At 42.7% G+C, this 118162-nt stretch overlaps 5 protein-coding genes across 10 annotated transcripts; 4 read left to right on the top strand and 1 right to left on the bottom strand.

Moving 5' to 3' along the window:
- The first annotated feature begins 3690 nt into the window (after positions 1 to 3690).
- On the top strand, positions 3691 to 14708 carry COX5A (cytochrome c oxidase subunit 5A). Of its 2 annotated transcripts, none has more exons than XM_089538647.1 (5): positions 3691 to 3942; positions 11167 to 11280; positions 12252 to 12373; positions 13081 to 13203; positions 14543 to 14708. In XM_089538647.1, the coding sequence occupies exons 1-4, from the start codon at positions 3870 to 3872 to the stop codon at positions 13192 to 13194; spliced, it is 423 nt and encodes a 140-aa protein (XP_089394773.1). In that variant the 5' UTR covers positions 3691 to 3869; the 3' UTR covers positions 13195 to 13203; positions 14543 to 14708. The 2 variants fall into 2 exon arrangements, with proteins under 2 accessions (XP_089394773.1, XP_089394772.1); XM_089538646.1 differs by having other exon boundaries at positions 3700 to 3942; positions 11164 to 11280.
- Positions 14709 to 18150: 3442 nt separating this feature from the next.
- Positions 18151 to 35335, top strand: FAM219B (family with sequence similarity 219 member B). 2 transcript variants are annotated; one of them, XM_089538644.1, is made up of 6 exons: positions 18151 to 18264; positions 28819 to 28915; positions 30168 to 30258; positions 30965 to 31042; positions 31495 to 31543; positions 32072 to 35335. In XM_089538644.1, the coding sequence occupies exons 1-6, from the start codon at positions 18190 to 18192 to the stop codon at positions 32225 to 32227; spliced, it is 546 nt and encodes a 181-aa protein (XP_089394770.1). In that variant the 5' UTR covers positions 18151 to 18189; the 3' UTR covers positions 32228 to 35335. The 2 variants fall into 2 exon arrangements, with proteins under 2 accessions (XP_089394770.1, XP_089394771.1); XM_089538645.1 differs by lacking the exon at positions 30965 to 31042.
- Positions 35336 to 38156: 2821 nt separating this feature from the next.
- On the bottom strand, positions 38157 to 56238 carry MPI (mannose phosphate isomerase). Of its 2 annotated transcripts, none has more exons than XM_089538642.1 (8): positions 56140 to 56238; positions 52416 to 52543; positions 51152 to 51352; positions 49378 to 49519; positions 48077 to 48259; positions 46496 to 46669; positions 43875 to 44083; positions 38157 to 40591 (listed from the first exon to the last, which is right to left on the bottom strand). In XM_089538642.1, the coding sequence occupies exons 1-8, from the start codon at positions 56153 to 56155 to the stop codon at positions 40373 to 40375; spliced, it is 1272 nt and encodes a 423-aa protein (XP_089394768.1). In that variant the 5' UTR covers positions 56156 to 56238; the 3' UTR covers positions 38157 to 40372. The 2 variants fall into 2 exon arrangements, with proteins under 2 accessions (XP_089394768.1, XP_089394769.1); XM_089538643.1 differs by having other exon boundaries at positions 52416 to 52517; positions 56140 to 56208.
- A 1146-nt stretch (positions 56239 to 57384) lies between these two features.
- On the top strand, positions 57385 to 85930 carry SCAMP2 (secretory carrier membrane protein 2). 2 transcript variants are annotated; one of them, XM_089538640.1, is made up of 10 exons: positions 57385 to 57506; positions 69394 to 69474; positions 71744 to 71833; positions 73740 to 73856; positions 74661 to 74778; positions 76753 to 76881; positions 77642 to 77801; positions 78871 to 78972; positions 81701 to 81818; positions 83592 to 85930. In XM_089538640.1, exons 1-10 carry the CDS (start codon positions 57450 to 57452, stop codon positions 83736 to 83738), a joined length of 1119 nt encoding a protein of 372 aa, XP_089394766.1. In that variant the 5' UTR covers positions 57385 to 57449; the 3' UTR covers positions 83739 to 85930. The 2 variants fall into 2 exon arrangements, with proteins under 2 accessions (XP_089394766.1, XP_089394767.1); XM_089538641.1 differs by lacking the exon at positions 73740 to 73856.
- A 4907-nt stretch (positions 85931 to 90837) lies between these two features.
- ULK3 (unc-51 like kinase 3) lies at positions 90838 to 116356 on the top strand. 2 transcript variants are annotated; one of them, XM_089538639.1, is made up of 17 exons: positions 90918 to 91043; positions 91727 to 91769; positions 92615 to 92755; positions 94353 to 94473; positions 95755 to 95859; positions 95944 to 96087; positions 96804 to 96886; positions 97218 to 97373; positions 98064 to 98169; positions 99084 to 99124; positions 100086 to 100188; positions 102091 to 102155; positions 104778 to 104856; positions 105041 to 105081; positions 106449 to 106496; positions 107659 to 107725; positions 113999 to 116356. In XM_089538639.1, the coding sequence occupies exons 1-17, from the start codon at positions 91015 to 91017 to the stop codon at positions 114013 to 114015; spliced, it is 1389 nt and encodes a 462-aa protein (XP_089394765.1). In that variant the 5' UTR covers positions 90918 to 91014; the 3' UTR covers positions 114016 to 116356. The 2 variants fall into 2 exon arrangements, with proteins under 2 accessions (XP_089394764.1, XP_089394765.1); XM_089538638.1 differs by lacking the exon at positions 91727 to 91769 and having other exon boundaries at positions 90838 to 91043.
- The last annotated feature ends 1806 nt before the right edge of the window (positions 116357 to 118162 follow it).

The following is a 118162-nucleotide window of genomic DNA, read 5'->3' as shown; positions in this document are numbered from 1 at the left end:
TGCTTTTAAAAAGCAGCACTTTACTTTCCTGTTTTTCAAAAGCACCAAGTTACTGTTTTGAGAATCAGAATGCTGCACACTACTGGTATAAAGATGCCTAGGCCATATAAACCCTTTTGTAAGCATAAAAAGTAAATACAAACCAATTACAGTTACACTGTGAAAGCAGAAAAGCAGTCCCTCTGTATGTTACAATAATAATCTAACTACAGGTGCATCTGCACCGTAGGAATAATGCAGTTTGGCAACACTTTAAGTGATGCAGGTCCCTTCTATGGAATCCTGGGATCTGTAGTTTTACAAGGTCTTTGCTGGTGCCTTGCCAAACTACAAATCCCAAAATTCTATAGGTTGGAGCTATAGCACTTAAAGTGGCTTGAAACTGCATTATTTTTACAGTATAGATACAGCATCACTTACACCTTAGTTACTGCAAAGGAATTATTCCCTAATAACTTGTTATTTGTAATCACTTAGGCCCTGAATAGACAGGCTAAAATAAAGCTGCTTCGGCTTCGGGCCACTTTGGAAGTGTGCTGTTTAAATGAAGCATGCATCCCTAAGAGGCCAGAAACTGCATCAAAACCATGCTCCAGTCCTAAGGACTGGAGCGCCGAGCGCAGCTTTGGGCCTCTTAAGATGGGTGTGTCATTTAAACAGCATACCTCCAAAGTGGCCCAAAACAGCTTTATTTTGGCCTGTCTGTTCAGGCCCTTAGTTTCAGGTACTATGGGATAGTTGACAAGGAACTGGTTAATGGGTTGAGGAGAATCATGTTTTCCCATCAACTCACATAGCTTGGAAGAACTAGGTTTTGAACTACAGATCCCTCAGTCAGCACAGCCACTGGATTTTTGGAGCTGCAGTCTTTTAAAAGAGCTACGTTAGTGTACTCTCTGAACATATTTTACATGCTTACGGACAAGAACTCCAGAAGACTAGGGTTCAAATCCCCGTCTGGCAGTGGAAGCAAACTAGGTGATCTTGGCCAAGTCACACTCTCTCAAACTCAGAGGAAAGGAATGGCAAATCCTGATCCAAACAAATCTCGCCAAGAAAACCCAATAATAGGTTCACCTTGCTGTTGCAGTTGTGTGCCTTCAAGTTGTTTCTGACTTGCCAACATTTGTTCAGAGGAGATTTGCCATTGCCTTCCCTTGAGACTGAGAGACTGTGACCCAGTGGGTGCTCAAAGTCACCTAGTAGGTTTGGGCTGCTATAAGTCAACCATATATAAACCCACTGGGTGACCCTTGGGCAAGTCACACTCTCTCAGCCTCAGAGGATGGCAATGGCAAACTCTTGCTGAAGAAACTTGCCAAGAAAACCCCACATGACTGCCAAGATAAAGCTGCTTCGAGTCTCTTTGGAGGTATGCTGTTTAAATGATGCATGCATCCTAAGAATCCGGAAGCTGCACCAAAGCTGCACTCCAGTGCTTAGGAATGGAGTGTGGCTTTGGCGCGACCTCCGGACTCTTAGGACCCATGCATCATTTAAATAGCATGCCTCCAAAGAGACCCAAAGCAACTTTATTTTGGCAGTCTGTAACAGGCCTGTAACAGGCCATAGTGAACAAATTCTGGGCCCCACTCAGCAGCTGAAAGCTTTTGGCTTTTCAAGTTTAAAATAAATGATCCCAAAAGGCCCTTGCAAGCCACAAGGTGGCAGCTGCAGAACAGTTCATGATATCCAGAAACCCAAGAAAGAGGCTCATATGTCCATATGAGAATGGACCAGTCCTAGGACCAGCAGTTTTAGGGGAGACACTTAGCTAGAGAGCTCTCTTGTCTCTCCAGGCATCTAGTCCTGAGATTCCTTAGGACAGAACCATGGCAGTTAACATGGAATAATGGGGCTGGAATTGTGTAGTGTGAATGGACACCAGGTATTTCATCCCAGTTAAAAGGGAACTGGGAGTATCATATATATTGTATATACTTATGAAAATGTTACACTGTTAGTTAGAGCCAAGCTCCCTTTTCCTATCCATGTACCTGATTTCCAAGGCAAGATTTGGGTCGACTCAAGCAATCCAGAGCACTTGAGTGGAAAATCCAGCTGCTTGAAATCCTTCGCAGCGTAACTCAGATTGTCAACAAGCGCAGCTCACCCAAACTGCCTCACAACTTTCTGCCTCCAGGCTCCTAATATGTCTTTGCTGCCTCAGCATTTTGTACTCATGATAAACCATTTGGATGACAGCTCCACCGCCGGCACTGTTTTCATGAGTTTTTCAGCTTGAAATTAGTACATAAATGACATACCCTCCAACGTTTTACAGAAATGAAAACAAGGACGTATGTGACTGTGGCAAAAGTTGTGAATGAGGCACACGCTAGACCCATTTAACCCATGTCTTTTTGATGCTGACTTTTCCCCACTTCTTTTTTACCAAATTGATTCAATGCAAGTGTGAACCAGATGTCACACTGAGGAGGGAGCAAGCTTGTTTTCTGCTGCTCCAGAGAACAGGACCCAGAGCAATGGATGCAGACTTCAGGAAAAGACATTCCACCTCAACATTAGGAGGAACTTCCTGACACTAAAAGCTGTTCGATAGTGGAACATACTCCATTGGGGAGAGGTGGAGTCTCCTTCTTTGGAGGTTTTTAAACAGAGGCTGGATGGCCATCTGTCTCAGGGGATGCTTTGATTGGGAGTTCCTGCATGGCAGAATGGGGTTGGACTGGACCAGGGCCCTTCTTGGGGTCGCCTCCAACTCTGTGATTCTATGATGCTAATCTTGCCCTTCCCAGTAGACTCTGGCAAAAGCAAACCGCTGCAACTTCTCTCTCCCAGTTTGTGTGTTCTTCATGAATAGCTTTGGTTAAATATGACCCTATTTCCACCTGTAAAATGTTACAGGTTTTGGAAATCAGTTTAATGGCACGGCTGTGTCCACACTGTAGAAATAATCTGGTTTAAGTGTCACGGCTCAATGCTGTGGAATTCTGGGAATTGCAGTTTGTTGTGGCCGCAGAGCCACAACAAACTACAGTTCCCAGAATTCCACAGCATTGAGCCGTGACACTTAAACCAGATTATTTCTCCAATGTGAATACAATAGACTCAGGCTGCATCCGCACTGCAGAAATAATCCAGTTTGACCCCACTTTAACTGCCATGGCTCTATGCTATGGGATTCTGGGAACTGTAATTTGTTGTGGCCCCCAGTCTCTGACAGAAAAGTCTCAATGTCTCACAGAACTAACCTCCCAGAATTCCATAGCAATTGAGCCATGGCAGTTAAAGGAGTGTCAAACTGTGTTTATTCCTTTATTGTGGCAACAACACGTTCCTCACAGACTGCAGAAATAATCCAGTTTGACACCAAGTTTGACACTAGGGAATCCTGGGAACTGTAGTTCGCTCGTCTCAGATTAAAAATGTCACACGAAACTACAATTCCCACAATCCCGAGCGCGGCGCCGTCCTTCATTTGCATCAGACGCCGCTGATTGGTTCCCGTCTCACGCAAAACCCCGCCCACTGCACGTCCAGCCGGCTCTCTAGCTCCGCCCACTCTGACAAAATGGCGGCCAACCTTCCTCTGCCCCTCACAGGAGAGAGAGAGCGAGAGTTTCTTCCCAAACCCTGCCCTTTCCATTCTCCCTGGAAGCGGATTGGACGGTACGATCCGCGCCTGCGCATTGGGCCTCCCCCGTTTCCAGTCTTCGCGTCCAAGTTTGTCCGCCGCGCCTTGCCGTAGGCGAAGCTCCTCCTACTTTTGCCCTCGGTCGGTCTGTCTCTCTGTTTCGACAGCCGGGCGCGTGGCTGTTACTCGGCGTAGAAAGAAAAGGGACGGAAGCCGAAAAGGACCAACCGCCGCCTCAGCTTCGCGCTCCTTCTCCTCTCCTCCCTCAGCCATGTTGGCGGCCGCTCAGCTCCTCCGCCGCTGCGTCGCCCTCCGCGCCTTGGTGCCGCGGGCCTCCCCCGCAGGTGAGCCGCTCTCCTTCGGTGCCGGGCCTCGGCGTGTCCTTGCCGTGACCCCCGCCGCCTTCGACCAGGAGGAGGCACCTGAGGCCTACTGACAAGCTCGCCCTCGGCCGACCCTCCTCCCTGAGAGGAACCCCCCTCGAAGGGACTCCAGCTCCCAGAATCCCAGGCTGTTGGCCAACCTGGGTGAGGCTTCTGGGAGATGAAGTCCATAGAATCATAGAGGTGGAAGGGGCCCCATTTTGCCATGCAGGAACTCTCAATCAATGCCCCCCTCCAGCCTCTGTTTAAAGGCCTCCAAGGAAGGAGACTCCACCGCTCTCTCTGTCAAACAGCCCTTACTGTTACGTTGAGGCGGGATCTCCTTTCCTGGGGCTTCCATCCATAGCTCCAGGTCCTAGTCTCTGGAGCAGCAGAAAACAAGCTTGCTCCCTCCTCAATATGGCATCCCTTCAAATACTTAAACAGGGCTATCATATCCCCTCTTAACCTTCTCTTCTCCAGGCTAAACATCCCCAGCTCCCTGAGTCCTTCCTCATAGGGCTTCATGGTTTCCAGACCCTTCACCATTTTAATCACTCTCCTCTGGACATGGCTCCAGTATCCCAATGTGCTTTTTGACTTGTGGTGCCTAGAACTGGACACAATATTCCAGGTGGGACCTGACTAAAGCAGAATATAGTGGCACTATGACTTCCCTTGATCCAGACGCTATACTTCTATTGATGCAGCCTGGAACCGCATTGGTCTTTTTAGCTGCCGGATCACACTGTTGACTCGTGTCACTTCTTCCCCAAGACCCTTTTACACAACCACCTACGATTCAATGGTCCTCAAACCATGGAGGACTTTGGACTCCAGCTCCCCCAATGCCAGGCTGCTGGCCAACCTGGCTGAGGCTTCTGGGAGATGAAGTCCAAAACCTCTTCAATGGCACAGCTTCAATTAGTAGAATCAGAGATCTTGTAGCCCCTTTGAGACTAACTGAGAGGAAGAAGTTGGCAGCGGGAGCTTTCCTAGGCTTCGGTCTATTTCCTCAGATGCATTTCTATCATGTAATGTCTGTAGAACTCCTAACTGAAAGAAGGAAGTTGGAAGCAGGAACTTTCCTAGGTTTCAGTCTGCTTCCTCAGATGCATTTATCTAATGTAATTCCCAAATGTATGTAGAGATATCTTGCAGCACTTTTGAGACTGACTAAAAGAAAGACGTTGGCAGCAGGAGCTTTCCTAGGCTTCAGTCTACTTCCTCAGATGCATTTGGACACGGCACAGTTTGAGGACCATTGACATGTATAGCTTTTTGTGGGGTTTTTGGGGCTCTGAGGCCGTCTTCTAGAAGCGTTTTATTTCTGACATTTCGCCGGCATCTGTGTCTGGCATCTTCAGAGGATGCTGACATGGAAGTGAGCGGAGTATGTATGCGTATATATACTGTTGGTTGAGAGGAAGCGACTTAAAATACCTTCGTTAATTTCAAAGCAAATCAAATCTGTAAAAAGGATACAAATACAAACAAAGGTGCTAAACACACTAGTAGACACATGTTAAACACAGTAGAAATTATCCAGTACGTAAACATACACGTACAAAAATACAAACGCGTCTCACATAAAAACATTACCTCTTCAAGCCATTCAAATCCTTACATCTTCTTCCTTCCTCTATCTCTCCTTATTTTGTTGTTAACTGCCCTCGAGTCGATCTCGACCCATGAAACATCTCCAAGACCCTCTGTCCTCCACTGCTCTGCTCAGCTCCTGGAAACTCATTCTCCTGATCTCTTAGAGTCAGTCCATCTTGCATAAGGCCTTCCTTTTCTTCTACTTCCCTCTACCTTTCCTAGCATTATTGTTTTTTCCAATGATCCATGCCTTCTCATGATGTGTCCAAAGTACGACAGCCTAAGTTTTGTCATTTTGGGTTCAAATGAGGTTTCTGGCTTGATCTGCTCCAGGACCCATTTGTTGGTCTTTTTGGCTGTCCACTGAATCCTTACTACTCTTCTTCAGCACCACATTTTGAATGAGCTGATTTCCCTCCTATCCTCCTCCTCAACTGTCCAGCTCTCAGATCCATACATGGCAGTAGGAAATATAGTGGCTTGTACGGGTCTAACTTTTGTTCTCAGTTGTATATCCTTGCATTTTAGGATTTTCTCTAATTCTTTCATAGATGCCCTTCCCATTCTTAATCTTCCTCTGATTTCCTCCTTATACTTCCTTGTATATGAGAGGAAGCGGTTTACATGTTAATCTGTGTATTCTGTGGTTCTCAGGATGTCTGTTTAACTAATGATCCATTGTCTGCTGGGAAACTCCCCTGAACCTGCTTAGTTTTCATTTGCTGGGTCTTCATTTTGGTGTTTTTCAGGACTGGTAGCCAAACTTTGTTCACTTTAAGGCAGTGGTTCCCAACCTTCCTAATGCCGTGACCCCTTAATACAGTTCCTCATGTTGTGGTGACCCAAACACATGAAATTATTTTCATTGCTACTTCATAACTGTAATTAAATAGGTGTTTTCCAGTGGTCTTAGGCGACCCCCATGAAAGGGTCATTCGACCCCCAAAGGGGTCCCGACCCACAGGTTGGGAACCACTGCTTTAAGGGTTTCTTCTTTCCTGTTGAGGTTGTCCAGGTGTTTGTGGATTTCAATGGCTTTCCCTGTGCATTCTGACCTGATAGTTGTTGGCATGGTCCAGAATTTCTGTCTTTTCAAGCAGCATTTTATGGTTCGTAACATGTTCTGCTACTCCTGTTTTTTCTGGCTGACCCCATCTACATGTATCTTCCTCTCTTGTGATCAAGAGTGAGCGCCACATCCGGGAAACGTCTTTGCCCATCCGACTAGGAGGTCAGTGGCCACAAGCAAGACATTTGCTGTGTCCTCCTCTTTTAAAGGACGTTTGCGAGGCAGGAGGCTGGAATGAGCCATCAACATTTATAAGGCATTACAAACTAGGCAAAGACAAATTGGCACAGTTAAATTTGATGCTGCTTTAACTGCCATGGCTCTGCCCTATGGAATTCTGGGATGTATAGTTTTATGAGCGACTTAGCCTTCTCTGTCAGAGAGCTCTGGTACCACAACAAACTACAAATCCCAGGATTCCATAGGCCGGAGCCATGACGGTTAAAGCAGTGTCAAAATGCATTAATTCTGCATATTTTCTGTGACAGCTTTTTCTGGGAACAGTTTTTATTCTCTCCACTCCTATTTTTCAGACGTCTCCATTCCTCTTTAGGAAGGTGACATTGGGTAAGGGAGGAGTAGGTTACAAGTTTAGTTGTCTTGGGTGGAGAGTGCAAGATTACTACGATTTGAAATGCTTTAATGAATTAAACGGCATTTGTTTTAGGCTTCTTTCTGCTCCCCATCTGTTTCCTTTTGATTTCTGGTTGCCTTTTGCTCTCTTTACCACCCCTTTGGCCCCATAGTTTGAACTTCCTTTTGCTCATGTCTTTGCTTTTGCTTCCTCCCGGAAATAGCAGTGAAGTATAAGATCGGCGTTTATAGGTTACAAAGGTATTTTTCTCCCCCTGCCACATAATGCATTTGGATGGGAGCTCCTTTTATAGTCAGGCCGAATGTAATAAGGCATTTTAGTAAGCTCTACACATTTCTGGCATCCCAAAGGAAACATCTGACTTATTGGGTGATGTGAGGTCAGTCGTTTTGTCTGCAGCTTAACCTACTTCACTGCTTAGTTGTGATAGTGAAAACACAGTTCATGAACAATGTTCCCTGTGCTCCATGAAGAGATAGAAGAACACATATTAATAATGCATGTTTGAATAGATAGCTTTAATGTTTTTGGTCTTTTAAGGGTGGCTTCTAAGGCACCTAGGATTCTGGACTCACTTATGTGTAGATTTGATTTGCAGCTACAACCTCTATTCCAAGGTCATTCTCTTATTTGCATCCGCCTTGGCTCTGTAGGCCCTTTTTTTGTCCCTGTTCTTCTTCCATTCAAGAATCCTTACCAGATCAGCCCTTTCTTCATAATCTTGTGTGCAATAGGAGCGGAATTTGCATATTACCTGTTAGCCTTACAATAACTGGGTCACAATCAGCTCTTATTCTGTGATATTCTCTGGTTGCTTGTAGGCTTAAAGGTACATGTGACATTGGGGTAAAGTGAAGTTTTACTCAGGGCTGCCAGTAATGCCTAACACTGGAAAGCTGGGCCTGAACCTTGAAATAAAAGGGGCCTGAATGTATGGATGCCCCATCTCTGCAGTTCTTCTCCATGCATGACCTCTAAAGGTCACATCTAGCTGACTTCGGATGGTGGAACAGAGATCATGGAGAGAACCATAGGGAGATGCTGCTCTTTAAATTAGTATTTAGACCAGTGGTTCCCAAACCTTGGCCTTCCAGGTGTTTTGGACATCAGCTCCCAGACTTCCTGACCAATGGATGAAGTGGCCATGTTCCACTCATGGGCAGGAGCAAAATCTAAAGGATGGGACTAAAGTGCCAGATTATTCAAGTTTAAAGGTCATCTTGCTTATAATGAAGCAGCTCCGGTATGGGGCCACAATGAACTACAATTCCCAGAATCCCATAGCCTTGAGCCAGGGCAGTTAAAGCAGTGTCAAAACGGATTATTTCTGCAGTGTGGATACAGCCTTGGAGGCGGGCGGAATTGGGCAGCATAGAGGGATACAATTGGTATGGGAGAGGAAGGAGTTAAAGTCTGAATTCCCCAAGTGTTGGATATGAAATACACTGCTGCATCTAGACCTTATACTTTAAAATATGCAAGATTCCTGAATGTAAAAGGAGTATCTAAATCAATTTTTCATAGGGAAAGATAGGAGCAGGGAAGTAGTGGTGATAAACCCACAGTGGCATTGCATTGCAAAACAATTACATTTTTAAAGGCAACTTTTACAATCATTTAACAGACGTGGCTCAGTTCAAAATCTGTGGAAATTGTAATTAGTACATTTACTAGACATTGTCTTAGTCTGTTAGCATTACAAGGCTGCCCTTTTACTGGTTGCTGCATGGGGTGGTTAACTGTAAAACAGCTGTTCTGAGTTGCATGCATATCAATGTAAAGAAGAAGATAATGGGTAATTTTAAGCCCATTATAAATTATATAATGCCAGCATCGCCTTGTTATGCATTCAGTAGTCAAACCTAGAGTTTCTAAATCTTAAACCTGTCTAATTGTTTTCTCAGATAATGCAACTGGGCAACTTCCCAGATAAAAGAAGTTTTTAATGCTCATGTTTTAGTTATCCTTCTGAGTTGGATTATAAAAGCATTAAAATGTTGAACTGAGCAATTTTTCTGCAGCAACAGATGCTGCAGTTTCAAAGCTACATGTCATCTATGCAGAATGTAAGGCATAAGAAAGAAACCACAGTATACCAAACAGCCACTAAATGGCAGTAATCATACAGGCTGTATAGAGTTGAATGTAAATAGGTAATTTAGAGCCTATACAGACAGGCCAAAATAAAGCTGCTTTCGGTCACTTTGGAGGTATGCTGTTTACATGATACATGAGTCCTAACAGGCTGGAAGCCGTGCCAAAGTCATGCTCCAGTCCTAAGAAGCGCAGCTTTGGTGCAGCTTCTGGTCTCTTAAGATGTGTGTGTCATTTAAATAGCATACCGCCAAAGTGACCCAAAGCAGCTTTATTTTGGCCTATCTGTATGGGCCCTTAGATACAGAAGTCTATTCTGACTGCTGACTTCTAAGATCATTAGATTATGTCTGTTGCAAACATCCATTTAATGAGGTGGGGCTACCTTATCTTTTGTATTTGTTACCAAACTTTCACATGATCCAATCCTTGCCCATTCTTTAAGCAGTGCTTTCTCATTTTAAGTGGGATTTTAATTTAGTGTGTCTTTGTTCATTACTTTCCCTTCCTCTTTCCAGCCGTGTGTCTCTCAACTTAAACTATTTAGACAAGGCTTTATTGGTTGGTATATGCATTTGTTCTTTACAGAGTATTATCTTCAGATGTTTAAGAATACTTGTACTGGAAGTATTCTTTCATTATCTTTCAGTATCTAATCTTAATTATTCAAGACACACACACAAAGTACCACACTAGTTATTTCAGGCTGCAGTCCTACAATACGCTTTGCATGGAAGAAAGTCTCATGAAATGCAGTTGGGTTTAGAAATGTATAGGATTCCATCACCAACCTTGTAAATAAACCCAGATAAGTAACTAGTCTCCTGCTGGGGTGCAGATTACTAGTCTGTTTCTGGACAGAAATGCAACAACGTTTACAAAGACGTCCAGTTCTTCATTAATTGCAATCAATCCCTGCAAAGTTAGTGCCATAAACCCAATCACTGCTGAGCAATAGGGGGATTGCTGAGATTAGCTGGGCGGGCAGTCAGCTAGCTCTGATTTCTGATAACCCATATCAAGAAGATAGTGTTAGCTGCATATTGAGTTCCTTGTTTCTTATGTTCATATACCAAGAACTTTAATTCAACACTGAGCTACTTAATAATCTTAATTCTATGATTAGTTTTCCTTGTTTGCCTTTATTGAGTCATAAGATGCCATTGTAATTTCTGTCCACATACAGTACTTTTTCGGCTGCAGAAAATACTCTTAGAAGGAACTGTCCATTGTTCTGTAACTTGTACAAAGAATAAGTCTGTTAAAAGTGGAGTCTTGCTGCTGTCTAACAGATTGGAGGGATATGCTTTATTTGTGCTTTGAAATTTAATGCAGTATACTAGTGAATAATTATTGGTCTACAGTAAAGCTTGCTTTGTTCTCTTAATTTTCCATGAACATTGAAATTAAGTTGCTGCAGAATTACATATAATATGAGTAGAGGTTTTTTTTAAACCTCTGCTTTTAGACAGTATAAAACCTATCCCACTTCTGCTGGAAAATGGGGAATTCTCATATCACAGCTATACTCACTACTGTGGTTTGCCAATTAGGTGAATCATGCAAACTATGGTATTGTTGTTGTTACTAATTTCAGTATATGCTTCTTCCTTAACTGGGAAACAATTGAGTACTGAAACGACTGTCATCTGGGGAGAACCTGAATGACTGGACAACTGTACTCTGTCAGTTATTTTTATTTGGACAACTGCTACTAGCCTCTAACAAGCAGGAAGCTACCTTGAGCTGTTGAATTTGATGGGTAAAGACACTTAATGTCTATGATTACTGCTTTGCAACATTTATTCATTGCATCTTTTCCTTTCCTGATTTTGTCTTACAGCAGTTTTGCCTATTCGCTGTTATTCTCATGGGTCACATGAGTCAGATGAAGAGTTTGATGCTCGTTGGGTGACATACTTCAACAAACCAGATATTGATGCCTGGGAGCTAAGGAAAGGTAAGACTGGACGGAAGAGCTTGGAAACCTCCAACTAAAGCTCCATGGTGTGTTCTAATGGGTGTCTCTTCCTGGAGCAGGAGTTAAATAGCAACAGGTAGCTTAATGAATAACTAAGCTTTCAGAAACTTCCTTCTGTCTGTTTGTCTAAATGGGCAGGAAATGGAATATTCACCAGAAAAAACCAACATTGTGTTAGAACAGATTATACAGGAGTTTTTCTGCAAATATCATTGACAGTGCAGTGATCAGTAGGAGTCAACATGGTTTTCTCAAGACGAACTCCTGCAAACTATTTAGATAATGCGAATATTGTGGATGTCATGTAACTGGATTTCAGCAAAGCATTTGGTAAGGCCCCCCATAATGTAATTAGCAAAATGATTAAATATGGAGAAACACCAGCAGATGAATCCATGTTTGGTTAGAAAGCCATGTTCAAAGAGTCGTTATCAATGGCTGCACTTCACACTGGAAAAACGTCTTGAGTAGAATGCCTAAGGGTTCTGTTCTAGGGCCATTACTCTTCAATGTTTTTTCATTGACTTAGGTGATGGAGAGGAAGGAATCCTTATCCAGTTTTCAGATGGTACAAAACTGGGAGGGCTACCATTAGAAGATAGGAACAGAATTCAAAAGCACCTTGATAACCAGAAAACGGGGCTAAACATAATAAAGTGAAATTCAATAGAGACAAAAATGCGAAGCTCTCTATTTAGGCTACAGAAACCAATGTGTGTGGATAAGTTGGGGGGGGGGGCTAAATGCTTAGCAGTACTACATGTGATAAGGACCTTGGGATTATTGTTGATCACAAATTGAATATGAGCCAGAAGTGTGATCCTGCAGTAAAGGAGGTGAATGTTATTTTAGCCTGTATAGTTTCCAGGTCAGGGGAAGTAATAGTCTCCCTCTGTTCTGTACTAATCAGAAAAAAAGAAGTATCCTCATATTGTTGTTTATTTTGAAAGGTATGAACACATTGGTCGGTTATGACTTGGTTCCTGAGCCAAAAATAATTGATGCTGCTTTGAGGGCATGCAGACGACTAAATGACTTTGCCAGTGCAGTCCGTATCTTAGAAGTTGTAAAGGTCAGTCAAATGTTACTGAATGCAAAGTACCAACATCTTGCTCTTATCTCTGTGTAATGTTTCTATATTGGGGTTCATAATTTTCACTGCTGTTCAATAAAGCTTCTTAGTACTTAATGTAAGGGGCTTATTGGACCAGCCTTGATGAGCATATGAGGCTGTGTTCAGAAAGAGTTAGACTAATCTAGCATTGTCCATTCTAACCACTAGTGCATTTAGAGGGTCTGACATATGTCCCCCTAGCTTTGTTCAACATAGAACCTTTTTAGTAGTGATTTCTGGAATGTGCCTAGTGAATGTGCGTTGCCCCAGATTTCAACTACTCTGGCTAATAATCCTTTTTTGCCTTTCTGTGCAAACATGCCACACATTCTTATACTTTCCCAAAGAGGAAGCTTCTGCATATTTACTCATGACTCCTATACATATTTACTCACTAATAAATCCCATTGAGATCAGTAGGACATATTTTAAGGTGAATGTAGGTTTATAGCCTTATATAACCCCTTACATATTTAATAGTTTTATTTGGATGCGGTAAATTGTTGGTTAAGATTTGGTCAAATGCATTATCTGTTGTATTGAATTTGATTGAATTGACTTAGGACCACTGAAGTAGTAACTCTTTTAATTTCTTAGCTAAGTCTATAAATGTCAGTTTTGTTTTTGTTCATCTTTCTTATTTTGAATTCATTCTCTTCAATTAGGACAAAGCAGGGCCTCACAAGGAAATATACCCCTATGTTATCCAGGAACTTAGACCAACTTTGAATGAATTGGGTATCTCAACTCCAGAAGAACTTGGCCTGGACAAAGCGTAAATTTCAATGGTAAGGGGGCAACTCTTCAGTCCTCTGGGTGGGCTTCATCCAGTCTAAAATTCCTTATTGGGCAAGATTTAATGGTGACAAATTGAAGATAGATTTACATCCACCAGAGCAAAATTATGGTGTACGTCTGTGCCCCAAACAGCTCGCACTTTATCTTATGTAGAGCATTGAGCTCCAGTACTTATTTCTGCCTTAAGAATTTAAGATGTGTTACAGCAAACATTTTTTTAAAATATATAACTGGCGCAGCCATTGCTTTCACCTAGTTTTCTTTATCCTTTTGACCCATGATTGAGTTACTTGGAATTCTGTTCCATGCTCCTTTGAAACATTGACAGGAATCATGTGACTGTCTAATTATTGCTTGACTGTAGCGTCCAGCATTCTTCACTGTTGGCTATGCTGACTCTAGCTGCTGGGACTTGCAGTCCAGTAACATCTAGCAGAAACGTGTGATTCACACCCCTTTGTAAAACAAGTAGAAGTAAAATACAGTGGGCATACTTCCAGTTAGATTTTGTGTTTGAAAATTTGATTCAAGTGCTGTTTTATTTTTCTTCGACAGTAAAATACTGCTTTCTTCTGAGCATTCATATTGGTAATTTGTCCTTTTCAGGGAGAAGACCATTGAATTTTAAAAAAAAATTCAGTGAGAATGATCTGTACTATTCATACACATCAGTAATAGTGTATAGGGACACTAAATGCACGTTTTCATTGGCAAGCCACTTAACCACAAATCCCCCCCCCCTTACTCAGTTACCATCTGCTTTCTGTTCTGTGTAAACAGTGGAATCATGCAGGGTTTAAGTGAAAAGCTGTAACAGTTGTAGCTAGTCTTTGAAAAAACAGCTTGAAACAGAAATGGGTTTTGTTAATTTCTGTTCTTGCTGACTACCTCATCATCCAAAACTGTCAAAGCTCAAAAACTGTGTATTGCGGAGATGACTTATCAAGAATACAGTCATTCCCTTCTTAAAGGGTAAAAGGTACAGCAAATTACCCCTCCCCCCAAAAATACATTGTTTAAGAAATATAATATATAAACTGTTTTCCTAACAGATTTTAGCATATCTGTTCTTTAGACTCCGTATATGTTTGAAATGTGGGTACAATACCAATATGTCACAGGGCAGGCATAGGCAAATGACAGTCACAAGGAGATCTTTAGCCACTTTGAACAACAAGCTGTTCAATGTTCAGCAGCTTCTGGAGCATCTCCCTATCATTTCACATCTTTTTATTTCAGAGGGGCTTTATAGTGGCTGAGGTTGACAGAGTGCCTTTAAAAAGGGGGGTAGATGTCTTCAACTAATTGCAAGTATCTGTTCTCTTCCAGATGACCTTCCTGTGGATTTATTGTTAATGCTACTTGATTGTCCAACAATTGCCTGGATACAGACAGTTAAAATATTACTTGTTTGAGATTACTTCCTTTTACTGAGTCCTGGAATAGTATGTATTGTGAAGGTGGACCTAATAAAGAGGGAATCGTTTGAACTGAACTTAGTCCTTGTGGCTTGTGATTATATATTGAAGTAAAAATGAAGTGTTATTTCCCCAAAGCGAGTAAACATGCAACACTGAAGAACATACATTGGCCAAACGAGGTTCCAGTTTTATTGCCTATTCATACATTCATATTAAAGACACAAAATAATTTTATATGCATTTCCTATTCCAAAATGCCATTAGAAAGTGCTTAACTTCGTGCCTCTTAAACAGGACTCTGTGTGTGCTTTTTCTGCGCCTTGCTATCAACAAGTTGTATAATCTAATTTGGGAAGAACAAATATGTTTCTCCATGTATGTTCTTTACATTTCGCTGGCCAATTACAACAGGTCCTTAAATATCATGCCAGGTCCTGATTAGCCATGGTTTCTACTACTGGTGAGTGGAAAAATGATAACCAATATGTCTGCAAAAGTAGAAGAGAAAAATAGGGTTTGCTTTTATCAGAAGAAAGAGACCAAAAACCAAACCCCCAGATGAAATCGAATCAAGTTTGCGGGAATTCTGTATATATTAGTTTTGTGCGTTTAATGTGAAAAGGTGATTGTTTAAAGCAGGGATGGTCAGTTTTTGGTCTCCAGATGTGTTGGGATTGCAACCCCCCCCCCCCCCAATAATTTCTCAGCTTTACCTATGCTCACTAAGGCTATTAGACAAGTTGCTGGTTAAAAAACATCTGGAGGGCCAAAGCTGCCCATACCTGATTCAGAAACAATTGCATATCAGTGTTTCTGTTGGAATCTGGCTATTATTCAAAGACGTTAATCTCTTACTAGAAAAAGTCTTGTGCTAGATGTAGGTAGGGACTGTTCATTTGTAGAGCACATCCTTTGTGTGTATAAGATTCCAGCATCAGCTTCTGTCATGTACAGGGAAAAGTCATACCTGAAAGTCTAAAGAACTCCTGCCTTCTCTCCCCCAGTGTTTCTAATGCTGATCTTACATGGATCAACGGTCTAACATGAGAAAAGGCAATTTCCCACATAGCTCGTTTCTCGTATGGTGAAATTTTCATGTAACACCACTCCCATGTGCAAACAAAGGGGACTGTGCGCTCAAGACAGGCTTGAGTTTTGAAAAGGTATTTTGTATTCTCAAATGGAGAGTAAAATTTTATTGCTCTTTTATTACCTTTGTTCCTGGATTGCTCAGGACTGTGGGATGTGGCCTGATTATTCTACTTTTATCTGTTCTTCCATGTCTTTCTAAAACAACATGCAGAAGCCATGATGCTAATTTGGTCATTTCAACCCCTTTTCTCCTGCCTGCCTTTAAAAACCAACTTTGATGAAGGGTGAAAATGGTGGTTTTGAAAGTTTGCACAGAGAATTTTGTGTCTTTTTAATGGCCCCCTAATGTTTAACAATATAACGTAAGAACATACTGTTATTTTAATTTAATCATACAGATTTTACCCTCTATAACAGTCTTGGCTTGGGAGAGGACTGGGAATGCATTCTCCAGATCTTGATAGACTGTAATTCCCAGCTTCCCCCTCTATTGACTGCTGACTGGGACTGATGAAAAGTTGCAGTTGAACATCATTTGGAAGGCAATGATAGTTCTTTACCACTGGTCATGCTGATGGGAATTATAGTCCCAACATCAGGAAGGCAACCCATTCCTTTGAACTGTTTTAGGAATTTCCAGACACTGTGTGTGCTTAAAACTTTTGCATTACATGGTGAATGCCCAACTTGAAATTGCCTGAACTGAACTTTTCTTATACTTAGGCCCAAAGCGCACTGCAGAAATAGTCCAGTTTGAGACTGCTTTAACTGTACCTGGATCAATGCTAGGGAATTCTGGGAAGTGTAGTTTTGTGAGGCATTGAGCTTTCCTTGTCAGAGAGCTCTGGTGCCACAATAAACTACAGTTCCTCACATTCCCTAGCACTGAGCCGGGGCAGTTAAATCGGCCTCAAACAGTGTGTTTTGGGGCTTAGTTTTCTATGTGTTGACTGGTATGACAGTTCATTGTAATACACACAATATGAAATGCTGTGCCTCTCTTCCCAGCCTGACCTGGGAGAACTTGGCCTTATTGATACTCAGTATTGCAACAGTCATATCCAAAAGAACAGTCTGGATAAGTTACTCTTTGGATTGCATCTCCCATTGGCCACGCTGGTGTGGGGATCGCAGGGGCTGTGGTCCAGGCTCTGTCCAAAAGTGGGACTAGATGTTGCTGAACTAAAACTCTGATCCTCTCAACACTCTATTGCTATCATATTGCATAGTTAATGCAGTCTGACACTGCTTTAACTGTCATGGCTCCATCCTATGAAGTCCTGGGATTTGTAAGCGAAGTGAACCTTATTGCTAATATCCAAAGGTACAGCTGTATTAGTTTGTGGAATCAGTATATAGAGAGATCTTGTAGTCCATTTGAAACTAACTGAAAGAAATGTCAGCATGAGCTTTCCTAGGCTTCAGTCTATTTCCTCAGATAATATTTAGTATACTGTATACTGTCGTATACTGTAATATACTGTAGTATATTTAGATATAGCCATGTTAGTCTGTAGAATCAGTACGCAGAGCGATCCTGTAGCCCCTTTGAGACTAAATGAGAGGAAAGTTGGCAGCATGAGCTTTCCTAGGCTTCAGTCTATTTCCTCAGATGCATTCATGTAAAGCAATGTAATGTCCAAATGTATGTAGAGAGATCTTGTAGCCCCTTTGAGAGTCACCGAAAGAAAGAAGTTGGCAGCATAGCTTTCGTAGACTTAAGTCTACTTCCTCCAAATGCATTAATGTTTAATGCTAGTCCAGATGCATCTGAGGAAGTAGACTGAAGTCTAGGAAAGCTCACGCTGCCAACTTCTTTCTTTCAGTGAGTCTCAAAGGGGCGACAGGATCTCTCTACGTATTTATTGCTAATAGCTATAAGCCATTTGAATTCTATATACAGTGGGCCCTTGGTATCCGCTGGGGTTTGGTTCCCACATCTGTGGGTGCTCAAGTCCCACTATCTACTGTGCCATAATTTGTAAATAAAGGTATTATTATTATTATTATTATTATTATTATTATTAGTTTGCTTTGGCATCAGATCTCTCTGACAGAGAAGGCTTAAAATGCCCCCCAAAATGCCATAGCATTGAGCCATGGCCATGAAAGCAGTATCCCAGTGCATTCATTTTGCCGTGTAGCTGCAGCTTTAAGAGATACCACCGAGTCCAAGATCTCCAAAATCCTAGAGCGTCGCACCCCTCCCCATTGTTCCCCTTTTCAGCCTTTTCCGGTTTCTCAGGGCGGGCAGGTTGCTTCCCATTGGGTCCTTCATCCCACCTAACAGCCAATAGGAGGTGGCGGATGAGGAACGCGCTAGCAGCCGGCCAATCGGGGAACGCGAGAGAACGCTCGCTGCGCGTTTCGCTAAAAGAGGTTTTTCTTGATTGGTGGGTAAGCGTGATGACGTTAGAGGAGGGGCGTGGCTACAAAGAGGGAGGCTTTCTGAGGAAAGCGGCCATGGCGACGGGGGATGGAGGCGAGAAGGAGCCGCCGAGGCGGAGGGAGCCGCCCGAACCGAGCAGCGGAGACGCGGTGAGGGCGGGGTCCCTCGCCCCTGAGCGGGGAAGGGTTCTCGGATCAAAGAATGAGGTGAAAAGAGCCCATTTCACAGTTTGGAAGGACTTTCCATGTGGACTACAATTCCCAGAATCCCCCCAAACCAGCGTTGCCTCTGGCTCTGGGCCAAAAAGTCATGTGTGGCTCAGTAAAATGCCAGTCTGCATTCAAAGCCTCCCTGACAGTTGGGGGATTCTGGGAAATGTAGTGCAGCAACTTGGCTGAGAGGATTGGCCAGTGATTCCCAAGCTGTTTTGGGGTTTCAGCCTCAATTGACAGAGCTAGCAATCCCAGAATTCCATAGCTGTGGGCCAGGGCAGTTCAAGCGGTGTCAGGCTGCATCAGTTCTGCCTATAGGGATATATTGGGGAATACTTGCCCATAGGGAAAGACAGGAAGCATGTTAAATGTTTCCCTATGTGCAAGCATTCCCCAATGATTCCCTATGGGCAAGTATTCCCCAATGATTCCTTATGAACAAGCATTTCCCAATGATTCTCTATGGACCAGTATTCCCCAATGATTCTCTATGGGCAAGCATTCCCCAATGATTCCCTATGGGCAAGTATTCCCCAATGATTCCCTATGGGCAAGCATTTCCCAATGATTCTCTATGGACCAGTATTCCCCAATGATTCTCTATGGGCAAGCATTCCCCAATGATTCCCTATGGGCAAGTATTCCCCAATGATTCCTTATGAACAAGCATTCCCCAATGATTCCCTATGGGCAAGTATTCCCCAATGATTCCTTATGAACAAGCATTCCCCAATGATTCCCTATGGGCAAGTATTCCCCAATGATTCCTTATGAACAAGCATTCCCCAATGATTCCCTATGGGCAAGTATTCCCCAATGATTCCCTATGGGCAGGTATTCCCCAATGATTCCTTATGAACAAGCATTCCCCAATGATTCCCTATGGGCAAGTATTCCCCAATGATTCCCTATGGGCAGGTATTCCCCAATGATTCCTTATGAACAAGCATTCCCCAATGATTCCCTATGGGCAAGCATTCCCCAATGATTCCCTATGGGCAAGTATTCCCCAATGATTCCTTATGAACAAGCATTTCCCAATGATTCTCTATGGACCAGTATTCCCCAATGATTCTCTATGGGCAAGCATTCCCCAATGATTCCCTATGGGCAAGTATTCCCCAATGATTCCCTATGGGCAAGCATTTCCCAATGATTCTCTATGGACCAGTATTCCCCAATGATTCTCTATGGGCAAGCATTCCCCAATGATTCCCTATGGGCAAGTATTCCCCAATGATTCCTTATGAACAAGCATTCCCCAATGATTCCCTATGGGCAAGTATTCCCCAATGATTCCTTATGAACAAGCATTCCCCAATGATTCCCTATGGGCAAGTATTCCCCAATGATTCCTTATGAACAAGCATTCCCCAATGATTCCCTATGGGCAAGTATTCCCCAATGATTCCCTATGGGCAGGTATTCCCCAATGATTCCTTATGAACAAGCATTCCCCAATGATTCCCTATGGGCAAGTATTCCCCAATGATTCCCTATGGGCAGGTATTCCCCAATGATTCCTTATGAACAAGCATTCCCCAATGATTCCCCATGGGCAAGTATTCCCCAATGATTCCCTATGGGCAAGTATTCCCCAATGATTCCTTATGAACAAGCATTCCCCAATGATTCCCTATGGGCAAGTATTACCCAATGATTCTCTATGGGCAAGTATTCCCCAATGATTCCCTATGGGCAAGTATTCCCCAATGATTCTCTATGGGCAAGTATTACCCAATGATTCTCTATGGGCAAGTATTACCCAATGATTCCCTATGGGCAAGTATTACCCAATGATTCCCTATGGGCAAGTATTCCCCAATGATTCCCTATGGGCAAGTATTACCCAATGATTCCCTATGGGCAAGTATTACCCAATGATTCCCTATGGGCAAGTATTACCCAATGATTCTCTATGGGCAAGTATTCCCCAATGATTCTCTATGGGCAAGTATTACCCAATGATTCTCTATGGGCAAGTATTACCCAATGATTCTCTATGGGCAAGTATTACCCAATGATTCTCTATGGGCAAGTATTACCCAATGATTCCCTATGGGCAAGTATTACCCAATGATTCTCTATGGGCAAGTATTCCCCAATGATTCCCTATGGGCAAGTATTCCCCAATGATTCTCTATGGGCAAGTATTACCCAATGATTCCCTATGGGCAAGTATTACCCAATGATTCCCTATGGGCAAGTATTACCCAATGATTCCCTATGGGCAAGTATTCCCCAATGATTCCCTATGGGCAAGTATTCCCCAATGATTCCCTATGGGCAAGTATTACCCAATGATTCTCTTTGGGCAAGTATTACCCAATGATTCCCTATGGGCAAGTATTACCCAATGATTCTCTATGGGCAAGTATTACCCAATGATTCCCTATGGGCAAGTATTACCCAATGATTCTCTATGGGCAAGTATTACCCAATGATTCTCTATGGGCAAGTATTACCCAATGATTCCCTATGGGCAAGTATTCCCCAATGATTCCTTATGAACAAGCATTCCCCAATGATTCCCTATGGGCAAGTATTCCCCAATGATTCCCTATGGGCAAGTATTCCCCAATGATTCTCTATGGGCAAGTATTACCCAATGATTCTCTATGGGCAAGTATTACCCAATGATTCCCTATGGGCAAGTATTACCCAATGATTCCCTATGGGCAAGTATTCCCCAATGATTCCCTATGGGCAAGTATTACCCAATGATTCCCTATGGGCAAGTATTACCCAATGATTCCCTATGGGCAAGTATTACCCAATGATTCTCTATGGGCAAGTATTCCCCAATGATTCTCTATGGGCAAGTATTACCCAATGATTCTCTATGGGCAAGTATTACCCAATGATTCTCTATGGGCAAGTATTACCCAATGATTCTCTATGGGCAAGTATTACCCAATGATTCCCTATGGGCAAGTATTACCCAATGATTCTCTATGGGCAAGTATTACCCAATGATTCCCTATGGGCAAGTATTCCCCAATGATTCTCTATGGGCAAGTATTCCCCAATGATTCTCTATGGGCAAGTATTACCCAATGATTCTCTATGGGCAAGTATTACCCAATGATTCCCTATGGGCAAGTATTACCCAATGATTCCCTATGGGCAAGTATTACCCAATGATTCCCTATGGGCAAGTATTACCCAATGATTCCCTATGGGCAAGTATTACCCAATGATTCCCTATGGGCAAGTATTCCCCAATGATTCTCTATGGGCAAGTATTACCCAATGATTCTCTATGGGCAAGTATTACCCAATGATTCCTTATGAACAAGCATTCCCCAATGATTCTCTATCGACAAGTATTCCCCAATGATTCTCTATGGGCAAGCATTCCCCAATGATTCCCTATGGGCCAATATTCCCCAATGATTCCCTATGGACAAGTATTCCCCAATGATTCTCTATCGACAAGTATTCCCCAATGATTCTCTATGGACAAGTATTCCCCAATGATTCCTTATGAACAAGCATTCCCCAATGATTCCCTATGGACAAGTATTCCCCAATGATTCTCTATCGACAAGTATTCCCCAATGATTCCCTATGGACAAGTATTCCCCAATGATTCTCTATCGACAAGTATTCCCCAATGATTCCCTATGGGCAAGTATTCCCCAATGATTCCTTATGAACAAGCATTCCCCAATGATTCCCTATGGGCAAGTATTCCCCAATGATTCCCTATGGGCAAGTATTCCCCAATGATTCCTTATGAACAAGCATTCCCCAATGATTCCCTAAGGGCAAGTATTCCCCAATGATTCCCTATGGGCAAGTATTCCCCAATGATTCTCTATGGGCAAGTATTACCCAATGATTCTCTATGGGCAAGTATTACCCAATGATTCCCTATGGGCAAGTATTACCCAATGATTCTCTATGGGCAAGTATTACCCAATGATTCTCTATGGGCAAGTATTCCCCAATGATTCCCTATGGGCAAGTATTCCCCAATGATTCCTTATGAACAAGCATTCCCCAATGATTCCCTATGGGCAAGTATTCCCCAATGATTCCCTATGGGCAAGTATTCCCCAATGATTCTCTATGGGCAAGTATTACCCAATGATTCTCTATGGGCAAGTATTACCCAATGATTCCCTATGGGCAAGTATTACCCAATGATTCCCTATGGGCAAGTATTCCCCAATGATTCCCTATGGGCAAGTATTACCCAATGATTCCCTATGGGCAAGTATTACCCAATGATTCCCTATGGGCAAGTATTACCCAATGATTCTCTATGGGCAAGTATTCCCCAATGATTCTCTATGGGCAAGTATTACCCAATGATTCTCTATGGGCAAGTATTACCCAATGATTCTCTATGGGCAAGTATTACCCAATGATTCCCTATGGGCAAGTATTACCCAATGATTCCCTATGGGCAAGTATTACCCAATGATTCCCTATGGGCAAGTATTCCCCAATGATTCTCTATGGGCAAGTATTCCCCAATGATTCTCTATGGGCAAGTATTCCCCAATGATTCTCTATGGGCAAGTATTACCCAATGATTCTCTATGGGCAAGTATTACCCAATGATTCTCTATGGGCAAGTATTCCCCAATGATTCTCTATGGGCAAGTATTACCCAATGATTCTCTATGGGCAAGTATTACCCAATGATTCTCTATGGGCAAGTATTACCCAATGATTCCCTATGGGCAAGTATTACCCAATGATTCCCTATGGGCAAGTATTACCCAATGATTCCCTATGGGCAAGTATTACCCAATGATTCCCTATGGGCAAGTATTACCCAATGATTCTCTATGGGCAAGTATTACCCAATGATTCTCTATGGGCAAGTATTACCCAATGATTCCCTATGGGCAAGTATTACCCAATGATTCCCTATGGGCAAGTATTACCCAATGATTCCCTATGGGCAAGTATTACCCAATGATTCTCTATGGGCAAGTATTACCCAATGATTCTCTATGGGCAAGTATTACCCAATGATTCTCTATGGGCAAGTATTACCCAATGATTCTCTATGGGCAAGTATTACCCAATGATTCCCTATGGGCAAGTATTACCCAATGATTCTCTATGGGCAAGTATTCCCCAATGATTCTCTATGGGCAAGTATTCCCCAATGATTCCCTATGGGCAAGTATTCCCCAATGATTCCTTATGAACAAGCATTCCCCAATGATTCCCTATGGGCAAGTATTCCCCAATGATTCCCTATGGGCAAGTATTCCCCAATGATTCTCTATGGGCAAGTATTACCCAATGATTCTCTATGGGCAAGTATTACCCAATGATTCCCTATGGGCAAGTATTACCCAATGATTCCCTATGGGCAAGTATTCCCCAATGATTCCCTATGGGCAAGTATTACCCAATGATTCCCTATGGGCAAGTATTACCCAATGATTCCCTATGGGCAAGTATTACCCAATGATTCTCTATGGGCAAGTATTACCCAATGATTCTCTATGGGCAAGTATTACCCAATGATTCTCTATGGGCAAGTATTACCCAATGATTCCCTATGGGCAAGTATTACCCAATGATTCTCTATGGGCAAGTATTCCCCAATGATTCTCTATGGGCAAGTATTCCCCAATGATTCCCTATGGGCAAGTATTCCCCAATGATTCTCTATGGGCAAGTATTACCCAATGATTCTCTATGGGCAAGTATTACCCAATGATTCCCTATGGGCAAGTATTACCCAATGATTCCCTATGGGCAAGTATTCCCCAATGATTCCCTATGGGCAAGTATTACCCAATGATTCCCTATGGGCAAGTATTACCCAATGATTCCCTATGGGCAAGTATTCCCCAATGATTCTCTATGGGCAAGTATTACCCAATGATTCTCTATGGGCAAGTATTACCCAATGATTCCTTATGAACAAGCATTCCCCAATGATTCTCTATCGACAAGTATTCCCCAATGATTCTCTATGGGCAAGCATTCCCCAATGATTCCCTATGGGCCAGTATTCCCCAATGATTCCCTATGGACAAGTATTCCCCAATGATTCTCTATCGACAAGTATTCCCCAATGATTCTCTATCGACAAGTATTCCCCAATGATTCTCTATCGACAAGTATTCCCCAATGATTCTCTATGGACAAGTATTACCAAATGATTCCCTATGGACTAGTATTACCCAATGATTCCCTATGGACTAGTATTACCCAATGATTCCCTATGGACAAGTCTTACCCAATGATTCCCTATGGACAAGTATTCCCCAATGATTCTCTATGGACTAGTATTCCCCAATGATTCTCTATGGGCAAGTATTCCCCAATGATTCTCTATGGACAAGTATTACCCAATGATTCCCTATGGGCAAGTATTACCCAATGATTCCCTATGGACTAGTATTACCCAATGATTCCCTATGGACAAGTCTTACCCAATGATTCCCTATGGACAAGTATTCCCCAATGATTCTCTATGGACTAGTATTCCCCAATGATTCTCTATGGGCAAGTATTCCCCAATGATTCTCTATGGACAAGTATTACCCAATGATTCCCTATGGACAAGTATTACCCAATGATTCCCTATGGGCAAGTATTACCCAATGATTCCCTATGGACAAGTCTTACCCAATGATTCCCTATGGACAAGTATTCCCCAATGATTCTCTATGGACTAGTATTCCCCAATGATTCCCTATGGGCAAGTATTCCCCAATGATTCTCTATGGACAAGTATTACCCAGTGATTCCCTATGGGCAAGTATTACCAAATGATTCCCTATGGACTAGTATTACCCAATGATTCCCTATGGACAAGTATTCCCCAATGATTCCCTATGGACAAATATTACCCAATGATTCTCTATGGACAAGTATTACCCAATGATTCCCTATGGACAAGTATTACCCAATGATTCCCTATGGACAAGTATTCCCCAATGATTCTCTATGGACAAGTATTCCCCAATGATTCTCTATGGACAAGTATTCCCCAATGATTCCCTATGGACAAGTCTTACCCAATGATTCCCTATGGACAAGTCTTACCCAATGATTCCCTATGGACTAGTATTACCCAATGATTCCCTATGGACTAGTATTACCCAATGATTCCCTATGGACAAGTCTTACCCAATGATTCCCTATGGACAAGTATTACCCAATGATTCCCTATGGACTAGTATTACCCAATGATTCCCTATGGACAAGTCTTACCCAATGATTCCCTATGGACAAGTATTCCCCAATGATTCTCTATGGACCAGTATTCCCCAATGATTCCCTATGGACCAGTATTCCCCAATGATTCTCTATGGGCAAGTATTCCCCAATGATCCCCTATTTGCAAGTATACCCCAATAATTCTCTATGGACATGTATTCCCCAAATAACATTGGTTAAGAATTTACCTTTACAACTTTTTTTTTTTAAAAAAAATTTAAATGACTTCATTTAAGCAGCATAAAACTACAGTGAAAAGTACAAAAAGCAAAACATAGCACATACCTGAATAAGAAGTCTCCCTGAGCGTGATTACATGTTGTTGTGTGCCTTCAAGTTGCGTCTGACTTGTGGAGACCTTAAGAGGGTGAACCTATCCTGGGGTTTTCTTGGCAAGTTTCCTCAGAGGGGGGTTGCTGTCGCCATGCTCCGAGGCTGAGAGAGTGTGACTTGGCCAAGGACACACAGTGGGTTTCCATGGCCGAGCCAGGATTCGAACCTTGGTCTCCCAGAGTCCTAGTCCAAGGCTCTAACCACTGTGCCATGCTGGCTCTTGGTTACATATTAAATGCTGTATAAACTCATACAGCGGAGTCTAGACATTGACTCCAAAAACCAAGATCGACTTATCCTCAGGTCAATATAAGTCCTGTATTTTAACTCTTATTAAAATGGGAACCATCCCCTGGTGAAAGGCATAGGTGAAAAAGCATAGTCTGTCCTGGAAGCACAGACCCCCTTCTGTTCTTGCAGCCATCCAGACTTTAGTGTGAGCGGAAACAGTTATGTCTGCTGAAATTTTGTAAGTTATTTAGTATTGTTTTCCTTTGCTTCATCTGTTTGATCTTTTGTTACATGCCCCCTAAGTATTACCCTTGACACATCCACGGGTCATATCAAAATCCATGATTTTGGCCCCCAAACCTGCCCTCGTCTTATGCATGAGGTCGACTTGTACTCAAGTATAAACTGTATGTAATATGGGCTACAAGTTCCCTTTGGATTCCTCCATACATTTTGGAGAACAATGTCTGTTGGCATCAGCTAGAATACCAGTGGCCAGGAATGATAGAGATATTGAAAACTGGATTTTAAAGGCTGGCTGGACCCTAAGCTTCTAGGGCTGAAAGGGTCGAAGGGAGAGAACTGCTCAATGATGAACCAGTCTGACTGTTTATCTTGTTTGTATCTCATACCTTTCCAAGGGTCAAAAACTCTCTCATGTTGCCCCTCCACAGCCCTGTGGAGTGGATTAGGATGACTGTAACTAGGGCAAATTCCTCCCATGAACTAAATGATTGCAGTAATATTGAGCTGAACCTGAATTTTCACATTCCTAACCTGGCACTGACCACTGTGTGGCTGTCTTTGGGTTTTGGCAGAAGACAACTGGTTTGCGGATGAGAAGGGCATCGGCACGTGATGTTGTGGAAAGAGAAATGGAGGAGGGAAGCATTTTACTTTGAAAATGAAGAAGTATGGATGAGCCTTTGTGTTAAATCATTCCAGAGCAAAGTTAAGAAAAGTGAAATCTGAAGTTTAAGGCTTTCATGGCCAGCATCTATCATTTTCTCTGGGTTTTTCGGGCTAAGTGGCCACGTTCTGGAAGAATGTATTCCTGACGTTTCACCTGCATCTGTGGCTGGCATTTTCAGAGAATGCTGATATGGAAGTGAGTGGGAGATACACACACACACACACACACACACACACACACCTACCTACCTGTGTGGCCCTTGTTTGGCTCCAGGCTGTGCCATTCAACACAGGATAACACACAAACCAACACCACTATTAACATGTAAACTACTTTCTCTCAAACAAGGGTCCCATAGCCACCAACTTCTGAAGATGCCAGCCACAGATGCTGGTGAAACATCAGGAATCAGTTCTTCCATATCATAGTCACGTAGCTTGAAAAACGCACAGAAAACTTAGCAAAAGTCACTTCCTCGAATTGCAACTCTAGAACCTCCCAAGTCAGAGTTCTCGCATCAAGAACTCGGGTAAAAAATTTCTTCCCATGGATGAATGACCCAGAGCTTGCAATTTCTGGATTTGGGTTGAAGAATTCTGGGTGATGTAGTCCCAAAACAAAACTTCTCCAAGCTTTGTTCTAGGACTTTTGCAGGCGGGACATTTTGAAGCTGAGATGCAGAAGTAAGGCTTATGAAATCCTAGAGACTATAGGCTACAACATTTTTAAAAGACCTCTTTCCATTTCTGTGTGGGGCTGAGAATGAGGAACAATGGTTCTTTGAGCAAAAGTACACTGTGTGCGAACTAGAGGTGGCTCTTTTAAATCCCAAACATAGATTTAACAACCTGATGAGGAACACTCTGATGATATGAGCAACCTGGCTGTGAAAACTCAGGTTTTTGTTCCTTTTCAGTTGTTGTGATCACCATCTTTCCTTTGATCTGGAAATGGTTGTTGCGCACGAAGCCTGCAGAAAGTTTCATGGACAGTTTGTGCTCACTGGGTAGGCTTAGGCCAGTTGCACATTTTCAACTCGGCCTTCCATACTCTATCAATGAAAGGATAGAGGGAGAAGCTGTTGGAAGAGTCTGCTACTTTTGAGCTCACTGAGCAAAGTCAGATAGAAATGTAGAATATAGAAATTAAAAAGTAAAATGGAAATGCTACATTGGCAAGTTAAACTATCAGGAGGTCTTAGGACAGTCTAACGTGAAAGTTAAGACCTTTGGAGAGTTTTGTAAAAGTGAAAATGAGTGTCTGGAGTAATTGGGATATTGCTTGTAAATTTCCATTTAATATGTACAGTGGGCCCTTGTACATATCAAGGGGCTTGACATGCGCTGGGGTTTGGTTCTAGAATCTCCTGTGGATCCCAAAATCCATAGATGCTCAAGTCGCATTATAAACAGTGATATAGCAAAATGGTGTTTCTTATACAAAATAGCAAAATCAAGGTTTGTTTTTTGGAATTTATACTTTTTGGCATATTTTCAATTCGTGGATAATTGCATCCATGGATAATTGAATCCATAGATATGGAGGGCAGACTGTACCTCCTTTCACAGAGTGCCCTCCAGATGTTTGGGATGACAGCTCCTGTTAACTCCAGTCAACACGATCAGAGCTAGTGGCGTCATAGTTCAAAACATCTGGGGAGCATGTTGAAAGGCCAACAATAAAATCAGTAGAAAGCTTGGGACGATTAAAGTTGGAAAGGTAGACCCACGTATGCACGTATCCTGTGTTAGGATCATGCGTTCACTGCAATTGCTCCTGAATTTAAACTCCTCTAATTTCACTCCCAACAGGGGCAGCGGGACAAGAAGAAGACGAACAGGGGTTCTCCAGTGCAGAAAAGGGGACCGTACATCATGACCAAAGCTCCTTCTATTCAGGACAAGCTACGTAAGTCAGAACCACAGTACAGTGTGACTTACCTAAGGTCCCTCAGTGGGTTTCCGTGGCTGAGAAGGGATTTGAACCCTGGTCTCCCACTTTCCTAGTCCCACATTCTCAAGTCCCAACACCTTTCTGGGTGAAGTATGCCAGTGGAAGCAATACTTCATGGAAGCTGATGCTATAATAAACTTATTAATTCTTTAAGGTGTCTCATCTTCAGCAGGGAAGCCTTTGAGAATCCCATAAGTAAGCAGTGAGGCAGGAAAACTTTGTTATTAGTTTCTGAGCTTTCTCTTGTATGTACAGTTTTTAAAAAGTGTAGCATAATTTTCTAACAGGTGAATCTTCCCATTTTGTCACATGATTGCCTTAGAGTATCTGAATAAAGGAAAGAAGGTAGTATTTTGTTTTTAACTATTTTACTGCTACTGTCTTTTCATTCCTAAACTGGGTGACCTCTGTACAGAAAGGGTGGGGACTCTAGACTTATTGGTGGTAAACAAAGCTAGTTGGGTAATAGCTGCAAAGCTGTTAAAATGAGGTTGCTGTTAATGAAAGACAACAATGGTAATAGTTTTTGTGGGTTTTTCGGGCTATGTGGCCATGTTCTAGAAGAGTTTATTCCTGACGTTTCGCCAGCATCTGTGGCAGGCATGTTCAGATCTGAAGATGCCAGCCACAAATGCTGGTGAAACGTCAGGAATAAATTCTTCTAGAACATGGTCACATGGCCCAAAAAACTATGGATTATTATTATTATTATTATTATTATTATTATTATTATTAAACTTTATTTCTAAAGCGCTGTAATTATACAGCCATCTGTGATAGCCTTTGACTTCACAACAGTGGTAATATTTGTGTAAACGTGGCCCTTTCCAAAGAATGAAAGTTTGATTTAAGTCATGATTTGAATGGCTTCTTTGAAGGACTCAATTTTAACAATTTCAATTAATGAAAAAATTTCATCTTTTTTAGTAGAAGTTCAAAATAATCTTAATATCTATACTGAGAGATAGCTTTCACTTGAAGGTTGGTAGACATTAATAATTATTCAGAATTGTTTACAGATTAATTTTCATTTCATTAGAAAGAGCGCATTTTGCATTTATATCCAGATTCTTCCTTCTTGTTAGATCCACTCAATCTCTCCAAGTTATTTATCGAGCTTCTCTATCTTTCCAGTTTGATGTAAGTCAGATCAACCCTGCTGCTCGCTGGCTTTGTGTTTCCATTTTGTTTCTCCTTTGGCTTTCAGAGAAACATCGCGAAATGGCGAAGGCAATGTTGCGGAGGAAGGGAGTGCTTTCGGGAGCTGTACGGCACCAACCCAAATCAGCAACCAAGAGGTCCAAACCCTTTTCTTTTATTATTGAATGGGAACAATTGTATTTCAGGATTGCCCAACATGTCAGACACATGAGGAGCCGAGTGTCTAAAAAAACTGGTGGATGTACAAGCCCCATTATATACAAGGGTGTAGTAAAATAGTATCCCTTATATAAAATGGTAAAATCAAGGTGTTTTGAATTTTTTGTGTGAACATTTTTGAACTGTGGTTGGTTGAATCCATAGATGCAGAATCTGTAAATACGGAGAGCTGACAGTATAAGGGAACTCCTTATGATCTTTTATATCTGAACATGATTGCATATATATGGGGGGGGGGGGGAAGAGCATACATAGCATGGAATTATATTATTTTAATCCAGAGTATTTGCAGCCCCATATTTATGTTCTGCTGTTACATATTTTAACTTGTTGTTCCAGAGCCTCTCTTCCATCCACTCCATATCCCATGTTTTCTTTCATTTGTTATACCTGTTTGATTTTACTTTTCAATGCTCATTCCATTATTGATTGAATCTCATGAAATATGCTAGCCTGAGACATAGTGACTTCCCCAAGGCTCTTCTGACTGGAGATTTGAACTTGGATCCTCCGCATCTAAACGTGGCACACTGCCCAGTACACCACAGTGTTCTCTTTCCACTTTTCTCTTGCAGTCTTCCACACTGCAGATGATTTATCCTGAGTTGTATTTCCTTTGTCTAGGTCAGTAAAATTTAACAAAGGCTATACTGCTCTTAGCCAGACCTCGGATGAAACCCTGGTTTCCCTGGATTCTGATAGGTGAGGAGTTGGTGGGACCTTTTTGATGGACTTTGGATGTTTGCCATCAACTTAAATGGGTTTAAGGGGGAGGTTGAAAAATTCATGACGAATCTATCTTTTTGTTTCTTTTATAGCAAATTTATGTCCTTCAGCCAGAAAGCCTCCCAAAGTACTTTTTTTTAAAAAAAAGGACAGTCCATCTATCTTTGGAAACAGTATACCTCTGAAAATTTGTTGCTTGGGAGCAACAATTTGAGGGGTTCTTGCTTTCATGTCCTATTTACAGGCTTCCTAGTAACATTAGTGGAAAATAAGATGCTGTAGTAGGGCTTTTGGGTTCTCATGAGTGGTATAGTTCCTGTTAGAGAACGAAGCCCACTTGTTTTTATTTCAGCCAGTAAACTGAGAACCAGAAATATATCAGAAATGGCCTTTGAGCTTGTCCTGACTCTTGGATCTTCTTTTCCTAGTGATGGGGAGTTGGAATCACGATGTTCCTCTGGTTACTCCTCTGCAGAGGTAAGTCTGGGAGACTTTTTAAACCTGATATTCACCTATTTATTTTCCTTTCGATGCTAACAGTTGTCTAACTTTAGGTCTTTATTCTGGATTGGGATGGAGGAAAGGGAGACCATTGGTTTTCAATGTGAATATTGTGGATGAACATTTTTAGTATTATTTTAAAATGATCTTTTTGTTGTCATTGTACTTTAATATGCATTATTTAGTTATATTGATTACTTGCAATAGTCACCTTTTTAAGAATGAGAAACTCTTCAGTCTGTCCCCCTTTCTTTTCTACTGATCTTTCCCTCGTTCCAGTATCTTCGATTCTTACTATTTCTCCCTCTCCCACCCCCCTTTTCTCTATTTTTTTAACTGTTGAAGGTTTTTTTGGGGGGGGGCACACTTAATAGCATTTCAGTGCATTCCACTTCGGAGCTTCAGCAGAACATTTAATGAATTAATCAGTTTCTGAGGCGCAGTGCTTCTGTGTTCCTCAAGTAATCTCATCAGATGTTTTTACCATCCTCTTTTCATTTCCAGGTCAACCAGGATCTTAGCCGCCAGCTGCTGCAGGACGGGTACCACCTTGATGAAATCCCAGATGACGAGGACCTTGACCTCATCCCTCCCAAACCCATTTCATCCTCGCCTTGTTCCTGTTGCTTTGGGGAGTCTGCCTCCTGCTCCATCCAGTAAAAAGTGATCTTCCAAGGGATGAACTGCACAGGTCAAGACAGCAGCACTTTTCCTTTCCTTTAAGGTGTATGGATGCCTGAGAGGCCAGTACCAAACCTTGGCTGAGACTGATGGAGAGATGGAGGAAAGGTGCTTTGGTGACTGGCAAAAAGGACATCCCTTTGCACTGTTGGCACTTACCCAGGGCACTGGCTGTTCTCTCAAAGCTATTTTTGATGGTGCAATATAAAACTACGTTAAGCGCAAGTACTCAGGAGGCAAAGGACCAGCTAGTTAGTCTTGCATTTGTGGGAAGGGGCCTTGTGACAAAGGAGAGGTCAGCATAAAGACAAATCACCCAGCTCTTTAATTTGTGTAAAAGTGAAGGATGACACGGCAAGATTCTAGTCTATGAAACCTAGGCTATGAAAGTCTAGTCCGTGAAACCGAAACACTACTTAAGATCTGAATAAAGGGGATCTTCCTAGTCTACTCAGGATCCTTTACTGAACTTCAGTGCCCGGGCCACTTTCTCTTAGGATGGTGGTATCCTTGCAGGGAAGACATCTTGTTGTTAGTGACACATCGAACAGAATCTCCTCAAGCAGTTTGATCCACTTTGTCCTTGGGGCCAGATACCTCTTGGAGTCCCCTTGCCATCTGACAGCTTTAGCATCCAGAGTGATTGCTTGTATCCCATTCCTTCAAGTTTCAAATGAGTTTGAGAATCTCTACAATCTTCTAGTTGGCCCTGAGGATTCAGGATTTGGTCTCATGAATGGAAACTTGGACAGTGGCCCTTTAGGTCCTTTCCCCCTACCCATTAATGGATGGGCAAGTACTTCTTGGCAAAGGCTGAGAGTTACATGCTAACCAAAGAGACATGTCTCAAGGAAGTTACTGAATTCATCATGGAGGAAGATGACAAAAAGTGGATTGTTGTTGCTTTATCTTGTTTCCTTTTTTGGGAAGTTTGTACTTCTTCAGACAAGGTATTCACCCTGATGTTGGTGTCCATAACCTCCTCTCTGTATCTGTGTGATCAGGTGTTTAGATCTTTTTGAAAGGTCTGTTAATCTGACTTAATTTGCATAAAACATTGACTCTCTTGACTCATTTGCACATGAGGGTCTGTTTTTGAAACCTATAGGAAACAAAATATCCTGGCCACAAATTTCAGCCAGCTTGTATCAGTAAGACAACTCTGTTTTCTGGTATATTCATCTGGTAGCAAATTGCATCCTATTCAGAGTTACTGGGGCCTAGATGCTTGGGAGGTTTTATAAGTACAGTCTTGTACTTGGGGAACCAGAGTGACTGTGGCATAGTGGGAAAGTGCACAGCCACATGACTTATTGTGCAACTGGTTTTGCAGCTGCAGAATTCAGCGCTTGAGCAGAGGGATGTTTGTGAGATTGTGCAGAATGCAGTAGGGATAGGCTCTTGGTCCTGGTCCAGAAAAGCAACTTTTCTAAACCCTGTCAGTAATCCCAGAGAATAGGATGGAAGAAACTTTCAGCATTATATAAGTTTCTGTAAGCAAAAAGCAGGGAGCTTTTTTTTTTTTTTTTGTGGTCCAATGGATGGCAGGGAGGAGATCTACTTTCCAGAAGATTTAGGTAAGATGAAGGAGATTCCCATTTACCATAATTTGGCCACAACATGAAAATGATTTGTGAACAGCAAGAACTAGTGAACCTGAATCCAGCCATTTTTGCTGCTTCTGTTGTCAGGGATCTTACCTAGATATAACCTGGGCAGCTGGTGGATCCATGTCATGGAGGCAGCAAAGCCACTCTTCCTTTCAATACTGCTGCTAATAACGTTACACCAAGTTTTATAGGATCTCTCCTAGTGTAGGTACAATCCCTTCAAGGGCTTGGCACTGACAGAACTCCCTTCAGAGGGTCTGCAGGATTCACTGGCCTTCCCTTCAAACTGATACTCAAGTAGCAGGAAGCCCAGAGGCCCTTGCACTAGTGCAACAGTAATGCAACATGAAGATGTGCTGGGATAGCTATTCTAAACCAAAGATGGCAATGGCTTCTTCCTAGAAAACATATCAGTAGACATATGTTGACAGTGGGATAGAGTGGCTTCTTTGCAGAGGTTGGGTCCTAGATCAAGTCTCCCTGCTTCTTCTAGACCAGGAGCGAGGGAACTTTGGCCCTCCAGATGTTTCAGAACAACACTTTCCCACTGGCTGTGTAGTTGAACTTCAAAACATCTTGTCGGGGAGGGGACAGAGTTCTCCCATTCCTGATCTAAATTTTCTTTGAGAACACATTAAAAGGCCACTTGGGAAGTTGACAGGGCTCCCAGTGGGATGAATGTACTTGGATAGCTTTGCTGTTTTAAGTGCAGTGATTCCCAATCTTTGGTCCTTCATTTGTTTACCTCAGACCCCAGAAGCCCCAGCCAACTGGGCCAACAGTCAGGATTATGGGTTCAGCACATCTGGAGGACCAAAGATTGGGAACCACTGTTTTAAGGGATAGAACATTGACAAAAGGCAGGAGACCATAGCACAGAGCAGTGTTTGCCCATTGCACCTTTGGGGAAGACTGCCAGCAAGTGGTGGGAAAGAGAAGTCTGGCATTCTGTACCTGCCTTTATGCAGAGTTGGTTGCTGGTTTCATTGGAGCACTAAGGCAACTGGGTTCCCTCAAGTTGCTTTTTGTTTTATATAGGTGCTGCAAGTAGCACCTTCAGAGATGACATCTTGACTTTCATGCTGAACTAGAGTTACTCTAAGTTTAGTCACAGTGTAGTTTGTGGAGAAGACAAGCAGCGAGCGAAGACACTAGCAGACAGGGCAGATACACAGCTGCTGGCTTTCTGCTGTGACCCAGGCCTTGCTAGCAAAGGAGTATGTATGTGTGTACTTCATGGTGGTTGTTTTTTTAATTTTGCTTATGTGGCAATTGTTGGGAGAAAAGGGAGGTCAATGACTGTGCCCAGTAGAGGGTTTTAAAAGCTGCCTTAAAATACTCTAAATGCATTATATGAGGACAATCGTATTGAATATTTAATATTATATCTATAGAGAACTAATGTATTTGACTTTTTTTTTAATGTACATTCTAAGCAAGGGAAGTGTGTATCAATAAAACTCTACCTTGTACTGTGGAGGCTGCTTTCCTTTGTTACCTGAAAGAGTCATTGTATTGAAAGGGGGTATCAAAGTTGTTGACCATACAGTTGTGCCGGAGAACCTAGAGATTTCTAGAGGTGTTCTGTCAGATTTTTAAAAAATCTTGGTTTTTTATTTGTGGCTTTTCCATTTTCACAGGGGTCCTGCATCCCTAACCCTAGCGAATGCAAAGGGCCCACTATACAATAAAATGTTCTGCATTTCTAAAAAGAAATTTAAAAGCCACTTAAAATCCATAGGCCATATGGAGCACACTGTTTCCACTGCTCACTTGAAGTGCCATAAGGAGAGAATGTCAGTCATGATGGTGCTAGGGAAAACACTGTATTGGGTGTTTATGAGCCTCACCTTGGGCTGGTGGGATACACAATAGAGTCTCTGTTGAAGATCTTGAGATTCAGGACAAGCTGTTATGGGAAAAGGTGGTCTCTCTGATATCTTTTCCTACAAGCTGTCTGCTGCTTTGTGGCTCACTACCAAAACCATCTAATGTAGTGGTGTTGGATGGTGCAGGAGAGACTATATGGCGACTGGGAATGAATGGATCATACAATGATTCTATGTCACTGAGCCATTTCACTTGTCCATGTCACCCAGCAGTGTTTCTTGACATTTCCACAGAAGCCTTTTAAAAACTTGCTACTTTTTGGGGTGGGGGAACCTTTTTTGTCAATTTTTGGCTCCATGAGCCATTTTAGACTCAGGAGAGGCCTTCTTGTTCTAGAAAAGGCCTCTCATCTACCTGAAATGGTCAAGGGGGCTGGAAAATGTGGTGGGAATCCCCTTTGTCTCCTAGAGGGCATTTGGAGCAAACTGTTTTAAACCAGGACTGGTTGACCTTGGTCAAGTCACATGCTCTCAGCGTCAGATGATGGCAATGGCGAACTTCCTCTGACCAAATCTTGCCAAGAAAACCCCATGATACGTTTTTAAAAAGTAGCAGTTTACTTTCCTGTTTTTCAAAAGCAACAAGATTTGTTCAGAGGAGGTTTGCCATTGCCTTCCCCTGAGACTGAGAGAGTGTGACCCAGTGGGTGCTCAAAGTCACCCAGTAGGTTTGGGCCGCCACAAGTCAACCATGTAAACCCACTGGGTGACCCTTGGGCAAGTAACACTCTCTCAGCCTCAGTGGATGGCAAAGGCAAACCCTTGCTGAAGAAACTTGCCAAGAAAACAACTCTCCACTCGCACTATTGAGGTCACTGAAATCTCTTTGAAAACTGGCAATGCAAGGCAGGAACAAACTTCTGGGGTAAATCCTAGCCCACAAAAGTAGGATTAGAAGTAGGATCACCACTCACCTCTTGAAGTCTGCCTCCCCTCTCTCTCTCTCACTGTCCAAACCTCTTGCTGGGTTTGATGTCTGCAGTGGGGCGCAATCTGGCCAAGGACAGGTGGTTCTCTCTCCTCCAAAGTCCTCTCAGGTTGTTCATCTCACCACTCAAACCCCTTCTGGGATTGGTGACTGCGGTGTGGCGCCATTTGGTTAAGGACAGCTTCTGAACTGTCTCTCCCCGCCTGGCTTTGTTTCTGCCTTTAGAATGTCAAAAGGATAGAACAAGACTAAAGAAAACATAGCTGTTTTTGCAAGTAGTTGCCAAAGCAGGAGAGAACAGACCATGAATATAAGAATAGAATAAATATGAGAAGAAATATTAAAGTCTTTAAGGCAAAGTCATGGAAGGAGGAGAAAAGGAAAAACACAGCCTACTCAAAGCCAAGCAGGAAAAAGACTGAGGGATGATGGAGGCTGCTCTCTCTGGTGGTGACTCCTTCAAGTTTGTTTTTCCTGCCTATTTCAGAGCAAGAGATGGAATCAACCCATGTTATAGGATGTTTCCACCTCCATCACTGGAAAAAAGCATATATATAACACAAACTGTGGAATAAATACTGTGAGATAGAATTTTATATTGACAGGTTATGGTTAAAGGAGTATGAAACTAAATGTGATTCTTATATTTTTAGATGATACAGTAATAATGCAAGTTGGAAACTGATATTTTAAAATTTATTTACATTTTTTCTTCTTCTCTTTCAATGTCTTGTTACGTTACCTATTTTTATATATTGCAAGCCGTTACTGCTCCTTAAAGATTCCAGAAGGGACGCAGTGTTAGCTTTTCACAGTAAAAATGGCAATATCTTGTGATCCATGAAAACTTTAAAAGGGAAACTCTGCCCCATGAATGTTTATGCCACAATATATTTGGGAGTTTTCTTGTCATTTCTAGAATGAAGTGACAGGAGAAGGAATAGCTCTGAATATTCAGGAGAATATTCTGAAGAAGCGCTGAATATTCAGGTTTTTCTTTGCAGCTGAAGGCACCAAATCCTGCCCGATCTTAGAAGCTAAGCAGGGCAAGCCCTAGTTGTTGCTTGAGTGGGAGACCATCACCAGGCTGTATTGGAGAGGAAGGAACAAGCAAAACCAAGCCTCAATGTTCCTTTCCCAACAGAACCCTACAAAATTTGTGGGTGCATCCACACGGCAGACAATCCAGTCTGACACCATTTTAACCACCACAGCTCAATGCTATGGAATCCTGGGATTTGTAATTAGTTGTGACATGATAGCCCTGTTTGAATTTTTGGAGGGGTGTCTTATCAGCAACCAAACCCTCCCTTAATTTGTTCCCAGGCCTGCCTGAGGCCTAGTCAACTCGCCGTTCGCCCCTGGAGTGCAGCTGCGCTGGTTAATAATCAGTACTATGGAGGGGGGGGGATTTGACAGAACGCTGTGCCGCACGAAGGCCCTTCTGGAACAACAGGAGAGCAACAAGAAAAGAACGAGAGGCAGGAAATACCAGTCTTTATTCTGAAGCATATCATCTCCTGGCCGGAGGACAAAGATAAGAGACCAGATACTTCCGCAGAGAAAAAAACGGGCGGGCGCAAACCCGGGCACAAGGGAAATAAATAAAGCCAGATTTCCCTCAATGTGAAACAGTCTCTTTTAAGTTGGTCTTCTAATATTATGCTAGTGTCCATTTTAATTCAATATCCTAGCACGTGATTACCAATTGGGTTTCCAAAAAGTCTCATTGTCAACCAATCTTTTAGTCTAGTATGGCCAAGTACTGCCATTTGTTTTAGTAGGTCCCCAAATCTACAACAGCTTATGCTACAAACCGACTATAATTCGTTGGGTTTGACCAGCACAAAACAGGCAAGACCAAAGTGGGATGAGCAAATATTGAAAATGAGGATTTGTTTGCTTTGGCTCAAATGTTTGCATGGCACTGCACAGGCTCTTCTTTGCCTGGCTTCCAGGGAAATGGGGTAATGCAGAATTGGGCTGAATTTAGTGGAATGTGACAAGCTGAGGAGGGAAAGAAACACAAGGAGCATCTTCCAAACCTCCATTCTTCTTCTCACTGTTGGTGGGGCCTACAGAGAGAGAGAGTCTTTCCTATACAGTAGTTGCCAAACCCACTTGTTTTACAGTATTTAGTCTATAATATATAAATCAACCTCCCAGGAATGCAGCACAACAGGAGGGCAGTAACATATCAGGGCTGGAATCCTGTATAGCTCAACATAACACAGTAGTTCATATTGAACTATGCTACACTTGGGCATTCACCACCCACTAGACTTACTATAGAGTTGCTGCAGCCTCCCCATAGCCTGATTTTGGGGAAGGGGGAGCATTCAAAGATATAGCCATGTTAGTCTGTAGAATCAGAGATGTAGAGAGATCTTGTAGCACCACTGAGACTGCGTCTGTCTGAGAGTTGCATCTGAGGAAGTAGACTTTAGTCTACAAAAGCTCATGCTGCCAACTTCTTTCAGTTAGTCTCAAAGGTGCTGTGAGATCTCTACATCTTTGGGGGGAAGGGGTTAGGCAAGCATCTGGCTAGGTCCCCATAGCAAGACACAAAATGACAGCATCACCCTCTGGGGTTCGTCAGATCTTCTGAAGGCCTCAGTGGATAATGTAATCATTTTTTGTATGGGTCACCAGGGACACAGCCAGATGTTTATCTGATACATACACATGCCACCAGTCATGGAATGGCTGTGGGGCAGCACCTCTTTGCTAAGTCTGGAAGGGAGGATTTTGATTACTCTGGAGGTAAGAGAATACAGTTGTCCCTCCATATTCTCTAGGATTAGGGGAAGAAGACCCCCGTGAATATGGAAAAACCGCAAATAACAAAACCACTGTTTTTACCTGAGAGGACACCTCTCTAGGAATCTCTAGGTCCTCCAGTGCAACTCTGTGGTCAATGTCCAACATACACTGACCATAGAATGGCACTGGAGTAGCTACAAATGCTCTTTCAGTGCAACTTTTAGTTAAAGTTGACCACAGAGTTGCACCGGAGGACCTAGACAGTCCTAGAGATAACATATTAATGAAATCCGTGAATAATCAAAACCGCAAATATCAAATCCGCAAATATGGAGGGATGACTGTATTCGCTTCCACATTGACCCCCCCCCCCCACCAAAAAAAACCACATACAGATAGAATATGGACTTGCACCTGTGTCTACCATTAACAGGATGTCAACCCTTGTATATAAGGAAGGTGAACCTGAATTCTTCCACATGTAATCATGGTACCATGGCTGCTGTGACTTTGGAAAAAGTACCTGGGTTGCAGTTTGAGCTGCCAGAGAGCGCTAATGCAGAACTGGAGAACTCATGATCCTCTAAATGATGTCAAACTCTAAATCCTGTCAGTCTTTTCCAGCATAGACAAGGATGTGGGATAGTAGTTCATCAACATCTAAACCAGGAGTGGGAATAATCCAGCCCTCCAGAATGGGCTACTGCAGAGATTTCCTGCCTACTCTTTCCAATGCTTGCAGGGGCAGGCTAGGGTAAAGGCAAGAAGATTGGGAAACAATAGCTAACCACAGATGGGTGAGCCTGAATGAGTTGGACTTTTGACACAATGATCTGATGGGGTAGAAATCAGCTGGCATTTACGGAGGGTTCAGGCCAGGTTCTATTGATGCTAAGGGAGTCAGAGCAAGGGAAGAAAGACAAAAAGTCCCATATTAGAGCAGGCAGCAGGCTCGGAAAAGGAGCATCCCTTCGCCTGCAGACTGGTGTAAAGAGACGCTCTCGTTGGCTGAGATGAAGAGCACGGAGCCACGGCGGAGGGCCATTTCCGACACAGCTGCTGTGGAAGTGCCGACAGCAGTCCCTTGGACCACCAAGAGGATGCTAGCTGAGTCGATGGCGGAAACAAGGTATAACTTAATGGAAGAAGGAATCTGTAATAATAAAAAAGGAGAGGCATGTAGCTCAGAAAAGGAAGTGAAGTGTTCCTTGGGTTGTTCATTTACTGTATCCTTCAAGGGGAAAGCAATTATACCAGGCCCAGAACAAAGTGAGGAGCAGTGTCATTGGCCATGAAAGCCACTGGGTGACCTTGGGCAGGTCACACACTCTTAGCCTCAACAGAAGGCAATGGCAAACCTCCTTTGAATTAATCTTGCCAAGCAAAACCCATGATAGGCCCCTTTCAACAATGGCTCCTTTTCATCCTGGGGAGAAGTGACCAGTGGGGTCCCACAGGCTCTATCCTGGGCCCAGTGCTATTCAATAGCTTTATCAATGACTTGGATGACAGAACTGGGGGCATACTTATCAAATTTGCAGATCACACCAAATTAGGAAGAGTAGCTAATACCCCATAGCACAGGATTAAAATTCAAAATGAGCTGAATAGACTAGAAAGCTAGGCCTAAGGTAACAAAATGAATTTCAACATGGAGAAATGTAAGGTGGAAAATTTTCCACTTAGGGCAGAAAAATGAAATGCACAGATATAGGATGGGGGAGACCCAGCTGAATGAAACTCCCAGAAAGGGATCTGGGAGTCCAAGTAGACCACAAGTTGAACATGAGTCAACAGTGTGATGCGGCAGCTAAAAAGGCCAATCCGATTCCAGGCTGCATCAATAGAGGTATAGCGTCTGGATCAAGGGAAGTCATAGTGCCACTCTATTCTGCTCTGGTCAGGCCCCACCTGGAATATTGTGTTCAGTTCGGGACACCACAATTCAAAAAGGATGTGGAACGTGTCTAAAGGAGGGCAACTAAAATGGTGAAGGGCCTGGAAACCATGCCCTATGAGGAACAACTTAGGGAGCTGGGGATGTTTAGTCTGGAGAAGAGAAGGTTAAGAGCTGATATGATAGCCCTGTTTAAATACTTAAAGGGATGTCATATTGAGGAGGGTGCAAGCTTGTTTTCTGCTGCTCCAGAGACTAAGGCGGGTTATAGACCGCCAATTTGGGGCAGGCTGCACCCGCCCCTTTCCCCGGTGTATCAGGGCCTCAGTGGCCAGAACGGCAGCCGCTGAGGCCCCGATCCACTGCTTTTCAGGCTGTGGGGAAGCAGCAAAACGCCGCTTCCCCGCAGCCTGAAAAGGGGTGTCCCTGGGGCTTCAAGCCCCAAGGACACCCCGCGGCGGCGGGGAGAAGGAGAAAGGGGCCGCTTGGCCCCTTTCTCCCTTGCTTCGCTGGGGGCAGCTGTCTGAAGGCTGCGCCCAACGAAGCAAAGAGCCGCCGCAAATCAGGAAGGAGCTCCGAAATGGAGCTCCTTCCTGGTCCGCGGAAAGGGCGCCCTAGGCGCCCTGGCACGGAGTGAGGACGTCACGTCTGTGCCGCCCCGTGTAGAGGCGGCGCAGCCGTGACGTCCTCATGACGACGGCCGTCTGGAACGGCCGCTGTCATTTTTTATGCGCAGAGCGCGTATTAGGGTTAGGGAGGTGCGGAAGCACCGCACCTCCCTAACCCTAGTACGCGCTCTGCGCATACTTTCATGGCGGTTTGTAACCCGCCTAAGACCTAGAACAACTGATGTAAGCTACAGGAAAAGAGATTCCACCTCAACATCCTGACAGTAAGGGCTGTTCAACAGTGGAACAAACTCCCTCGGAGTGTAATGGAGTCTCCTTCCTTAGAGGTTTTTAAGCAGAGGCTGGAAGGCCATCTCTCGGGGATGATTTGACTGAGAGTTCCTGCATGGTAGGGGGGTTGGACTGGATGGCCCTTGTGGTCTCTTCCAACTCTATGATTCTATGATAGCCTTAGGGTCACCATAAGTCAGAAAGGACTTGAAGACACACAAGACGTGTGCAAAATCCTCCATTCCTTTCACCTTCAGGAATGTGCTGAATAGTATTATTCAGTCAGCTGCCAGAAGATATGGCAATACTGAGAATGAAGCAACTGTAACACAGGGCACAATTATTTCCCCCCAAAATTTAAAAACACAGCAGTACACCTCTTGCACAAAACTTCCCTCCTGCACTCTGGGCCCTAAAGACCAATGCTATGATCAAACTATACAAATCCCTTGGAAGGCTGCACACATACTCTGCAAAAGATCAATCTTCTTTGCCCCCAAACCCGCTCTATGTGGCGTGGGAGACATTTCTGCCAGGTTTTCAAGTTTCCCTGGGGCCATTTTAAGCCCTGGAGAGACCTTTTTTTTAAGATCAGCAAGAGTGGAAGTAACTTTCTGTTCATTTCCCATTACAAAAAAAAAAAAAAAAAAAAAGGCCTCTCTCTGGCCTAAAATGGTGGTGGGGGACAAGGTGAAAGTGGCATCCTAGAGGACACTGGGAGGAATATGGGGCCATAAAAAAGCCCTGGGGACACATGTGGCCTACAGGCTGCACTTCACCTATCTCTGCTTTATAGTTACACAGCCTTCTTGCCTACTCTGGGAAAGGCATGCTGGTCATAGGCCTGTCATGCCAATCAGCAATGGGCTCCTTATGTCCTTCTACTGCAGGGTTGGAACTCATGCGCCCTTCCGATGTTGTTGGACTGCAAGTCCCAGCAGCCCTAAAAACTGTATCCAATGTGAAATAACTCATGGCGTTGCAATTCAACAACATTTGGGAGATTCATGGTTCCCATCCTTGATCTACTACAATTTCTGTCAGCTTTAGCTTGCACTGGATAAAGTGAGGGATTGCAGTCGAGCAACATCTGGAGGGCTATACATTCCCCATTCCTGCATTACCTGGTCAGAGGCTACCCTACCTCTTACTGATCTGTATCAGCTCCAGTATGCAACTGGATAACCTCCCCTCCAATAAATTAGACAAGTGGAAGCTAAATAATGGCCACATAAGATTAATTCCTACCATATCATCTAGGATTTTTCCATGGTCCTTGCCCTGGGAGTGAAACCAATGGAACCCCCCTCTGTGTGGATTCAACATCTCCAAAACATTTCCCCACAAAAACGCATCCAAGCTTATTGAGATTCTTTGAACCCAGGCCAGACTGCAAAATTTCATCACAATAACCAGTGCAGTAGAGTGGTGAGGACAACTTTCCCAATTGGGGTGCACTTCAGATGTGTTGAGCTACAATTCTCACTCTTCCCAGCCAGCATGGCCATCCCATTAAAGTCTGGGAATGATGGCTATTGTAGTCTAACACATCTCTGGAGGGGATCCCAGTTGGGAAGTTTTGTTTTATAGTATGTACAGTATTTAAGTTTGGTTTTATAGTATGTCAGAGCGTACGTCACCTCTATCCTCATGACAGAGAAGTCTGGAATGGGAGGATCGTAGAGGTAGATGCAAGGGTCCAGGCGACTCTGAACAGGAACCAAGAGCTTGGAGCTGCTAGGAGCCGGGGTGTAGTTCAGCATTTCACACAGGGTGATGACATCGATGTACTTGGGTGTCAGGCCTGCTCGCACAGTGTTGTCGGAACATGCCATGCACTCAATACAGTCTGTGGAACAGAAATAGCAGTCACCTTATGCGGGGATCCCCTCCTGGGGACAAAGAAGGCTTCTTTTATGGCATGAATGAAGAAAGTGTGACCCAAAGGCCTTTTACAGCCCAGAATCCCTGCAGGGTTCAACCTTTTCTTCTCATTTTTTTGCCCCTGAATACCCTCTAGGCTCTTGGGGTCATTTCCATCCTATTTTTGCCCCTCTCATGGGCCATTTAGGCTGAGAAGAGGCCTTTTTCTAAAATAGGAAGTGAGCAGGATATGTGTTCCATTCCTTCCTTGTTACTAATTGACCAGGGGGACACAAAATATATATCAGAAACATCACTTACCACTAGAAGGTATTTGGGGCAAAACAATTGTTCTATGTGGGTGAGATGTGGAGGGGGGGCAGCCCTCCACAGCCTCCCTGGGTACCCCAGCTGTTCTACAAAATGCATCTTGGTTCCACTCACTCCAGTGCAGCTCTCAAAAAAAAAACATTTTCCCTCCTTTATTAAACTATGTATTTGAGGTTACGGACTACCTTTACCCACTTGTCCTCCAGATGGTTTGGGCCAGATGGAGTTGCCCACCAAAACACCTGGAGGGCACCACAGCAATGGGTAAAAAATGGACAATGAGATGTTTTTCTCCTCCTCTTACTCAAGCTCTGAATATGCACATAGAATCATGGAGCTGGAAGAGACCACAAGGGCCATCCGGACCAAACCCCTTCTGCCATGCAGGAACTCACAATCTAAGCATCCCTGACAGATGGCCATCCAACCTCTGCTTAAAGACCTCCAAGGAAGGAGACTCCTTGGAGGTGGAATCTCTTTTCCTGTAACTTGCATCCATTGTTCCAGGTCCTAGTCTCTGGAGCAGCAGAAAACAAGCTTGCTCCATCCTCAATATGACATCCCTTCAAATACTTAAACAGGGCTATCATAATACCTCTTAACCTTCTCTTCCCCAAGTTAAACATACCCAGCTCCCTAAGACACTCCTCATAGGGCATGGTTTCTAGACCCTTCACCATTTTGGTTGCTCTCCTCTGGACATACTTCAGTTCCTCAATATCCCTTTTGAATTGTGGTGCCCAGAACTAAAGACAGTTATAGCAATAGCAGCTTCATTTATATACCGCTTCATACTGCCTAAGCAGCTTTTAACCGTTTTACAACTGTAAATTATTCCAGGTGAGGCCTGACCAAAGCAGAATAGAGTGGCACTATTACTTTATCTAGACCAGTGGTGGCGAACCTATGGTTCCAGTGCTAGAAGTGGCACTCGGAGCCCTCTCTGTGGGTACACATGCCATCACCTCAACACAGAGTTCACCAGAGTTTGTTACTAGAAAGTCAGAGGGACATGGCACTTTGCGATAAATAAGTGGGGTTTGGGTTGCAGTTTGGGCACTCAGTCTCTAAAATGTTTGCCAACACTGATCTAGACACTATACTTCAATTGATGCAGCCTAGAGTCGCATTCACCTTTTTAGCTACCACCTCATACTATTGACTCATGTTCAACTTGTGGTCTACTAGGGCTCCTAGATCCCTTTCACAAAGAGTCTTGTTAAACCAGGTGTCCTTCATCCTATATCTATGCATTTCATTTTTCCGCCCTAAATGCAGTACCTTACATTTCTCCCTGTTGAAATTCATTTTGTTTGTTTTGGCCCAGTTTTTTAATCTATTAAAGTCATTTTGAATTTTGATCCTGTCCTCTGGGATATTAGCTACTCCTCCTAATTTGGTGTCATCTGGAAATTTAATAAGCATGCCCCCTATTCTTTTGTCCAAGTTGTTGATAAAGATGTTGAATAGCACTGGGCCCAGGACAGAATCCTGTGGCAACCCACTGGGAATGCGGTGGATATAGCATATCTTGATTTCAATAAGGTCTTTGACAAGGTTCCCCATGACATTCTTGCAAACAAGGTAGTAAAACACAATGAAACATGGGAAAGAATGTATGTAGCCAGGCCCAGCCACCCCATCAGTTTGATATCTTCCCAACAACACAGGTATTATCAAAATCCCTGTTAAAATGGAATAGGGCAGCAGCAGAGGCAGTGGCAAATGCAGCAGTCCACAAATAATAAAATCTGCAGATGCTTAACCATCAAACATGGAGGGATGACTGTACTTCTAACTATGGCTGCAGAGTTAAACCACGGACTTCACTGCCACAAAACCATATCTTTGTCTAGGACAGCTGCCTCCTAATGTAGTGGTGTCTCCTTCCTCTGAGGTTTTTAAACAGAGGCTGGATGGCCATATGTCAGGAGAGTTTTGATTGTGTATTCCTGTATGGCAGAACTGGGTTGGCTTGGATGTCCCTTGTAGTCCCTTCTAGTTCTATGAGTCTTTAAAATGCACACAATGCTGTTATATTTCTCCTTCCAAATAAGCATAAACTCACCTCCGTAGAGGTAGGCGTGAGGTTCGTTGGCTCCCAGAAACATGCATTCTCCCGGCTTTAGTTTCACTAGGTTCAAGAAATAGATGGCGAAGCAGCCGATGTCTCCGGGGTATTGGGAGTGGAGTTTGAGAAGAAGTTCACCGCAGCTGGCTGAGGTATCTTTCCCTGCAGCTGCTGTGGATCAGAAGCATATGGAGAAAGAGAGCCTAGTAAGTAATGGATGCAGTGTTTCCTCTCACCACTATTGTTGGATCCCATCACATTTGGGTCCTGATTCACTCATGTCCCAGTCAGAGCAGGTTCAGAGATTACAAAAATTAAACCAAGCCATATGGGTCACTACAGAACAAAAAAGCATCTGAGGAAGTAGACTGAAGCCTACCAAAGTTCATGCTGCCAGCTCCTTTCTTTCAGTTAATCTCAAAGGTGCTACAAGATCTAACACAGCTATATATCTGAATTCTACCACTAGAGAACAGTTAGTTTATGGATAACAAAGAAGTTGACTAAAGCAGAACATGAGTGAATGATGAATGCCAAAGAAGCTTGTATAAACACATACACACCCTTTGACTGATGGAAGCCAAAATCCCTCTCAGTTAGTAGTAGAATTGGTCCCCTAAGGTGATTCAGGACACTGCGCAATGGGCTGGCAGCAAGCCTATTCTCCACAGGGAGAGATCAAAAACACATGATCCTGCTAAAATCTATAAATATGTTCCTACACGCTCAAAGGTGTCATGAAAAATGTGATCAGGGCAGAAAATTGGTTTTTTTAACATTCTTCCAGTCCCAGTCCCACTATATTAGACTACAATTCCCATCTTCCCGACATGTCCAGTGGTGAGGGATGATAGGGCCCAGACACACCTTGGAAAGTTCTTTTGCACCTGTGCTGTTTATTATTTCTCTGCTACTTTCTGTTTCTTTTTTGAAAGCACAACTCCTTAGGCTTATGAAAAGAATAGCATAAAACCTCTCTCTTTCTCTCATCCCACCCTTTCAAAATGCCCTCCCCCCCCCCAAAAAAGGGAAGAAACTAACTAGAAACTGGTATTACATGACAATTGGATAAAGTGAGGCTTTACATACTTCTTCCTTTGCAGCTTCTGAAAACTCATTGGTGAGTCCAGACCCCCTCCCCAAATGGTTCTAAAGATTTCAGCCCATTTTTCAGCCAACTGTTCCCACCATAAAAACACAGTTGTTTGGGTCCCCTTGACCCCTACCACCACCCCCCAATGGGAAAATTGCCTAGGTTTTGGCTAAAACCTGGAACCATTTTATAATTTCTGGCTGTACCAGGAACAACGTTGTGGCCCACAAGATGTGAAATGACCCTTACCCACTTCACAGTTGCCCATGCCAGGGTTACATCAACAAAGCAACATCACTCTTTCTTGGTACACTGCTTCTGAAATGTAATTTTGTTCCACTCTAACCACTTCTCCCAAGTAACTTTTGTTCTTGTATGCCTTCAAGGTGTTTCTGACTTACAGCAACTCTTGGCAGAAGCCCCCACCTTTCTGTCTAGTTGCAGAAAGCTATGATGAATGATCTCTGAGCTCACACAGAACCAACCTTCTTGGGAAATCCGCTTCACCAACATATTGAGCTGGTCCACAAAGACCTTCTTCTCGCTCTTCATCATTCTGGTAAAGCAGACACGCAAAGCAGCCGCCACACCCCGAGGATCATCACTCACGCTGCGCTCCAGCTGTTCTGCTGCCACGTTCCCAATCAGGGTCCGGAATTCAGGAACATCTGCAGGGAAAGCCAAAAGTCATGTTGGTTTTCTCCTATCGAGACCACCTCCAGACATGTGGGACTGCAGCACACATCATTTCCAAAGCAGCCTGGTCTTCAATGTATCTGGAGGGCACAAGACCTAGGTAACACATCCAGAAGGTTTTAGGTTCAGGAAAGGTGTTTTATGGCAGGGATGTGGAACATTGGACTGAAAGTCCCAGCAACCCTAGTCAGCAGATCCAACTGAGAGCAATCCCAAAAGCTGGAGTTCAACAACATCTGGCATGCAATACTTCTCTTCTAATGCCAATCACTTTAAACCAAATTTGATACTGGCAACCACTAATCCAATTTAATATCTGGGTTCAAGAACAGAAACATTCATCCAACAAGCCCCTATATATTAACCAACACCAGAGATTTTCTGAATTCCAGATGTTTTGAACTACAACTCTGATAACCTATCATTGTTCATCATGCTGGTTATGGCTTCAGGGAGTTGAAATCCAAACCCACTTTGACCTAATGAAAAATATTAGGCAAATAAAATTAAAAAATCTGCTATGCAGAGTATCACATATTCTTCTCTTAAACTCATATGAATTAGACACAATTAGCAAGAACTGACTGCTGCATCAGAGGAATGAAACGTCTCTTCTGATTAATTCAGCTACTTCCACTTCCACAAATGCATAAAATAAGAATACATTACAGTCTATATAGAAGAGTATCCACATTACAGCATTACACTCTTATAGAGCTGCTATTCCACTTTTACTGATCTGGCTGCCTCCTGTTGCATTCTGGAGTTTGTAGTTCGATGAGGTCTAAGAGTTCTCTGGCTGAGAATTCTAAATGCTCTTTCTTAAACTGAAAATCCCAGAATGGAACAGGAGGCAGTCAGAGCAGTCAAAGTGGAATAGCAGTGCTATAAGAACATAGTGCGGTAATCTAGCAAGTCTTTGCTGCCAAATCTTCCCAACAGTCACTTATTCAGCTTTCTATGCAATGTGCATTATACAGAAATCTCATCACCTACTGAGACCTCTTATGTTCATTGTTTGATGCTTAGTATAGAGTGTGACTTATTCACTTTCCCATGCACCCATGTAGTGGTCCTGTTTCATACTTACTCTGGAGGAAAGCCACAATTTCCTCAACAGGCCGGAAGCCACACATGCCCTCAAAGGGGGTGAGGGCAATTGCCATCTCCGGCTTGTGGTTGGCATCTGGATAGTGTTCTGGATATTGAGCATGAAGCTTTTCTGCCAATTCCTGGGAAGAGAAGAAGAAGGGCCAAAGTTCAGACCTATGACACTGTGCTTACACATAATCGCTTTTATTGCTCAACCTGTAATAGACCATGGAGACCAGAGGGAGCTTCATGAAACAACCAAGGATGGACAAATTAAGTCCAGGACAAGAACTTAGGTGCAAGGAATCTATGTTTCAGCTTCTGGATAACTCTGGAAGTAATTTCCTCTTCTTCAGTATGTTTATTGTACTAGCCAAAATCCATGACAATAAGCTTTAAAAATACACAAAACACTTAAGATAAAAGGTACAAGAGTGCAAATGCACAAAAGTCACCCCATAATTTGACATGCAGTGGCCAAAGGCATTGCTAATATAAAGATAAAAACCTTTCAAGCTGATGGTAAATTTCTAAGTGGCCTTCATAAAAATCAGTTTAATACTTTGTTACCATGGCAGTTTGTGGAAATTTTTATTTAACTCTCTCTTTCGGATCTTTTTTTGCAGCCAAGGGAAAAACGGCCAGTTTTACATGGTGTCACCCAAAGGAAATTGAACCAGTTCTGCAAGAGAGTTCCCACTGGAAGTTGTTTAAGAGCTTAGGAAAATACTGATTTGTTCTCTTTATCTATTGTAGTGTTCCAAAGGGGTAACTAACTGCCATCTCTCATTACAGTGTTTAAAAGTTGCTTTAAAGTACAGTCATTCCTTCCGATTCACGGGGGATCTGTTCTGGACGCCTCCGTGAATCTGAAAACTCACCAATATTGGTGGTGCCATGTATTTCAATGGCTGTGCGATGTGGATGCGCACACCATTGTGTTCCCTCCCTGCTCGCCGTCTGCAAAGAGCGAAGTCGCAGATCCCAAGGCCGCAACAAGTGAGAGACGACTATACTTACATTACCCATTGTATTGTCCATCTTGTTTTTAACACCGTGGGTGGGGAAGCTTAATACTGATTTTAAAATATCAGACTTGAATGCTTCTTATCAAAATGCCTGTAAAATGCCCTTAAAGGCGAACTCTCAAAAGCAACTATAAAAATTACTCTGGAACCCAAATAAGGTAACTGTGCTTCAGCTCATTATGCTACTTCTAATATGTTGTTTCATTATGCTCTTTGCAAAAAATATAGTACAAGTTGCTTGTAATTATGGTGCTGTTCCTATGTAGCTTGTAACTTCAGAGTTGTAAGTCAACAAGAAACTGAGTCAGAATTTATGAATGAGGACAATATTTTAATTTTACAGAGAAGTACATAACTAGGTAAACTGAAATCAATAGTTTTATTTGGTATTTATGGTAGGTAAAACACAAACTTGTTTATAGCTATTTCCAAATCTTTAGCACAATAGCAAAAGCATGTATGTATGTTTGTGTTAGACAACACCACACTGTGCGCTTGGCAAAATTACTTTTTTAGGTTACAGCTCCCAGAACCCTCCAGGATCAGCTCCGAAGAACACTCCAGACTACAGCTCCTAGACCCCCCAGGCAACTTATGCTGTTAAGAATGTTTGAGATGGAAGATGCATTGCAGCGATCAGGAATTCTACAGTTCAGGTATTATGAATCAAGAACAAGCCTGAGCGTTTCTCGCACAGCAACCAGAACCTATCCTGAATATTTGCACTCCATGAAGACAGCTTACCTTGGTGGGATGGGCTTGGATGGACAAGGCTGTGTTGACTGACAGCACTTTGAACAAGAACGGCAGCTGCCCTTGGAAAGTATCCTTCACCTTGGAGCCCAGGCACCCGGGGTTGTCTGCGATCCATTGCCCTAAGGTCTTTTGAGGGATGCGATTGTCTAGAATCACTGCATCTCCTTTGGGGTGAGTACCCATCCAAAGCTATAAGGAAAGAAAACAACACACACACACTGTGGTTGCATTGGTAGCTCTTTTCTACCAGACTGGGGCTGCAGTGCTGTATGGTTCAGCACAGCATACTAGATTCACACTCAGACCAATGCTAAGCTGAGTGATATACCACCCCTGACGTCTTGAACAGCACCTGAAACCCTTCATCTTACCCCTTCCCATAGTCCCTGCTTCATGGGAAGGGAGCAGAATTGTGGAAATGTCTGCTTATGTCCCACAGCCAGATGTGGAATGCAAAAGGGCGATGCATATGCTTGTGTATGTCCTTAACAGGATGCCAGCGTGGAAGAGTATTTCAGCACCCTCTAGACATGTGGGACTATAATCCCCATCATCCCCAGCAAATTGACATGGGTGATAAATGTTATCATGCAAACACAGTGCAATACAAAAGTATATTACTTCTAGTCCTGAGTCATCATCCATCATGACTCATAGTCATTGACAGACTCAGCTTCCATAAATTCATTGCTCTTTCAAAGCCATCCGTGTGAGCAGCCATCACTACATCTTGTGGCAATGAATGCCATAGTTTAACTATTTGCTACCTGAAGATATGCAGTTGGCCCTCCATATCTGTGGCTTTGACTTTTGCAGATTTGATTATTCACAGTGAATTTTTAATTGCAGTTTTTCCACTTTCATGGGGGTCCTGTGCGCTTAACCGCAGCGGATGTGGAGGTCCACTGTCCTTCCTTTTAGTTTCTCTGAATTTCCAGAATTAAGCTACAGCAAATGAACCAATGGGTTCTAGTATTACAAGAGAAGGGCGAAAAACTTCCCCTTATCCACTTTCTCCTCCTTGTGCACACAGAACCAGGAAAAGTTACTTTTCCATTTAACACCTTTTAGACTCTCTAACACTATGCCAGCTGAGGATTTCTGGGATTCTGGAACTAATATTTCTCTATCCTGTCTCCTCTTGCTCACTCCTTTTCACCATCCCAGTCTGCTAAACAGAAGGACAATGAAGAAAGGAAAAACTGACAGTGGCAAGTCCCGAAGACAGGGGTCAACAAGGGGAAACATCTACCTCGGCATACGGCTTATCTGCTTCGATCTGCACCATGGGATCATTGCTTGCTAGGAGTTTGGCCACTTCGCTCTCCTGGCCTAACTTGCCCCAGGCATAGTTCTGCACAGCACAGGAAAGAGGAAAGACTGAGAAAGGGGGGGGGGGGGAACACATAGAAAAAGGTTATTCTAGAATACAGCTTAGCCAGACAACATTGCCAGAATCAAACATATACCTTCCGACCATCCTGTTTTGGCAGGGATCATCAAATGTCCAAGTTTCTCTCTCCTCTGCTTACTTCCATTGCTGCAAACTGAGTCCAAAGTGCAAAAGTAACTTGGACTCCGTAAAATGCAATTCTGTTTTACGACTGTAGTAGTTTAATTCTGTTTTAATGTACCATGTTTGGATGCTTTTAATTGTACTTTTTTTTAATAAGCCACCCTGGGTCCCAGTTTTGAAGAAAGGGAGGAACATAAATACTAATAATACTGATAATAATAAACAGCAGAGGAGAGAGGATGGAGCAGATTTTTGCCACTTCCAGTAGGCTCAGGCAAAAGCAAACCGCTGCAGCATCTCCTAGTTTGGGTGATCTTCTACACTTATAACTTTTCCCATCTTGATCACACTTCCACATTAATAACTTTTCCTGTCTTGATATTGTTTGGCCACATGTGTCCTGCTTTTCATCATGTTTCATACAAACATCAACCGACAGCTTCATCACTGATGCAGAAACTCCTTATATTTTGACTCTTTCCTACAAGGAAAGAGGGTAGCTTTTCTTCATCCTTGCTAAGCTCTTGCTGAAAGCATATTGGTTTTGCAACTCAAAATACAGGCCCAATTCCTATGTAATGTAGGAGACTTGCAGGGTTTTGCCCACAATGTACCAGAGACTGGCACCCGATTTATGCCCACTGCTGGCAACTGTTTCTTCTTTTCGGGATCCTTGCAGTGGATTGGTAACCAACGGCTTATGGACCAGCACATGGATCACTACTGAGTAGCACTGATCTAGAAGTAGGAAAAATGGGGAAAGTTCCATTTCCAAGTGATGCAGAAATCCTACTGAATGTACAAGCTGGATCTAGTGCTCAGAATCTCAGGAGTAAGGTTACCCTGCTATCCTCCAAAGGTTTTCGACTGCTATTCTCATAAGCCCTAGCCAATGTGGGCAATGGCCATAGATTATGGAAGTTTTAGTCTAAAACATCTAGAAGGTACTCTTGCATTGCCGTTGTTGTGTGCCTTCAAGTAATTTCCGACTCATGGCGACCCTGAGATGATCCTATCATGGGGTTTTCTTGGCAAGTTTTGTTCAGAGGGAGCTTGCCTTTGCATTTCTTTGAGGCTGAGAGACTGTGACTTGCCTAAGGTCACCCAATGGGCTTCGAGGCCGAGCGGGGAATCGAACCCTGGTCTCCAGAGTTGTAGTCCAGCACTCAAACCATTACACCCCACTAGCTCTTTGCTGCTATTGTGTGCCTCCAAGTCATTTTTGACTTACGGTGAACCCAAGGAAAGTTTCTTCAGAAGGTGTTTGCCGTTGCCGTCCTCTGAGACTGAGAGAGTGTGACTTTCCCAAGGTCATCCAGTGGGCTTCATGGATGAGCTGGGCATCGAACCCTACTCTTGAGTTCAACACTCAAACCACTTACACCACACCGACTCTTGGTTACCGTTGTGTGTCTCTGAGTCATTTTGGACTTGAGTTGACCCTTAGGGGAACCTATCACGGGGTTTTCTTAGCAAGGTTTCTTCCGAGGAGGTTTGCCATTGCTTTCCCCTGAGAGAGTGTGACTTGCCCAAGGTCACTCTTCGGCACCGTTGATCCCCCTTCAGATGACCTGAACCTCAAAAGGGTCCATTTAGCACAAGCACAAATCAAATATAGCTTTCATCCCAGAATATCCAACTTGGCACTGATATGCCCAGTCATCTCTTGTCCATTTTGATATTTTCTACCAATATCTCATGGCCATATTTTATTAGATATAGAGAAGGGGCAAAGGAGAAGCAGTGTAAGGTTATGACGGATGTGGTCCCAGAATGGTGGGAATACTTGGTTTACTATAAATAGTCGGAGCCTTTTAAAATCCATCATCACATGCCAGGCCATGTCCAGCTTGGGAATGCTAGAAATCTCCAAGTAAGCTTGCATGCCCCCTGAAGGCTCCAAACACACACACAACAGTGGCATTTAAATAACCTTTCCATGGTCCAAAACACACTCCAGGAATAATCCAGTTTGAGACCACTTTCACTGCTTTGGCTCAATGCTAGGAAATTCTGAGGACTGTCGTTTTGCAAGACACTCAGCCTTCTCTGTCAGAGAGAGCTCTAGCACCATAACAAACTACAGTCCCCAGAATTCCCTAGCACTGAGCCAGGGCAGTGAAAGCAGTCACAAACTGGGTTATTTCTGCAGTGTGTTTTGGAGCCACAGCTCCAGCTTTCAATGGAGAGATCAGCCTCTCTTTTGGATTTGTTACCTTTATACCTTGACTTTCATAGAATCATAGTTGGAAGAGACCGCAAGGGCCATCCAGTCCAACCCCATTCAGCCATGCAGGAACTCTCAATCAAAGCATCCCTGACAGATGGCCATCCAGCCTCTGCTTAAAGACCTCCAAAGAAGGAGACTCCACCACACTCCAATATTATATATTCCACTGTCAAACAGCCCTTACTGTCAGGAAGCTCCTCCTAATGTTGAGGTGGAATCTCTTTCCCTGGAGCTTGCATCCATTGCTCCATTGGGTCCTAGTCTCTGGAGCAGCAGAAAACAAGCTTGCTCCTCCTCAATATGACATCCCTTCAAGTATTTAAACAGAGCTTTCATACCAACTCTTCATCTTCCCTTCTCCAGGCTAAACACCACCACATCCCTCAGTCCTTCCTCATAGGACATGGTTTCCACGCCCTTCGCCATTTTAGCTGCCCTCCTTTGGACACGCTCCAGTTTCTCAACATCCTTTCTGAATTGTGGTGCCCAGAACTGGATACAATATTCCAGGTGGGGCCTGACCAGAGCAGAATATAGTGGGACTATTACTTCCCTTGATCCAGACACTATACTTCTATTGATGCAGCCTGGAATCGCATTGGCCTTTTTAGCTGCCGCATCGCACTGTTGACTCATGTTCAACTTGTGGTCTACTTGGACTCCCAGATCCCTTTCACATGTAGTTTCATTCATTTTTCATGTTGAATTTCATTTTGTTAGCTTTGGCCCAGCTTCCAAGTCTATTCATGTCATTTTGAATCTTGATCCTGTCCTCAGGGGTATTAGCTATTCCTCCTAATTTGGTGTCATCTGCAAATTTGATGAGTATGCCCCCAATTCTGTCATCCAAGTCATTGATAAAGATGTTGAATAGCACTGGGCCCAGGACAGAGCCCCACTGGTCACTTCTTCCCAAAATGAGAACTCCAAGGAGGCCCCTTTAAACTGCCCTGGCTTAATGCTAGGGAATGCTGGGAACTGTAGTTCATTGTGGCAGAGAAGGCTCAATGGCTCACAAACACTACAGTTCCAAGGATCCCCTTGCATTGAACCAAGGCAGTGAAAGCAGCCTCAAACTGGGTTGTTTCTGCGGCGTGCTTTGGGCCAAGCTCTGCACGTGGTTCCCTCCTAAACAAAGCAATGGGGTTAAAAGGGTTTGTATGACTACAACTCCCATCATCCCCCCTCGATTTCAGAGGGAGCCCCTCTCCCTGGGCTCCGAAGGCTCACCTCGCAGCTCTGCCATCCTTAACCCAGGGCCTTCTTCTTCTCCTCCTCCTCCTCCTCCTTCTTTTTTTCCCGGCCGGCAGAAGGAGAGGCTGATCTCCCGACAGGCTCCGCGGCCGAAGAGGACGCTGGGAAATGGAGTCCTCTAAGCCAGAGACAGGCCCCGCCCACTTTCTAAAGAGGGCTGGAAGACAGACAGAGAAAGAAGCCACTTGGGTCAATGAAGGAAGCAATCTATTTATTATTATTATTATTATTATTAATTGGCTTTTTCTTTTAAGGGCTTATCATTATTATAGTATTATTATTATTATTTTAAAGGCTTATTATATTTCTTTTATTTTTAAGGGCTTTTTGCTTAATGTTATTAATATTGGCTTTTTGTTTTAAGGGATTATTGTTATTATTATTATTATATTAATGGCCTTTGTTTTATGGGTTTAAATTATTATTGTTATTATTAATATTAGTTTTAAAGCCTTTTGTTTAAAGGGCTTATTGTTATTATTATTATTATATTTTAAGGGGTTTTTGTTTTAAGAGATTATTATTATTATTATTAAACCCTTTTATTTTAAGGGATTATTATATTATTATTTTATTTTTAAGGGCTTTAATTTTAAGGTATTATTATTATTATTATTATTATTAAGGGTTTTTGTTTTAAGGGATTATTATTATATTGTTTTAGGGGCCTATTATTATTATTATTATCATTATTATTACTTAAGGGCATTTTGGCTTTACACAAGGTTTGTCTGCACTGCAGAAATGATGCAGATTGACCCCACTTTAACCCCCCTGGCCCCATCCCACAGAACCCTGGGATTTGTAGTTTGCTGAGGCTCTGGGTCTCTTTGGCAGAATGGGATAAAGTCTCTTTCTGGGAGAAAAGCAACATAGAAACGAAATAAACAAATGAAATAAATGTATATATTAAAACTAATGCCAGTACCGTATTAACAAACAAACAGGGCTGCGCTCCTTCACGATACACTACGGTAGAAACCGCGCATGCTCAGTTACCTTCATTCTCCGCTGCCCTTATCCGCTTATGACTGCCCTCCTCTGGCGCATGCGCCTTGCTTATCTGTGCTTTCCTTTCCCCTCCCCTCCCTCCGGGCGATGACGTCATAAGGGGATCGGCGAGGAAATGTTGGCTTTGTCACGTGACGGAGGCTCGCGCGGCCCCTTACTGCGCAGGCGCGGCGGCGACGTCCTCCCGGAAGTGTGCGTGCGTGCGTGGTATCTAAGGAGCAGGAAGCGGACCGGATTGGGAGCAGGTGCGCAGCCTCCCGAGGAAGGAAGCGGCCATGGCGGCCTTCGACAAGAACCCCTTCGCAGACCCGGTGGAGGTCAACCCCTTCCAGGTCAGCGCCGCCGCCGCTGCGGGAGTCGGAGGGAGCTCAAGCCGAGCTGCTGCTGTAGCCCTTCGGAGGCTGAGCCACGCCCAGAAGTCGGGAGGGAGGGGCGCCATTCCCTTAAACTCAGGGGTTGCGGTTGTGGTTGTTGTCTGCCTTCAAGCCGTTCTTATGGGGCTTTCTTGGCAAGCTTTGTTCAGAGCAGCTTTGCCTCTGTCTTCCTCTGAGGCTGAGAGAGTGTGACTTGCCTTTATGGCGACCCTATTATGGGGTTTTCTTGGGAGGCTTCTTCAGAGTGGGTTTGCCATGGTCACCTTTTGAGGCTGAGAGAGTGTGACTTGCTTCTATGTCGACCCTATTGTGGGGTTTTCTAGGGCAAGTTTCTTCAGAGGGGGTTTGCCCTTGCCTTCCTCTGAGGCTGAGAGAGTGTGACCTGCCCTCACGGCGACCCTAAGGCAAACTACAATGGGGTTTTCTTGCCATGTTTCTTCAGAGGGGGTTTGCCATGGTCACCTTTTGAGGCTGAGAGAGTGTGACTTGCTTCCATGGCGACCCTATTAAGGAGTGTCCTTGGCTGGTTTCTTCAGAGGGGGTTTGCCATTGCCATCCTCTGAGGCTGAGAGAGTGTCACTTGCCTTTATGGCGACCCTATTATGGGGTTTTCGAGGGTAAGTTTCTTCAGAAGAGGTCTGCCATGGCCCATCCCCTGAGGCTGAGAGAGTGTGACTTGCTTCTATGGCGACCCTAAAGCAAACTATCCTGGGGTTTTCTTGCCAGGTTTCTTCAGAGAGGGTTTGCCATTTCCATCCTCTTAAGGCTGAGAGAGAGTGACTTGCCCTTATGGCAACCCTAAGGCAAACTATAATGGGGTTTTCTTGCCATGTTTCTTCAGAGGGGGTTTGCCCTTGCCTTCCTCTGAGGCTGAGAGAGTGTGACTTGCTCAAGGCCCCCGAGTGGGTTTCATGGCAGAGCTGGGAATCCAACCCTGGCTCCCAGAGTCAGAATGACACTCAAACCACTGCTTCACGAGGCTCAACCTGTTCATACAGAGCCCGCATTTGCGGCTTTGACTTTGCGGATTTGATTATTCACGGCTTTTATTAATATGTTCTCTCTAGGAATATGTAGCTCCTCCAGTGCAACTCTGTGGTCAACTTTAACCAAAAGTCTCACTGAGGGACCTAGAGATCCCTAGAGGGAACACTCCACTAGGCCTTTGTAGCTCCTCTAGTGCAGGTCTATGGTCAATATCTGGCAAATGTTGACCACAGAGTTGCACTGGAGGACCAAGTGTTTTGGCTTCAGCTCCCAGAAGCCTCAGCCAGCTTGGCCTGACCGTTGAGTCCCAAAACATCTGGAGGACCAAAGTTTAGGAACGACTGATACAGACCCATTAAGACCTCCCCCCACCTTTCCTTACTTCCAGGTTTGGAGGGCCATCTGTCATAAGGGGTGCCTTGAACGTATCTCTCTTGATGGCAGAATTGGGTTGGACTGGGTGGCCCTTGGGGTCACTTTCAACTCTGTTGTTCTGTGGCTCCCCAAAAATTGTTGTGCCACAACTCGCATCACTCCTACTTGACAAAGATGAAGGATGCTGGGAGTTGCAGTCCATCAACTCGTGAAGGACTACAATAACCAACTATGCCAACTTTGCTGTCTTGGAGGGGGTCACCTTTTATTAAATGAGGAGTGGGACCTTTTCTCTCCCCTTTTCTTCCACAGCAGAGAAGCTATTCCTTGCGTTGATTTTGTAGCATCTTTGAGACTAATTGAGCACCAGAAAATCTAAGCTTTCCTAGACTTCGGACGCATCTAAACTCTAGAAATAATGCTGTTTGACTCCGCTTTAAAACTACCAATCCCAGGCTTTCATAGGATGGAGCTACTGTGCTTAAAGCGGTGTCACACTGTCTTATTAGTAAAGAGATCCCCATTCCCTCATGGATCTACATCGCTAACTTTCTTAGACTTGGGGGGCGTCTACGCTGTAGAATTAATACAGTTTGCCTCCACTTTAGTGGCTATGGCTCCATCCAGCAAGATCCTGGGATTTGTTGCTTTTGTGAGGTACCTACCCTCTTTAGCAGAGAAGGCTAAAGATCCTGTAAGACTACAAACCCAAGAACTCTATAGGATGGAGCTACAGCACTTAATGTGGTGTCTAACTGCATGATTTATAGGGTATAGGTGCGCTCTTGGAGGTATCTGAGGAAGCAGACCAAGTCTATGACATTTTATGCTTCAACTTCTTCTTTATTGCATCCTCGCACTTTCCCTCTCAAGACCTCAGGGTGACACATAGGCCTCCCTGTATACAGACACTATGCACCAGATCCTCACAACAGCCCTGTGAAGAAGTATGTAGAGAGATCTTGCAGCACCTTCGGGACGAACTGAAGAGGCGTTGGCAGCATGAGCTTTCCTAAACTTAAGTCTGCTTCCTCGGTTGCATTTAGAGCCTGTGAAGAAGGTTAGAGTGAGCCAAAGCGGGGGCAAAGGGCAACTGTTCAGTTTCATGATTCAACAGAGAGCTGAACCTTAGTTTTTCCAATCCTGTGATGTCACGCTGATCGTTGCACTGTTTCTCTCTTACCAGACCAACACATACACAAAACGGAGGTAGGGAGGGTGCCTTTGGGGATAGGATTTGTAGCTTATGCATGTTTACTTAGAAGGAGGTGCCACTTGACTGCTTAGTGGGCTAACTCCCTGCCAGGGAAGCCAAAAGGTTGACGTCTTTGCAAGTTCAGGTGATTCCAGTCCTTCAGCCGTGAAATGATTCTCAAAGAGCCAGTGTGCAATAGAGACTAGTGTATTGGGCTTTGATTATCACATCTGCTGTCTTGAACTCCTGAGAAGAAAATTAGGTGGGGGGGAAAAACAGAGTTGCAAGATACCACAATGGCTATCCAGTCCAACCTCCTGCCATGCAGGAATACACAGTCAAATAAAATAGAATTAATGGTGCTTGTGATTTTAAAAAATAAAACATGAACAGCTTTGGTTTTAATTCTCCTCCATGTCTGTGTTGGTACTGTATAGAGAGTAAACTCTAGACACAGGTGCTATTTTCTCATATCCTGAGCATTGCCAGCCACATTCATGTTAAAATAATAGCTGTAACTGCAGAAGGGGGAGCGGGAAGACAATTGAATTACTGTCTAGGATGTAATATTTAGGTGAGACTTTCTGGTCTGACTTAAGGCAGAATTTTGAGCCTGATTTAGTAATGTGAGAATCTGGCCTATATCAAATCCCAGTATGACAGGTTTGCTAAGGGCCTCAGGCTAGCCTTTTTTTGTTCCATTTTGTTTATACCCTTCAGTTTCTCCCTGAAATAATCAGCTGATCTTCATATCTCTATATAAAACCTCACTAGTCTTTAGTGTGATTTTTTTTCCCCTTGCTGGTTTCTTATGGAGTCTTAGTTGTATGCTTTAAATGCTGAGCCTGGAAATGTTCTTTTGTTCTTGCTTTTTTCAGTTCAGTTTCTTTTTCCAGCTTTCAGTTGGCTTTTGGGAGCTGTAGTCCAAAAAACCAACCTTACCTTAAATACAAAGCATATATTGTAGTGTTGTCGGATCCACATAATCCTTAAGACAGGTCATACATTACAAAAGCATGAATGTCAGTGACCTAGCACAGTTTGCCCCATGGCGTTGTCTCTTAAATGATAGGTTTTTGCTAGCTTTAAGGTACATTTATCATTGTTTTTCAGTGACATTTTACAGGGAGAGTAAAAGTGTTAGAGCAGACTAACAAACACAAATTGGATAGACTTTCCTAAGTTTGTGATCATGTATCTGACATAGAATGAGACTCATTCCTGGTTAACTGCTGAAAGTTTTGTCCTAGAGATGTGTTGGAGTGCAGATCCCGCTATTGCTATCGAACATAGCCATGTACCACAATGGAAAAGTCTCCTTTGCAGGTCCTTGGACTTGAATCAGAAAGGTTCAAGTTCATATTCTGACTTAGTCACGGAATTTACTGGATGGGCCAGTTTCTGTCTCTCAGTCTGACTTGATTTATGGATTTGATGTGAAGCTAAAAGACTTAAATATGGCAGTCTTTCCTTTAGGAAAGTGGAATATAAAAGTTAATAGCAATAATAAATTGAGAAATCCCAATCGAAGTATATTTTCTTCATTAGATCTCAGTGATATGCCCAGTTTATTGCCTCTTTACGCACGTGAATAGTGTGTTATATTGTGAACTTGACATGCATTAACAGTTTGTTCTCAAAAGTTGGCTTGGGAAAATACAGGCCTGTTACAGACAGCCAAAATAAAGCTGCTTCGAGTCACAGTGGAGGTATGGTGTTTCAATGATGCATGCGTCCTAAGAGTCCAGAAGCCACACCAAAGCCACGCTCCAGTCCTTAGGGCTGGAGCATGGCTTTGGCGCGACTTCTGGACTCTTAGGACGCATGTATCATTGAAACACCATACCTCCACTGTGACTCGAAGCAGCTTTATTTTGGCTGTCTGTAACAGGCCACAGTGAAAGTGGGTAAGAACTGTGGCTCCATTGTTTTGCTTGCTGACACTTTCAAGGCACTATCATTCTTGTACTGTTACTATTTTCTCAAATTATTTGGCTTGTACCAGGCAGAGTTTGCTCCTGTTCCCTTTCTGCTTGCTATCCCTCCTGAGACAGGGCAGGAGAACAGGGAGCAAAGCTTGGCAGTAGAGCTACTGTCTCTCCCACTGGTCATCTCTTTTAAAACTTAACAATAGGGTATAAGAAAAGACTTCTTTTTCATGGTACACTGTGTTATCTTATCAATAGTGTGGGGTTGCGTGTGTGCATACTGTAATAGTTCTATTTGTGTAGTACATTTTCTTTTAGACTGTAAGAGTATAAGAAGAGACTTCGGTATTTTTACTTATATCTACACTATCTTGCATTCTTTAAGCACTTTCATCCACAAGAATTATTTATCCACACTGTTATATGACACACCTTTTTGCACGATGGCTTGGATTTCAATATTAATTCTCCCATTTTGGCTACTTTGGGAAGTCATAATCCATTTAGATTTCATATGAAACCATAATATAATTTCTCAGTACCATTTTTCTCATCACACTGTTACTCTTTGATTCGAATTTTCCAGTGATTTCATACTGCCTGCCCTACATCTATTTGCTCCCAGCTTTATGAGAGTTGAAGGCTTTATGAAAGTCACGATGAGAATGGTGGTGCCCATAATGAAAGTTCAGTGGTGCTAAGTTTCCGCTGTGACACTGAGACTTCAGCCCTAAAAACGTTTACCAGAGGGTAGGCTTTTACTAGGAATAAAGGAGCATAAAATTACATTATGAAACTAATTGCTGTTCTCTTTCTACCCAGTCAGTTGATCCTGTGTGCTTCATTTAAAAGAGCATCACAGGGGATTAACTTGATTCAACAGGGCTAAGCTCTAGAATTTGTCATCTTTTTCTGAATCAATCACTATCCACATTTTTTCTTTATTTTAGCCATAACTCATGACTTCATGCATCACAGAATAAACTATCAATTTAACAGCCTGGTCCTATGCACACTTGCACTGAATTCAATGAAACTTGCATTCTAAAAAGATTTGCATAGAATTACTGTCTTGTTATCTGGCACAGTTAGGTTTAGCAATTTCTTGAGCCTAGAAGTAAAATACTTTAAACCAGGAAGGGGAAATGTATGACACAGCTGCTATTAACTGCAATTTCTTGAATCCCTGAACACTGTCTATGTTAGCAAGGACTAATGGGAATTGTAGACATACAACATCTGAAGGGCCACATGTTAACCTAACATGCGAAGATTACATTGAACCTTTACCAGTCTGCCTAAAAGTATAAAAAAGGGGGCAGTTCTGTTTTAAGACTATTGCACACAGTAAAAATGGGTGATTTGACCTTTTATCCCAATTCACATTTTTGTGAAATGATTGCATATTGCAGATGCGCACAACAACAAAAATTCTGTGCATCACTTGGTTCAGTTCCAGGTAGTTTGACCATCCCGTTGCAGAGAGAGAAGGACCTTACTGGAAAGCCCTGGAGCCAAGTTGTGTGTGTGTGGTTGAGCTTTTGACATTAGAACTAGCTGTATGGAGAAATGTCCATGTGGTCCAGGAAATATCCATGCTGGGGAAGGCATGTGTGAATTTGGCCCCTTTGCCAGATAGACAGTCAGGCGCTCACCCTTCGAAAACAATTCTCCTGGTTTGTGAAGGGCTCCTCCTCTCTTGGCAAGGATCATCCGTTGGCATATAGAGGAAGCTGTTGAAACTCCCAAGTTGCAAGCGCCAGGAAGAAACGGTTGTGTCAGGCAACAGTGCATCTGGTGTGCAACAATGCCGTCTTGAATGAGCTGCCTTTGCAGAATCTGTTGACTGGATGGGGTGCTACCTCCCTTAGCTATAGAGCTTTTCTCTTTCCTTGTGATAACTTTGGCTTCGGAGTTAAACTGGAGAATCTGTTGGGCTGTTGTCCTTTTTTAGCAACTTGGCAGGGTCCAAAGCTCTCTGGAAACATTTCCATTCTTGCAGTGCTGCCTTGGTTTTAACAAAACTGCATTGGCAGCTTTGCCTATCTCTTTGAAACGTGTCTTTGTTTAACAAGGGAGTTGGCAGCTCACTCCCAAATCAGCTTTTCTGTCTTAGTGACTTGGGTGTCTGCGTGAAGGGCCAAGCCTGGAAAACATGGTTTTTGGGAGGCTCTAGCTCCCAGGTTCTGTGAATTCTGAGAGCTGTGGGCCAAAAAAAGGTAAATCTTCCAAGCTCATGGGTCCAGTGCCACACTGCCACACTTGGAGTATGTAGTACTTTGTAATGCATCACAATATGATCAAAGACCTTCCGGTGAAGCTCTCTTTGATGCGTAGTTTCCCATCCAGAGTCACAAGCTGTTCAGGAAGTCAGATGATTTTTTGAGCTCCAGTCTAAAACGTTCTTCATCACCAACAGCAGATGTAATTTTCAAAAGCATAAACTACAGACTTCAACTGAAAACTAAAAATAATGCAGAGATTTTTCCAGTTATGCTAGTTGGCTAAAGACACATTTTTCAGCATTCTTCTTTATTGGCTGTATAGCCTCTTTGGTTCCTTCAAGTGATTAAACATTTGAAATGTACTAAAAAGTTGTAAGCTCTCTGTTTCTACTTTGATTTCCTCTTCTTCATCCTCCTCTCTCTCCTTTTTCTAAAAAGCAACTTAGCTGGCATTTTGAAATTACTTTCTTTGCAAGACTGGAAGTTAGCTAACTGACTGAGTTGCCTGTGTGGCTGAATCTCCAGATATTGCTGGGGTTTTAATCTCTGAAGCCCCATCCAGCATTGTGTATGGTCTGGGATTCTAGAGCTATAGTCCAATGACAACTGAGAATCCAGTATTGGAAACAATTGTCCTAGAAGTTAGCCATCAGTATGTCATTTTGAGAATCTGAGACAAATTTCTAGTTTGTCTGATCCTCTCTCCCCCATTCTTTAAAGATGAATACCATATCACCATCTTGGAAGCATTTAGAAACTTGCCTTTCATTGGTGACTAAGGTATATAACTATCACAGTTTGGGAGAGTTATGCTTTGAACTACAATTCCCATAATTGAACTGTCATTCCAATAATTCTAGTTAGTAAAGCAACTTTTCCAAGATTGGCCAAATTTGTCTATGAAGATGTAAGAGTGCAATCTTTCTTACCTTGATTTTGATCGAGCAGATTCTGTTCTGTGCATTTTGGTAAGTAGCCAGCTTTGCAGTCTTCCCTGATTTTATGGCAGTCCTGTGGAGCAAGTTGCTGTTCTTCCTAATTTTGGGGATCAAGTGAGGTTGAGAGAGAATGTGGTTTGCTTAAGGATGAGATTTTGGTGCCACTTCAAATCTGACACTTGCTCCTCCACCCACATTGGTTTGTTTGTTTGTACTGTTTGCTTATGTTCTGTTGTTGCTAGCATTGTCTTGTTATTCCTTTATTTCCCTTCCAGATATACCATACTTACGGTGATTTTCATCAAAAAAATAAATAGGATTCATAACAATGTAACACAAGTTGTAACTCAAAATTATAGAGACTGCTCCAAATGATGCCATAATACCTGGTAATGTTAGATTGTCAATATTAAACAACAGAAAAGGAATTCACCAAATACATTTTTATAAAAAATCTAGATGATACAATAATCTCTAACCACAGTATGTGCAAAGTAATACCGTTGCATAATAAATTGGCAACCACTTGATACTGACAGCTAATTTCTAAAGGAGCTGAATTCTAATAAGATATGATTGTTTCTCTACTATTTGCAAGTAAATTAAAGTTTCCCTTGCAGTTGATTTCATTTCACATTCTTGAATCCTTCTTAAAAGACTGGCATTAAGTAAGTCATATTTTCATTTCTTAACCTTTCATGCAAACCATTGCTCCTGCTCTTTTATTGATTTTGCTATCCCTGGATGTCCTAAGATCGAAGTCTGTTATCTGAGGAAAATAGTCTACAAGCGATAGTATTGATGGACCAGTGGTCTGGATCAGATGGATGGATTAGTGGTCTGAATTAACTGAAGTCATCTTTATGTGTTTGATGCAACACAGGCAAAACTTGGCTGTTTATGACACCGTTGACTCTGCATTTCAGTTCCAAAGTAGGACTGGCTTCTGGTTTTGCAACAGGAAACCAAGTGGTTCGCTTGTTGCAAGGATCTGAGCTTCAGATGGCTTCTTTTTATCCCCTGGAACTCTGCAATTGAGCCATTCTTTTGCCTTCTGCTGTGTCCTCACATTTGCCCAACTTACTTTCATTAGGGGTGGGGAACCTGTGACCTTCTAGATGTTGCTGGATTGCAGCTCCCATCCTCCTTGATATTAGGCATGCTAGCTGGGGCTGATGGGAGTTGAGAATCCACTTACATCCAGAGAGTCATGAGTTCCCCAATCCTATTTTAGAGAATATTTGTGCTTGTTAGAGAGACTTAACCACATCACTTTCCTCACATGCTCCAAGTATGATGCTCTCTTTCATTATGGCTATTTTTTCACTTAAAGATTTTCTATGCCTTCACTCAGTCATTAATCAGACTGGAAACTTCAGTCAAATGATCAGAAGAAGACTAGAACTGTGAAGATATATCATGAATACTAAAATCAGGATTTCCCATGTCGTCGTATTTCCATTTTGTCCATATGGTTCTAAAAACTGGACAGTGAAGAAAGCTGATAGGGAGAGAATCAACTCATTTGAAAAGTGGTGCTGGCAGAGAGGTCTGTGGCTACCATGGACTACCAAAAGGACAAATGAATCAGAACAAATCAAGCCAGAATTCTCCCTAGAAGCCAAGATGACTGAACTGAGACTATCTTACTTTGGACATATCATGTAAAGGCATGACTTATTAGAAAATGCAATAATTCTTGGTAGGGTAGAAAGCAGTAAGAAAAGAGGAAGACTCCACTACAGGCGGCTAAGCTCAATCAAAGAGGCCATGGCTGCCCTAAGTTTGAAAGACTGGGTGACTTGGAAGTCTCTTATTCATAGGGTCACCACAAGTCAAAGTTGACTTGATAGTAGTTAACAGCAAACCTCTTAAGTATGTGCTGAGAATTACGGTATATTGGGTTCCCCAGTTTTATTTCTGAGTACAGTACTCCTGTGCCTGCACCCCTGATTTTGCAAGGAAGAGGTTTGTGTGTAGTGTACATGCTTACTTGGAAGTAAGTTAGTTGTACCTAATCAGGCGCACCCCCTCATAAGTGTGAATTGGACTCCGGACTTCATCTCCTGTTGCTTTCACCTGTTTTCTCCTTCCTGGAGTGATTCACTGGGTTGTGCAACAACATGCTTAGGCTGGGAGTGTCAGAGCCCAGGCTGTTTTTCTGATGTTATTCATTAAACGGGAGCTTGCTATGCACAAGTGAAAGCTTAGATACACAAAATTGTGACCCAGTCCTATAAGCTGCTTGTTCCCAGACTTACTGTCACAATATGAACTTTCCTATCCTTTGCTTTCTTATCTACCTTTACAATGTGGCGCTGTTGGTGACAGCTGTGTCTGGATAGTTTGATCAGGCTCTCAGGCATACTTGGATTTATGGCTGTTTCTGGAACCTGACCCATAGCTGTAAATGTAGTAGCTGAGAGTGAGGTGCATCCCACAAATTTTGGGGCTCTCCAGTCAGTCCCAACCAGGCAATGATCTGAGTGGCAACAGGGGTCTATCCATATGGTGGCTGGCCTTTTAACTTTGCAGTGATCCAACAACAATCTTATCCTTTACACTAGTGACTAGTTTGTTTGTTTTTTAAGGCGAAGAACCTTTGGCCATTTGTGTATTTTGGACTACATTCTTAAAGTTCCACTGACCATGCTGGGTGGATATAGTAGAGAAAGCATCTCAGGTCTAAAGGATCCTTTTTGAAGAGGAAAAATTCTTATTTTGGACTACAGCTCCCAGAATCTCTCCAGTCAGCATGGCCAATGGCCATGCTAGCTGAAGAATTCTATGGGTCATATTCCAAAAAAGTAACTTACAAGCCCTACCCTTGTGCACCTCACTCCTTTTCCCTCTTCCCACAACTTTGCTGTGAATACAGTGGGTCCTTGGTATCTGCTGGGGTTTGGTTCCAGGAACCCCCGTGGATAACAAAACCTGTAGATGCTCAAGTCCCATTAAATGCAATGGCATAGTAAAATGGTGTCCCTTACATAAACTGGAAAATCAAGTTTTGCTATTTGGAATGTATACTTTTTAAAAATATTTTCAAGCTGTGGATGCTTGAATCCATGGATAAAAAACCCATGAATAAGAAGGGCCGACTGTACTTTCTTTCTTGCTGCATCTGCTATTGCTTTACAGGCTCCCTGTCCCTTCCATAAAGTCATTGTCCTACTTTTAAAGGCAACCATAACCTTTCCCCACCTTACCTTCCAGCTTGTTTCTTTTTTCCCACCCATGACTTCCACTCTCCATTTCCATTGCTCTCAGTAAGTCAGATGTCTCCTGTGTCCTTAAATTACTAAACCCATTATCCATTTTAGCTTCTTTCTATTTATTGAAACTGCCTTCCTGAACATGTAGATCATGGGCAGGCAAGCTAACACCCTGCAGGTATTTTGGACTACTGCTCTAATAAGCTGCACTAATGTTTGGTATGAGTGCCAGAGTGGTATAGCAGTTGAAGTGTGGGACTGTGACTATGGAAACTAGGGTTTGGGCAAGACATGTTCTCTTAGCCTCTGAAGAAGATAAAGGCAAATCCCCTCTGAATTAATTTTGCCAAAAATGCCATGATAAGTTTGCCTTAGGATCACCATAAGTCAGAAATTACTTGATGGCATACAGCAACAACAATTGATATTATGGGACTTAGAGCCCAGAGGATACTGAATTGCCTGTCCCTGATGTTGACAGTGTAACCACTCTTTCTTTTTCTCCATTCCCAAAATATGCTTTATTCATGCATTAATTTACTGTAAAGTTTATTCTCTACTACAGTCAGATTTTAAATACATATAACAGCATTTGGCCATGAGTTTTTTCCCCTTTGCTTCTACACTGTTCTAAACTATAAATTGCATCAGAACAAGGACCAGTCTGTTGCTTTTGTAATCCCTGTAAAATGATACATACAGTATTGACACAGCAAAGTAGCAGTGAAGTAGGGGTGATGGGGCATGTGGATCATTGCTTGTATATTAAGAGACAGTGAGGCCACTATGACGATTTGGAGGATCATCCCAGTATCTCTAAGGTGGACTGAGCTGAGATCTTCTTAAGAAGGAAATCCAGTCTTAAGAAATAAGGAAGTAGCTGTGCAGGCCTGATTTACCTGGGTCACACCCAGATTTAGGTACTAAGTGTATTTTGTGTTTAAATATTTTTTCTTTCTTTCGTCCTTTCTTCTCTTTTCAGGATCCTTCAGTCACACAGTTGGCAAATGCTAACCAGGGTGGTCTGGATGAATTCAATCCTTTCACTGAGAGTTCTCGACTGGTAAGTGCAGTTTTGTGCTAGTTAGCATGGTTGCCTTCTAGGCTGAACTGGAGGGATCCACTCAAACTTGCAGGAGGTAGGAGTCTTTAACTGTCCAAGACCTGAAATCCTGCTGGGTAAAATACAAGGAAGGTGAAGGCCTGGGGTGGGGTGGGGGGCTCATGCTTCCTAAATATTGAATCAGGAGTGTAGTTTCTTACCCTTTCTTGACTGAAGCAGATTTCTCCTTTTTTAAAATCGCCAGTGTCGTAAATAGGTCAATAAAAGTTCTTAGTCTGTCAAAATGATATCATCATCATCATCATCATCATCATTTTAATGCTGCTTTTCTCCCAGAAAGGGACCCAAGGCAGCTCACAGATAAAACATTTTAAAACATATTACAATTAAAACAATTAAAAACATCAAATAAAAACAATATACATTAATAATAATAATAGCCAACTATGGGCTGATAGAAGACTAATGGGAGAGATCCTGTTGGATATACATGCAAGGTGGCGTATGAAATAAGCAATAATGCTATTTTTGGGGATGGAGGGGCAACTTCAGAGTGTTTGTGGGCCAGTATTCTGCTCCCAGGATCAATCATAGGACACACCAGCATTGAAATTGTGGAAGGAGGGTGCAGTACCATGTTTTGTGCAAAACTGCAGATTGTGGGGGTTTCCGGAAATGAAAAATGGCATTTGTCCCAGTAAAGGAGAAGCAGAGACTGCATAAATGGCCTTGGCAACTTGAATACAATCCACAGAGTGCACTTAGCTGATCCCTGGTTTAGAATGAAAAGGACAATGGTTATTGCAAGACCTTCATTAAAAAAAAAAGAGGGTACTTTGGGATGCTAAAGCAACTATATGTCTGAGAAAGATAGAGAAGTGAGAAATGAGAAATGGAAGAAGTGAAACCATCCAGAGAATATTGATCTATAGCAGGAGAATCATGCAACACTCCAGGTGTTATTGGAGTATATCTCCCATGAGCTCTAACAAACACAGCTAGTAGTGAGGAATGCTGGGAGATGCAGTCTAAGAACAGTTGAAGGAACTTCTGGTTCTCCCTTTCCCCAGTATGTAAGCAAGGACAGTAGGCAAGCCTAGCTGTCGGTCTCTACTACTGTTGCTCCCTGCAGGTATTTTTCATTCAACAGCTCCATCTCCATTGAAGTAAACTGCTGCATTTCTATGCTGGGGACAAAACAAGATATCATGTAAGCAGGTTGAGCCTAAAAGCAAGGGCATTGGACAGAAAGGGGTTTTGTGTTGGGTGAACAAGTTATTGACTCATCTGCAGGGTTTCTAACCTTTGCAAGGAAGTTGTCTTTCCATCTGAAGAAAGCCCCTTTTTGCTCAATCACGCCAATATAGGCCAAGAGTATTACAAAAGAATTGGCCAGAACTTAGAGAGTGGGCAGTAAAATGGCTGAGGAAGCTGGATGTTGAGTTTATGTTGATGATGCAAAGAAAGCTAATACCAGTTATGTAACAGCATGCTTATTTATTAATAGTTTTTTCAAAACCATGCTGCTCAACCCAAAAGCCTGCCAGAACAGTTTGCATACAGCCAGAAAAAGACAGCCTCCAGCCAATTGAAAAAGACACAAGAAAAAAAAGGGTATGGACTGGGTAGACAGAAAAGACAAGTAGCCTTTCAAGTGGACTGGTCTAATGCCTCTGCTTCTCATCTAATCTCCCTCTGCTTCATCCTATTAGAATATCACAGGCAGCAGAATCAAGTTGTAAAATGCTTATGCCAGCTTAGATTGCAGTTGGAGAATTCTTGTTTGAATCCTCTTCTGGCAACCAATCTCCCTGCAAGTAGAAATGTAGCACAGCAGGAAATAGGTTGAACTAGAGTCTTTATCCTTAGTGTGTTGGCTTTATGTCCTTTAAAAAAGGGCAGAAATGAGCTTTTGCTTTGGACTACAGTTGCAAAATTACAACTCCTAAGCCACTCCCTGCTTATCCTGGCTGATGCATTCTGGGAGATGTAGTCCAAAAAGTTTTTCCATGCTTTGACCATGAATGGGTTGGTGATATTGGAAAGGAATCTTTTGAATCCCTTAAAACAGAGCTTGAAGTCTGGTGGCCTTCCAGATATTGTTTAGCTCATTGGAGAAGAGCTGACATATACATGTAACTAAAAACAAATGGTAGTTCTTAGGTGCTCTGAATCTTGCTTTTGGGACAAGGCTTCCACAACAGTGGGACTGGATGCTATTTTGACTACTCCTCTCACAATCTTCTAATGTTCTGCCTTTCTTTTCTAGACGACCACAGCTCAGACTGTTCCAGCAACACAGCCCAGTGGGCCTTCACAACCTGCTGTGCTGCAGCCATCAGTGGAACCTACTCCTCAGGTAGTGCCCTCCTCTTAATATTGGATTGCGTGTCTCAGGCATTCTAAGAGGCAGGACAGTGTTGTTCTCATTAGTATTGCATTCCTTGACAATTGTCTTTGCAGGGGACTAGAAGAGGTACTATGTAAATACTACTTTTGTTTAGATTTCTTCAAGGACAGAGGTGTAGGAAGGCATGCATTACATTCATGTATTATGTGACCCAAGTTCTAGTTCCTTAGTTCCAGTGTTCAGAAAAGTTACTTTTCTGGACTGCAACTCCCAGAATTTCCTCCGTGCTGACTGGGGGGTTCTGGTAGTTGTCCCAAGAAGGAACATTGCCAAGCTCTGGTTGGTTCAAATTATTAATATTTCTCTGCCGATCTATTCTCTGCTGATCTATTGCCCTGCCCATTGCTAGACCATTTCAGGGCTTTTGCCTTCTGTCTCTTTCACTCAGACTTTCCACAGGGCGCTGCTTTTCAGCCAACTACTACCTCCTCTTTGAGCTTGCTGTATCTTAGCTCCCCATCTCCTGGGCTTTCTCATCCCACTCAGCATTGCATTCCCTGTCTTCAAAGCCCCTTTGCCACCACTCCACACCCATTAACAGCTGTTTGACTCCTTCGACCTTGCATAACATTTTCTCTTTCAAAACTGACTTGTGGCTTTGTTACAAAGCTGTACCCTATTTCTTTTCAGTACCTCAAAATGTTCATTAACATTCAGTGGTAGCCAGTAGGTAGAGGGATTCACAGAAAAGTGATAGCACATCACATGTGGCTCCAGGTTCCTCTTGTTGAGATGGGTGGGATGTGTCTGATGGATAACACCGGGTATGTTGAGATTTTTAACAAAGTCCTAGCATTGGTTGAATTATTTAGGGTAGAAGTTGCCACAAAAACAACAGCCCACAGGGTAGAGTAGAGAGTAAGCAACAAAGCCCTTGAAGGCCATTTTTCTGGACCCCTAAGTGCTTCCTTTGTTGTTGTTAACTGCTCTTGAGTTGATTTCAACTCATGGTGACCCTGTGGATGGGAAATCTCCAATACTCCCTGTCTGCTGAAAATGTGTGACTCGCCCAAGGTCTTCCAGTGGGATTCCATGTCCGAGCAGAGGTCCTGGTCCAGCGCTCAAACTATTATACTACATTGGCTCTCACACTTAACTCTTGTTGTCATTGTTGTTGTTCTGTGCCTTCAAGTCGATACTTACTTATGGCAACACCTATCATGGGGTTTTCTTGGAAAGTGTCTTCAGAGGGGGCTTATCATTGTCACCCCCTGAAGCAGAAAGTGTGACTTGCTCAAGGTTACCCAGTGGGTTTACAGTTTGAGGCTGGATTCGAACCCTGGCTTCCAGAATCATCATCCGATGTTCAAATTACATTGGCTCTCACATTTACATCTACTCCTGCTTATTACTGCTCCACAGCAGAAGAATCACCAGGAACTCCCACATTTTGTCACTTTTCCCTTACACCCACTAGAAATCTGCAAGACACTATGCTCTATGCTTCAGGGGATGGAAATGACAAGCCCCCTCTGAAGACACTTTCCAAGAAAACCTTCTGTGATGCAGAAGGACTTTCATGCCATTCTCATGAACCATAGAGCACTGCAATTGCCACCAGATTCGGACAGCAATGGCTTCAAAGAGTGGTGAGGCCTTCAAAGGATTCTGGAGGTTGTGGGAAAATGTGGTTCCCTGGATACCAACCATGGAAAGCATTCAGTGGGTGAAGCAGCCAGTCTTTCAAGGCCTATAAACTGACTGTGTGTATTTATTCTCTTGCTTCTGCCCCATCTCTCTCTTTTGAATATATCACTTATCTAACCGGTTAAACAGTATTGATAACCTAGTTTTAGCAAGCAAGCAGGCGAACACCATCCTGTGAGCTTAGACACAGCCTAGTTGTTTGTTGCAGCTGCTGCTTAGACAGGCCAGCAAGTTCCTGACTCCTAAGTTCATCTCGTCAAATGCAGAAGGTTCAGAGAGGCAGAGGTTGCTTGGAGAAGACAGCAGCTTTCAGAGTAGCCACAAGGTAAAAAGGGAGGGTAGGAAAGCCTTAAGGAAACCAGGAGATTTTAATGTATTTCTTTTTGAATTAGGGTTTCATTGGCTCCTCAGAATTTCTATGTTTTTAAGACCCAAGATTTCTCCTTTATTTCACCCTCTCCTGTATGGGCCACTTTGTCTTGCTTCTACCCGCAATACCCCCGCATGCTTTTTGCTTTCAAATATTAGCCATTTTCTGTGCTTGATCACTGCTTTGTGTGCTTTTCTCTAAATCAGTAACCAGAACAAATGCAACAAAGAAAGGTCTTTGAAAGAAGTAGTGGCATTTTTAATAACAAGGGAAAATGCTATTGGAAGAAATTCTCATATTTGAGTTCTAACATGTTCCCTGCAATAGGCAACAGTTTGTAGAAATTTAAGTGGCTGTTATTCTGTTGAAAATCATGATACAGGGCCTCAAATAAACAGCAGAGAGCTCAATGCATCCTGACATCTTGAGGTTTGAAAAAAGTTTCTCGATCTTACTAGCTTTTAGGGAACATACTTTAAGGAAACTATTCCTAGCCAGCACAACCAGTGGTGAGGAGTCCTGGGAATTACCATCCAACTACATTCCACCCTGATTTTAGTGTCTCCTTATTTTCTTTTTTTAGGCTTCTTAATTCTCAAAGGAAGGAGTATGAGGTTCTCTAAAATAAGAAAACAGGGAGATACTAAATCAGAGTGGAATGCTGGATAGCAATTCCAGGAGTCCTCACCATTGTTCTCAATAACTCATCAGTGTTATCTTCGCCGTCATTTCTTAATGTTGTTATTTTCTGGCATGTAGGCTGTTGCCTCAGCAGCACAGGCTGGGCTTCTTCAGCAGCAAGAGGAACTGGAAAGAAAAGCAGCCGAATTAGACAGAAAGGAACGGGAACTGCAGAATAGTGCAGCTGGCTTCAATCGTGAGTAGTGGCAGGGGCACTTTATTTATCTATCAATCTCTACATACATTCATGCATTTATTGATTGATTAATTAATTTCAAATACATTTACCAGTGTTTTATTTTTATTTTTTTAATAAATTCTAAAACACTTTATGGTAGGCTGAGGGTTTTTTGAGTTTGTTTTGTTTGTTTGTTCACAGTGGACTATAATTGTTTTTCAGACAGAACAACCGGTCTGATTTTTTTTTTTTTGCTTTTAACTCATCTAGAAGCTCTTCTGAGTGGTGTATGGTTTTGTGTGCAATGCCATCTTTCATGGTATAACCTATGGTTCTACCACGTCATGGCTGGCTACCAAAGAATATAGCTAGCAGACTTATAAAGGCTCGAGTTACTTGTTCCTTTAGGCCAGCTTTGCTTTCTCTGGCTGGTAGTTGCCCACTGGGGGGGTCTATTATTATTATCATCATCATCATCATCATCATCATCATCATCATTATCATCCCACTGTGTCTTACAAGATTAAAAACAGTACAATTAAATCATAGAAATGTTTCTATCCTATCCTGTTAGCTGGAGCATGAACCTGTGACGTTTGCCTGCAAATTACTGGTTCTACCTAGAGCTTGAAAAAGTTAGTTTTAAAAATCAGAACTCCCAGAATACCATAGCTATTACTCATGCTGGCTGGTAGATTTTGGAAGCTGTGGTCCAAAAAAGCAACTTTTTCTAAGTTCTGGATATTGCAACAGGCTGCAGGCCCATTCCAAGTGTTACGTATAAATGTAGGCAGCTGCCTTCTACCAAGTTAAACCATTTAACCACCTAACTTAGTATTGCTTACTCTGGCAGTTATGTTGTAGGATCTTGGGTAGAAGTCCTTCCCATCACTTTTACTCATTTCTTCTAACTGGAGGTGCCAGGGATAGAACCAGGATCCTTCTGTATGCTAAGCACATATGTTTTTCCACTGTGCAATGTTTCCTCACCAAAAACTATTCTCCAGTGTCAAATCTTTTTACTAGTATTCAAAAAGATAACTGTGTTAATCTATTTTAACATAAAAAGACAAAGAAGTCCAGTGGCACTGTTGAGTTAACTAGGAATAGGAAATTGCTAGCATAAGCTTTCAGAGACACAGTACATCACTCCACATGAATGGCTGGTCACCACGAGCAGTCTCCAGAATGTGGTTGGGCTTCAAAGATCTCCCATGTTCTTCATTTCTTGAATCATGTCTTATGTGCCAGTGGGCTTGTTTAGAGTTATCGGCACATTAAAAGAAGAAGAAGAAAGAATTGCCAGTCTGTTCTCTCAGTTGGGATTACTGGCTGTTGGAACAGCGATTGGACAAGATTTAGGTTCTGGAGGAATTAGCGCACCTCAAGTGATTAACTAAAATGACCCAGCAGTTGATCATTGTGCCTATAATTAGTTACCTTGAAGAGTTCTGTGAATCTTCCCACCACATCTGTTGTATTGACTCCCCACCTTGCTGGTTTGTGGTTGGGCCTCAGGATTTGTGTTGATGCATATCAAACATTGCTGTATCTAGGCTTCACTAATACAAATTAGTGTTTTGTTAGAGTGTGAAATTTTATTTTAAAGTCAGTGTGATTCTAGTCCTCAGGGTTATGGAGTGGACACCAGAGGAAGTTCACTGCAGCTGGGAATGTCTTCCTTACAGGATGCAGTGTCTTCCCCATGTACTTTACAATTGTATATCCAGTAAGATTCAACCAAATATCATTCCTTGCTTCTTATTTGCCTTAGAAGCACGTTGTTATTTTATTTTGTTTTAATGATTCCAACCTTAGTTCAGACAGAATTAAGTTTGACATTTTCAAGTGTTGCATTTTCTCTTCCCTGAGGACAGACTTTAGTTCTCTGTAGAATCGTATATTATACTGTCACATACTTATAGTATGTTCTCCAATTGGGATTTCATTTGAGGAATATCTGGAAAACTGCTGGCTCTTCTCTCTTTTCAGCGCGGCAGAACAATTGGCCTCCACTTCCAAAAAGCTTTCCAGTAAAGCCATGTTTCTATCAAGACTTCTCTGCAGACATCCCAGCTGACTATCAGCGAACCTGCAAGATGCTGTATTACCTGTGGATGTGTAAGTACAAGAAAATGTCATGGCTCAGATTCTTGTTCTTGTAGGTGTGTCTGTTCTAGGTACTAGATAAGACTGTAAGCTACTTCCAGTATTGTAACTAAGGAGTGAGCATTGTATGGAGACCAGGGGCCAATTTACCTCCCCCAGTCCCTTCTCAGACCACATCCTCCCACAGCAAGTTCAGATACCTCTGTATTCCTTGACACTTACTCAAAATGGTGACAGGAAGGGACATTGGAGCATGTCCAGTTGCCACGTTGAGAAAGGGACTACAGAGGAATGTGGGGCCAGTATATAATTCTAAAATGTTTATGGAGTGGAGTATGGTGTTTTGTGTGCTTTCATGTGTTTGAGGGAGGTGCTGTGTGGTTTGGGGGCAATTCCACCCCCCCCCCCCCAAATTGGGCTGAAATTGGGTGGGAAGCTTTGAGGGACTGGTACAGGGTTTCCAGAGGCTGCATGTGGCCCTCACTATGTTTATCGATGTTGCAAATGAACATCAGAGAAACTATAAATGAAGGCTATAGGTATAAGCCCCCTAGGAGACCTTGGAGGAGAACACAACCCATCATAGCCCTCTCCCATTATTGCCCCCACTGCTCCTAGAGGATGATCCCTTGAAGCCACAAAATGGACTTGGGGCTGCATGCAGCCTGCAAGCTACACTTTGCCAACTCCTGATATATAAGTTCGTAGGCAGTTGAGGTCTTTGCTTTTTGTTTTCTGCTGATTGACATTGTTGTTTTTAAATCCCGACCAGTTCACTCAGTTACCTTGCTACTAAACGTGCTTGCATGCCTGGCATGGTTCACAGTAAAAACTGAAAGAGGAGTAGACTTCGGCCTGTCTATCCTGTGGTTTATCTTGTTCACCCCCTGTGCTTTCCTCTGTTGGTATCGGCCAATTTACAAGGCTTTCAGGCAAGTACCATCCCATGCTTGTTTATAGGGTCTTGCATGTGTCTTGAATGCACATAATTTGAAGTTGAGGGGTTTCCTTCATTGCATAGGATCCACACCTGTATCTTGCATGTTGGGTGATGATCAACTCTTGGAATTAAAATCCAGGATAAAAGCCAGCATTAATATTTATTGTATAATAAAAATATATATTTTTAATAGTCACACGTCTGTATCTCACCTTCCTGCCAAATAATTATGAGTGTTTCTGTTCTCTTAATAACAAACTTGTGAGATAGTGTAAGCTGAGAGATGGTGGTTTCTCAGAGGTTGAGTTTGAGAAAGTTACTTTTTGTACTATAACTAGCCCATGTGTCAGCTGAGTAATTCTGGGGGTCCCAAAAGTATTTTTTTTCCAAATTATGGTTAAAGATCAGCCCAGTCAAAATTTTAGGTCAGAGCTGGAATATAGTTTCACCATGCCAACTATAGGAATCAGCAAGTAACAACCTAGTGAAAGCCATTTAGAGTAAACCAAGAGATAAAACCACCCAGAAGTAAAACTGTCAAGGTTAAATCCATATGAGTGTGCACTCCTGGCCTTAGTGTTATAGTTAGCTGGATCCAAGTTTATTCATGGACTCTGAAATTGGAGAGTTTTTTGGATAGGTAGCAGCACTCACTTAAAAGGTTGCCCTGATGGTTCCTTTCTATTAAGTAGCTGTATGGCAGCATGAAACTGCCTGTGGTGATAAAGAGATAATTGCACTCTCGGTGATATTAAATATAAGAGAAAGGCATGTAGAAAAAGACAGACCTAGAGAGAGAAGCTTTCTAGGGTAGGAGAGAGGACTGGAATAATATTTGTCATGGCTAAAATAGGGAGGGGGGTGCTTATTGTTACTGGGATTAGTTCTATATAGATCAGTAAAGAGGTGATACACGTCAGTGACAAAATCCTTGTATTAATTCTGTACATCAGAAATTATCTAGATGTCAGCAGGGGAAATGTTCCAAGCCCAGCAAAAAATGTTCCATGGTGCTTTTGTGGTTCTATTTGGGTTGACATTTTCCATCTTTCTCTTGGCAGGTCCGACAGTTCCTTCAGTTTCTTTGTCTTTTTCTTTGTGTTCTTTTGCCAAATAGCCATCTACATCATCCAGGCTGTTGGTATTCCTGGATCGGGGGACAGGTAAGTCCTGTTGCTAGTATCCAGAATGCAAAGTAGTGCCAGGTAGCTAGATCTTCTTGCTACAAGCATACACTTGCCTCTGAGGCTTCTGTCGTCATGCTTTTCTAAAGCTTCTCTCTTTTCTCTCCTGATCTGCGGCTCCCACAGATCCCAGCTGAAGCGCCTTTAACTCCATGCTTCCTGCTCTTAAGTCCTTCGCCTGAAAGGCACGTATCTCCTCTAACCTTTCCTAATGCATCCTTACCTTGCTGTGCTCATCCTTTGCATGCTTTCTCCTGCTTCCCACTTCTTCCTGGTTTCCTGACTTTAATAGAGACTTCTTCTCACCACCAGACATATTATCTGTTCTCTCACCTGTTTAAAGTGTTCTAAAGTTGAAGGTGCTCAACACTAATCCTTGTGAGCTTCCTTTTTCCTCCTCAAGTAAGGTCAAAGGCCACAAAAGTGGGTCGCAAATGTGTTGCACAGACCTGGTCTAGATGCTAGACAAGAGATTGTATCATGTGTCTTCAAGCAGCTGTACAGGCTACCCGCCTAGTTATGAGAGGATGAGTCCTCACCATGTCTGTGCTTTTTGCATCACAGCCTTGACCCATTTAGGAGACTAACAAGGCCCCAAAATAATTCCAGAAAGCCATTTCAGAATCAATCATTCCTGTGTATGTGAATAATCTTTAGTATTTGATGTGGCAGTTCTAGCTTCAGGGGGCCCTTTGGGTAAGAAATGCAGTCAAGTTGGTGTCTATTTTTGCACATAACCTGGAGAAAAACCTCTGAGCTGTGCCACTTTCTGGCCATCCTTGGCTGTCACATTGAGTCATGCTTGGAGCACCTCTCCCGCCTACATAATGCTTTTTTTAGCTTGAGTTCACAGAATCATGCTTTTAACCATGTCCAGTCCTGAACAGGGGACAATTTCCACTGCTGGCTAAATCTTTTTTTGTACATTTCTTGTTTTACACTTTCATTTACAATCAACATGATGCAGTATGCAGGACAAACACATACAAACCATCTGCCCTTGGCTTTCACAGGCTGCGGTGCTGTCTACACACTCTTAGAAGTAAGCTGTTTGAACATGGCAGGCCTCTTCCTTCTGAATAAACATACACATGATTGTAGATCAAGGCAAATCTGAGCATAGCAGGATTTCACATTGGTACCTGGGATTATTTGTACTTCTTTTCTCCCCTCTCATATTAATTAGTGTGGTAGCAGATTAGAATTATGTGGCTCAAGTGGATAATAGTAGCTCTAGTGAAGCTTGATAGTTCTAACATTCTTGGTATTACATCTTCTTTGTTCAGTTTTCAAAAAAGGAAATATAGGCTACAGATCTACTGAAATATCCACAAGAGACCACATTAAACAATTTGAGTTTGGGAAATGTTCTATAGCTCAGTGAGAGAGCATCAGTTTTGTGTGCAGAAGGTACATTTTTAATAATTGGCATTTTAAGCAAGGACTAGCGAAGATGTTTTTCTGAAACCCTGGAAACACACTGTCCTTCACTGGAGATGCCCATACAAGGCTAGACAAAATGTGACCCATGGGTTGCATGCAGCCACTCACAAAGTCACCCAATACCCTGCAAAAAATATTGGCCCCCCACCCCAAAAATCTCCCACTATGGTACCTACAGAACCATCTAGGGTACACTGTTTCCAATTTAACTATAATTTCACCTCTGGATCCTGTTCTAGGCCATTCCATTCCTTTCCTATCCCTTTTCTTTTTCTTTTCTTTTTATAAAACTAGATGTAGTTGTAAATCTTTTTTTCTGGCATAAGCCAGAACCAGGGCTGCAAATCAGATTACTTGTTTTAATTAAAATAGCAAGTGTTGCCCCCAGATGGTTCTGCAGGTACAGTTTGCCATTTCAGGAGCTATCTTCTTTTTTTTTTTTTCAAGGAGTGAAAATAAGATGTGGCAATATGAATGCTCTCTCACAGAATTTCCTTTTCTTTAGAAAACTGGCTTGAACCCTCTTAATCCATTCAGTTCAATGTATTTGCCATACACAGGTGCAGTGATTTTAAATAACATTTTGGGGGGAAGTGACCAGACATCAGAAAATACTCCCAGTCAAGTCAACATGTATAGCGTGATTTTTGTGCCACTATAAGAATAGTGATCACTGATATGGAATCTGTGGGGCAGAAGCAAAAGTTACACACAGCCAGTTGTACCCTGACCAGTCCTGTCTTCTGTGATCTTGCCGATCAGTGGCTGTTAGCCATGAAAGCTAAGGAGAGCCTCCGTCATCAGATACAGTCTACCACTGAATACCAACTATTGGGGCAGGACAGAAGTGTTTCGGCAGGGAAGGTATTATCTTCAGTACCTTTGTCTTGCACTTTGGAATGCTGTTCCTTGGACTAAATAGCCCACCTTCCTCAAACTGGAACCTTTTGAATCTCTTGGGCTACAACTTCTATCATCCTTAGCCAGCATGTCCTTAGATTCCAACATGGCTGCCTCTTCTGGAGGGTGCCAGATAGTAAAGTCTATGATTGACATTTGATCTGACCCAGAGCTTGGGGAAGTTATTCTTTTTTCACTGCAATTCACAGAATCCCAGGGAACTGTAGTCCAAAAAAGGTCACTTTGGAAGCTCTGGTCTAATGTAGGCAGCCTTTTACGTGTAGTTGCTTACATTTGCTCTCTGCACCCCAGGTGACTCTTTCCCCACTCACACCAGTATTTGTTCTGTCTCTCTCTGTTCCAGTGGCTGGATTGCAGCTCTCTCAGCGATCGGGTACAGCTTGCCCGTAGCAATCATCATGATGGTGGTGTCTACATTCTTCACGGTCTGTGCTGTTCTTTCCCTCATACTCCTGAAGCAGGTGAGTGGTGCACAGAGTGGGTATGCTCAGCATTACTTTGAGGCCTGCAGCTGTTTACACATCAGTTAATTGAAAAAACACATATGCCCATTCCTTTCTCTCTTCCCTGCTGCCCTTTCTTTAGTAACCGCTGCTGGCAAGCTGCTTATCTCCCCCATGCAGCTTCCATGGTAAAACAACCCATTATAAATCACAACCATTTACCTGTGAACCAGTGGTTGGATGAGGAACTGTTCTCACTTAGCCTTTCCCCTGAGATGCTGGTTTTCTCTATGCAGAATACTTTTTGATGGATAGGAGAACTTGAGTAAAATCCTTCACTTGTCTTTTATGTTTATGGTTAATGGTTTGTAAGATTTCTTAGATGCCTTTTTCTTTTCTTTTTTTTAAAGATCCTAGTCATCTTTAACAATTAATATATAAAAAGTTAAATATAATGTGCAGAGTATTTAAAATATAAAACCACCCCAAAAGTAGCGCATCGTAGGGATAATCAATTGGCATAATGCTAACAGAGGTTGAGTTTCCCTTATCCAGAATTCCAAAATCCAAAATACTCTGAAATCCAAAATTGTCCACATGGGTGGCTGAGATAGTTACACATTTGCTTTCTGATGGTTCAGTGTACACAAATGTTGATTCATGTAAAAAAATTATTAAAATAATGTGTATAAAACCACCTTTAGGAAGTGTGTACAAGATGTATATAAAATGTAAATTAATATCATGTTTACATTGTGTTGATGCTTTTTCCTGAATGTTCTATGATTTTGTGTGATTTTATCATTAGAAACTCCTCTGAGAGCAGTTAATAAGTATTCCAGATATATTTGACAGCAGCATATAATAGTAGGCCAATGATATTTGAACAGAAACCAGAGTGGGGGGGGGCAATACCTTTTTAGAACCACTAAAATGTCACCTAAATGGCAAGATTTTGAGTTCTTCAGAACTCTTCAACAGGCTTTTATGTTAGAAAAATTGGTTTGGGGGGAAACAGAAAAGTTTAGAAATCAGGCCAGGCATCATAGCAGATGGCTATGACTTTAAGTCTCAAGATGTAGATTGCAGGCCAGAGGGATGAGTTTGAAGTGTGATGATTTCAGGGTACACCTCGAGGGGACAGAGGCCTGTTACAGACAGCCAAAATAAAGCTGCTTCAAGTCACAGTGGAGGTTTGGTTTTTCAATGATGCATGCGTCCTAAGAGTCCAGAAGTCGCACCAAAGCCACACTCCAGCCCTAAGTGTGGCTTTGGTGTGGCTTCTGGACTCTTAGGACGCATGCATCATTGAAACACCATACCTCCACTGTGACTCGAAGCAGCTTTATTTTGGCTGTCTGTAACAGGCCCGAGAATCTGTTCCCTGACTTCCATCTCTGCACATAAAAGTGTGGCAGGCACTGAGCAAGATACCTAACTGAGAAATTGAGCAGCATGTCCTTCCTTGTTTTTGGATTTCATGAAACCGGAATTTGTGAGATTATAGATTAGGAGATTCCCAAGAAAAATCAAAAGTGGCAAACTTGGTTGAATCAACAGATACTCAAGTCAAACTTTCTGATATAAATATTCACAACCCTCTAACTGGATGGACAAATTGGTCCATTTTGCTTTCTCCAACTTTCACATTTTTAAGTAGTTCACATTCTTTCTACCAGACTATAAAGAAAATTTAAAATGTATTGGAAGGAAAGTGCAAGTTCTGCTGTGGTTGTGGGATTGGAGAAATAACGTTCATGCTGATTGTCTCTACTCTACTCTTTTCCTAAGGTTCATTCTATGTATCGCCGGACAGGAGCCAGCTTCCAGAGAGCCCAAGAAGAGTTCTCCCAAGGCATCCTCACCAACAGGAACTTCCAGAATGCTGCCACTGGGGCAGCCTCCACAGCTGCTCAGAGTGCTTTCCGGGGGAACTGAAAACTTATTTGAGCGGGAATCTTATTTCTTTGTTCATTTCTACACTTGCTCTAATCCCTTCATGATCTTTACTGTTGAGGATGCTCTTTCCCATGGATCTTAACTCCTAGATGCTCGCAAGGAGAGGTTTCCCTCTAGTTTGTTTGCCAGCATTTGTGTCTCATTGATGGGAAAGGGCAGGATCAGGGCAGTGTTTGGTGTTCCCTCCATCTCTTCCTTTTAAATCAAATATATTTCCCCTTCAGTCTGGATGTGTGCAACATTTCTTTCAGTTCTCCATTAACTCCTTCCATCACAGCAGTTTGAGAAAGCCGATTTTGCACTCTTTAACTTCTCTCTCATTGGAAGCTGCTGTGAAGAATGGCTTTTCATTTCCCTCCTAACACAGACCCATAAAAATGTACTAATGGCAATAGCTGCACTTTTTGATTTTTTTTAAACTTAAACCTTGTACTTAGTTGCTGATCTTTCACTGCCGGCACACAAGGGACATCTGGCATGGGTTTTTTGTGTGCATGTCGCTGTGTGATGGAAGAGATATGATTTGAGAAGCACCCTTGCTTATTTTAAATGAATAAATAAATACAGCTAGATCAATGGGACATTTGATTCCTCCAGCCCTTAACCCCCAAGAAAAAATGGGTGTTCTCGTTTGCTGTGGATGCCTCCTTCATCATAGCCTTAAATTGGTATTGATAAGAAATATGGGCTATTCACCAGCTCCATTGCTTTCAGGGGTTTTTACCAGCTTTGGGTAACAAGCATGTCTTTCCCAGGAAGCTTATTTTGTGATCCAGATTATGGATGCAGTGGAAGTAGGGGAAGCAGGAAGAGTCAGTGATCTTCAAGCAAGATTTGTGAATTAGTGATGCTTCTAGTCACTACCCATATTTTTACCTTCATGATTTCTCTCCCGTCCTGTCCTACTGGAGGTCTTAAGGTCTGAGAAGCAAACGCTTCTGGCAGGTAAGACAGACTTGTCAACAGAGAGGGTAGTGTTAGCTGAAATACCAGCTTTGTTAATGGTGGGCTTGTGCATATCTCCCTTAATCCAGCTTCTTGACTGCATTATGCAGCTGCAGCATGTTTGGTGTGGTTCATGCAATGAACAGCTGATGCCACAGTGCTTCTGCATCACAGGGTGAATCCCTTGCTCATGAAAAGTCCTGAGATGCTGGTATAAGTCCCACTACCCTCAATTGCTCCAGTAAGAAAACCCCTGCAGTTTTTTTTTTGTTAGTATCTGTTAGTGAATACAGGATATGGAAAACCTTCACTTCTTTGTATGTCACTCCAGTGAAATGTAAATGTGAAAGAATGGAAAGCCGTCTCTTTCTTCCAAGTCTGTTTGAAAGGAGTGATGGCAGTGAATGTAGCAGTAAAACTGGATTCAAAGTGTGGGCTGTGGTGGTGATGGTGGGGAGAAGATATAGTTTTGATCGGGATGGGATGGGAAATGAGGTGTGCTGTGCTTAACCTATTACTATACTGTGTTGAGATCCAGGAACATGAATGCAGGCTTGAGAAATATTGGGGGCAGCAGGGAGTGCAATTTTTTAGCCTCTGTAAACAAATCATTGTAGAAGCATCTCCCTGAAGATAGCAACTTCTGAAATCTTTGCTTGTTTGACTGTTGTCCCAAAGAGTTGGTGCTGTCTTGGGAGAGGCCTAAATGATCAGGACAGTTGCTCTAAGACACTAAATGATCTGTCGCTCAGTTATTTCCCTGACATATTGGCCAGAGTCATCCAAAATGTATACTGTAAGCTCTGTAAGATGTGTCGCCTGCAGGTAGTTCTTACTAGATATGAAATACAAGGGAATATTCAGAGGAGTAGAACATTTGAAGTGCTGCCGACAGATTTTTCCTTTGCTTTTGTCTGTTTGTATGATCTCCGTGTCGTTTTTTTCCTCCCTGAAAGTAGTTTCCTTGATTTGATTCCACACCACTCTTATAGGGTTTGATGTAGCCCAGTACATCCCAGGGAAGTATCTCTTGGCCTCTGTCTCCTTTTATTGTTGTTGTTATTCTCTGAATATTCGTAATGATGGCAGAAATGAGATTTTTTAAAAAAACAAAAATGTCTTCCCTTCCTGGGTGTAATTTTCCACCTCTCTGGTCTTTTTTTTCCCCCTTGTAAAAATGTATATTTCAAACTTTTGTGCTTAAATACAAAATAAAAATGTCAGGACTGTTAATATGCGCACAGAATCTGCTTTTATAAACACATTCCATGTGTGCTATAGCATTTGTTCTGAGTGTGTAAGGTGTCAGGTTCAAGCTTTGGCATCTCCAGTCAAAGAGCCAGATAGGAGATGTGATGGGAATGACTTTTCTCTGCCAGAAACCTCGGAAAGTCACTGCCAGTCAACATAAACACCACCACATTAGAGCAGAGTTTAGGACAGGTAAAATTTTAGGCTACAAAGAGGAAACACATTGGTGTAGTCCATGGGAGGGGAGTGGGAACCAAGGTTGGACTCTACTAAATTGGGTTTTGTTTTGTTTTTCAAAGGCCAGCTTTCAAGTCCTTCATCAGGCTTGGCATTACAGAATTGGGATGGCCTGGGAGAGAGAGAAAAGTCAAAGTCTCCAAATCATCCTGGCTGGTGGATAAAGCTACTAAATTCTAGTTAAGACTAAAGTTTCAAAATGGGGCCTATAAAGCTTGAGGTTTAATAATAACCAATTTTATAGTTTTTTGGGTTTTTTTCAGGCTATATGGCCATGTTCTAGAAGAGTTTATCCCTGACATTTCGTCAGCATCTCTGGCTGGCATCTTCAGAGAATGCTGGCATGGAAGAGAGTGGGAATACACAGATTAACACAGAAATCATTCCTTCCTGCCCAGGGCCACACAGTATATATATACCCACTCTCCTCCATGCCAGCATTTTCTGAAGATGCCAGCCACAGATATTGGTGAAATGTCAGAAATAAACTCTTCTAGAGCATGGCCACATAGCCCGAAAAACCCACAAAATACTATGGATGCCGGCCATGAAAGCCTTCAACTTCACATACCCAGTTTTGCAGAGCAAGCATTTAGAATCAATTGCTCTTCTCCGTCCCTATAGGCAAAGTGCTACCAGTTTCTCAGCAGGCTATCCACAGTCTTTACTTGAAGTTTGTGGTTCTTGGGTAGGGTTGCCAAATCAGGGCATCCAAATTCAAAGATGAACTTGGTGATGTTATAGGATGTAGATCCTGGTAATGATACATGAGGCAGCTTGGTGATTTCTTTAAGCATCAGCTACAGTTGGTCAAAGAGGAAAGTGCAAAAGCAGGATTAAGGCTGGACGTAAAGAAAACAAATTATGACCACAGAAGAGATACGGATACTCAATCCAGACAATGAGGAAATCAAAATAGTTAGAGTTCCCATAACTAGGATCAAATATGGACAGGGATGGTGACTGTAGTGAGGAAATCCGAAAGTTAGGAATGGGAAAGGCAGTAATGAAAGAAGTATAAAAACTACTGAAGAGCAAAGATATACAATTGAGCACAAAGGTTAGAATTGTCCAAGCCATTGTATTCCCTATCAGTATGTATGAATCAGTATGTAGAGAGACCTAGTAGCACCTTTGAGGCTCACTGAAAGAAAGAAGCTGCAGCAGGAGCTTTTGTAGATTTCAGTCTACTTCCTCAGATGCATATAGGCACATATAGTTGAATTCTACGACTATTTGAGATGTGGTGCTGGTGAAGAGTTCTTAGGATATTGTGGACAGCCAAAAAGACAATCAGGTAAGTCTTGGAACAGATCAAGTCAGAGATATGGTGAAATGGTGAAGGGCCTGGCAACCATGCCCTATGAGGAACGACTTAGGGAGCTGGGGATGTTTACCCTAGAGAAGCGAAGGTTAAGAGGTGAAATGATAGCCCTGTTTGAAGGGATGTCATATTGAGGAGGGAGCAAGCTTGTTTTCTGTTGCTTCAGAGAACCGGACCTGGAACAATGGATGCAAGCTACAGAAAAAGATTCCATCTCAACATTAGGAGGAACTTCCTGACAGAAAGGGCTGTTTGACTGTCAAATATATAATCTTGGAGTTTGGTGGAGTCTCCTTCTTTGGAGGTCTTTAAACAGAGGCTGGATGGCCATCTGTCAGGGATGCTCTGGTCAGGCCCCACCTGGAATACTGTGTCCAGTTCTGGATGCCACAATCAAAAAGGACATTGAGAAACTGGAGCGTGTCCAGAGGAGGGCAACTAAAATGGTGAAGGGTCTGGAAACCATGTCCTATGAGGAAAAACTCGGAGCTGGGTATGTTTAGCCTGGAGAAGAGAAGTTTAAGGGGTGATATGATGGCCCTGTTTAAATACTTGAAGGGATGTCATATTGAGGAAGGAGCAAGCTTGTTTTCTGCTGCTCCAGAGAAAAGGATCCGGAGCAATGGATGCAAGCTACAGGAAAAGAGATTCCACCTCAACATGAGGAGGAACTTCCTGATATTAAGGGCTGTTCGGCAATGGAACACACTTCTTTCTCAGAGTGTAGTGGAGTCTCCTTCCTTAGAGGTCTTCAAGCAGAGGCTGGATGACCATCTGTTGGGTATGCTTTGAGTGAGAGTTCCTGCATGGCAGAATGGGGTTGAACTGGATCTGGATGGCCCTTGGGGTCTCTTCCAACTCCGATTCTATGATCTCATTAGAAGCCAAGATGATAAAATTGAGACTGATGTACTTCGGCCATATAATGGGATCAGTAGAAAAGACAATAACGCTAGGAAAGGTAGAGGGCAGAAGAAGAGGACCACATGCCAGAAGGATTGACTCAGTCGGGGGATATGGGCATGGGATTGCAGGAACTAAGCAGAGAAGTGAAGATAGGGGTTCTTGGAGGTGTCTTATCCACAGGGTCGAGGTCGACTCCGGGGCTGCTAACAAAAACAATTGCACAGAATATGCCATTCAAATTAAAACGCATCCGCAAGTCTAATGAGGAAAAGAACTTTCAAGACAGCACTCTTGCCTTGAGATTTCTTCCCCTCGGACCAAAGAAGAGGTCCGAAGCCCTGTTATCCGGCAACCCGACTCCCATGTTGGTTTAGACCAGAAGCACCATCTTCATCTCGGCGGAGCTGGAGATTAAATGTAGGAGTATTTAGAAGAAAACAGTCCATTTGAGAACTTTAGTCTTAAATGCAGATATTGCTGCTTTTAGCATGTAGCCAATACGACTTTGGACTAGTTTCTATTCAGGATGGGTACCTGTTGCCCAATTCATTATTTACTAACCGTTCACAGATTAGACATACAACCAAAAATCAGACATATCAGATAAATGAAATCACACTGACATCAGATTGTAAAAGTGAATATTATTAATTGGGAATCAAAAAAACAAGGTTTGCTCCCCCAAAATTTAAAATTAAACTTTAAAATTAATCATAAAATCATTCTTCCCTCTACTTTGAGGAGCAAACTAAGGGTTATGGATTGTAAAATGTAATATGGAGGATGGCGTGTAATAATCCATTATTTTATTTTATAGAATTAATTGTTTTAGGATTTGTTATAATAATAAAAATAATTTAAAAAAATTAATCATAAATTTTTAAATGTTAAAATACATTTTTATTTATTTATTTATTTATTTATTTATTTATTTGATACCGATGGACTGCTGCCGCACAAAAGCCGGCCACTTTAATTATTACCAAGAGACGTTGATCTGCCAGCAAATGGGACACATAAAACCCAATATAAGAAGCAGTGAACCTCAGTGTTTCATTTCCTAAGAATTCAAAGATATAGTTGTGTTAGTCTGTAGGATCAGTATGTAGAGAGATCTTAGAGTGGCTTCTTCATCAGGCAAAGAGGAGGGGGGGGGAAATTGAAGATGTTAGTCATAGTCCTGCATTTTGCTGTTTCTGCTCTTAGTTCAAATGGTAGGGAGGGCTATCACAGGCAAGTCTTGGCCATACAGTCACTGGGAGATTAGGGCCTGAACAGATAGGCCAAAATAAAGCTGCTTCGGGTCACTTTGAAGGTATGCTGTTTAAATGATGCATGCGTCCTAAGAGTCCGGAAGCCATGCCAAAGACCTGCTCCAGTTCTAAGGACTGGAGCGTGGCTTTGGTGCAGCTTCTGGAGTACGCATGCATCATTTAAACAGCATACCTCCAAAGTGACCCGAAGCAGCTTTATTTGGGCTTCTGTGTATGGGGCCAAAGTCAAGGAAATTTAATGTCCATTTGCAACTTATAAGAAGATGCTTCCTTTAGAATCGAACATGTCCCCTTCCTTTGTGAAGCCACAGGCTCCTATGTAGGTAGACAACATTGAATTTCTCAAGAAGTCTCCATGTTTTGCATCAGGAAAACTTCAAGTTATGTAGAGGTAAAGCATGCAAATCCCAAGTCCCAATATTAGAGAAAAAATTGCTTTATCTTTGTTGGAGGCAGAAGACTCAGATGCCAAGGTCCCAGTGCACTGGGATCCCCACTTACAGATAAATCGATCTCCAATTCGAATTCATGGATCAATTCAACATGGGGTCGTGGTTCCCACTACATTTGCCTCAATCGCATTTCCTGGCATGGAATCGAATAAAAATAATCCACTTATGGTTCCCATTCGTGAATGAATCGATTCAAAACAATTTGGTTCCAGCCGGCCAAAGGCGAAACTTGAATTGATTCCGAAACGCGCGGAACTGATTTGTCGAAAAAGAAGCAGGGGAAAAAATCAGCGTCAAAAAGACGCAAGTTAAATGGTTCTAGAGCATGCCCCACCTCTTTCGGAATGGCTTCAGCGATTCAGATTAAGTAGGGACCATGGTAGTTTAAACCGGTTCAAATCAAATTACGATCCAGTTTAAAAGGTAGTGGGAATGAGGCCCTTGAAATAAAAAAAAAATCCAGGGGGTGGCAGTGTTGGCCATGTAGCAAATCCAATAACATCCAAACAATGATACCTTAATTGGAACAACCAAAATGCACAGTTACATGTTGCAAGCTTTCAGAGTCACACTGGCTGCTTCTTCATCATCAGGCAATGAATGAGCTGATTGTGTGAACGCACGCTTGCATTTCCAATTGGAGGCCGCCAGGTGGCGGGCGAGAGGCGCCTCTGCCTGGGCTGGCCCTTTAAGCAGCCCAGGCGGAAGGAGCCTTTTGCTGAGTCCCAGGGAAGGGAGGCTTGGCTTTGCAAGCTTTCCTGCTGGGGTGCATGGGGGCAAAGGGGCTGGCATGGCCGGAGCCGGCTCCTGGGCGCCCCCGCAGCTGCAAGACTTCATCCTAACCGAAAGGCTGGGCAGTGGCACCTATGCCACTGTCTTCAAAGCCTACAGGAAGGTGAGCAAGACATTTGCAAGCAGGAAAAGCAGGTTCCAGGCCCCGGATTTGCAGGGGGATAGTAGTTAGAGCCAGGGGTGGCTGGGTGGGTCACTTGTGGCCCTCCAGATCTTGTTGGGTCTGCAATGCTCAGCCAGCCAGCGGTTGGGGGGGGATAATGGGAGCTGCAGTCACAAGGTGCCTATGGAGGCCACAGATTGCCCAGACCTTCCTGCCGAGAGCATTGGTTAGAGCAAAGGATGGGCAGGCCACTTGTGGACCTCCAGATCTCGTTGGATCTGTAACACTCAGCCAGCCAGTGGTTGGGGAGATGATGGGAGTTGCAGTCCCAAGATGCCTGGGGAGGCCACAGATTGCCCAGGCCTTCCTGCAGAGAGCATTGGTTAGAGACAAGTGTGGGTGGGCCACTTGTGGGCCTCTAAGATCTTGTTAGATCTGCAGTGCCCTTCCATTCAGTGGTTGGGGGGATGATTGGTGTTGCAGTCCCTAGGTGCCTGGGAACGTCACAAGTTGTCCAGACTTTCCTGCAGAGAGCTGAAGGTTGTTGCAGGACATTGAGAATAAGGCCCACATTCAATTTGTTAGTCCCAAATAATAGGGAGGGTGATTGTGATGTAAGCAGACCACAGCCTTTTCTTCCCTCAATTCCTCCTCCTTCCTTTGCAACATTTGCACAAAAAAAGCAATAAGAAGTTTACACACAGGAAAGCAAACCTGAGTTTGTGGGTAAGTAAATAAACGGTGCATTTCTCTCTGTGTGTGTGTTGTGTGCCTTCAAGTCCTTTCTGACTTATGACAACCCTTTCATGAGGTTTCCTTGGCAAGTTTCTTCAGAGTGGGTCTCTCATTGCCATCCTCTGAGGCTGAGAGAGTGTGACTTGCCCAAGGACACCAGGTCAAGCCCTGGTCTCCAGAGTCCTAGTCCAAGACTCAAACCACTACACCACGCTGCCTCTCAAGAGTGCATCCACGCTGTTGAAATAATGCAGTTTGACACCACTGTTCCAACAAATATGGGGCCAATCCACACTGCAGAAATAATCCACTTTGAGACTGCTTTAACAGCCCTGGCTCAGTGCTAGGGATCTCTGGGCACTGTAGTTTTGTGAGACGTGGAGCCTTCTCTGTCAGAGAGCTCTGGGGCCACAATAAATTGCAATTCCCAGGATTCCCTATCATTGAACCTGGGCAGTTAAAGTGGTCTCAAAATGGATTATTTCTGCTGTGTGGATTGGACCTTGGATGGCAGTCGCTGGGAGGCTCAGACCAAAGGTCTGTCTGCTCAGCATGATTTGCAAAAATCACATGATGCAGTAAAAGCTTCTGGATGAGGACGAAAACGAAACCAAACCAGTATCCTGCCTCCAAAAGCCAAAATACCCCAAAATAAAATGTGAAAGCAACAGCCCATTCCCCATATTAATATTAATATTAATTCTTATTTATATAGTACCATAAGTTTGCATGGCACTTTACAGGCATACTTATTAGGACTGATCAATTTGTTTGTCCGTCTCTATTACATCTAATAATGTTATTAGCCATTAAATAAATACATAACATTTTTTCAGAGGAATGCCCGGGAAGTTGTAGCTATTAAATGTGTGAACAAAAAGAGTTTGAACAAGGCGTCGGTGGAAAATCTGTTGACGGAGATTGAGATCCTCAAGACTATCCGCCATCCTCACATCGTGGAACTGAAGGACTTTCAGGTAGGGAGCAAAACAGAGCTTTGCTTGAGTCTGGATGGATTTGAACCGTTGACTTCTCCACCTAGACAACCTGCAAGGTTGGAGGAAGCAATTCTTTTATGGAAAACATTCAGGGGTAGCTGTGTTGGCCATTTAACAAATACAAACAAAAATCGATTTGTGACACCTTTTATTGGCCAACCGAAATGCACAATTAACTTGTTGCAACCTTTCGAAGCTCCATGGGCTTCTTCATCAGGCAAGATGTGAGACTCCAACTTACAGCATTCTTCACCATTGGCTATACAGACTGGGGATGCTGGGGGTTGCAGTCTATATCTGGAAGGCCACCTGATTCCTACTATTGGCTTTGCTGAAATTTTGGCACAGCTGACCCAATTCAGTATATTGGATGCACTGGGACAGTAGTTGAGGCAGAGTTGGTTGAAGCCTCAGGGCTTTCTCATTGATGCAGATTGGGACGTCTGATCCTACTCTCTCAGGTTTCTTGTTTCCTCTGAGCAATCTTTTTTTTAAAAAAGTTATTTTTATTAGACATAAAGTCAGTCACAAATATGTCTAAAATACAGGCAATAATGACAAACCAACAATAACTAACTAAACTGTTAAACAAAAGTAAACATACACTACTAACACTCCCTCCAACTGATGGATATAGACCACTTTTTCTCTACTTCCTTATATATGATAAGATATTTATGCCTCTACCATATGCCAGTTCTGTTTATTTTACAATACCTAAAACTTTCATATCCCCTAAACTTTCATATCCCCAAGTATGTAAGAAAGAAATACCAATTTCTTTGTTGAAAGATTTCTCTTTAATTAGCATTATCAATTTGTCCATTTCAGCAAGTTCAATCGTCTTCATCTTTGTGCATATTTTATTCCTGCTGCTGCAACCTTTGTATTTTTAATGCATACAGTGGGTCCTTGATATCTGCTGGGCTTTGGTTTCAGGACCCCCATGGATACCAAAATCCAGGGATACTTAAGTCCCATTAAATCCAATGGCATAGTAAAATGGTGTCTCTTTTATAAAATGGAAGTACAGTCAGACCTCCTTGTCCACATATTCTTTATCCATGGATTCAAGCGTCCACAGCTTATTCCAAAAAACAAACCTTGATTTTGCCATTTTATATAAGGGACACTATTTTACTTCCATTGCATTTAGTGTATCCACTTGAGTATCCAGAGAGGGTCCTGGAACCAAACCCCAGCAGATACCAAGCTCCCACTGTGTTTTGCAGTTAACATATGTTTGAATCTGTGGATGCAGAATCTGTGGATATGGAGGGCCAGCTGTATTTTTTAACATGCTGTTGATACTCTAATTATATTTTAATGATAATCTTCTTTTCTATGTTTTCATCTATAGTGTATTGGTTTCAGAGGCAACATAGGGTTTTCTAGATAAATGGGACATTAGAAGCATTTTAATAAATAATAAATTGTAAGCCTTCTTGAGTCCTGATGGGATATGAAGGCAGGTTGTGGTAGAAGGAAGGAATGAATGAACGAATGAACAAACGAACGAACAGGAGCAAGATTCTATTTTTTTAACAAGACTGCTGGGTTTTTGCCTCCCTCTTAGTGGGACAAGGAGTACATCTACCTGATCATGGAATTCTGCGCTGGAGGTGACCTGTCTCGCTTCATCCATTCGCGGAGGATCCTTCCGGAGAAAGTGGCTCGCTTATTCCTTCAGCAGCTGGGTGAGGCGTAAGAGACGAAAGAGAGGAGAGAAGGAGGGCTGTAGCTCAGCAGTATTGTTTGCATATAGGATCGAAATCAATAACCTGGCAGGTCTTTGTTAAAATAGAGGCCAGACGCATTTTGAACTGTGGTGTTGCTCAGTAGCCAGTGAAGTTCTTACAATTCCCAGTTCTTTCATCCAGGCAAAGGCTATAGCCCATCAGTATAAATTCTTATAGAATAAAAAAGTCTCTTTGAAAGAAAAGATGTCTTCTTCTGAGGTCTTCATCCAAGTAGAAGCTAGATGCATTTCTACCTGTGGTTTTTCTCAGCAGGCAATCATATTCTTATATTTTTCCATTCTTTCCTCCAGACAAAGGCTAACACAGCATAAATTATTAGAGCTAGTGTGGTGTAATGGTTTGAATGTTGGAGGAGGACTCTGGAAAACCCGGGTTCAAATCCCTGTTCGGTCATGGAAACCCATTGGCTGACCTAGGGTGAGTCACACTCTCTCAGCCTCAGAGGAAGGTGAGGGCAAACCTCTTTTGAAGAAACGTTGCCAAGAAAACCCTGGGAAAAGGTCACTTGAGTGTCACCATAAAGCAAAAATGACTTGGAGGCACGCAACGCTACATAAATTCCTACAGAATCAAAATGCCTCTTCCTTGAAATGTAGCTTGTTTTCCCACTTTAACTTCTAGTTACTTTTGTAGTGAAAAGGGTAAGCCTCACTAAATCAGGACAGGAATAATGTATGGTTCAAGCCAGCGATAGCTGGTGGTCTTCATGGTCTGTAGGGCAACCTGTTGAGTTCACACTAAAACTCAGCAGGTTGCCCTACAGACCATGAAGACCACCAGCTATCACTGGCTTGAACCATACATTAAAAAGAGCCCTCCCAGGTGCTGAACACAACCTCCAAAATAGATTCAGTGCACCTTGGATAGCTCTTTGAATGTCTGGACTAAAACCTCATTGGATTCTTTGCCCACAGAGCATGGAAACCACCAGCCATCATTAGTTCAAGCATGGCTTTGTGTTGTATTGTGGCTGTTGAAGCTACGACAAAATGAGTGGGCAGATAGGAACTTTCCCTCAGACCTGTGCGTCCCATATTCCCTTCACACCTTCCAGTGTAGCAGCGATAAGCTATGGAAAGATAGTAAATCTTGCAAGTTGGTAGGTTGGTTTTTTAATTGTTATTATTATTTGGTGGGGTAAAGATGATGGTTACCAGGGAATGAGGCCATAACACTCCCATCCCTTTCGGGGATGTCATCTCTGTTGATCCCCAACAGCTTGTGCCTTGAAGTTCCTTCACGATAAGAATATCTCTCACTTGGATCTAAAGCCTCAGAATATCTTGCTAAGCTCTTTGGACAAACCTCATCTCAAACTGGCAGGTTGGTATGAGAACTGAGTTTGAGTGTTGGGGATGAAGTTGGTTCTGCCAGGTTTTCAGAGCTTATTTTCCTCTGCCCCACCAGATTTTGGATTTGCTCAGCACATGTCCCCAAGGGATGAGAAGCACGTCTTGAGAGGGTCGCCACTTTACATGGCCCCGGAGATGGTGTGCAGCCGGCAGTATGATGCCCGAGTGGATCTCTGGTCTGTTGGAGTGATTCTCTATGGTAAGTCCATCCATTCTGAGCTGGAACTGGCTGCAGTTCCAGGCTTACTCAAGACTTTTTTTGGTACGCAAAACTGACACTCATCGCTGTTATAAAGTAAGCTTTATTGGTGAAGCAATGATCAGCACTGTAGAAATAATGTAGTTTGACACCACGTTTAAGTGCTTTAGGTTTCTCCTATGAAATCCTGGGATTTGTAGTTTTGCAGGGTCTTTAACCTTCTCCACCAAAGAGTGCTGATGCCTCTCAAAGCTACACATCCCTGAATTCTGTAGGATAGAACCATGAAAGTTAAAGTGGTGTCAAATTGCTATAATTCTGCAGTATGGATAGATCCTTATTCTGTTATTTCTGAGGATGGGAGACCCTTAGTGGAGCGGCATGAATCTTGAAAAGGTCCTGTTAATATAACTCTTAAATGCTGAACTAGAAAACCTTACTATTTTTTGCTACACCACCATTTTTTTTTTAGGAGGAGAGCGTTGTTCCCTCTTGTTGCATTGCTTTTGAGATGTAACATTGATGTTGCACTAACAATAGTTTGTTATTCCTACTAGCTTGTGTCATCCTGGCTCTGGCCTTAATCTCAGTTTTGAGTGTTGGGTGGTAGAAGTTTGCAACAGTAATGCCTCTCTTTGTTGCATGTTTAACACATAATCCAGCTCTCCCAGTTTTATTTCACATGCATATGTGTATGTGTGTGATTCTTTCCCTAGAAGCCTTATTCGGACGGCCACCATTTGCCTCCAAGTCCTTCACCGAACTGGAAGACAAGATCCGCAGCAATCAGCCAATTGAGGTGGGACTGCAACTGTAATTTATTGGGCACCAGAGCTGTCTTAACAGGGAAGGCTAAATGTCTCACAAAATCACAATACCCAGAATTCTATAACATCGAGCCTCCAGATTTACAGCCAAAACCTGAGGGAGTTCCCTCTTATTTTGGACTACAACTCCCAGAATCCCCAATAATCATAGCCATTTTGGGGGATTACAACTCCCAGAATCATCTCCCTCCCTCCACTAGTATGACCATTGGCTTCATGCTAGCTAGGGCATTCTGGAATCTGAACAAAGGATTTTTTTGGAGCCTGGAGCCCACCTGCTCACCATCTCCTTTACTTTTCTAGCTGCCCAGCCGTCCCCGACTCTCGTCAGAATGTCGAGACCTCCTGCAGTGCCTTCTGAAGAGGGATCCCCATCAACGCATCTCCTTCCAGTCTTTCTTCGCTCACCCTTTTGTAGACATGGAGCACATGCCCAGTGAAGAGAGCTTGGGCAAAGCAGTGAGTGGAAACGGTACCCAGAAGGAGCCCACTCTCAACAATTGGATGGGGATTCTGGACCATGCAGTGCGGGAGATAGCTAAGCCTTACTGGAGCAGGGGACTGTGAGATACAGACCTGCTGTGGTTGTCTGCATTGGTTGCTGTGTTATGGGGGTTGTAGTCCAGCATGTCCTGAGCATACAGTTTGGGGAAGACTGCACTGTGGCACGAGTCTGCCCTTCTAAAGGTGGAAAGAATGTTTTAAAATATTCAAGCAGTAGCTTAAAAAAAGGGATGGGGTTCCTAGGTGTCAAGAAAACCCAACCCCTGCATTGAGAGTCTTCCCAGATTGTGATATTTCTGTGCAAGACCCCCATTAGGTTATTTTGCACAGAAAATTAATATTTTGATGCAAAAAAATCTTGAGCTATGAATAGTCTTGGAGAACTGTGCAGTTCTTGAGGATTTCCTCGTAGTGAGAGGGGAAATGCTAAAAGTACTCTTTGCTTCCTTTCAGAACTAAATTAATGAATATTTACATCTCTAGTCCTGACCTTTTATAGCAGCATTGCAGGATGTTGTGTTGTCATTATGCTCTCCTTACTTCCCAAAACTAAGCTGTTTTATAAGGAACAAAGTTGCTTTTAAAGCATTCCTTCCAAGCTTTGACTCTTTCCGTCTCACCTTCTTCTTTCTCTCCCCTTTCAAGACCTCTCTCATAATGGAAGCTGTGAAGAAGGACCAAGAAGGAGATGTTGCAGCCGCCCTTTCTCTATATTCCAAGGCCCTGGAGTATTTTGTCCCTGCCTTGCTCTGTAAGTGACTTGTTCCCCATTTTCAAGAGAGACATCCTCAGATTTTGTAGACTGTGCTTTGTCCACTCAAGTGTTGACTTACATAGGATCGCAGAGTTGGAAGAGACCCTAAGGGTGATCCAGCCCAACTCTTCTGCCATGCATGAAGACACCATCAAAATACTCCCAACACATGGCTATCTAGCCTCTGTTTAAAAACCTCCAAAGGAGGAGACTCCATCACCACTCTTTGAGGCAGCATATTCCACTATCAAACAGCCCTGACTGTCAGGACATTCCTTCTGAGATTTAGGTGGAATCTCTTCCTGTAGTTTGAATCCATTGCTTCTTGTCCTAGTCTCTGGAGCTGTGAAAAACAAGCCTTTTCTCTCTTCGATATGACATCCCTTCAAATACTTAAACATGACTATCATGTCCCCTCTTAACCTTCTTTTCATGAGCTAAACATCCCCAGCTCCCTAAGCTGCTTCTCATAAGGCATGGCTTCTGGACCTTTCACTATTTCACTAAGAGGTGATATGATAGACCTGTTTAAATATTTGAAGGGATGTCATATTGAGGAGGGAGCAAACTTGTTTTCTGCTGCTCCAGAGAATAGGACCCGGAACATTGGATGCAAGCTCCAGGAAAAGAGATTCCACCTCAACATTAGGAGGAACTTTCTGACAGTAAGGGCTGTTTGACAGTGGAATATATAATCTTGGAGAGTGGTGGAGTCTCCTTCTTTGGAGGTCTTTAAACAGAGGCTGGATGGCCATTTATCAGGGATGCTTTGATTGAGAGTTCCTGCATGGCAGAGGTTTGGACTGGATGGCCCTTGTGATCTCTTCTAACTCTGTGATTCATTGCCTCACTCTGATCACTCCCATTGATTTTGCTCCTTTGTATAGTCATTTTTTCTTGGTCTTTTTCAGATGAAACCGATGTTCGCAGGAAGGAAGCGATCAGATCCAAGGTCAGTCCCTGGCCCTTCCTTCATCCATTAGGAAGGTTGGATCATGCAACTTTTGGGGTGGGAACAGTCTGGACTGAAATGTCATTTATTGGTGGGGTGCCTCATCACCAGACAAGTTGACAGACACTTAGGGTTTATGAGGAATGAGACACGCTTTATGCCAACGTGTTTTCAAAAGAAACAGGTGTAAACCAAGAAGAAATAGAAGAAATGCAAGTTACTGCCACTGCCTCTGTCCTCCTTTTTTGGATGATCTTTATTATTATTACATCTTTATTATTTATTCTTTTTTATGGTGTTTTTAAAAATCATACCTTGCCTTTCTTTATGTAATAACCTGAGGTGGATAAAAACATATGATTAAAGCAACAGCATAACACAATGGAGCCAAAGGTCCAAAACCCACCGCAGAAATAATCCAGTTTAACTGCCATGGCTCAATGCCAAGAAATTCTGGGAATTGTAGTTTGTTGTTGCACCAGAGCTCTCTGACAGAGAAGGCTAAATGTTTCATGAAACTACAGTTCCCAGAATTCTCTAGCAATGAGCCAGAGCAGTTAAAGTGGTGTCGAACTGAATGATTTCTGCAGTGTGTTTTGGACAAAGTCAAAAAGGGGAAGGAGCAGAATTCCAAAGTGCACAAGCAACAGTAAGAAAACACAAACACACATGAAAAGATGCACAAAATTCCATAGCAAGTTGGTGCAACATCTGAGAAGGCTCTCCTGACTGGAGCTGGAACCCAGCACATCTATGGGATTCTGGCACACATGTGTGGTAAGAGGGCTATAACTGTTTCTGTTGGAGATGACAACATTTATCTCTCTGAAACGTCACCTTGTTTTATGAGAGCCCCTTGCCATTGGGAGCGGATTCTGGGACCATGCACACCTCCAGCTTAAATGAAGGTTTTTCTCATTCTCAGAATGGAGCTTTATAGAGGTTCTTTGTTCTTGCCTAGGTGAGTCAGTACATCTCACGAGCGGAGCAGCTCAAGGTGTTAGTTGCCTCCAACAATAAAGCCTTCCTGCAGCAGGGCTGTCCAGCCAGGGACATCTTGAAAGGTAATTTCCAGAGCAGAGGGATTATTATTATTATTATTATTATTATTATTGTTGTTGTTATTATTATTATTATTTCCATCCTGCTTTCCTCTCAAGACTGGGACCCAAAGGGTAGGAGGGGATGCAGATTGGAAATGTTCTTTCCTTGGCGTATGATCCCCAGAATTTCCCAATCAGCATGGCCACTGAAGCTGTAGTTCAGAAATTGGACTTTTCCAGGCTCTGGTAGATATTAGCTGAGTTAGTCTAGTGTACAGTGGGTGGTGTTGGCAAGTCTCACACTCTCTCAGCCTCAGAGGAAGGCAATGGCAAACCTCCTCTGAACAAATCTTGCCAAGAAAGCCCTATGATAGGGTCATCTTAGGGTTACCATACGTTGGAAATGACTTGAAGGCACACAACACACACACACCATGGGATACTTTAGCCAAGATTCTCCATTGGGGTTGTACAGTGTAAAGCTCTGGATGTGAAGGTATGGCTGCATTCTGCTGCTCAGTACTGCTACTGAATGGCAATGTTGCGGAACTGAATGTGCACCCAATGCTCATACCTATCTGTATGTGCTACAGCAAGAAGATCCAGTGTAGGCTAGTGGTTTGAGTGTTTGTCCTTACTGAACAAGGTTTCTGCAAGACCAGGGTTCAAATCCCTGTTTAACCATGGAAACCCATGGGGTGATCTTGGGCAAGTCACACTCAGCCTGAGAGGGAGGTGATGACCAATCCACCTCTGCACAAATCTTGCCAGTAAAAACTTAGCGTATGGTCACCATAAGTCAGAGTCAACCTGAAATCACATAACAACAGCCATAGTGTGCAACAACATTGCATTCACAGTGTTGTTTTTTGGATTGCAGCATCCATGCTGGCTTGGGAATTCTGGGAGTGGAATACATCATAAAAGAAACTTGGCCAAGTTCTGGTTTATGTGTGTGTATGCAGTTCTGGATTTTATACCTCCGATGCTGTAATAATCCCTAAAGCATCATTCTCTGTGGGAATGTTGTTGGGGAAGGTTGAACTGCAATTCCCATCATCCCTTGTTAGCATGGCCATTCCTGTGGTGGGAATTATAGTGATGCACATTTGGAGGACACATGTTTGTCAAAGGCTACATAACATGATTTTATAGGCCACCAGGGGACGCCAGTCTACAGCCACTGGATTCATTGGTGTCTTTGCCATATTTACTCTGATAGCAGAACCATTCAAAACAGCATCTGTATATTGCATTAACTCACGGTTTACAGGGACAAACTTTGTTTTGCTATTGTTTTTTTACCTTGCCTGAGTTGGACTCTAGCATCATTCTCTGTCTAGCAATTTGACTCAGTGTGCGTATTTATGGATAGTTCACTCTGCACAGTATTCCTCTGTTGTTGTTGTTGTTGTTGTTGTTGTTGTTGTTGTTGTTGTTACATGCCTTCAAATTGTTTCCAACTTCTGGCCACTCTAAGGCGAACCTATCATGGGCTTTTCTCGACCAGTTTCTTCAGAAGGGGTTTGCCCATTGACATCCTCTGAGGCTGAGAGAGTGTGATTTGCCCAAGGTGACCCAGTGGCTATACATGGCTGAGCCAGGATTCAAGCTCTGGACTCCAGAGTGCTACTCCAGCGCTCAAAGCATCAAGCCATGTTGGCTCACACAATATTCCTACTCTTCCCATTTTATGGATAGGAAAACTAAGCTGGTCATGATATAATCAAGACAACCCAGTGCTCCTGTTTCAGTCTTGGATTTTTTTCTGTCTTATTTGTTTTGGATTTTACAGGAGAATTAAAAAAAAAATGTCTGAAGTGATACAGTCCAGTATTACTCCCTTGGGATCTTGCTTCGGTGCAGGTACAGACTAGTCCTCTGCCTCCTGCTGGTTCATGGATCTTTTCTGTTTTATTACAGAGATGTCCAAGGATAAGCCACGTCTTTATGCCGCTCTGGAGGTAGCATCTGCTGCTGTAGCTAAGGTTAGCCATTATGGTGGGGATGGAGATGTTGAATTGCAGGCAGAGACTCATTGATTTAGCAGTTTATTCACTGTATATACTTGATAATAAGTCGACCTCATGTATAAATCGAGAGCAAGTTTTGGAGCAAAATTATGGATTTTGCTATTGACCCGTGAATAAGTCAAGGATAAAATTTAGTGGCATATAGATAAGGATCCAAAAGGTGAAGCAAAGCAAAACAATGTCAAAGAATGTACAAAAGTCCAGCAGACATAACTCTTTGTGCTTACTCTTAAGGCTGGATGGATGAGAGAGAAGAAGGGGGTTAGTGCTTCACATATTATACTCTTGCTTTTCACTAGGAGATGGTTCCTTCTTTTAAATAAGACTTAAGATACAATACTTACATTGACACATGGACAAGTCAACTCAGGTTTTTGGGGTCAGTGTTGTGACCTAAATTTCTAGACTTATACATGAGTATGTACAGTAATTACTTATTTGTTTATTTGTTTTATAGCCTGTGTGTCTCCTAAATGGGACTCAAAGAAACTTAATATATACACTAAAATATGGAGCAAAAGGTTTTTTAAAAAAGCATTAAGCCATGCATCCAATTAAAACACTACTTTTAAGGCATTAAAATTATAACAAATAAAAATGCACATTACATATCAAAAACAGCAAGCCCTGTTTTTGCTGTTGCACATCACTCTATCCTGGTCAGCGAAGACTGAAGACCAGTTTAAGCAAGAAGGTCCTTTGCTTGCTGGCAAACAGATAGCAGAGAGCGGTCAGAACGAACCTCCCTTGATGCGACAACTCATCTGAGTTTACATCCTGAAATCCATTTAGCTAAAATTGGACTGGCTGACTTTTCAAATTGGCCAAATTCTACACATTCACACTTACTTTGCTCTATTTTTAGTTTGTGTGTGGGTTTGTTTCTGCAATTTAGTTCATGTTATGTCAAAACAAGTTTAAAATGACCAGGAAATGAATTAAAATGGGCTTTCTTAGTTAAAGATGATTAGATTCACTGCAGTTCTCCCATGTGTTACTAATAAAGAAAATCCCACCCACTCACGCTTGATTAATTATTGCTAAATTTACATTTAAATGTATGTAGATTGACTTTAATATGACATTGAGGGTGATACTATTGATACCGAATTCAATGGACTGTGTTATTGAACTAAATAGACTGTGACATTGACTAACCCTTTGATGACACTGCATTCAGTTCCTATCACTATAGACTGTAGTGCATTTAGTGGATTTGAATTATAGAGTTGGAAGAGACCCCCAAGGGCCATCCATTCCAACCCTTTGCCATGCAGGAACTCATAATCAAAGCACTCATGAGATGGCCATTCAGCCTCTGTTTTAAAACCTCCAAAAAAGGAGACTCCACCACACTTCAAGGCAGCATCTTCCACTGTCGAACAGCTCTTATCATCAGTCAGTCCTTCCTAATGTTTAAGTAGAATCTCTTTTCTTATAGTTTGAATCCATTGCTCTGTGTCCTAGTCTCTGGAGCAGCAGAAAACAAGCTTGCTCCAGCCTCAATATGATATCCCTTCAAATATTTACGTAAACATGGCTGTCATGTCACCTCTTAAACTTCTCTTCCCGAAGCGTGTATACATATAATATTTTTATTGATTATTAACATGTAACAAAAAGCACATGACATGCACTACCAAATACATCCACCCAAACTCATACAATACAACCATTACATTACATACATAACATTTGCAACATTACAAACACCCCAAGCTAAACATACCCAGCTCCCTAAGCTACTCCTCATAGGGCATGGTTTCCAGACCTTGTCATTGAATATCTTTGGGAGAGCACGAGCCACAAAAAGACCTTGGGAGCAGGCATATGTGGCCTATGGACTACGCTTTCCCTTCTTTCTCAGCTAAACTATTTCTAATCCCCATCACCTGCCTCAGTCACCTATTTGCAGCCAGGCCATTGTTCCATATGGTTGTCACTGAATGAAAGTGGCTGTACAGAGTTTCAGGCAGGATTCTTCCCTAGCTAAACAGGAGGCTGAACCTACATGGCCTTTGCGAACCCTTCAACATTTGAGTGATGACAATTGGGACTGCAATCCACCATCTTTCCTTCTCCCCTCCAAAGCAGCCACCGCTGCTGCTATTTTTGTTGCAGGACTGTGTCTGTTACCATCATCTCCTGCTCCCTCCAAGGCCTGACCAAGCACTACCCAACTGCTCAGCTATAGGGTTGCCAGAGCACAAACTGGAGAGGGCTCTTGTACCTTTAATATGTGTATATGAGAGGAAATTTAAGCCAGTGTTGCTCCTTATCTGGTTGCACTGAAACAGGCATGTTTCCCCTCTTTAGACTTATTTGTCAGCTAATCTGTATCTGTCTGGGGTCTTTGGTGGCATATTGGGGATGGATCTATCCTGATCTCATTTTGGCCAACTGTGAAGCCAAGACGTGCAGAGAAAACACAGTTTGCTGGAATGAGATGGGGTAGATCCATCCCCAATGTGGCATCAAATACCCCAGGCAGATGCAGATTAGCTGACATATTTCCTGCAATTCTGGTTTGGAGAAGAAGTGTCTTTGTGATGGAACTTTTCCCTGTCTCTGGCATAGGAGGAAGAAGGCAGAGATGACGACGAAACTCTTGAGCTGTATCAGCAGAGCTTGGGTGAACTGCTGCTCATGTTAGCTGGTAAGTGGAGCTTGTTGCGGGATATCAAGTGAGAAATGGGTTTTGATGGAAAAACTGTTTACAAGGGAAAGACTGAGTGCAAGGGAGGGAGCGTGAAAGGGGGAAAGAGAGTTTGAGCCAAACTACTATGATAATTCTTTACCTTTTTTGCAGTGTCTAACCCATTTTATTTCTCTGTCTCCAGCTGAACCTGCAGGGAGAAGACGAGAGTTGTTGCATGCAGAGGTAGGGATCTAATCTCTCCCTGGAGCTATAATTCATTTTTTAAAACTTCTGCTGTAATTCACAAATGGGAGTCCTGTTGTACACCAGGGATTACCTGTATATCACAAGGATGAGCTGAACAATGCATGAGGCCAAATTGCACAGTGCAGTTTTTGCTGGGCTGTGTATCTACAGACTGAAAATGAAGGAATTGTATGTTTGGAAACACCCCATGTTCCTTGGGTGTAGAAAGTGTGTTCATATATGTTTATACCTCCATCTGTTTGTCTGCCTGCCTGCCCTTTCATCCATCCATGTTATATTGTTTTATTATTTTCATATTTATTGTTATTCCTTTGTATTATCCCCACTGTTGTAAGCCCCCTGGATTCCCAGTGATTGGGCAGGATATAAATAAGTCCTATCATTATCATCATCATCATCATCATCATCATCATCATCATCATCATCATCATCTATACAATCTTTCTGTCTGTATACAGGCTGAGTCTCCCTTATCTGAAATGCTGGGGACCAGAAGTATTTTGGATTTGAGGATTTTGGAATATTTTGCATATACTTAATGAGATATCTAGGAGATGGGACCTAAGTCTTTAAACAGAGGCTGGATGGCCATCTGTCAGGGATGCTTTGATTTGGATTTCCTGCATGGCAGGGGGTTGGACTGGATGGCCCTAGTGGTCTCTTCCAACTCTACGATTCTATGATTCTATGATTCTATGATTCTAAGTCTAAACATTACATTCATTTATGTTTCATAGACACCTTATCAGTATGGTCTGAAGGTAATTTTATGCTTAATATTTTTAATAATTTTGTGCAGGAAGCAAAGTTTGTGTACTTTGAACCATCAGAAAACAAAGGTGTCACTGTCTCAACCACCCATGTGGACAATTGTAGGTTATGCAGTATTTTGGGTTTCGAAATTCTGGATAAGGGAGATTCAATCTGTATTGTCTATCTTGTCTTTCTGATCTGTCTGTCCAGTTTTCTGTCTATTTTATCAAGCTGGCTAGAGCCAGCTATCAGCTTGCAACATAGAATTGCCATGTGGAGTGCTTCTGTTTATGTTCTAGTCAAGCATATCTTCTTGAAAGATATTCCATGCAATTCAGGCTCTTTACCTGTTTTTCTCTCACAACCTGAATATCAGAAGTGTATGAAATTATATGTATGCTCCCCTCCACTACTTTCCTCCTTGAAATTTAGGCACCATACATTGATTGGTCTCAGCCCACCTTAGTTTCAGCAGAGTTGTTGAATCACATGCCTGTCAGCTATTCCCTGATTTGAAATGTAGCTCTTTAGCCTGTTTCTCCTTAAGTTGACAGCATGCATGAATGACAACTTGACTTTTGTCTTTACAGATCCAGATGCTGATGGGCCGAGCAGAATACCTAAAAGAACAGATAAAGGTAGAGCTGAACAGCAGGGTTGAATTTATATGGACTGCAAATGAGTGGATGCTTGTAGGGAGGTGGAAGAGTACTGGGATTAATGCTTGTGACACTTACCTTTATGGATTGCAACTCCCAGAGCACTGCTAGTGGCCATGCTGGCTGGAGGAGTTGGTAGTCCAAAAAAGTAACTTTTCCAAGTTCTAGAGGAAGACTTGCGGGGAAATTGCCTTGGGGAAAGTTTGAGGTGGACTTTCTAGAAATGTTGCTGTTTTGGGATAAAATTCTTCTTGAGTACAAGAGGTCTTCAGCTCAGTTTATATGCAAGCTGGCATCTAGAAAAACAAGGCTGCCTTTGAAGCAAGCATCTCTGTCTAGGGATGTAGCTCTCACAGAGGACGTTATCAGACAAGGGAAATTGGAAGTATAAATCCAATGGCAATCCGAACGCAATCATGGGGTTTAATGTTATTGCGTGATAGACTACCACCGCAATTTTGGGCAACGGGAAGTCAGTCCGAACGCAATCATGGGGTTTCATGTTATTGCGTGAGAGCCGATCACACACAATTTCGGGCAATGGCAAGCTATTTTCGGGCAATGGGAAGTCAGTTCGAACGCAATTCGAATTCACGTAAATTCACTGAACTAGTGAATTTACGTGAATGTGTTCTGGCCCCACTTTATTTTCATTTGAAATTAAGAGAAATTCCTCTCATGTGATAAACTCCTTTGAGAGCTGGATTCAAATCCTGCATACATTGTGAATGTTGCTTATGATCAGCTACAAGTGTCTTCAAGTCCCTGCTTCTGGGTTATCTATCAGTCATTGAACTGTCCAGCATATACTTTTCATGTAGACCTCGATCAGCTTGGAATGAGTTCAGATATTTTGGACTACAGCTGTTATCCCCTTTGATCATTGCCCATGTTGTCTGGGGTTGATGAAGAAACCATCCTGAGGAAGGCTAACCTAGATCAAGTTCTTAATTATGATAGCTAACTATGAAACCTCAATTTTTAGTTTAAGAGGGCCACTAAGATGTGCTTGCTTTCTTCCCATGGACTTCTGGATGGCTGGGAGATAAGATACAAGATTAGATTCATCACTGATCTGATTCAACTGTGTTCCTACTAACAAAGATCAGAAGACATGAGCAATCTCCTTCTTTTGTTCCAGATGAAGGAGTCCCAACAGGAGGCCGAAACCATAGGCAAAGAGGGAATGTCGGATTCTGTGAGAAGCTGTGAGTGTGATTATGTTTCTCCTGGTGTTTCTAACCAAAGTTCTCTCTGTGTTTACCAGAGCGTGAATGGTAGTTGAAAGGTTATCTCTGCCCTTACCAAGTCCTGCATGTATTCTATTGGCACTTGGGACTTTTAACGTAATTTCTGTTCTTCAGGATCTGTGTTGGGTCTCCGGTTCACAGATGCTCTCCCAATCTCTGTTTTGATTTTGTTTTTAAGCAGTGACAGAATTAGCCAAACCATCAGCTGAACGGAAGGAACGTTGCACCACAGAAATGAGAACTGGGGCAGTTTATGCATAAGCATTTCAGCCAAACCGTTAAGTCTTTGGTTACACGGCTACTTAGCTGTGGAAGTCGCAACAGAACATTGCAGTATAGAATGCTGTTGTTCAGCTATGCCCCCTTTATGGGATATTCCATGGCCTTTGACTATTGCTTTTTCAACAGAGAAAGCAACCAGTAGTTGAGTTGTAACAGTTAAAATGCAGGTTGCCTTATGATGTACACCAGGACTGTATGTACATCTGGACTTTAACAATTTGGAATGCAGGTGGAAAACTATGTCTGTCTGCCTTTGACAGGAGCAGGAGCTTAGACTACATAAAGAGCACATCAAGGAGAGCAAGAACTATTGACTTTCTCTTGGTGTAGAATTTTGAAACTGGAAAATATATTCAATTATGTAATTAAGCTCCCACTTGTTGACTGGAGTGGGGCTTGGATGAGTCTAACTTTAGTGTTCAGTTGTATATCTTTAGTCTTTTGCATCTTGGCTAGTGCTTTAATTTACAAGTCCTTGGTTTCTTATCAGTTATGATCACTGCCAGCTTCATCCCCTAAAGAAAGGATGAAGGAATTGCATCTCTCCCTCCCTCAAACTCTCTCACACAAATCCATAATTGCACTTTTGCTGGAAAGAGAGTCTAGCTACTGCTGAGTACTGTGTCCCTTGAGCTTCCCGGATGCCTCTTCACTTGCAGATATTTTCCTTGCTTTCTTTGACTCTTATCCACCCCTTTGACTCTGTGTTTCCTTCCCCCCACTCCCTCCATAGTTTATCTGCGGTAACAGTTTGCACACATGCTGCTATTTTTGGCAGAAGAGAAATTAGGTCAATTGCATCTCGGCGTGCATGTGTGAGCGTGCAAATAATATTGTATTTTGCCTTAATCTGGGCTGAGTGTCAACATGGTTGAGTGTTCTCCAATCCAATTCATAATGGGGAAGAAAACTCCCGTCCAGCCTGGGAATCAATTGTTGTGTTACAGTGAAGCATTGGATAGAAAGCCAGTCAAAAGTGAAGTCGAAGGCTTTCATGGCCAGCATCCACAGTTTTTGTGGGGTTTTCAGGCTAAGAAGCTGTGTTGTACAAGAGTTTATTCCTGATGTTTCCCCAGCAGCTGCGGCTGGCATCTTCAGAGAAAGATCTCTGAAGATGCCAGCCAGAGCTGCTGGCAAAATGTCAGGAATAAACTCTTCTGGAACATGGCCCCATAGCCCAAAAAACCCACAAAAAACTATGCAGGCAAAAGTGCTTTCAGATGTGGTTTTCATTGCTTCATTCACAAGGTTTCTGAGGTGCAATGGATGTTGTCTCTCATTTTTAAACCTTTCGTGTTTTCCTGCTGTTTCTGTCATCTTTTTGTTGTTGTTGTCTTATCAAAATCCATTAAGGAGGAAAAGAAGGGGTATTTGTACAGTGTCTTTTGACTGGTTGTGATAAGAGCACAATCTTGTGTAAATCAGAGCTTGGAAAAGTTACTTCCGTAGACAACAACTCCCCAAATCCTCCAGCTAGTGTGTTCACTGGCCAGAGTGGAGTTACTACAAAACAAAAACCTGTTAGCGAATTGTGAACATGTGTATCAGGCAGTGGCAAGAAGGCTCCAGTGTGTATCAGGGACATTCGATATCATGTTCGTTGGGCTTTTCTGATGATCTGTTGTATTCTAGCACTTTGTAGTTGGTGTCCATTTGTGGATTGGGGAGCACCCCAATGCATTGTGCATTGGGCCATGGTGTATCACTCACTCCATCACTGTGCATTGGTGCCCATATGTAGTAATGTCACACCAGCCTCTAAGTGAATAGATAGTTTACCAAACTGATCAATTCTATTTCCCACTCATGCATAGCTACTTGGGTGTGTTGTGTGCCTTTAGATCATTTCTGACTTATGGTGACCCTAAGCCAAGCTTATGGTAGGATTTTCTTGGCAAGTTTCATTGGTGTGTACATACACTATTGCAATCTTGTGAAGCTGAGAGAGTTTGTGGCTTGCCCAAGATCACCCAGTGGGTTGTAAACTGCTTATACACTGTTAGTTCAGTATGAAGCGGTATATAAATGAAGCTGTTTGTTTGTTTTGTTTGTTTACATGGCTGAGCTGGGATTCAAACCCTGGTCTTCTAGAGTCATAGTCCAACTCTTAGACTAGTATACCAGTTCCGCATGTCCACTTAAAAAGATGCAAACCCCATTCTGAATTCCAGCCATAATCTCCTCTTCCCCGCAACTGCCACCCAAAAGCACCCATAGAGGGCCATTGAGATATGTCCTGACTGAAACATGTTGCTCTTGGAATAAAACTTTAGAAATGTATCCTGAGAATCCCACTTTACTGTTAGGCAGGGTAGAGCAAAGTCCTGGTGGTGGTTTTTCTGAGGAGGGCTACCGGGTAGGTTTATGGGATGGAGAAAATAAAGACAGCCGACATCTCTTTCCTGTTGCAGAGGAACAGGAGTCTTTGCGGGTGGCTCCTTCCATCTTGAGAGAATCCACAGGTAGCTGGCTAATCTCCCTCTCTTTTTGTATTTGGTTGGTTAATTGGAATAAGCTGCCCTCCCCTCTTATTTCTCTCCGCCTGGGAAGCAGTTAGCTTCACTAGGCAGGAGACGGAGACCCCGCTGGAGTCCTGACCCTCCCTTGTTTTTATTCCATAGCAAGCAGAGGTCTGGGACTGCATGCAGAAAGGCTAGGGAGCCTCCCTCGAGGGCTTGCACACGCTTGAGGGATCACAGGGGGGCAGCTTTGTCCTGGACTGGGCAGCAGGCAGGTGTCCAGAAGGGCCGAGGGAGGATGCCCTTTGAAGCAGGCAGGGACGAATTGCTCTGACTTGATGTCACACTGGTTCCCGGCTGGAAGAGAGGCGGATGCAGACAAGGAAGGCAGTCCTGCTGGGGAACAATCTGCCCAGGCCTTGGCTTGGTTAAGGAGGTGGAGGACTGGCTCTGAGATGCACCCTCACTTAACACACTGCTACTTACCCCTACACACACCACAACTTACTTACATTTTTGCTTTCTATCTCTTTCTGTCTTTCACACACTGTCATGTCTGCTCTCAGACTTCCTGTCTCCCTCTTTCTTTCTTTCTTTCCTTCCTTCCTTCCTTCCTTCCTTCCTTCCCTCTCTCTCTCTCTCTCTCTCTCTCTCTCTCATACACTGTCCTGCACCACTGCTTCTTACATACTTCACACTCTCTCTCTCTCACACACACACACACATGCGTGCAGGCACACTGTCAGTTCTGCAGCCCTACTTTCTCTCTCTTATACACACATACTGTATATACTCATGTATAAGTCTACAAATTTTAGTTAAAACATTGCCCCCAAAACCTGAGTCGACTTATCCAAGGGTCAATGTAAGTACTGTACTTTAACACTTATTTTAAAAAGGATCCATCCCCTGGTGAAAGGCAAGAGCATACTCTGTCCTGGAAGCACTGAGCCCCCACTATTCTCTCATCCATCCATCCTTTAGCATACGCACAAACAATGTCTGCTGGGATTTTGTATGTTCTTTGACATTGTTTTCCTTTGCTTCATCCTTTACATCCTTTGTTACATGCCCTTAAGTTTTACTCTTGATTTATTCATGGGTCATATCAAAATCTCTAATTTTGGCTCCAAAACCTGCCCTCTACTTATACATGAGGTCGACTTATAATCGAGTATATACTTTACTTATCTATACTTTACTTATCTATTTTCTTATTCACTCATACACACACACACAATCACTTCTGCACCCCTACTATCTCTCCCCCCCCTCTCTCACAAACACACACACCAATACTTTCTAAAGGTTCTAGAAACAAGAAGGAACCATTGAAGGATAGTAGCATGAGGTTTTGCAGAACTTCATCAGATGGCAGACATTACTGTCAGACCCAGAAAAATGTGACCCTCATTAATAGTTATGAGATTAGTTAGTTATGCCATATTGTTAATTACAAGCAATTAGTTATTTCTGATTAGTTATCTGCACATTCTTAAAGAGATTGCTGTCGATCTTATTGGAGAGGCAGGGTAGAAATAAATATTATTATTATTATTATTATTATTATTATTATTATTATTATTATCAGGTCAGATGTAGTAAAAAAGGAAGAGGATTTGGGATTGATTACAGTTTAGTTTAGGGGAAAAAACACATTTTCATTTTGGGCAGAGAGGGAAAAATAAAGACTTGGCGTCCAACATTTTTAGAAAAAATAACTCTCCAGAGACACGGAGAGTGCCTTTTTATGACGATGCCGATGATGATTATTTTAATCCTTCATCTTCGTCTGCGATAAACCCTTGAGCCCCGAAGAGTCAAATGAGGTAGCTGCGGGAGGCCAGCAATCCTGATGCCATGAAAGAAGCTGGTTTCCTACACACACTTTATAGTTTTCCTGGAATTAACAAGGTTCCACCTGTTGCCATCATCCTGTTGCCAAATGCGTGGATGCTGGTTTAATCCACATTTGCAGGATCCGTGGCTTCTCCCATTCATTTCAAAACAAGTTATCTTCTAGAGTAGGATGATGGATCATATCTTGGAAGTTGCCTCCCTTTTCTGTGCAGTGGGCCCACTATATATCATGTTGTTTAACCTATGGTTTTCACATTGGTCATTGAAAATCCTGGAATATTTCTCTCAATTGTGCAATCATTATCATTGGTGGTGTATGAATTTGTATTTCCAAACATGAGAGATGTGCCCTCTAACTGTTAATCTTCTGTTGTCTCACTTTTTCAGCTGCTTTTAAAAAGTCCCAGTTTCTCTCTCCTCCCACCTTTGTCCTCAGTTTCCTTCACTTGCTGAAAACTGAGTTCAAAATTGCAAAAGTAGGTTGTCCTCAGTTAACTCCGCAGAAGGGAGAAAGGACAGAAGAAGGCAGAAACTTGTCCTTTCCAGGAGGCTTGGGCAAAAGCAAACTACTGCAGCCTATCCTAGCTTGTGTGTTCATTAAAAACTTGTGCCATCTTGACCTTATTCTGGGGCTGCTTGGCCACATGTGTCTTGGTTTTTATCTGTGAAATTTTGGAGGGTCGGTATTGGAATGAGGAGGATCAGTTTTCAAAGGATGAGTCTATTTCATTTTTGAAGGTAATAAATGCATATTCCTTTTAGAAGGTCAATCTTCGATATCCTGACATTGATTTGATGCTAGATCGGAGTGGAAAGCTCAGGGAGGTTGCATTAGCTCCCAGGAAATCATGAAAGGCTACACTTGCTCCTGCAAAAATGAAACCGAATTAAATTATTTTATTTTTCAAAAGTTCTAAGTGTGGGTGTTCTTTCTTGAGGACATTTTAGAGCATTTCTCAGCGAATATATACTGTATATACTTGACTATAAGTCAACCTCATGGATTTTAATATGACCTGTTGATGAGTCGAGGGTAAAATCTAGGGGCATGTAGCAAAGGATCTAAAGGATGATGCAAAGGAAAACAGTGCCAAAGAACGTACAAAATTCTAGCAGGCATAACTATTTGTATTCAAAATAAAGGATGGATGGATGAAAGAATGGAGAGAGGGGTCAGTGATTCCAGGACAGATAACATTTTTTGCTTTTCACCAGGGGACAGTTCCTTTTTTAAAATAAGTGTTAAAATACAGTACTTACAGTACCTATATTGACCCGTGGACTTAGGGGTTTGGGGTCAATTTTTTGACTAAAATTTGTAGACATATACAGGAATATATACAATATATTAAAGAATTGATTTGTGGGAGGCCCAGGGTGGCTTTAGATGTGGTGGAAATGCTCTCCACACCTCCTGGAGTGCATTTGGGAGTATTCTGGAGCATATCTCCCCCTAATGTTGACCTTTTAGGGGATTCAGTGCCCCCCAAAATGGCCCTGGGGTTGCATGTGGCCCATGGGCTGCACTTTGCCTACCCTGATCTAGATGATGGTGGTGGTGAATTTATTTTGATGCTAATAAAAACCTTCCTTTCCCCCTAACTTTCTCTTTCGCTCTTCCTTGTTACAGCATGCACTCTGCAGTAACCTGAATGCCAGGATAAAGACCAGTGGATTTAGTACCTCGACGTCAACTGAACAGCGGACGGTCCACCTTTATCTAGAAATTGTTTACACAGCTTGGACTAATGTCTGTTGGGACAGAATTATGTTTGGGCACTAAAGAGACACACAGACACAAACACGGAGCAAATTTTATTCTGGAATGAGTTGTTGTATAAGCTGTTGGTGTTTGTAGAATGTAATTTATTTATATATGATGTTCTGTAAAAATGCAATTTTGTTGGGCAGCACTAAACAACATTTGAGGCATTTAAAAGCACTTAATATACAACGGGGATGGGGAATGTACAGCCCTCTGGGTGTTGCTGAACTGCAACTCCCAGCAGCTCTGGTCGGCATAGCCAGTGGTGAAGTATACTGGGCTTTGTGGTCCAACAATAGCTGGAGGGCTGCATGCTTCTCATTGCTGATACCCGGGGATTAAACTCAGGGTAGCCACCCTTTCAGGAGATGTATAGTATAAAGCTGAGAAAGGGGTTTAGGCATTTGATAATCCCAAGCGGGTCTTTTGAACAATAGCAATTTGGGTAAATTGTAGAGATTGTGATGCTAAAAACAGAGAGAGGGATTCATGGAAAGTACACGAATGGTTTCATCGACTGCGCAGCTTGTGGCCTTCCTGATAGTATGGGACTGCAGCTTCCATCTGCCTTCTCCATTCTCCAGCTAGACTGTTAGGAGTTGCAATCCAGCAGAAGCCAGAAGATCAGAAGTCGATCATGGCCACTCAAACCACTGCACTACACCACCTCTTTGTTAAAACATACAGTGGTACTTTAAAGATTTTCCCGCCACCAGATCTAGTAGCATGAAATGGCTAGTTGTGTGGCATAGGAGGAGGAGCATGAAATGGTTGGTTGTGTGGCTCCAGCACACTCTAGTTAGCAACTCTAGACCAGCCCTATACTGATTTTGGGGTCATTCAGACATTGTTTTTGTCAGCGCCCCTGAACAACAAAGGTTCAACCTAGAATCTACCTGGATTATTTTCACTCTCTGAATAACCCCCTAGGGTTGCCAATGAAAGCTTTGCTTGAGCCAGCGCATAGGTTAGAGTGGTGATAGTCAACTGATAGGGGTTAGGGACATTTGCTCCTTAGGAGACCTCAGAGAGCCAGCTCCTCACACAAAAAATATTTTTTACCCAAAATCTAGGAGACGAGGGGAACATTTTTACCATGTTTGGAGACTCCCCTGGGTCATTATTGATCCAAGAAAGGCCTTTTATTTTACGACAGGCAGTGAACCTTTTAGAAGAAAAGTTTCTGGTAGGCTTTAAAAAGTTGGGGGGCAAGAATCCCCCTCCTCAAAAAATTCATTTGAAATGCCCTCTAGGTGGTATAGGGGGCAATTTTGCCATGTTTGAGGCTCCCACAGACCATTATATGTTCAGGAAAGATCTTTTTATTTTGCAATGGGAGGTTAAACAGTAGTTGACTTTTGGTTCATTTCCTCTTTGGAAAAAATGTCTCCACTGGTCTTTACAATGGACTTTATCACATGGCAGGCTTAGTGCCCAAATCCTGTGCAGAAACGGGATTTGAATCCCAGGGAAATCTCGCAAAAGTGGGATCGTTTTCAAACACATTGGGGGCACTGAATATTAATGTGCCATTAATCCGCACAGAAAGTGGGCAAAATCACGCTGCTTTTTACTTTCAGGAATTTTACTTTTGGGATTAATGTCACATTAATGCTCAGTGCCCCCAACGTCATCTGAAAACGATCCCACTTTTGCGGGATTTTCCTGGATTTAAATCCCTTTTCTTCACAGGATTTAGCTGATTCCCTCCCATGTGATAAACTCCAACGTTTGGAGCCTTAGACCAATAGCCAGTTTGCCACCCATGATTTCTAGAGGGCATTCTTTTAGACCCAGGGAGCACATGGGTGCACTTTCCCCACCTCTGGGCTAGACAGTGGTTCTTGAACTTAAGTCCATCAGATGTTGTGAATGTCAACACCCCCAAATCCCAACTGGCATGGCCAGTGGTCAGAGAAATCCAAAACATTTGCAGGAGAGTCACTGGAGTTGAGAACCACTGAGCTACCGCCCAAAAGGAGAATGTGCATCCCTTCAAATTTGTTGGATTGCTACTCCCATCATCCTTACCCAGGATGAGGAAGGGAGCTGTAGTCCATAATCTCCAACACATCACTCACCCTGATCTATTACTGGTTGAGTCTCCATTAAGTTGAAATACTTGGGGCTAGAGGTATTTTGTATTTTGGAGTTTTGTTGTTGTTGTTGTTGTTTTATTTTGGAATATTTGCATATAAATCATAAGAGATCTTAGAGATGGCACCTAAGTCTAAACATGAAATTCATTTATGTTTTGTAGACACCTGATCCACACAGCCTGAAAGTAATCTTATACCCAATATTTTGACTCATTTTCTGCAGGAACGGAAAAGATTGTGTGCAGTTAAGCCTCAGAAAGCAAAGGAATCACTCTCTCAGCCACCCAGGTGGACAGTTTTGGATTTTGGAATAGTTTGGCTTTCAAAATTCCAGATAAGGGAGATTCAACCCGTAACTGTTTTCTACTCTATGGTCCAAAACATGCTGCAGAAGTAATCCAGTTTGAAACCACTTTAACTGCCCTGGCTCAGTGCTAGGGAATTCTGCAAACTATTTTTGTGAGATATTGAGCCACCTCTGTTGGAGAGCTCTGGTGCCACAATAAACTACAACGCCTAGGATTCCCTAGCACTGAGCCAGGGCTGTTAAAGCAGTCTCAAACTGGATTATTTCTGCAGTGTTTTGGATTTACGTCTTTGAGGGAGAATGCATTTGTCAAAACTGACAAGGAAGAAGGCATTGTACTGCTATATCTGGCCGTTACTATCGGATAGGCTAAAAGTAGTTAATTCTACTTTAACTAAAAAAAGCAAGGGAGGAGGGAATGGCTGTGGTTGCATCATCACCTAATTGGGATGCAACACAACGGGTTTATCTCTGGCCAGCGCATGCATTTCTCTGAGAAGCTGACATGAATGGAGAAAGGCAAGCTGATTTGCTCTGGCTTGGCTGAACCCTACGCCCATGGAGCATGCCGCCTGCCGTAGCAAAGGGTTCCCTGCCAAAGCCATCTGCCACGTCTCTCTTCCCTAGGCGCTTGCAGGCTGTTTATTAATAGATCACTGTCTTATGCTTGCCAAGCCTCTGTCCGTCTTGCTACAGAGGAGGGAGCCCCTGTGTAGGTTGGGTACGTTTTTCCTCTCCAGTTGGTGTCCTCTTCTTTCCCACCCCCTCATTAAAGACTAAGATGGATCTTTTTCTTAACATCTGGCTTGTAAAGATTTCCCGGTTCTAAAAGAAGAGCTGTCTCGGCTTTCTTAGCATTGTTTTCAAAAGCATCTGGGGTCTTTTTTGTTCCTTCTTCATGCTGCACAATTGCAGCACTTTGATGCCACCTTAATTGCCATACAAAACCTGGGATTTGTAGTTTGGCGCGCTTTCTGGCAGAGTTCTGTTTACTGCATGAGACTACAAATCTGAATTTCATAGGGGGGAGCCATAAAAGTCAGTGATACTCCACTGTTATAACCGTGTAGTTGGGAAGAGACCTACAAGGAAGAGTTTTTGGAATATATTAGTTAGATTTAAATCTCTGTGACATCAAGTGGATGTACATGAGTCTTCCTCTCCACTGTATCCTCACGACAAGGCCAAGAATGACTGTACCAGAGTCATATATTGAATTTTGCAGCTTGGGTCCAAAACATACAGCAGAAATAATTCAGTTTGAGATCACTTTAATTGCCCTGGCTCAGTGCTAGGGAATCCAAGGAATTGTAGTTTGCTGTGGCACCAGAGCTTTCTAACACAGAAGGTATATATTATTATTATATTATTATATTTATTTGTCTTCCGCTCTTTTCTCATAACTGGGACTCACAGCGGCTTCACAACGTTAAAAACCAGTACAATTAAAAACATAGAAGAAAGTACATTAAAAAGGAATTAAATTACTAAAATATTAAAACAGATAGCTATTAAAATAATAAAACACATTTTAAAAAGATAAAACTATATATATATATCTGTTCACACAGGATTTTAACGAATTGCTGTAAGGACAGGCTGCGATATTCTTTAAAATCCTGT

This window comes from Sceloporus occidentalis, unplaced genomic scaffold (assembly GCF_023333645.1).
Source record: "Sceloporus occidentalis isolate IW3139 unplaced genomic scaffold, rSceOcc1.0.p SCAF_9, whole genome shotgun sequence".
Taxonomy (NCBI): Eukaryota; Metazoa; Chordata; class Lepidosauria; order Squamata; family Phrynosomatidae; genus Sceloporus; species Sceloporus occidentalis.
The sequence above is the reverse complement of the archived record's forward strand: the minus strand, read 5'-3'. Positions and strand labels throughout refer to the sequence as shown.

What these genes read in the sequence shown, in the direction of transcription:
- ULK3 (XM_089538638.1), top strand. Translation starts at nt 90,939, where the DNA reads ATGGCCGGAGCCGGCTCCTGGGCGCCCCCGCAGCTGCAAGACTTCATC. An exon ending in ACCTCATCTCAAACTGGCAG is followed by an intron (nt 95,860 to 95,943) that starts GTTGGTATGAGA and finishes CTGCCCCACCAG; the next exon opens with ATTTTGGATTTGCTCAGCAC. An exon ending in AGCCAGGGACATCTTGAAAG is followed by an intron (nt 100,189 to 102,090) that starts GTAATTTCCAGA and finishes GTTTTATTACAG; the next exon opens with AGATGTCCAAGGATAAGCCA.
- SCAMP2 (XM_089538640.1), top strand. Translation starts at nt 57,450, where the DNA reads ATGGCGGCCTTCGACAAGAACCCCTTCGCAGACCCGGTGGAGGTCAAC. An exon ending in TAGTGCAGCTGGCTTCAATC is followed by an intron (nt 74,779 to 76,752) that starts GTGAGTAGTGGC and finishes CTCTCTTTTCAG; the next exon opens with CGCGGCAGAACAATTGGCCT. An exon ending in GCTGTATTACCTGTGGATGT is followed by an intron (nt 76,882 to 77,641) that starts GTAAGTACAAGA and finishes AATCCCGACCAG; the next exon opens with TTCACTCAGTTACCTTGCTA.
- FAM219B (XM_089538644.1), top strand. Translation starts at nt 18,190, where the DNA reads ATGGCGACGGGGGATGGAGGCGAGAAGGAGCCGCCGAGGCGGAGGGAG. An exon ending in AACCGAGCAGCGGAGACGCG is followed by an intron (nt 18,265 to 28,818) that starts GTGAGGGCGGGG and finishes CACTCCCAACAG; the next exon opens with GGGCAGCGGGACAAGAAGAA. An exon ending in CCCAAATCAGCAACCAAGAG is followed by an intron (nt 30,259 to 30,964) that starts GTCCAAACCCTT and finishes TCCTTTGTCTAG; the next exon opens with GTCAGTAAAATTTAACAAAG.
- COX5A (XM_089538646.1), top strand. Translation starts at nt 3,870, where the DNA reads ATGTTGGCGGCCGCTCAGCTCCTCCGCCGCTGCGTCGCCCTCCGCGCC. An exon ending in TGCCTGGGAGCTAAGGAAAG is followed by an intron (nt 11,281 to 12,251) that starts GTAAGACTGGAC and finishes TTATTTTGAAAG; the next exon opens with GTATGAACACATTGGTCGGT. An exon ending in GTATCTTAGAAGTTGTAAAG is followed by an intron (nt 12,374 to 13,080) that starts GTCAGTCAAATG and finishes CTCTTCAATTAG; the next exon opens with GACAAAGCAGGGCCTCACAA.
- MPI (XM_089538642.1), bottom strand. An exon ending in TCCAAGCCCATCCCACCAAG is followed by an intron (nt 49,520 to 51,151) that starts GTAAGCTGTCTT and finishes TTCTCTTCCCAG; the next exon opens with GAATTGGCAGAAAAGCTTCA. An exon ending in TCACGCCTACCTCTACGGAG is followed by an intron (nt 44,084 to 46,495) that starts GTGAGTTTATGC and finishes TCTGTTCCACAG; the next exon opens with ACTGTATTGAGTGCATGGCA.